Source organism: Pteronotus mesoamericanus, unplaced genomic scaffold (genome assembly GCF_021234165.1).
Source record: "Pteronotus mesoamericanus isolate MK-2021 breed Mesoamerican mustached bat unplaced genomic scaffold, CSHL_Meso_final contig_269, whole genome shotgun sequence".
Classification (NCBI taxonomy): Eukaryota; Metazoa; Chordata; class Mammalia; order Chiroptera; family Mormoopidae; genus Pteronotus; species Pteronotus mesoamericanus.
Genome location: NW_026555114.1, coordinates 3,017,662 through 3,161,840, shown reverse-complemented (window position 1 = coordinate 3,161,840; position 144,179 = coordinate 3,017,662). Strand labels below are relative to the sequence as shown.

The 144,179-nt window shown below is 43.8% G+C and overlaps 3 protein-coding genes and 1 pseudogene across 5 annotated transcripts in view; 3 read left to right on the top strand and 1 right to left on the bottom strand.

The window, feature by feature from the left end:
- The window catches only part of WNT9B (Wnt family member 9B), a 19,897-nt gene extending 6,619 nt beyond the window's left edge, over window positions 1-13,278 (top strand). The window contains exons 2-4 of the mRNA XM_054574913.1: window positions 10,149-10,405; window positions 11,736-12,001; window positions 12,805-13,278. Of these exons, the coding sequence (XP_054430888.1) occupies window positions 10,149-10,405; window positions 11,736-12,001; window positions 12,805-13,278 (997 nt within the window). The remainder of the gene's footprint in view (window positions 1-10,148; window positions 10,406-11,735; window positions 12,002-12,804) is intronic.
- Window positions 13,279-45,506: 32,228 nt separating this feature from the next.
- Window positions 45,507-64,495, top strand: GOSR2 (golgi SNAP receptor complex member 2). Of its 2 annotated transcripts, none has more exons than XM_054574876.1 (6): window positions 45,507-45,601; window positions 53,477-53,541; window positions 54,979-55,087; window positions 55,936-56,068; window positions 58,437-58,577; window positions 61,824-64,495. In XM_054574876.1, exons 1-6 carry the CDS (start codon window positions 45,573-45,575, stop codon window positions 61,983-61,985), a joined length of 639 nt encoding a protein of 212 aa, XP_054430851.1. In that variant the 5' UTR covers window positions 45,507-45,572; the 3' UTR covers window positions 61,986-64,495. The 2 variants fall into 2 exon arrangements, with proteins under 2 accessions (XP_054430851.1, XP_054430850.1); XM_054574875.1 differs by having other exon boundaries at window positions 45,536-45,601; window positions 53,481-53,541.
- An 11,920-nt stretch (window positions 64,496-76,415) lies between these two features.
- Window positions 76,416-114,197, top strand: GDPD1 (glycerophosphodiester phosphodiesterase domain containing 1). Of its 2 annotated transcripts, XM_054574873.1 has the most exons (10): window positions 76,416-76,650; window positions 90,652-90,694; window positions 98,290-98,425; window positions 100,710-100,755; window positions 106,115-106,233; window positions 106,731-106,820; window positions 108,705-108,838; window positions 111,302-111,361; window positions 113,178-113,229; window positions 113,638-114,197. In XM_054574873.1, the coding sequence occupies exons 1-10, from the start codon at window positions 76,509-76,511 to the stop codon at window positions 113,758-113,760; spliced, it is 945 nt and encodes a 314-aa protein (XP_054430848.1). In that variant the 5' UTR covers window positions 76,416-76,508; the 3' UTR covers window positions 113,761-114,197. The 2 variants fall into 2 exon arrangements, with proteins under 2 accessions (XP_054430848.1, XP_054430849.1); XM_054574874.1 differs by lacking the exon at window positions 113,178-113,229.
- LOC129071591 (40S ribosomal protein S15a-like) lies at window positions 97,401-97,815 on the bottom strand (annotated as a pseudogene).
- Window positions 114,198-144,179: the final 29,982 nt, after the last annotated feature.

Here is a 144,179-nt window from a genome sequence, read left to right as displayed (position 1 = left end):
GAAAGCTCATGGTCCATTATAGGGCATCCAAGTTAAGGAGCATCTTTAATGACATCTGTTCCTTCCTCCCTTCACTTTGAACTCAGTCGTTGTAGAACTTGAAACCTTCCTGTGCTCTGCACTTTGTGAACATCTTCTCTTTTAACCATTGTGACAGCCTAGGAAGTAGGTACAGGTGGGTGACAATTGCTTTGCCCAAAGTCACGCAGCCAGGGGCTGGCAGCACCAAGATTTGAATTCTAGTCTGTCACAGTCCAGAGCCGATCTCTTTGTCCCTCCTCACGCGCCTGTCGAGCCCCAGCGGAGGCCTGCCTGCCCCGGGCAGCTCTGACCCCCTGAGGCCTCCACTCTGTCACCCACACCTTTCCCTTGGCCTGTATCATGTCTTGTACTTCATGTCTTAAACTCATCGTTTGTTTCCCAGTTCTTCCTGTGCCTACGTCTCCAATTCACGCATAGCTCCTTTCAGACAGAGGTCTCGGGGCCCTGTTGTTGTCTCAGTTCCCCCTCCATCCCCCCCACCGACCCACAGACCTAGCATTGCTTCCTAGTCTGCAGGAAATGCCAGGGTGGGCAGTCCCCTCTCCCTGTCACTGGTCCTTCCTCTGCCCCAGAACCCCCCTCTCTGCCTCATCACATTTGTTCTTTCATCTGCTCACACTTGGTTCTCTCGAGCACACATCGCGTTGCCATGATCTGACCTCGGTCTGGATCAGACCTAGAAGAGACTTGCGCCCATGAGACTCCAGGAGTCAGCCACACCTGGCCTTCCATGGGAATCAGGTGGCAACTGAGATGAGCTTGGAGGGTAGGGCAGCTGCCTCAAGGCCAGACCCCTCACTGGAGAGAAGACGGCTGGGGGGTGGAGGTGGGGAGGGGAAGAGTCTCAAAAGAGCCAGGGGAGGCTTGGGCCCCCATGATGAGTCAGTGCCAGAATTTCCAAAGAAACTGGTTTTAGGGGAAGAGCAAAGAAGGTCCGCTTTCCTGACAGTTACGATCCCTTTGAGGCCAAATGCGGTTCAGAATTCAAGAATTTTCCGATTTTAGAAAGGTAATATAATGCATACATCACGTGCAACATCACATCCCTAGCAAGGTCCAGGGCAGCACCCCATAATCAGACACTTTATTTCTGTGGGAAAGCATCTACAGGTTGGAATAAATTAAAACCATAAATATTCTCACTTTGGTTCAGGTCAAGCCTCTGCCATATGAGTTCACCACTACTGTACAAAAACTTTGTAGTTTTCTGAGCTTTCTGGAGTTTGGAATTGTGGATAAAGCCTTGTGAACGTGCAGCACACTTTCAGCACTGAGAGGTTGTGCAAGCTGAGTTTTAAAGCCTTCGGTGAAGTTCTTGGCTGGTCCTCACTTGTTACCAAAGGGAGGCTCAGGCTGCTCTGAGCCCAGCTCGTCCCCAGGAACTGAGATTCAGAAGCCCTCCCGGCTCTCCCAGTCCCCAGAGGGGCTGAGAGGGCTGAAGGACTCAGGGTCCCACTGACCACAGCCAGGCGGCCCTGAGATGGGGCGTCGGGGAGAGCAAGCACGAGGGATCGGCCTGAGGACCAGGGAGGGCGTGGCCACAGGCGGGCTCCTCAGAGCTACGCCCTCCCGGAGCCTGCAGTGCCGAGCTTGGAAGCCTGATAGCTGGAAGGCCAGTAAGTAGGGCTGGGGGAGGCTGAGGGAGAGCCTAGAGCTACACTCTGCCTGGTGTTGGACATCAATCTGAGGGATTTATGCAGCCAACAGGTGTCTGAGGAGCACTCGCTTGGGGTGAAAGATCTGGGCTGGGGACAGGAGGACCTCAGGGGATAAGAAACTATGATCTCTACCAAGGAGTTTACAGGCTACTTAGACTGTCTGCACAGCCCTGAGGAGGGAGAAAAAAGTGCCAACCATGCAAAAGTAATGGTACTATATCTGCAAAAGTAGAAGAAGACAAAGAAAGAGGTCGGTTAAAGTAGGATGGGGCTGGCAAGTAAAGAGGCTTCCTAGAGGAAACAAACAAACATCATAGCATGTTAGAGCAGGATAGGCCCTCTGGGTCTTGTGTCCCATTCCCTGTATTGTTGAAAAAGGCTATACAGAAGTACGGGGTTCCATGAGGGGCTTTGGAGTGGGAAAGGCATCCCAGGTCGAGGTTAGAGCGTACAGAGGGGCACGGAGAGCCACGGCCAGAGGACAAGGGGAGGCTGGCCTGGCCTGAGGGAGGGGCCATCTGCTACAGTGCTGGCTCACTGTGAGTCCCAGATGTCCCAAGGTGGGACGCTGTCCTGGTCCTGCTCTGCAGGATCCCTCTCTGTTCCCGAGGGGACATCCTGGGGCTGTCCTGGCCACTCTGGCCCTCTGTAGGCATATTCAGGGAGTGACTCCTTGATGAGGTTAGAAGCTTCCTGCTCTGTCTGGAGCTGAGGGGGTGGGAATGGGCCATCCCTGGGACCTACCAAAGGACAAATGGAATCTGTAGCGTGGGTCGGCTCTACCCAGGGCATCTGCAAACAATGAAACTGTCCTTGTCACAGAGTGATCACACTTGAGACATTCCCTAGGGGCCTGACTCTTCCAGGACCCATAGTCCAGCTTGAGCCTGCTGTCCACAGAGAAGAGGGTGATCACTCAAGAGCATGCCAAACTAGTTAGAGTTAGTTGGTCAACTTGCTATGGTTAATAAGTTGGCCGAAGTTACCTAGTCTAGGAGACAGCATGCCGTGGTCGGGCCAGAGCTGGATGAAGGTGTTGTTTGCTGCAAGGAGATAGAGCCTCAGCAACTGCTTGCCTTTCCTTGCAGCCCCCACCCCGAGCCTCCTGCTCTGCTCCTCCCCTAGGTCAGGGCTGAGCCTGTGAACCAAAAAAGCTAGGGAAGCTTGTCATCAGGGCTTCTGGCCTCCCTTTTCTCTGCTCTTCTCCGTCTTTCCTCCAGGCTTCCCCTTTTTTCACAATCCCAGACACTCTTCTTTGACATTTTTCTACCTAGCAGAGTATGTTCTCAGGCACTTGCGTTCTATCAGACTCTCACACTTTAGTATGAATAAGCAGGCTGCTTCTCTAAAGTCAAAAGCTCGATTTCTGACGTATGGCTGAAAAAAGAGTGAGTTTTAGACCAAGGGAAAAGTAGTCTTTTTAACGAAGAATCCTCTCCCTTTGCCCAGAGGGCCAGAGTTTTGACCAGGCTTCCTTCTCTTCAAACCTACCTGTCTTGTGTTCCTGTCTCTCTAGACATTTCCTGTGGTGATGGCTGATTTTGCTTTCCTGAAGCCATTGAAACCAAAAGCAGAAATCACCAGATGGCTTGATAGAAACAGTTAGGAGACCTGGGGCACAGTGCTAGCCCTGTCACTAACTCAGTTGTCACTTTGGACTATAAATCTTACATGAACTCCCAAGGCACCAGACAGGTCAAAGCAGAGACACTTGGCAAACCTCTTGCCCTCTTCTCTGCCCCTAGAATCCTCTGGGATACCTCTTAGGAGCCATCAGGGCAAAACACCTCTGGACTGGGTGATCTTAAAGGATGTATGCAGCGCTAAAATGTAATAATGCAAATGGTATACATTTGGGCCCAGCCAGGGACCAGGGGCTGCTGTGGAGGTGAGGGATTCCCCCGCACAGGGGTGTCTTTGGGACCCTCCATACCCCCTGGCCCATGCATATGAGAGACGAAGGCTTCATGTCCTCAGCTTCAGCCTCAGCCTGAGTGGAGAGGGAGCGAGACAGGAAGGAGGAAGGGGGAAGCATTTCCTTCCCAGATGTTGCACTAGTTATGCTGTAAATACCGAGATTGTTGAGATGCAAAGCAGGCTGCCCACTTAGCTCCTGAGCACATGTCTCCCAATGCCATCCTCAGCCGCAGCCCTGTCTGCGGAAGCAGGAAGTGGGGCTGTTCTTGCAGAGACAAAGCCCACAGCTGGGAAAGGCTCTTTCTCTCTGAGCCAGGAATGGGGTAGGGGATGAGGCCCTGGTGGGCTCTTAGGGGGTAGGTGGTGACGAGATTCAGTCCTCAAGGTGGGTTCTGAGGTTAAGAGCGGGGGAGGAAAGCAAGGCTCTCCCAGGCCCCATAGGGGTTGAGAAGGCTGAAGGAGGGACCAGGAGGGGCTGGGGGACCCAGGCAGGAAAGTAGTGAGTCCTTGTTTATTTCAGCCTTCTGCGGGAAGACCTGGCATGAAGCTGATGCTCACAAAAATCCTTTATATTGATGTTCAATGAGTGAGTGAGTGAAAGGAGAGGGGGGAGGGAGTTGGAGTGAAGGTAGGAAATGGATTGGCCAGGCTGCTCATTCAGGACACGTTCCTGGAGGAGGCGTGAGGTGACACTGCATCCAGGAGAGGAGGCGGGAGTCTGAAAGATGGAGGGAAGGATGTGCTGCTGGTACATCTGGTGACAACAAGATGGGGGTCAGGGCGGGGGCGGCCTGGGGTGAGTGTTGAGGTGGTCCCTTCTCTGCAGAAGGACTGTTGGCTTGGAACCATGCATCCTCTTTTCCTAGGAGTCACTGCCCTCACTAACTGTCTCCTGCTGGGAAGAGGTAGGTCGTGGAGAGCACGGGCAGAGGTAACAAATGTGAGTGTGTGGGGGGAGGGGGGGTTAGTGAGGGCTGGGAGAGGTGGGGTGAGATGTTTGAGATGAAAGCACAAAAGGAGCATTTACCATGTAAATGGCCCTGCAGCGGAAGCCTGTTATCAGAGCATCTAATGGGGTTTTGTAGGGCCAAGGCCAATGCTCCAGGCAGAGCAAGGCTTTCCTGGTTCCCAGGCAGCTGCCTGCAGTTGGCATGGACCCTGGTGCCAGGCACAGCTCCTGGCCCCTCCAGCTATGTGTCCAGACATGCTGGCAGGACCCAGTGCCCTGGAAACCACCAGTCTTGCCCTATACCACCCCCTTCTCCCGCCACTTACCCGCCACATCCTGGGACAGCCTCCTTGGGACCCATCAGACCCTCTCAAGCAGAAACAAGAGTGGGGGGGGGGGCCTAGGGCACCCCCAGGTGATGGAAAGTGCCCTTCACATGCCAGGTCTGGGAGCTTCCTCCTGCCTCCTCCCCCACCCCCTTCCCCTACCTCCCACCACAGGCAGGAGGGGACTGGCTGAAGTCAGATTCTCACCAAGGTGGGCCTAGGAGTTCTTATCTGGGTCCCTGAGCCGCTACTTATTGTTCCCTGGGGAGCTGGACTGGTTCAAAACTTTCTTCTTTCCCTGCCATTTGGGGCTTCAGGAGAGTGTACCCTCGGATCCAGCCAAGTTCTCTCCAGACTGTGACCTCTTTGAGGGCAGGAGCAGGTCTCAGTGCCCAGCACATAGTAGGTACTTATGAATGCTACTTATCTGGAACTTTTTATGTGCCAGGCACTGTTGTAAGAGCTTTCTTTACAAAGGTGAATTCATTTCATCTTCAGGACAGCCCTGAGAAGCAGGTACTGTGATTTCCTGCATTTTTAAGATGAGACGTAGAGAGGTAGAGTCCCATTCCCAAGGTGGCACAACTAGTAAGAGGTAGAGGTGGATTTGAACCCAAGTGGTCTGACTCTGGCCATGCTGTCCCACTAGTCAATGTGTACTTGTTAGATGGAGTGAGCTCAGGGAGTGAGTGGACATCCTCGAGGTCACCAGGGAGTGAGGGCAGACCTGGGACCCAACTACTTGGGTCACTGTTGTCTTGGGGGCCTGAGGTCCTTGAGTCCTCACACTCCAGCAGATGATGGGTGATTGCTCCAGGATGAACCCCATCTCTTCTCAGGGGTTTGATGGTTCCTGGGTCCTGCTGATGGTAAACCAAAGTAGTCTCCTGAGCAGCTTTCCCCACAGCCTGGAGAACCTTCTTTTGCTTACTTCAAGGTCATCCCCGGTGGGGTGGCCTTAGCCCAAACTGCGGATGGGGTGAGCACTGGGGAACGTGAAAGGAGGCAGAGGTGGGAAGGGCCAGGAGTGGGCAGAAGAGATCTGGGGGTGGAATTGGGGGTATGTGAGATGAAGTCCTGAGGGGCACCCTTGACCTTTCCCACTGTGGGGGGAGATAAGGTAGTCAGGAAGTGGCTGGGGATGATCTGGGGTCAAAGCCAGACACTTCTCATTGTGTGGAAATGGGGGCTTCCTGTCTTATTATTAACCTAAGGGTCACGGGCCAAGGGTGCCGGGGGCAGAAGGTACAGGCTGGGGGCAAAGAAGGGAGGAGAATAGAGCTGGTCACGTGGGGTTGTTGCTTTCTGAATGGGAAAACAGAGTCTAGAAATCAGCCTGGGGGAGCTGGACTGGAAGCAGGAATGGGGGAGACCAGTTGGGCTAAAGTAGGTGCAACCAATGAAGGGGGTGATCCCAGGCAGAGAAACCCCAGGAGCTGGTCCCCCAGTCTAGAAGAGCAATTAGCTAGTATGCAAATTATTCATTGTCTGCTCTTCAGTTCAGAATCCTGTCATTTGTTTGGCTGATAGCTCTGAGCTCACCGTGGAGTGAGCAGTGTCTTTATTAAAACTCAAGGTTTAGATTCATTAGACTAATGAAGCTCACTTGATCTTCTCTGGTTTACCCCCAGGAGGCTCAACTAACATGTTGGCAACTGAGAGTTTTGCAGAGGGGCCTGGCGGGTAGGGTTCTCGGGCCTAGGGTGCCAGAGAGTATTGTGTCTTCAAGGGGAGTGGATCAGGCCCACTGACCCCAGGACAGACTGCAGCTCTAGCACCAGCTAGAACTCTTCTGAGGTCCAGGAAGAAGCCTTCCCCAGCAGCTGCTCTGGGATGAGCATGTGGCAAGAGTTCACAAGCACCGTTTAAGAAATGCCTTGAGGTGTTTTCTAAGTTTGATGTCATGGCCCTATTTCTTCAAAGGAAATATGATCCTTAACTGCAACATAGAAAACAAATAAGAAGGAAGCTGGGTCCTGGAAGGGCCCTCAGCTGCCTTCCCGGGACCTGCAGGGCAGCGCCAGGGAGCCTTCTTGGAGAGCAGCCCTGGGCAGACCAAGCCCAGTGTGGCCTGAGGCCCCTGTGCGGTTGGCTGCCTTTCCTGACCATTAATCACTACTAAGTGTCATTACCACTAATAAAATTAACCGACTTTATACTGGACTCCTGGGGCCATCAATCACAGGGTCTATTACACAAAATTCAAAAAACAACAAAAGAAAACATGTGCCTGTGGATGGGGAAAGGGTGCCGAGCCTGGCTCACACGCACAGCCTGAGGGCATGCTGGGACCCCACAGCTGTCATAAGGTCCTATCAGGGGCGGCAGACACCCTAAGTTAGACAAACTAACTCCAAGCCTTGACACTGTACTGCAGGGGTGTCTCAGGCAAGAACACAGCTGACCTCAGGGAGACTCCCGGTCCCGCGGCTGAAGAGCGCCCCGCATTCTCTCTCCTAATCTCACCTCAGCTTCTCTTGATGCATTTGGTTTATTTTTTTCTTTAGACCAGCTTCTTTTTTTAATCACCTGAGTTACTGGCCCAGTCACCCAAAAGGAAAGAGAGAAAGCAACTGTATGCTCATTTAATTCAAATTCCAAATTCCCAGAGAAAGGACTGATTGGCCCAGCTTGGGTCATGTGATCCTCATTGGTCCAATCAACAGGCCAGAGAAGCAAGGTCATGTGGTATAAAATGGCCTACAGGGACCACATGCTAACCATGTAGATAGAAGGAACACATAGGCAGCCCACCCAGCAGGTGTTCACATAGTAATTTAAAGGTCTGAGTAATAAGCATTCAAAATGGTAGATATATCATATGATATCATATCATACCATATCATTATCACACAATATAGCTATAATGATATAACAATAATAGCTATTATTCTTGCATGGCTCAGTTGGTTCAGCACTGTCCCACAAAGCAAAAGGTTGCCGGTTTGATTCCCAGTCAGGGTGCATGCCTCGGTTGCGGGCCAGGTCCCTGATCAGGGTGTATGCAAGAGGCAGCTGATCAATGTTCCTCTCCCTCTGTTTCTCCCTACCTTCGCTTCTCTCTAAATAAATAAAATCTTTTTTAAAAATGGCATTTGAGACAGGTCTTCAAGGATGTGCAGCCCCACGGGTCAAAATTCCCATCACTCCTTGTTTGTTCTCCCTACTGATTGTCCCTACTGAGTTCTCCCATCTGTCAATCAGCTGCTAAAAGGAAGTTCCCAATTTCTGAAACACAGGAAATGTGTGAGTAGAAACTGTCCCTCACACCAGCCCCCCGGTGTGGGGAGGACACTGGAGGGGCTACGTGGCTGCTGCCTCTTCGCTCCCTGCAGCCCCTGAGCCGCCCTCCACTCTGGAAGTCAGGCAGGGCGGGGCCTCCTCAGCTGGAGTTGACATCGGGCTCTGCTGTGGACCTGCCAAGGGTCAAGCTCTGAGGGTTTCCTGCCAGCCTGCAGGGAGGGGTTTGGGTGTAGACCTGGTGGACTGGAAATTTACCCATTTGCCCCCAGATTAATGATTAACGGGTCCCTGCCCTCACCCTGTCTGGGAGGGGAACCCAAGGCCCGGCTGGGCCAGGAGGAGCCTGATAGCATCTGTCTCTGCTCAGAGGTTTCAGAGATACGCTCCATACTGGGTTGGCTACACCTGGTGGGCTTGGAATCTACAGGCACTTTCTGGGGGCAGCTGGGACCTGGCCAGGACCCACACCCGCCCAGACAGGGAGGGTGTGGCATCTAGCCAGATGTCCTGGCCGGGGCAGGTGACTCCAAACAGGAGAACTGTTCCCTGTGTCCATGGGACAAGGGCCTTTCTGGCCCTTCAGGGCTTGGCCAGGACCTGCCAGTGACACATGAGCAGGAAGGACAAGTGCCACATTCAAGCAGGAGCTTTAAGAACCATTGTGTGGTTCTACCGTTGCTGTTTTACCTTGGCCAAGAGGCGAGCATGTTCTAAAAAAGAAAGGGGCTACTTCCACCCACACAGAGGGCCACCAGGGTACGGGACAGTAAATCTCTTGAGCTGGTAGAACCGTTTCACAGAGAGCTTCTGGGGAGAGGGAAAGTGAGTTCTAATTCTAGTCCCCACTTTGCTGCTAATCTGCTGGGTGACTCAGGTCAGTCACTGCCTCTTCATAAAACCTTTGTTTCCTTATCTGGACAAAGGGAAGGCTCTGCCCAAGTTAAAGAGTAAAGAATCTTGCAAGAGAAAAGAATTTTGAGAAACTCCAGCTAGCAGGAAAGTAAACAAGCGTGTCCCAGGCACTGCGGTCGGTACTTTTCGTGTAATCCTCCCCGCAGCCCAGGTAGAGAGGATCACTGTTTCCAGTTAGCAGAGGTGAAAACCGAGGCTTCAAGGTTATACAGCCAGGAAGCGGCAGTCAGGATTAGAACTTGGCAGCCAATTCCAGAATCCATGAACTGCTGTTATTGTAGAACAAGAAGCCTGGGGCTGGTGGCCTAATAGAAATTCAGCTCCTTCCCCTTCATTCACCCATCTGTCAGTCTGTGCATCCATCCACCTACCCCTGCTTCCTTCCTTCCCTCCTTTCTTTCATCCATCCTGCCATCTATGCGGGTATTCCCCAAACATTTCTTTGTAACGGGCACTGAGTGGCCAGGTGGCTGAAGGTCTATCTGGGAATTGCGGAAATAAGTTAGGTTGGCGTGGGATTCCTTGGGCAGTGACATATGGAAGGGAAAGCGCGCTGTCAGGGAGGATGGCTGGGTGTCTGCTCCCCGTCCACAGCACTCTGCCTGCCCCTCTTAGGAACGTGGTCTCCGCCTCCAGACAGCAGCCAATGCTACATGAAGTATTTCCCCAGCTTCCCTGATCATTGAAGCTGCCTGGGGATGTGGTAAATACACAGACTCCCCAGGCCGCATTCCAGACCAACAGAAACAGAATTGCCAACTGGGGATCCTGGGGACCTATATTTTTAATGAGCACCCTGGGTGATTGTTGTCATTGGGCAAGTTTGGGAAAGACGGTGGGTAAGACTTTGGCATCTGGAAAACGGGTTTGGGATCCTGCACTAGCCTTTGTTGTAAGCATCTTTGTCTTCTACTCTGCAAAATGGGAATATGACTCCATGGGGCTGGCCTCTCTCCCAGAAATAACGCGGTCCCCCCAAAAGGCCCCCTTCCCCTCCCCGGCCCACATCCTTAGGTACTGTCATCCTCCTTTTTCTCCCCCACTCCCTGCCTCTTTACCGCCCCCAAGGGTCACAGGTCTCCCTTCTCTTGCCCTCTTCAGCCTGACCGGGCGGGAGGTCCTGACGCCCTTCCCAGGGCTGGGCACTGCGGCGGCCCCAGCTCAGGGCGGGGCCCACCTGAAGCAGTGCGACCTGCTGAAGCTGTCCCGCCGGCAGAAGCAGCTCTGCCGGCGGGAGCCTGGCCTGGCGGAGACCCTGCAGGATGCTGCCCACCTCAGCCTGCTCGAGTGCCAGTTCCAGTTTCGGCATGAGCGCTGGAACTGCAGCCTGGAGGGAAGGACAGGCCTGCTCAAGAGAGGTAGGGAGGAGAGATGGGGGGGGGCTAGGGGAGGGGGGACAAGGAGGGAGGAGGACTGCAGGTCGCCTGTGCTTCCCGCACCCCTGGCCCCTGCACTCCGGCCACACCGCCCTCGTGAACCCAGCACAGTCCTAAGTGAGAGGAGTCCTGGGAGTTAAGGAGCCTCAGCTTTTCCCTCAGTGTGGGGGGAGCAAAGGAGCCAGGAGGACACAGGAGGAAGCACAGCCCACCCCGGAAAGTCCACAGATGAGACGGGTGCCCCCCCGCCAGTCCCATCCCTGAGCCTCCTCCATATGTACACACCACAAAACTAGGTGCAAGGACGTATACGGAGGGAAGGCAGTTAACAGTTGGCCAAATAGCATGAAGCAGGCCGAATTCACTTGTTCACTGATTCACCCGTTTCTGTGTTCATCCCATCCATTGATCCACCTTTCCCTCCCTCCCTCCCGCCTCCCCTGCACCTCTCCATGCCTCCACTGGATCCGTTCACTAAGCACGTGGGGAGGCTCCCAGTGAGCCAGTGCTGTGCTGGATACTGAAGGCACAGATCTGGTCAAGACCCTGTCAACCCTCAGAACATGCAGCCTCAGGGGCAAAACAGGTCATCATGAGACTCTATCTCCAAGGGGCAGGGGCTGTAACAGAGGCTTTGACAGAAAGGCAGCCGTGGCATGGAGCAGCAGCCAGCCGCCTCCAGGCCAGCTGCCCTCCCCGGCTGGGGCCAGTCTGGGGCAGAGCTGATCCGACCCTCCGCGTCGCCAGCACCCCAGGGACACTGGAGAGCAGGCGAGCCCTTGAGCGGGGCCAGCTTTGGGCCACACCCTAGCAGAGCAAGAGTGGCGATGGTGCCGGAAGCGGCTGGATGGTCGGTCTGGCAAGAGACCCAAAGTCACTCTGTCACCAGGTGAACTCCACGGGAGGCAGCAGAGAGTGACATCTGAAGATTATCATGAAGCACAGGAGGCCCACAGGGCGTATTTCAGGGGATCAGGGGCTTCAGAGGTGGTCTAGTCCAACTTGTTCACACGTGGACTTGGAGTCAAGACCAGTGGCTTCGCCCCAGCTTAGTTCCTCACCAGGTGCCTAAGTCACTTCTATTTGCGTCTCAGTGTTCTCATCTGTTCCCCACCTGCTGCCTGGGGAATCTGGGAATCTGCTTCACGGTGATTTAGAAAGTCTCATTGTAAACAGCAACTTGCAACCTGAGTTTAAGGGGCAGGTGGCAGGGCGGCTGCCCCCAGCTGCGTCCTCAGGTTCACACCCTGCTCACCTGCTCAGCCTCTAAGCCCATTCCTCTCCCTCCCAATCTCCCCGGTGCCTGGCCCAGGTTTCAAGGAGACGGCCTTCCTGTACTCGGTGTCCTCAGCTGCCCTCACCCACACCCTGGCCCGGGCCTGCAGTGCCGGGCGCATGGAGCGCTGCACCTGCGATGACTCCCCGGGCCTGGAGAGCCGGCAGGCCTGGCAGTGGGGCGTGTGTGGCGACAACCTCAAGTACAGCACCAAGTTCCTGAGCAACTTCCTGGGGCCCAAGAGAGGAAGCAAAGACCTGCGGGCACGGGCAGACGCCCACAACACCCACGTGGGCATCAAGGTAAGCACGTTCCTGGGTGGCCTCTGGCCCTGCCCGCTGGGGTGCTTGGTCTGTAGGAGGTCCTCCCATGCCCTGCTGCCCAGCACACACACACACACAGCTAGCACAGGATGAACCTCGTTCCTTCCACCAACATTCCCTGGGCACCTACTCCAGACCATGACCAGGAAGCAGGAAAGGGTCCTGGGTGTCACCGGCGCTGGGCAGCAGGTGGGAGCCAGGCTTGGGACCAGGCCTGGTGAGGCAGGAACATGTTTGGAGAGGGGTCTCCATGCCAAGGACTAGCCTTCCTGGGGGTCCTAGCAGCCAACATAGTTTGGAAACTTGCAAAAGGGAAGAGGAGGCAGCCCAGGGAAGGGAAGGGAGTTAGCTGAGGTCCTAGAGCAGAGGGAGAACTGAAGGGTAAAAAGTATCTAGGTCTATTTGAATGAGAAGGTTGGAACAGGCCGAAGCTTCCGTTTTTTAGAAAACAGAGTTCTGTGTCCTGCGCCCTCATCACTGAGTTGGCATAAACCGCAGCTGCTGTATTCACGTGTGCAAGTCGTCTGCTACATGAGAATTCTGGCCCAGGGAAGGGGCTGGGGCCAAGACCCTGCCCACGCTGCTCTCACAGAGCACGCGTGCTGGCCTAGGGCTGCCTCTGCCCAGCAGAAGACGAGCCTCAGGCCAGTTTGCACAGGGGTGCCGTGTAGCAAACCTTCCCATCTTCTGCCACTCCCCAGCCAGGGCTGGCACCCTGGGGGCAGACTCAGGCCGCGGGCCCTGAGCTTCTGACTGCGCCTCCGTTCTGCCCCTCCTCGCAGGCTGTGAAGAGTGGCCTCAGGACCACTTGTAAGTGCCATGGCGTGTCGGGCTCCTGCGCCGTACGCACCTGCTGGAAGCAGCTCTCCCCATTCCGAGAGACAGGCCAGGTGCTGAAGCTGCGCTACGACTCAGCGGTCAAGGTGTCCAGTGCCACCAACGAGGCCTTGGGCCGCCTGGAGCTGTGGGCACCTGCTAGGCCAGGCACTCCGACCAAGGGCCTGGCCCCCCGGCCCGGGGACCTGGTCTACATGGAGGACTCCCCCAGCTTCTGCCGGCCCAGCAAGTACTCCCCGGGCACGGCAGGCAGAGTGTGCTCCCGGGAAGCCAGCTGCAGCAGCCTGTGCTGCGGGCGGGGCTACGACACCCAGAGCCGCCTGGTGGCCTTCTCCTGCCACTGCCAGGTGCAGTGGTGCTGCTACGTGGAGTGCCAGCAGTGCGTGCAGGAGGAGCTCGTGTACACCTGCAAGCACTAGGTCGGTTGCCCAGCGTGCCAGCTGAGCACTGCCAGGACCCCCCTTGGTGCCCGGCACCTTGAGGCCACCCAGCTGTCCAGCTGGCCCCTCCGGGCAGGCACACCTGCGTGCATGCGCTCACCGACAGACGTCCCGAGCACACACACTCCTCTCTCTATCAGGCCTGGCAGTCTTCCCCGCCCTCGACTCTCAGGGTGAGAGGTGCAGGCCCTACTCCTGAACCCAAGGGTCTCCAGCCTTTTTGGGGACTTGGAGCAGGAAGGCAGAGTGGGAAAGATGGGGAAGGAAATGAGGAAAACTAGGAGGAGGGCAAGACCGAGGTGTAGAGGGGAGAGAGGGAGTCTCCCACCATCTTACTTCCTGGGATACACGGTCTAGAGCCAGAAAGAGGCAGGGAGCTGAGCTTCTCAGTGGAGAAGGCACAGGGAGGCAGGTCAGCTGGAAGCCAAGGCCGGAGTCTGGCTGGGATGGGACGGTCCCTCCTGTGGGCCCTGCTCAGGCCACAGGGAGCCTGGCGACCACACACCATCACTACCAAATGGCCTTCTGTGCGAGAGTTGAGGGGAAAGGCCAGGTGACGGGAGCTGTTGGTTTGGAGGAAAAAAAGCTTCCTGGGCTTGAGTGGACCCAAGTCATATACATGCCCTGAAACTCTGTGTCCTTGACTTTGTTTTTAAAATATGCCTGTGCCAAGGCCTCATTCTTGTCTTGAGAGCCGTTATCCACACCCACCCAGCCCTGCTCAGTGAGAGCACCCGCGGCTGCAAGACCGACAGGGAGAGCCAGACCCCGGGGTGGGGCTCAGATGGCGCCCTGAGGTGGCACAGGCACACAGTGAACCCTTCCTGTTTTCCCTGGGACACAGAACCTCTAGTCCCAGTCCAGGAGAGGGTCACAGCGCCCTGGTGCCAGGCAGGGATGTGGCGAGCTGTTTCTCGGCCTCCTTTGGAGGCCGCTTTGGTCAGCTGCCCCATGGCTGGGGCTCCCCCCATGCTGTGGGGCTCCGACACAGTTGGCAGTTGTGATACAGAAGAGTTGGCTTATGACTTGATTCTGGTTCCATTTCTCTTACAGTTACTCATCTGATTAAGGTTTTTGCCTTGGCTGGAGGTATAGGGCCGTGAAAAGTCTTTGCTAAGCCTGGTTTCTTGGGGGCCGCTTCATTTACTATAGGCCCCTCACTTGGGTCCTACCTGAGGAGCAGAAGTGACTTTGCTAATTTCCTCCAATCCTGTGGACATTTTCAGTGCTATCTACCAGGCCCTGTTTGGGAGTCAAAGAGAGAGGCTGGTACACACACACACACACACACACACACACACACACACACACGCCCGTTGGACCTGCCAGGCTGAGGGCTCCTGTTCAGCAGTACATGGCCCTCTGGTTCAGAACCAAGACCTTGTGGGAACCACTTTGCTGGAGGCTGTGTGCTTCCCCAGAGCAGGGCTCAATGCCAGCTGGGAGGAAGTGACCTCCTCTGGGATGCCCTTGGCCACTTTGCTGGCCCTGCCACACCCTCTTGTCAGCTTCCTTTCTCCCTGAACCCAGAGTTGCTGACCCTCGGCTGAAACAGGAAACTTCAGAATCAGCTGAATGCTCAAAAAACCGTCCATGCAAGCCCCAGGAAGAAGCCCCAGGGGCCCTCTGAGACCTGCAAGGGTGAGAAGGAGCCACCCTGTCCTCAGCAGCCCAGGGCAGCCTGCAGGGCGCTGGAAGGATCTTTGGCTGCAGCGGCTCTGATGAGAGCCCTTTCTAGAGTGACTGCTGACCCAAGCAGCTGGCCCACATCTTGGCAGAAAGCAAAAAAGGAGAGAGGGCTGGTTTGCTCGTTACTTTTCCACCCCGACCGCGTGGAGACTCCTCTTGGCCAGCCCGATTCATCCTGCTCCTCTGAGACCCGGCTCTGCCTCCACCCCGCCTTGGCCCAAGGCGGCAGAAGGAGGGGTCCTGATCCACCGACACGCCATGCGCACCCCGACTCCATGGCAGGCGGGGTCAGGGCTGCAGGAGGATAAAGGGCAGACTCTGAGGGACCGAAGCCGTGGCTGGCAACCAACACTGACAGCCCAGGCCAAGGGCGCGGATGCAGCCTCTGAGAGCCCCTCGGCCTACAGGGTCGTCCCTCGCCAGCCCTCTCTTCTCTTCTCTTCTCCTTCCTTGCTCCCACTCTTTCTCTTCCAGTTGCTTCCAAAGGTCCACCTCAGTCCTGCTGGGACCCTGGGGTCCAGTTACCACTGACCTCTCATTCTATATAGCTTTAAGGGAAACACTCACAGGGTATTTGTTGTCTACCTCACATAAAGATAATAATTTATATAGCTAAGATATATGAGAAAATATTTATGTTATTTATATCATTTCTGTATTCTATGGGCAGCCCCTGCGGCACCGCCCCCCCAACCCCCCGCCCGACACCCAACCCTTCCGCGTGAGCCCTAGCGGCCTTGATCTGGATCCTCCTTGTGAAATCTGTTGCTTCTCTGCTCTTCTGGGCCCCAGCCCCCTCTTCTGCTCTGGCAAACCCTCTTGCTCATAATAATAATAATAATGACAACATGGATGACCACACGTTGCGTTTGTAAAGCACTTTCAATCTTCAGAAACACTTTTGCCCCTTCAATCTCACCTGCTTTCCCCATTGTCCCTGTGAGGTGGGCGGGGCCACATTTTTGTGCCCATTTTACAGATGTGGCCCAGGGATGGAGGGCTGTGCCCAAGGACACATGGAGAAGCTTCCTTCAGTGAATATTTCCTGAACTTCTCCTTGGGCCAGGCGCTAGGGGAGCTGACTTATCCTGAGCCCAGGAACCCCAAAGCCTGGGTACGCCCTGAGCCCGAGGACGCCAGGAGGTGGCTGCTTCCCTGTGCGTGACATGGGCCATTTGGATCAGGGCAGCGCTTCGACATTTTTCTCAATGGAGTCCTGTGTCTCACGGGCTGGGGCTGCCCCAGGAGTCTGGAGGGGCGAGGACCCGGTGGAGGCCACTGCAGGGCCCCGCCACCGGGCCTCCCTCCTCCTGCCCGAGCGGGTGGGCCGCATCACAGGGCTCCTCCCAGCCACTGATGGGCTTGTCTGCTCTCACTTGTGCTTTTCTTTTTTGAAAAGAATTGTTTTCCATTGGATTTCTGGGTTTTCTTGTAAAATCAGCTGCACTAGCAGATTGGGCCTGCATTCCCCCCTGGCTACGGTCTGCTAGAGAGGGGGAGCCCCAAGAGACAGGAGACACACGGCTCCCCAGTTTGCCAAGTCTCAGCCATGTCAGCCCACATTACTCTGGATGTTCCATGTGGCTCCCATGGGCACGTCATGTCCATCCCCTGGTGCAGATAAACGCAGCCTCCCTGGTGTCCTCCGTTGCCCAGAGTACAGATCAACAAACCAGCGCCAACCCTGAAGCTTATCTCTTTCCAGAGTTTTGTTTCTCAACAACCATGAACTCCAAATGCTTTTTGTCTTAGCACATTTGAGGATTACAAGGGGAGCTATGATATACTGAGCACCTGTTCTGTCCATCCATGCAGCCAACGATCGTTCAGGGAGCTCCTACTGAGCAGCGGTGAGCGGGGACCGTGTCCCTGCCTCTTGGGGCTGACACTCTCGCCGTGGGGGGGAGAGACAATAAATCAATAAACTACACGTCAGCTCTCTGTGCCCATTTTGTTTCGATTCGTTGCGACCACCTGACTCATCGGACACAATTGCCCCCATCGTGAGGTTAAGGAGACGGTGGCCGTGGGATGTGAAGGCTCCCCAGTGCGACTAGCTAGCAGTTGTGTCAGGGTTGGAACACAGAGCTGCTGGCCTCCAAAGTGTATGTTCCTTCCTCTTTCACTGCAGCCTCCCCTCAGACGTGGGTATTTCAGGGATGGATCGCCCCCTTTTATGGATTCTGGGTAAACTGAGACCTGAAGAAAGGAAGAAACCTGTCTAAGGCTGGAGCCTCGATCCCCTCCCTGAGAGGATAAATATTTCTAGAGCCCTCTTTTCATGGCCAATAATGCAGGTTAGGGTGGGGGCAAGATAAGGCAAAGCCAGCACCTCCAGGACTTGTGATCACTTAGGAGAAATGAGAGGCATGGCCTTGAAATGGTTTGGGTCACTTACGTGTCCACTCAAGAGTCCCTCCTCTGACCATACTGCCTTCCCAGCATGCTTTGGAAAATGCGTGTCCTCAACCAGCTTCTGAGGGTCTGATGGAACAGGAGGCCCCTTTCTGAGCAAAGGGAGGGAGAGAAGGCTTGTCTCTGCCCTGCCCCCACCCTCCAGCCCTGCTGGGATCCACAAGGGGTCCCCAGGGAGGGAGGCAGAGGGAGGTCCATGGTCTGACCCTGAGGGCACCAACAGTTCCACCTACATACCTGTCCTGACGTGCTCTTCCTGCCCAGTGTTCCCGGGCCTGGAGTGTCCACGCGCAGCAGCAGGCTCCAATGTACCAAGGGCTCTCTCGTTTTCTCTCTTGAACCACACAAGGAGGGCATCCTTCTTCCATTTTTACAGATAGGGCAACTGAGGCACAAAATAGTTAAGTGACTCACTGAAGGTCATGTAGCTAGGAACTGAACCCAGGTGTTTGCCTCCAAATCCGTGCTCTTTGTATACTATGTTACCGTCAGCCTTGCCCCTCTACCTCCCCCCTCCAACATCTGAGCCTTTCCCTGCTCCTGTCTATAATCTGTTTTCCAAACAGACCCTCTGGCCTCTCCGCCCTTAGTTGCTCAGTGCTCCATTCTTCCTGGAAATCAGTGCTTTCCAAGACAATTACTAGGTGGGTGCTTTACCCATGGTGCACCCCCCTTGAAAATACTTAGCTACATTTGCTCATTGTGTGTGTGTGTGAGTGTGTGTGTGTGTGTTTATTCCAATGAGCCATTTGTGAGAACACTGCAGACACCAAGACACTTAAATATTTGCTCATATGTCTCCTAAGAACAAGAACATTCTCCAAAAGAACCACAAGGCCATCCTCACATCCAAGAAATTTGACATTGACGCAATGTTGTCTACTGCACACACTGCATTCAGACTTCCCAATTGTCCTTTAAAATGTCTTTTATAAGTTTTTCCTGACTCAAGATCCACTCAAGAATCAGGCATCACATTTTGTTGTCATGTCTCTTTAGCCCCCTCTAATCGTGAATAGCAACCCCCGCCCCCGCCCGCCTTCTTCGCTTTCATTAACATGTGGAATTGTTGAGGCCAGATGTCTTGTAGAATGTTAGTGGAGATTTGTCTGATTGGCTCCTTATGATTAGATTCTGGTTATGATTAGATTAGTTTTGGGCAAGAAGTGCACTGGGCGATGTGCGTCCTTCTCTGCGCATGCTGGCAGGGGCCATGGGATGTCAGTTCATCAACAAGACTGGTGATGTTGGGTTTCATCACTTGGTTAACGTGGTTTCCGCCAGATCTTTCTGATGTAAAGTTGCCTTTTTCCGTTTGTGATTCATGTGATTTATGACTCATCCATGGGGTGATGCTCTGAGACTGTGGGAATATCCTGTGGCCCAATATTTTACCCAATAGTTTTAGCCTCTGTTGGTAATCCTTGCCCAAACCGATTGCCAATGGTGATTTCCTAATACTGTCATTCCTGTTTTTAGTTGGCGTTCTTCCATAAAGAAGAGATTTCCCTTCTCCTTTACCCCCATGGTATTCCTTTTAATCTTCACAATCACTCTGCAGGATAAGAAATTGTTACTCCATTTCACAGATAAGGAAACTGAGGTTCAGGGAGCTTGAATCATCTGCCAAGTAAGTGGCAGAGCTGAGATTCAAACTCAGACCTTTCTCACCTGAGCATACCCACTGCCCTCTAGAATCTTCTCAAACTCCCAGGTTTCTTCTCTGGTGAGTTAGCTCTGAGCAGGGAGTGCGAAGGGGTGCCATCGTCCAGTGGAACCAGTGCAGCGGCTGTGGGAGACATTTAGACCGGTGGTGAGGGTGGCGGGGGGAGGTTCCTTTCTTGAAGTCCTGAGGCAGCCTTGCTCCTGTCTCCCTGGACCACCTCCATCCAACCTGGGAGGCTCAGGAGTGCCTCAGCCTCTCTTTGCTACCCCTGACGACCCCCTGTCCCCACCGGTCCTGCTCTGTCCTTGCTGGATTCCCAGCTCTGTGGAGCACGGCTGTGCTGGCCCCAAGCCCTGGAGCTCCTGAGATGGGCCCAAGGTCAATGACTCCACCTCTACCAGCTCCTAGAGACAGATGGAGTGGTCCCATATGTCCAATTTCTAGCAGGGGAAACATGGTCACTTTCTAGCCAACCAGCATAGTCTCTGCCAAGCCCCGCTCTAGAAGGAAGGCTGTCAAAGACCAGAGGAATGATGTGTGATTGGTGTGGGGACAGCTCTGGAGAGAGAGCCAAGGGGCAGGGTCCTCTGCTTACCCCCCACCCTTTCCTATCATTTCTCACATCTTTCACCTGGTGTACCTTCTTATAACCGATCACTCAGCAAACTAAGTAGCCATCTAGAGTGTGCTAGGCATGTGCCAGAGCGCCGTGGTGACAAGACTTAGGTTCGGCCTTCAGGGAAGTCACAGACAAGGTAAAGAGATCACTAGGTGTTGAGCCCTGTGAGCGGCACCCCAAAGCACAGGAGCTCCAGTGTTGGTGCCCCAGTTCATCTCATTTAACCACTGTGACTGCCCCAGAAGTACGTAAAACCACAATCCCATTTTATAGGTAAGAAAACTGGAGCTCAGGGAGGTCCCCTGGCACGCCCAAGGTCCCACAGTAAGAAACAGGGCTGCAAATGAAACTGCCCCTTCATGCCTCTGGTCCCACCCACAGTATAGAGCATGGCTTGTGCAACAGCCTGGGGACCAGGGAGGAGGCAGCTTAGGGCATGGCAAGGATTCGGTGTGGCTGGTGGTATCTTCTTCCCTCTCACTCTATCCTCCTCCCTCTTGCCTCCTCGCCCTCCCTCTCCCTCCCTCTCCTCCCTGCATACCTGCAGCGCTGAGGCTGACAGCCCCTTGGGTTGTTATCCCCTTTACTCCCATCCCTCCTTGAGTCCTCAGGGCCTGTGGGGCCCACATTCCTCCCTGGCTCTCTCTCGGGCCCATTAGTGTGTTTATGCCACTGCTGAGCCCTCGAGGAGCCCCTGGCTCTCCCTGCCCCGCCTCCACCACGGAGAGTGGACAGTTGAGAGGTGGAAACTGGTCGGAGCCACAAGAGAACCTGACCCAACATCCGAATTCCTTCCCCCCGTCCGAACAAGTCCAGGGCGGCCACCAGTAGCCCCCCGGGTGCCTGCACCCCTTCCCGCACAGCCCCTCCTGTGGCTGACAGGCCCTAATCTCAGCTGTCTTCATGCAGCCAGCCCTCCGAGCCTGGGGTCACCTGATGCCGACACATTTTAATTCAGAAGCTGATTTCTGCTTGTTGGCAACATGTCATTTCTGAAATTGCTTTCTCTGCCCAGAGGCAGGAGATGTCAGAGCTGTGCAGGTGTTACAGCAGGACCGCCCCCCCCCCAAGTTCAGGAAGGATTAAGGGGCTTGGGGGGCGCACATTAGATCCTCACGCTCAGCTTCTCATGTTTCCCCAAGGGCTGGGGGCCAGGGATGGGGGATGCTGGGAACAGCCTCAGCTTTCCTTTCCTGACCAAAGACAGAGGCCCAGCGCAGGGTAAATGAAGTTGCTGCCGCTGCTGATACTGACAGTATCCATGGTAGGTTTTTCGGAGCACATCCTATACAGGTGCCAGGTGCCCCACGAAGTACCTCGCGTGTATCGCTGCATTTGAATGTCATGACAACTCTCGCAGTTGGTATCATTCCTACTTTATGGCTGAAAGTAGATGCTCAGAAAGGTTAGATCCCTTACCCAAGGTCACACAGCAAGTGTGTGGCAGAACTAGGACTCAAACCCATGAGGGCAACAGCCAGACTGCAATTTAGAGATTCCGGAAGAGATGGGCCATAGAGCTGGGGAGGACTTGGGGGCTGGCTTCTCCTTTGCTTGCTTCGTGGCTTGGCCTAAGTATCTTCGGAGAAATTTGCCCGCTCCCCTAAACTTCCCACTCCTGCAACCCATCAAATAATTATTTGCTCCTTTTACATTTTCTTAGCATTTTGCATAAACCTGGATTAGCAGTTATCTCAATGTTGGGATCTTTATTGGATAGGTGAGTGAAAAGACAAATGAATAAATGAATTTATGACTCTCTTCTCCACGCTGTTTCCCCACCCCCATTCCCTCCTAGCAGGGTCCCGCCATAGCAGGCCCTCTGTGTCAGCAGGCACCATGCCCCTCCCTGACACATCGGCTCCTCACCGGCCAGGCTCCCTGCCCTTTTCACTCCTCCTTTCCCTTCTCCTCACTCCCTCTTGCCTCCCCTTCCCAACTCCCAGAATTCCTGGTTACCACCAAGAAGAAAGTTATGCAGAAACTTGAACCTGAAGCTTCCATGAGGCGAGGGCTGCTTTCTACAGCCCCAGGCAGGCATGAGCTAAGGCATCTGGAAAGCAGCCTTCTGTTCCCTGGTAAAGTCGGTGCATGGACCACCCCACCTCTCCAAGGTGGTCATCATGTCTCAGCTGCACCTGCTTCTCCACCTGCCACTTCCTCCTGCCTTTCCTTCTAGCTCTTCAGGGGGCCTATGGCTGTGTCTGACCCTGAGCCAGAGCTAGGGAAATGGCCAGATTGGATGGCGTGGAGAGAACTGTCCGGACCCACCTCGTGCATCTGTCGCATTGGTACTGAGCAGTCACTTTAATCAAAAAGCTTTTGCAGCTGTCGTTTCCTCCTAGTGCTGGCATAAAGCAGCACCAGGCGGAAGGGGTAAAACTAGTGAAGATGTCAACGATCCATTGAGCTTCAGACCTAACAGGCCCCTTCCCATTCTACAGACGAGGAAATGGAGGCCCCAGGTGAGCAGCAGCAGCAGCAGCAGCAGCAGCAGCAGCAGCAGCAGCAACGTCCTGAACACAGCATGGGGTCAGGATTGGGTGGCACCGGGAGACTTTGGAAGTGTGGTGATGCTCTATTTCCCCACATATGGCTGTTTACTTTGTGATAATTTATTGAGGGCCACTATTTCTGTTCTAGTTAAAAGATTAAGCTAAAAATAAAAAAAGAAAAGAAAAGAAATCAGGATCCATTTCACAGAGGATGGTGAAATGTCCAAGAAGGAGGGACAGGTGGTCCTTAAAAGTCAGATAAACAGATACCGTCTCGCTCCCCAGGAGAGCCCTGTCTTGGGAGCTAGAGCCAAGCGGGCCAGGTCCCTTTTTTCTCTGAGCCTCGTTCATGAAAGCAAGCAAACAAACTAACACCACCAACAAAATCCTCTCTACAGATGTCCCTCAATAGGTAGAGAGGTAGACAGACAGATTGCAATCAAGGTTCTCCTACTATGTGTCAGGCACTGTGCCAGGCCCTGGGGAGGAAGCAGTTAACAAGGCAGGCACAGGTTCTTAAAGGACAGAAGACAGATAAACAAGTCATCACTACTGGGGGTGATGAAACTGACAACCCTGGTAGCCCCAGGCAGCTGAACTCAGATGGGGAGCGGGTGGGAGGGCAGGGAGATGTCTCACTATTTCCTTGTTGTTGTTGCTGTTGGACTGGAACCATATGAATGCATTACTTACCCCTCAAAATAAATAAAAGAAAAAATAGAATCAATATAAAGTGTGATGAATGTTCACAAGGGGTGAGTAGGAACACAGCGGGGATGTGGGGACTGGGCCAGCCTAGAGGAAGCGAGAGAGCCCCCCACCCCCAGAGCAGTGACAGCCCGAACCCTAGTGTGGCCACACGAGCAGTCTGGGGGGGAGGGGGATACAGGTGCCAGGGGGAGGGTACAGCATGGGGTGATAAAAGCAGCCTTGCAGGGTCATTGGCAGGGTTACAGGGCGTCTCTACAAAGTGCCTGGCACGCAGGATGTGCTCCATGTGTGGTTGCCACAGCTGCTATTATTCCCCAATTGCTGCCATCCACAGGGGCTCGGGAGGCGGGGCCCTCGTGCTGCTGCTGATCCTACAACGGATTCCGGGCCCCTGGAATTCCCCTGATGACAGGAGCTCCCCGCACTGCTGCAGCACGTTACGGTTTACACGGATGCTGCACGAGGAGCAGGAAGGTGGAGAGAAGGCCTAAGAGGAGGGTGCCCTTGTTGGGGGGTAGGAGTTAGCTTTTCCAGAATCAGCCCCCCTGAGACATAGGACTAAAACAGCCCTGGACTTCTGATGCTGAGGACAGGTGCCCAGGTGGTTTCATCTCACGTCACAGACCAAGAGCCTTCCCCGTGCTGGGAAGGGACAGAATACCTGCCAGTGTATGGCATAGTGATGAAAACTAGTGTTGTGGCCACTGGTGATACCCTGATACCTCACCCTCACAACCACCCCACCAGGAGCAGGGAACTGAATGTATTCAGCACCCCGTTTCACAGACGAAGCATGCAAAGGTTAAGTGATCTTCATGAGATCATTGCATGAGGTCACATGATCAAGCTTTGATCCCAGGTGGCCTCTTAGCCATTGCTGGCCCTGAAGCAGCGCTCCCAAGTCTCAAATTTTCTCTGCTTGCCTGCTCAGCCCTTCCCTGCAACAGGAAGTGAACCATTTCCTTCAACTCAGCAGCCGACTAAGCATGACTAAAACCTTATTTGTGTCCTAGACTTAGAACCCATGGTGACATCAATACAATTCTGAAAATCTGATTTCCAGGGAGACCGGATGGTCAGGGGTTGACTATATCTAGATGCAGGATGGGGTGGGGCGCACAGCTCACTTAGAGGTGTTGCACTTGGAATGAGGCCCTCTGGGATGGGACAGCCTGAGCCCAATAGGAAGTGCTTCCCTCCGGAGGGGACTCAGCTGGTCTCCCATGCGCTTGGCCAGGCCAGGGAGGAAGAGCCCTGACCTCGGGGGAGCTGCTGGCTGGCCAGGGGGTAACTGTGCTCCCTCTCTCTCCTTGGGAGAAATCAGAAATCATACCTTAACCTATAGCTTCACCATGACCTTGGCAGCATGCAAACCAGCCGTCAGTGGCCACAGCCTCCGGTCCCTGGTTGGCTAAATGGACCTCTGACCTCTGATTCCTAGAGGCTAATCAAGACCTCAGAGCTCTGTGTTTCTGGCCCCCCTTCCTCCGGCACTCACCTGGCCCTCATCATCCATCCCTGAGGGGTGGTTATGAGCTCATGGCCTTTCTCCGCTTCAAAGTTCCAGAGGCAGGGGCTCCACGCAGCCTGAACGTGGTAGCTGCCTCTTGTTGACCCCTGAGCGAGGCCTTTGACTTTTGACCTTTAGAGAGCAGAAGAAGGCCCCTGCGAGCAGCAGACCCCAGCCTTGCAGTTGGGATCAGCCTTCTTTATTCATGGGCCTTTACGTGTTGTAATTTCTACATCATCTGTAAAATGAGGATAGTAATACTCACACCCACATCGTGAGGATTACGTTTGTTAATACGAGAGCCTGGAACAGTGCCTGGTGCTTTGCGGCTCTAAACAAGTATTAGCTGTCCTTAGTATTATTCTCATTGCTGTTATTGGGACACCCTGCACCCCAGGCCCCTGGGCAACCCCTTTCGCACCACCACGTGGGCCCTGCCTGCGTCTCCATCCCCTAAGCCCTGCCCCTTTCCCGGATCTGTCTCTTTGTCCCCGTTCCTCCTCCTCCTCTCTCCCCTTCCCTCCCTGCTGTCCTGCTGCTCCTGCAGCTCTTGCTGGCTAATAATGCTGCTGTCACTTCAGATTTGAGCCCATTATGTTCCTTCATCTCAGCTTAAAATTTTTGTGGTTTGCTGGCTCTGCCTAAAGTGCTCCACGAGGGACAAGAGCTGCCCAGCTGAAGGAAGCTCCAGGAGGAGGAATGCAGGCCTGTGAGTTCCCTAGATGGGCTCTCCTGGACTCCTGTCTATCACAGTTGGGGCTTCCGTGGGGCGTGAGGGGCCAGGGAGAGCAGCACCACCCCTCTGCCCCCCGTGGACTGCACTCAGGAGACCAGGGGGCTGGAAGTCTCAGAGCCCAGCCTCCTTGCCGTACGGTAGACCCCCATCCCAGTGTCCTGTGACTGAGGGGGCCACACTGGGGATTGCGTGTTGGGCACTCACCACTCCAAGAGGAGTCCCAGAGTCAGGGAACTATGCAACAGAAAAGTTCCTGGCAAAACCACGGGCCCAGCCCTTGGGTGGAGGTCCAGGGCCTTCAGCCGCAGGTGTGGCCTCCTCGGGAGGACCTTGTCCGTGGAAGCCCTTCTCAGACCTCGCCACCAGCCTGCCTTCCTTAGGCCCAAGCTCCAAGGATCTCACCAGACACAGGGGTATCCCTCAGGCACCCTGGGCAGGCTCGCAGGAAGAGACAAAAATGGAAGCAGGAGAAAAGGAGAGGTCAAGTGCAGGGAGCGGAGGGAGACAAACAAACAGCCACTTCCATGAGCGTTTTCAGTGGCTCAGGCATGTGCCAGGACTTCACAGGCCTCGTCCTCCCATAATCCCACAATAGCCCCTGACAGGTGCTCCTGTCACTGCTTACAGGTAAGGGAACTGAGGCCCAGAGAAATGAAGTGCCTTGCCCAAGGTCATACAGCGAGGAAGGGGAAAAGCAGGATTTGAAATCGGTTGGTCTGTCTCCTTGCACAGCATCAGACGAGGAGAGAGACTCCCAGCAGAGTCTTGGGGGCTCTCCCTGGCTTGCCCCAGCCCCTAACAGATCTGGGGCAGGATCCTGACATTTTGTGTCTGGGTCTTCTCTACTCTGTGACTCCGGTGTTATGTGTTAATAATCACATCTAACTTTTGTGTAGGGCGTTCCTGCTTACGAAGTGTCTTCCGTGGCTTTTATGCTTTTGTTGAGCCATGCAGTAGCCAACGAGGTAAACAGAGTGTGACTGATCATCTCCTTTTGCAGATAAGAGAACCGAGATTCAGGAACTCAAGGTGAGGTCTTCAGGGCCCAGGTGCAGAGTGAGGGCACTGGGCTCTCATTGCTCTAATGGACGAGAATCATCACACACCCCCACCGTCTGCAACACTCCCCACAGCGCTGCCCCAGGAGCTGAGAGGCTTCCACTGGGCACCCAAGGGGGGGATCTCGCCTGAGCCCCTCAGACCCTCTCCAGTCCCAGCCCATCAGCTCAGTGGGCAGGGTTCAGTTTGCCTGCAGAGAACACCAGGGAGAGAGCTACCATGAAACACCTCCCATTCTGCCTGGTCCAACAGCCTTCTAGCCGGATGTGTCCTTGCGCATGGCCCAGCCACACCCTGCCACCAGGTTCTGTGCTCTGTTCATGTGGCCAGAGCATGACCACCCTCTGGAGGGGCCTCAGGGACCCCAGAGCTCTCTGGGTTCCAGAAGAAGCGGTCCCTATTTCTAGTAAAGGTTAATGCTGTCCTCAGAGTTTCCAAGTCCTTCTCTTCACACTTCTCGGTGGCTGGACATGCCACACACTCCTGCTGGAAGCCCACGGCTGTCTCTCCCCAGGCGAGCTCCTCAGCTCTTTCCCACTGTCTGGCTCACATCTCCAGGCCCCATTCAAGGCGGCCCACACCCCAGGCAGCTGAACCACTTCACCTCGCCCTGAATGCGGTCACATCTTCCTGCCTCTCTGCCTTTACTCCAGCCAGTCCCGCTGAGAAAGACTTACCTCCCGCTTTGTTCACCTAATTAACTGCTACCCGAGCCTTAAAAACTCAGCTATAAAAACCTTTCCAACGCTCCCTGGAATGAAGCACTCCCGCTGAGCTCCCACCATCAGACGTTTTCTTCCCTTGACATTGGCACTGGCCACCATGCATTGTGGGCAACTGTGCACCCTTCTCCCTCTCTCCCCCACTGGTCTGCAAGCTCCTTGTGAGAAAGGCCTGGCTCTAAATTCCTGAAAAGGTTCTTCCTCTTCTTCCTCGCTTCTTTCCTTCTTCCCTTCATCCCTCCTCCCCTCTTTCCTTCAATAAAGAACTACCTGAACCTTCTTAAGAAACACCTGATAGTGAGGAACAGGTTGCTGCATTCAAATCTTTCATAGCAATCCAGCATGTCATCTTGGCTTGACTCTCAGAACATCCAAGTGGCCAGTGCAGTTTCAGCTTGTGGTCCTTCATGAACCCCAGATCCTTTTCATCTATCCTTGTTCAGACACATTTATTCCCCCCACCAGATTCTTATCAGGGCTCTACTAGCCTGGTCTAGTCCAGACCCTTGGGGTTGAAGGGTGTCTGCCTGTGGGACTGTGTATGGGAAGTGCTGGGAAGGCCAGGGTTCCCTTGACTTGGGCAGGTCACTAGCTACGTGCCATTTTTGGACTTTCTCTCCCTGAGGAGAGGTGAAAACAGCATCAGATTCTGAGTTGAGGTTGGAAGACTTAAAAAACCAAACCAGTGAGGCCCTGTCTTCTAGGGCAGAGAGAGAAAAAGAAGCCAGGAGCTTAATTAATTCTCCTGGCAAGAGCAGACCCTCAGGAGAGCTGAGCTGGCCAGGCAGTGCTATGCAACCTCAGCAGGGCCAGCAGGTGGACATCATGCTTCCAGAGTCTCTGTGGAGCAGAGGTGACTTGATGTCAAGACCCACGCAGCGGAAATTAGCACAGCTGACTGGCACGCTGGCTACCTTGATGCCACCTGCTTGTTGCACAAGCAACCCAGTCCCCACTTGGGCCTTGGTTTGTCCTTGTGACTCAAGACCATGATACCCACCTACATCATGGCCATTCCATTTGCTCCCAAGATTTGGAAAAGGATCCAAACAGTCACATGTCCTCCTAAGTGCCACCCTTTTAGCATCTCTACAGCCAATTAATAAAACACTTACTGAACACCCAGTGTACCCAAACTGCCGTTGGGTTACAGTAATGAGGTTTCTAGGACTTGATTACTAATCACCCTAGCTCCTTTAGCCTCAATACTTTAGGTATAAAGGCAAGAATTGGAGGCAGCCCTCATCCTCAAGGGACTTACACCTCACGGGCCTAACCACACAGCAGTGTGATTGACTGAGTTCCTTTCCTTCCCTGAGCCTCCTGCTCTATAATAACAAGGAAGATCAGACTCCCTGACCTTGAGTGCTTGCCAGGCCTCCTATAATTCCAACGCAGGTTCTACACCTAAGGTCATTGGGTGATGTGCAGGAATAACTTCAGTCCCCTTAAGACAGGTGCCAGGAAACCTACCAATTGGATAATTAGGCTTGCCCCGACCCCTCATCCCTTGAGGGAGCAGACGTGGACCTCAGCTGCCCTCCCCACCGTGGCAGACGGAAGTGCCGGGGTCCCTGGTGGAATGTGGCCATGGTGGGCGCTGGGACAGAGGGCTCGCCTGACAGATCTAAGGCTGCCGCCTGCCACCGGGTCTCCATAGGGCAGCCTGCCGGCCTCCCTCCTGTGGAATGACAGCCCTGCTCCCCCTACCTGGTGTTTAATCTTTAATGCAGCCCCAGCTGCCCTCGGGCAGGACCCATCAACCCACCCGCTCTGATAAAAGCGATAATTAGCTCTTTTTCAACTTTTCACTTCTCCCCCCTCTACTCTGATGTGTGAGCATTGGGAGAATTCCAGCTAATGGGCCTGCCCTCAGCCAATTCCCGGCTGATGCAGGCCGGAATGCGCATGGGGTCATTAGCTGGGCCTCCGGGCAGGGGCCAGCGCTTGGGACGTGCTCCCCTGCCTGCGCTGGGTGCCCCGCCGCCCGGGAGAGGGCCCAGCCTCAGCAGAGCAGGCCTGCCCAGACCTGCTGGATCCCACCTTCCTCAGTGGCGGCCCCTTCCTGCACCTCAGCAGAGTGCGCTGGGAGGTGGCCTTAGGCTCCCATGGGGCCAGGCCGAGAGGACACAGGGCCATCCGTCCCCAGGCATCGCCCTGCTTCCAGGGCAGGGAGCCCAGCTGGGTTCAGCCACCGGTCAGTGCGGAGACTGCTGGCTGGGATCCCCCCAACCCCGCCCCCCAGTGACTTATAATAACTAACTTGTGCCTGGCGCCCATCCCTTCCAGATAGCTCAGCTCAGGGGTTGCTGCAGCCCAGGGCCTAACCACACGGGCTCGGGAACTGCCCCGCAGAAGCGCAGAGCGACTCTGGCTTAGCTCCTCTTCCCTTCTTCCCTGCCAGCACCCACAGATTCGTTGGTCACCTGGTGCCAGAGGCTACTAGCACCTAGAACTGTGGGGCCTCTGTTACTAATATCACAGGGTCACTGGCACTCAGATTGCCCAGGGCTACCAAATCTAGGGCCTCCAAGAGGCATAAATAGGGCCATTGATATCAAGAATCAGAAATTAGCACCAGCCGGGACCACGTTTACCTGGTGTTGTTGACACCTGAAACCATCTAGACCCACAGGACACAGGCACTGAGAACTCCAGAAGAGCCCATTCAGGACTGCCATGGACTAGAACTCTAGAGTCAGCATGAGCCAGTAAGTTAAGCCACAGAGTCACTGATGTCTGGTCCGACCCTGGGCTTGTATTGAATTGAGGAACTTTGTAGTGCGGCCACGCTGGCACTTAATGACAGGCTTTCCATGTATAGGCTCTAGTGTATTTTCCTTTACTGACTCTGCTTGGCAATGACATGTCACGAGACTCTTGGGTGACTTCTTCCACTGCCTGAACCAAAGGGCTCCTCACTGCCTGGGTCCTGGATTCTCACTGCGAACTTTCCAAAGAGAAAAACAAAAGATGACATGTGTCATATGGGTGGGTATCAAATGCCCAGTGTCTGTCCCTGGGTGGGGCCTGTTTAGCAAGGGAGGCAGTGTCTGGCCTCCTAATGGGGTCCTCTTTTTCCAGAAAGTACTTTGGGTAGTAGGATCAGAGGACTTCCTGGAGGAGGCAGCATTAATATCCCAGAGACAGAGCAGAACACTCTCAGCAACGGGCCGCCGGGGACAGGGCCTTCCTCCATCACAGCCTCTCCATCCCACTTGCCCAGGGCCAGCATTTCTCCAAGCCGCTACTCTGACCTTCCTGAGATACCCCAGGGAAATGTGGGGAAGGGCTTTCCGCTTTCCGCTTCCCCACCTTCCCCTCTCCAACAAATGCACTGCTCAGAATATCTCAAACGCCCACAGATAAACCTCCAAACTCCTAACAACTGAAATCTTAGGAATATTGATCTCAGTGGACTACTGCGCCGTGGTCTGTGTCCACAGCTATTCTCATGAGGCCCGGCCTCTTCTCTGGCCCACTGGGGTCTCAGCCACCCGACTGTGTGTGGGGAGGGCACAGGTGAGACCAGTGGAGATGACAGGGCTAGAGGAGAGTTAGAGACTAGAGCCAGAAGAAGGTAAGGAGGCAGGCAAAAGGGAGAGATGAGAGAACAAAAATAGAGTCATGGGGGTCCTTGCCTTGTGCAACCTCCAGATTGAGAGAGGACCCTTGTCTATTGGAGCCGGCCTCTACTGAGTCAGATGATTGCGTATTTCAGCCATAGCAATGACAGCACTAGCATCCTTCAGGCATCGTAACACTCACACACTGCTGCTGAGAACAAAAGTGGGGCGGCTGCTTCGGAAGACTCTTCTGCAGTTCCTCGAAATGTTGAACATGGAGCTACCATATGACTCAGCAATTACACTCCTATGTGTTTGTCCAAGAGAACTGAAACATGTTTACATAAAAACTTGTACAGGAGTGTTCGGAGTGGCACTATTCATAATAGTGAAAAGGTGGGAACAAAGCAAAGGCCACCGACTGGTGAACGGATAAGCCAATGTGCCCCCTCTACATGATGGAATAATTATTTGGCATGAAGCACAGGTGCGTGCTACGCACAGATGGGCTTTGAAGACAGTATGCGGAGCAGACCAAGCCAGCCACAAAATGCCACATAATGTATGATTCCATTTATATGAAGTGTCCAGAATAGAAAAATTCACAGCGACAGAAAATAGAGTAGTGGTTGCCTAGGACTAGGGGGAAGAGGGGAAATGCTCATGGGTATGGGTATTTGTGAGGCGGTGATGAAAATGCTCTGGAATTGGATAGTAGGGATGTTTGCACAATTCTGCAAAAATACTAAAAACCACTGAGCTGTACGCTTTTAAATAATGAACTTTATTGCATGTGAATTATACTCCAATAGAGCTGTTATTTTTAAAAAATTCAAGGAATCTGCTAGGGAAGTTGATTGTCTCATTTAATTCTCATAGTGATCCACATTGGAGGGAAGGAGGTCGTCTGGCAGAGCAGTTAAAAGCGTGGTTTTTTCCGTCTGACTATGAGAGTGTAACTCCAGCTCTACCCTCTACTAGTTCAGGGACCTTGAACAAGGTTCTCAACTTTCATGAGTCTCAGCGGTCTCATCTGTAAAATGGGCACAGCGGTCTGTATGTTACACACAGAGCCCAGTGCCAGGAGTAGGTAGGCATCAGTGCTATTAGAGATGCTTCCTCTGCAGCCTCCTCTATCCTTTCCCATGTCTGAGGCCCCCTGAGGAACATTCCTCCTTAGAGGGCTAAGATGGTGAAGGAGGAGAAGCGTTCATGAGAGAGTCTGACATCCGCTTCTCTCTGTTAGCTCGGTCCTGCGTGTCCCGCATCACAGGACACAACACGGTGGGGAGACTGTAAGTAGCTCATCTGTATCAGCGCTTCTGCAGCAGATTTTTGTTTGCTTGTTTTCATTTCCACCCAGAAAAGAGGTCCAGGCTGGAGATGTGACGAAGTCACTCATTACTGAACACCATCTACAGGCCAAGCTCTGTCCTCCAGCGCAGAGTGGGGCCAAGACAGTCAGCGCCTGGCCCTCGTGGGCTTCTATTCTAGTAGCGAGAGGTAGACAATGAAAAAGTAAACACATGAGTAGTGTATTTTCAATCAGCTGTCATGCAACTAAAATAAATCAGATAAAGGTGGGAGGAACTACTATATATATCTATACATCTATATCTATATACTTTATATATACCTATAGCTGTTCAAGGAAGGGTTCTCTGAAAACCTGGCTTCTGAGCTAAGATAGGAGGAGGGCACTTGAGGGAGAGGAAACTGAAGCGGGAACAAGCGTGACACATGTGAAGAACAGCAAGAAGGTCAGAGTGGCTGGAGCTTGGACAGCAGGGGGCATGACCAAAGGAGACCCCAAGGTAGGCAGGAGCCCTATTACACTGAGCAAGTGGTCTGCATTAGGGACTCGGTTTTTGTAGCTAGTGTAGTCAGCTGCTTTGGGAAGGTTCTCTGGATTTCTTGTGAGAGAGGAGCAGAAGGGAGCCCAGGTACATATGTCAGTAGAGCGAGGGTTGAGTCACTTGCAGCAGGTCTTTTGGTTCCCGTCGCAAGACCTGGCTGTCGTGCTCTGTCTCTGGGCTGATGCAGCAAGATTTTTACCACTGAGATTCCTGCCAGTGTCTGCGATGGATGCGGCTGGACAAGCAGCCTCTCTCCCTGAACGCTGGCTTGTAAGCATCATCCTTGTGGTCAGGCCACATGGAGCACAGGAGGTCGAGTGGATCAGATGAGCTAACAATCAGCCTTTTTCCTTTGCCTTAGTTCAAGCTCAGCCTTTGGCTCTGTGAAGTGCCTGTGCAGAAATGGAGGCCCAAAGATGCCTGCTTATGCAAACCCCAACAGAAATGGGCAAGGGGAAGGTGTCTGTGCTGAGGAGGGGGCAATGCACTGGACAGACACTTCCCTCATAGTTCAGAGTACAGAGAGAGAGAGAGAGAGAGAGAGAGAGAGAGAGAGAGAGAGAGAGAGTGTGTGTGTGTGTGTGTGTGTATGTATGACCAAGATAGAGAGAGAAAACTCTGTGGCAGGAAGTTTTCACTTGGGCAAGTTTTAACAACAAACAAGGAGCAGTTTGTGGCCAAGCAGTGAGTCTAAAGAGAAAAACAAACAGAGCAGGGGGCTGAGAAAGCCAGGAGGGGTTTCCCGACCTGGGGTGGGGGAAGAAACAGAAAATGCTGGCATCTGGTTGCCAACAGACACTGCAAGTAGCCTGGTCCCCCTTCTTCTAGGTAAAAAATCTCCAGTTCTGATGAGATACCCATTCTCTCAGGGAAGGTAAAGGCAGATGTGATCATCCCTTTTCCCTCTTCAGAGATTAATTTGAACATGGGCAAGTGATGCAACGCTAGCCAATGAGGGTTGAAGCCAAGTTCAGCTGGGGCTTGTTGGAAAGTCCTCTCTCTTTAAGAGAGTTGCAAGAAGAAACTGTTCCTCTTACCCTTCAGTGATTTACACTGTAAGTAACTAAATACTAAATTTTATAGTATTGGCCTGCAGTACCCAGGTGTGTGGCCGACACTTTGACACCAGGAGCTGAGCTGGCAGGCAGAAAGAGAAAAATCCTGAGTTCTCAGTGACGTATCGAGCCCCTGAATTGACCAATACCACAGCCTCCTCCCTTTGGCCTTCTTGCTGTGTAAGATAAGTTTTTCTTGTTTTTTAAGCCATTTCAGGCAGGGTACTTCTATCCTAATAGAGTCTGTGTCCCTCGCTGGAAAACATGTTGAAGGTAGGAGTCATGGCTTCCTCCCTCTAGATCTCCAGGACCCAACGCCAAGCTTAGCTTATTGTGGGTATTCAACGGATGGATAGATGGATGGATGTAGCTTATTGTGGGTATTCAACGGATGGATGGATGGAACCCATCATCTCTCACAGCAACTTTGTCCCAAGATCTGCTCTTATATTCTTATTTTATGCTCAATCAAGGTCAGAGTGGACAGAAGAGGCATAAAATCCCAAACTCAGGAGCCCTTCAGGAAGCCTTCATGTGAACACAAGTCTGAGCTCTGCCTGAGGCTGCAGGAAAACTGGGACCTTCCCTGCAAAGACCTCAGAGCCCCTTTTCCCAGGGTTTCCTGCAGCGCTCTGCCTCCCCCTTAGCCAGGAGGCCCTCCTCTCTCCTGGGACCCCCTCCCTGGGCCTCCTTCTCTCAAAACGCGGGGCAGGAGCGCCCACCCCCGTCACGCAGGAGCCAGCTCTGGGATCTTGGAGCAGCTCTCCATGCGGCCCAGAGCCTCCTTGTCCACATTGGATAAAGGGGTACCACAGCAGCGCCAGTGAAGTGACCTTCTTAGACAGCTTGCATCACAGAGTCCAGCGGTCCCCTGTGAAGATGATGCTTGGAATAACCCACCCCCAGCCCAAGCGGCAGGAGCAGGAAGATAGAATTTTATCCTCCTGCTGAGTCACAAACTGATACATATCACGCACGTGTGAGAGAGCAAGCCCTGGTACAGGATGAATCTGTGGCTATGGAAGAAAAGGAAATCTATGGCTCTAAGGCTAAACCCATGACCTTGACCTCTTGAGCAGTAAACACTGACATTGGGAATGACCATTACTGCCAATGTCCCCATTGTGCCATGTGGCCCAGGACAGCCCCATGGAATGTCAAGCAGACGGGCAAGTCAATAATTGGTCGCTTCATCCTGCAGCCCCTGAACTATGTGTATGTGGGGGAGGGGGAGGAGGATTGTGTGCCTGCGAGTGTACGCCCAGCCCAGCAGACTGGGGTCCTCCAAGGGATCTGCCACAGTGTGAAGGAAAGACCCCGCCCAGCAATGACGAAGTGACTAGGACATCTTTCCACAGCATCTGGGAGGAACAGGCAGGTCCGGATGTGGGCCGCTGACCTTCTCCCTTCCTCCTAGAGAGGAAGCTCCTCCTGCAGCCACCTTTGTGCTGCCCGTGGGCGGTTACAAATGCATTCCCTGACTGTCATCTCTTCCTGAGCAGTGAGGAGCGGCTGGCCCGGCCCAACCCAGGCCCCGCTCCCCGGGAAGAAGCTGCACACCCTGGTTTCTGACCAGTGCGGACGGGCGGGCGGGGTCAGGAGCAAGGACCAGAGGCCAAGCCAGGCCTTCCCTGGGCCTCTTCTGCAACTTGGCTCCCTCCCCTGTCCCGTAAGAAAATAGACACAGGGTCAGAAAGGACTTCCCTGAACTAACAGGACAGGGCCTGCCAAAGGCCTGAACCAGGGCCAGCAGATGGATGGTGAGCATCTCTGGGCAGGGAAGCTGGTCAAATTTCTTTTAACAAAACACACCTGTAGCATGTGCCCTTTGTAATTATTACCTTATTCAAATCCCACAACAACCCTATGAGGAAGGTGCTATCACTATGTCCATTTTATAGATGAGGAGGCTGAGGCACAGAGAAGTTAAGCAACTGGCCTGAGATTGCCAGTCTAGGAAGTGCAAGAGCCCAGATTTGAACTCATGCTGCAGAGTTGATGCTCCTACTATGCAACCCAAACACACAAAAATAAAAGAATTGCATGAGATCAGCAAGGGCCTGATCGTGGCTGTGAGCACTCAGGACACTTGAGGTCAGCTGACCCTTGGTGCTTGGCGAGCCGGGTGCAGGTGTTAGGTTCGGTGAGGAGGAAAGCTGGTCCTCTGCTCTTATCTGAGGGAGCCTTCCACTCTGCAGCCTCAGCTCTTGGCATAAACAAGGCTTTGGAGATTTCTACTGCAACCCAGATCTCCTGATTTAAAAAAAGAAGAGATAGTAAAGATAGCTTCTCAAATTGTATGCTATTTTCTTAAAAGCAGGCCCCACCAATTTCTATCTTGCCCTGGGCCCCTTAACCACAGCTCCAGTTGGGAGAGGGGGGTGTAGAGGAGTTCAGTCCCAGCATTGTGGGAGAGCAGGCTTAGGGGGGCATCCCAGCCTGGGTTGCAGACCCCCTAATCCCCCACCAATGGAATGTGCTTGATTCTAGGAGGCTAAGGTTTTGCAGAAGTCCCCTTTAAAAAGCCCAATGTTCAGACAGGCCTGTGGCCCTGCTGTTTGATGGTTCTTGATGGATGAGCCTCCGACCCTCCTGCCGAGCCTCCTTGCCCCCCCTCCTCATGCGCCCCCCTCACTCTGTGAGGTCTGGCTTGTGCAAGGAAGCCTGTCAGTGTTGGGACACGTTAGCCCATGGCCTGCAGCACATGGAGGCCTCTGAGGGATGCCTGCCGTCTGGCCCTCTCCTCACAGGGCTCCTCCAGCCGCATGCCTCAGGCTTTTGGGCGCTTCCCTTTCAAAGCTGCGAAATTATCGCCATTAATGCAGCTTGTCTCCTGACGGCCCGAAGTGGGGCAAGGAGGCCCTGGCAGCGGATCTGGTTATTGGGGGCTGGCTCGGTGGGTGTTGAGTGGGGCTTTTGCCTGTGGGAGGAAGGGGCTGTTAGGACCACCCTGGGACTGTGGTACGTTCATCTGTGAACCTCTGTGGAGATGTGGCCCTTGCCCGGTCCTGCTGAAGGAACCATATTGGAGCTGGGCGCAAGGGGAGCGGCAGATGAAGTTCCTGGGGTCAGCCCGCTCCTTCTGAGAGTGAGTGCCTCCTTACGTTCTGCGCCCTTGGCACCTGGCTTGCCTCATGCTTGGCCTGACCCCATTGGCCTTCAAGAGAAGGCCTGCCTTGATCACCCTCATACCCGACTCTGAGAGTCGGGATCCGAGGGACCTCACGGGAGTCCTCAGGGCTGGGCCATTCAGTCTGGAGAACTGCAGACCCACTCTGCGCATCAGCATGCGCCAGTCTGGGGATCTGAGGCTGGGAGAGGGTGAATGCGTGGAGGACGTACTACCCAAGTCAGCTCTCCGCCCTCATGAGGAGGGCCTGCTCTCATGGGGAGCCACAAATACAGTCTAGACGGGCTTTGTCCCATAAAAATAGAGCACAGCTACAAATGCGAGTGCCAGGTTTAATTTTAAGTTTCTCGAAGTCAACTTAAAAAAGGAAAAGAAATAGGTGCAACTCATTTTAATAACGTTATCATTTCAACATGAATCAATGTAAAAAAGTTTGAGATATTTTATATATTTTCAATAGTGTTTTGAAAGCCAGTGTGTATCTTACACTTGCAGCCCAGGCTGAATTGCACTAGCCACTCTTCAAGTGCCCAACAGCAACTGGGGCGAGCGGTGAGCTTCTTGGACAGCAGAGCCTGAGACCATGCCGCCTGGTCTGGGGAGACAGCATCTTCATTTTGAAGACAGAAAAATAATAAAACAGATAGGGTTTGCCAAGACACGGCAGGTTTGGGGGCCTTGGAGAGAGGCTGAAGGATTCCCCCTTGGAGACTTTTCAGTCTGGGTGGGCTTCTTCACCTCCTCGGAGTTTGAAGGCAATGTGAACGCAGGGATGGTCCCTGAGCTCCAGGTGCCAGCCTGTGCTTCCAGAAACTGTGCATGCAAGGCATCAATCACTACATATGTTAGCCAAGAGGCAGTGTGAGACGGGGAGCTGAGCACTGGCCTGGGAGTCAGGCATGTTGTTCCAACCCCAGCTAGGCTTTGAACTCTCTGTGATGTGGGCAGGTCAAATCCCCTCTTTGGGCCTCAGTGTCTCCATGGAGAAATGAGCAGGCTGGTCGCCTCTAAGTTGCCTGGTAATCAAGGGTATGGAAGGCACTTACTCAACGCCCCTGCCTCCCATCACACACCCGAAACCCTGAGGACTCATTGAACGGCAGAGGTGAAGGAGGATGATACAGAGGCTCCCGCGTGCTCGGCAGAAGTTCTATGGGGTTATAGAATAGAGGGAAGGGCTTCTAGGTTGGCACTCTTTGCCAGGTCCCATAAAGTTGCCACCTGCCAAAAACAACCCCAGCCCCACACGCACACTGGATTTCCACACCTTTAGTCCATTTGTGGATGTATATTGAGTTCTCCAGCAAGCCAGATCCTCAAAGTGCCGCTGCTTCTGGGGCTCACATGGCAGGGTGAGACACCCTTTTCTGACATGTGGATGGATGGATTCCTGAGGACATCCCTGTAACCCCTCTGCCTCTCCAGCCTAGATCAGTTGAGCTGATTCACTGAAAGACACAAGGTCTTTGCCCTCAAGAAGCTTGTGATCTAAGCTGGAGATGGCTTATATAGGAAAACCAGCATGCGCAGGAGGTGAATGCTGATGCACAGGGAATGATAAAGATGAGAAAGTGGAGAGGCTTCGCAGGATGGGTGGTCAGGAATCCAGCCAGAGCGGGGGTTGGGATCTGAGCCAGCTTGGAATAGGGCACAGATCACTTCAAGGAGCCAGCACAAGCCCACAGGTCCGCAGGTATGAGAGCACACAGTGTGTTTGGGCTCCCAAGTAGGATTGTGACTTGAGCCCTTGGTTGGGCAAGCAAGCAGAGGCTCTAGGTTTGGGAGCGGGAGGTGGGCCAGTCAGGAAATCTGAGTTCCAGGCCACAAGGATTATGGTTCCTGAGTGGGAGACATGCATAAGGCGGTATGGTAGGCGGGTGAGTTTAAAGGCAATATGCTTGGAGAAGCAGGTGGGTCAGGGGGCAAAAACTGTAGGCATGAAACTCACTCAGGAGGTCCCACAACAATCGCTGCGACAATAACTAACTCTCAGATCCTGTGCAAAGTCCTTCATTCCCCTTCTTATTTAATTCTCCTTCGACATGGTGAAATACATAGAGTGGGTATTGTCCCCATCTAACAGATAAAGAAACTGAGGTTCAGAGGAACTAATTGATTTGGCCAAAAGGACCGAACTGGAAAATCAAACTCAGGCTCTACGTATCCAATCCTGAACCCTGTCTGTTCCCCCATGGCTCAGTGACCCAGGTTAAGGGGGACCCAAAAGAAGGAGACAGAGACAACCAAGAGAGGCTCCCTGAGGGTGGGGTAAAGTATATTTAGATGAAAGTAGAACTCACTTGACCAAACATCCCTCAGAAGCTTTCACACTTAAATACTGATCTGGTGCATCTGGTCCAACTGACACTGAAATGCCAGGCTGGGAGTCAGCAAAACCTGAGTTCAGGTCTCAGCTGGCCACTTACCCGCTGTGTAACTTGAGGCCTTTTACTTAACCTCTCTGAGCCTCATTTTTCTCATTTATCAGTGAAGATACCTGCACACAAGGGGCTTGTAAGGAATGAATGAAATCATTAGAATTAAGAGCCACAAGAGACCGATTTCTCAACCAGTCCCTCAAGTACAAATTAAGCCAACCCATAGCTGCCTGTGCTGAACCACAAGCCTCCAGAAGTACTAACCAGATGACCACCTCCTCCCCTTGCAACTGCCCCAGCCTCATGTTAACTCGGTCTTCCTCAGAGCTCCTCTCCTTCCAAGGATGCCCACACACCTACTCTGACCCGTGTGGCCCCCAGGAGCAGGGGGCTCAGAGGTACTTCTGCAGCCTAGCAAAGGGCTTCCTAGAATCTGTGCTGAGCCCCGCGAGTGCCTAATGACCATGGGAATCACTTAGCAAGAGGGAGAACCAGACCTTCGCCCTGGCTCTGCTCACAGCTGATGGGGTTAGATGGGGTTAATTGGGAATTCTCTGTCCCTGCTCAGGGCTGCTGGTGGGGGTCCAACTCCCGATGACCTGGGGACACATTAGTCAGTGATAAGTGGGGCTTTCCAGCCCCTTTTATCATGTTTACAATACACTAGCTCTTTTTGGACAAAACCCTGCTCCCCCTCCTTGCTCCTGGCTGTTATGGCGACATGAGACAATTTGCTGATGGACTCTCCGTGGAGGGCAGCTTCCTGGGAGACCCCTCCCCACCTCCTGCAGCACCCGGGGCAACATCCCCTCCACCTGGTGGGTCCCGGCAGGGGCCACAGATGCTTGTTTTTCTCAGCTCATCGCCGTGTCTGAGTTCAGAAATGTCATCCTTTCTGTCTGCTCAGCTTTAATCGAAGGGGTTGGGGAGCAAACCCAGAGGCAGTGAGATTATGTTTCTCTGGCTTTGGTGGGGTGACTAGGGTTTTGTTGCTGTTCAAAGTGGAAGCCGTCAGAGGTGTCTTACTCATCTGCGGCAAGGCCCTGTGTGGGTCTAAGAGGGAGGACGATACAGCGGCTGCTTGCGGGGTGCTGTGCAGCTGTCGCCTGGACCGACTTCCCCTCTCCTGCGGCCAGCTTGGGAAAGCAAGTTGGTCTCTCTGAAGCTCAGCATGTGTGCCTAGGAAACCACGATGGTGATGCCTTTCCTGCCTCCCACCAGGTGGTTATGAGCACAGAATGAGAAACGGTTGTGAAAGTGCTTAAAAAAGGGGGCATTTTATTGCGCACTCTGCACTGATTTCAAGTGACAGCTCCTTCCGAAAGAATGGCTCTGCTGATCAGGCAGCCTGTAATTGCCTAAACATCAACTTTCAAATAAGTTTGGGCTTCTGAAATGACAGGAAGGTAAAATATTTAGGAGAGTGAGTTGATTAAGTGGAGCCCATTTCAAGTCAACAGATACTTAACAAGCACCTACCTTGAGTCACTGAGCTAGATGCTGGGGAAATGCAAGAATGAAAGATACATCTCCTGCCCTCAGGTTAGTGGACAGAGAATTGGGACACCTGTGACAAATGCTGAGAGGGAGCACTGGGTACCAGAGGAGCATTGCTGGAGAGGGGGGATTCCAACCCAATCTGGGTGTTGGGGTGTACCCCAAGGAAGGTAAAACCAGAGCTGAGACTCCAAAAAGTGGGCGTTAATCAGGCCTGAGGCAGAGGGAAGGGTGCTTGAAGCACAAGGAACAGGGCACCAAAGGCCAGAGGACACAAAGACCTTGTCAGAAGAGCTGCAATGACTCTAGTTAGGATGGGGAAAATGACCAGGGATGTGGCCAGCAAGGAAGCTTTGACTGCCAAGCGTGAGTAGTCGGCACCAAGGAGCTATCAAAAGGCCCGATGTGTCTATGACATCAAATCTCTACGTTAGAAAGATCTTTTGGACAACATTGAAGAGGATTATTGGAATGGGAAGGGAGTGGTTGAGGAATGACGAGGACCTTTCAACAGGCTCTCATAGTTTAGTAGAGGAAGTGAGACATATTTGCAGGTGGCACCAATTATTCCAGACGGCACTCGAGCATTGGCACAGGTGGGATAGACAATAGGTGCAAGGGGGGCTGGTCAGGAGGAGAGGAGCAGAAGGTGTGTGGGAGGGGGCGGAGCCCAGGGCTGGGGGAGTATAGGGAGCACTAACGGTTTGATAGAAGAGGTAACAGAATTGTCTATTCAATTTGATCGAAACTGCCAGAGAGACACAACAGATTAATGTAGCTTCAGAGATACGAGTTGTTTCACCAAATTGGACAGACCAAGAAGACTCTTCAGAAGGACGTGTTCCAAATTTATCAGACTATAAAGGGAAGAAACAGGCTGACAATGGATTGGTTTGTCAAATTCTGGAACACTGGAACTGTGGGACAACTCTTGAGGTTCAAATAAAAAGAGGGAGCATGAAGTCATCATAGTGATTTCCCTGAAATATACTCTGGATTCCATTAGTTGAGCCTCTAAACCCTTTGAACAGTTTCCAAGGCCACAAGATGGAGACAAAGCATTTTTCCCATCTGCAGTATGACTTTGCTTCACCATTCCAGCTTCATCTTCCTCTACAGCAGAACCCCTCTGCTCTAGTCAAAAGGAACTACACAGACTGCCTCTTGGGACTACCTACACGTTCCCAACTTAACCTCTCTGCTTGCCAGAAGTACCCCGTGCCTGCCTCTCCATATGTCTTAATCCTTTTTGTATTTTCAAGTGGAGCTGAAATCCCATCTCTTCTGGAAAGTCTACCTTTTTCCTCCAAATTCAAAGGGATCTCTTCCTTTTCTGCATTCTAACAGAATATAATTGTCTTTAACACTCATTACACATTCACACCTTCTCTTGCATTGTTACTCCTTCATAAGCCCTGAACCCTGTCTCCCCAATTAGATGATAAACATTTTGAGGTTGGGTATGTATTGTTGCATAACAAACCACTCCAAAAGTCAGTGGCTTAAAATACCCATTTTACTATATCTCTTGATTTTGTGGAATAGCAATTCAGGAAGAGGTTTAGCTGAGTAATTCTGTTTCATATAGAGTCTTCAGAGTCACATGGTGGGATTTAGCAGGTGCATAGACTAGTACAGAGGGTACAAGGTGTCTTCACTTACATTTCTGGGGCCGTGGCTGGGAGACTGGGCTCTCAGCTGAGCATGCTGACTAAAGCACCTGCAGACATGGACTATCTGCCATGATGGCCTCAGGGTACTCAGACTTCTTCCAAGAGGACTCAGGGCTACCAGAAGGAGTGCTCCAAGAGGCTAAATGGAAACTGCAAAGCTTCTTATGCCCTGGTCTTTGAAATCTCAGATTCAAAGAGGTAATTAGATTACCTCTTAGTGGGAGCAGTAGCAAAGAATACGAGACGATCTTTATTCTACCATCTAACATTCTCCTGAGACCTAGACAAACAGAGTCCCTGGGCCTCGGGTGCGGGGGGTGGGGGTGGTCCTCACTTTGAAATGCTATTTTTGAATTTTTCTAAGTCCCCTTTCAGTGGTTGGAATTGTTCCCATCTCTTTCTTCTCCAGGATACTCTCCAACCCTCCGCCTCAGGCATGCGTTGACCAGGTGCTCTGAAAAGCTTTCAGGGCTCATGCTTATGGATTGTCTAGGACAAGCTGGCAAGCAGATTGCTTCTATTGGCCAGCATAGTATTTCTTTTGTGGCATTGCACAAGACAAGCTCACCAGAATGGTATTTACGTGCTAATTTAGAGGTGATTCCCATTCACGTTGGATACAGGATAAGTTCAGAACTCTGGGCTCCTGACAATCCACTACTGAGGTTGAGCCACCTGTGTGGGTCCATGCCATGGCTTTTGCCAGCTTGTGCTGTGACCACAAGGCCACCCCCAGGCTACAATGCACCAGAATAATGCGGTGGCAGTATCCTTTGCCCTGTGTGGGACTCCCCACTACCACCTGGTAAGGGTGGTCAGTCCACTCCATCCACAGGCTTTGCACCACACGTCGGGCCGTCCTCTAGAGGTGAGAATGCCTATCTAATCGCCACTTGAGACCATTGCTCTGCAATGCCAACTTGCTTTTATGATCAATGTCCTTTCTTTCTTTTGATCAATGTAGCAACCTCATGAGCAACCAGGCCAGTCTTAAGCTGGTTCAGGTGGCCAGATATTTCTTGCATGCAGTATCTTGCTCCACCCATTGGACCCTAGCCTATCCACTCTTTCCCCTCTGCCAGCTGGTTTCAGTGTATGGAAGGCAGGGGTGCAGTCAACACTGAAGGAGATCATAACCTAGGAATGCAGTGATTAAGACCTAAAGAATTCAAGAGAAGATATGGTTGGAAGATATTTTATTGCACATTTGTCCTACAAAAAACATTTTTAATTTTAATTTCATTTTTATTTATTGATTTATTTTAGAGAGGAAGGAGGGGGGGGAGAGAGAAATATTGACCTGTTGTTCCACTTATTTATGCATATATTGGTTGATTGTCATATGTGCCCTAGCCAGGGATCAAACCCACAACCTTGGTATATCAGGATGATACTCTAACCAAATGAGCTACCCAGCCAGGGCCTGTACTACAAAATTCTCAACAGTGAATTATGATACATACTCTAGGCTAAACTTGCCATTACCTCTACCTCACACTAATCACACAGTATTCTAATTATCTAGGTAGATATTTCCCTCCCAGTATATTAAAGAACTTCTATGGCAAGTTGGTATCTTACTCATCTTTGTAACACAGACCTTGCATCATATTGTATGAGCTCAGTGAGTATATGTAGGCTGATTCATGAAAAGAGACCACTGGTGACCTTAGAAAACAGTTCTAGTAGAACAAAGGAGAGGTTGGAGGGCAAGTCACTCATAGAAAATGTCAGCAATGTAAATCAATTGGTTGATTAAGTGGTTTAGCCTTAAAAGAATAAGAATTGGGATAGAAAAAAGTGCAGCAAGATGAAGGAATGGAATTCTCTTTTCTTTAGAAGCAGGACTAAACACATATAAAGGCCTAACAGTCTGAGAGGCAGAGGGGAGGTTCTCTGGACTTCAATTTCTTCATCTGCCTTACCCACATCACAGGGATGTTGTGGGGTTCAAAGAAAAACAGATATAGGCATAAACATTCTTTGAGGAAATTTAAAATTCTATCCAACCTTTGATAGCTTCCAACCACCTACAGAATAAAAAAAAAAACTATGAATAAAAATCTAAGCATAACATTTATGATCCCTCATGATCTGGCTCCAACTTTTCTTTTAACTCTATTATTGCCCCAAGTACCCTAAAGGCAGCCACAGGAGATTCATGTTCTTTTCCCCATTTGCTTTTGTTCAAGCTATCCTCTCAGCTTCAAATGCCTCTCCTTCATCTCCACCAAGCCAATACAATAAACATTTACTTAGTGGTAGTGTGTACAAGACACTATTAAAAATCTATTGATTTTTGAAGGCCCTATTCATGTCATTTAAAAGTCCTCAAACACTTGCTGTTCTCCAAACAAATGGCTTTTTGCATAAACTGTAGCACTTATCCTACCTGATAATAGAGCCCAAGGGCATGACTAGCCCTCTCAAGAGAAAATGAAAGATGAGAGATTTGAGGGCTGTGTCTTACTTGTATTCCTACCCCTAATATCTATGCCTTGTCATAGTAGGTGCTCGTTAATAAGTAAATATTAGAATAAATGGAAAAATAATGTTAGGGAAAGAATGTACATGGATAGACAGTCTCTTGAGACACAAAAGTGGGTGGGATCCAGGATACAGGAAAATAGTAGCACCAACTTGTCAAAGGAAGAGGAACGTCTCCTCCCTTGGGAGGAACCACAGATAAACCTAGTGGGATGGAAATGGGTTAGGCCTACGTGGAAAGGCCAAAGTGTCCAAATCCTTCAAGTCCTAATACCAGTGTCACCTCCTACATTAACTCTTCCCTGAATCTCCTACCAGAGCCAATCGCAGCTCGGTTCAATATATTTGAACTTTCTACCTTGTAGACATTTATTTGTAAACATAACTTATATTCTTTCCTAGACTTCGTCCTCTTCGAGGACAGAAGGAACCTGATTTCCCCCTCAGCACTCATGTCACAGTAACCATTCATTCACTGTGGCTTTACTGGATGGGTAAATAGTGTGGAGGTGGGGTAAATGGGCGGTCAAGTGAGCAGACAAATTTGAGATAAGAGAAACTTGTGCTAGAGACTCCAGTGAAGAGCTAACTCTCCAGACCCACAATTAAAGAGTAATGCGAAGCCTAGCAGGAACCCTCCCTAGCCTTTAGGAGAAAAGAGCAGGTATCCGCCCATTCTCCTCCAACCCTGCCCTGAGGACCTCGCGACAGTACTCAGATTGCCCTTACCCGTGCCTGACTCAATGCTGAAGACAGCCTCCAACGAAAACCTATACCTCCTAGTTCCCCATCTAAGGCCGAACCTCTAACTACATTTAACCTTTTTCTCCTGGCCTCTTTTCTCGTTCCCATTCCTTCTCTCCCAACCACCACCACCAGTAAGGCGTGCAGGGGACAGCCCTCGCCGGTAGGGTGGAGAGGGTCCTGAAACCGGAAGCCGAAAGCCGGAAGGAGGGCTGTGAGGACGTGTTCGGAGGAACCCGGAGCCGGACCCTGCAGGGCCGGCGACATGGAACAGCTGTACCAGCAAACGAACAAGTGAGGGCCGCGTTGGGGCGCGGGTGGGGCGAAGCCAGGCTGGGTGAGGCCAGCCCCCCAGGCTGGGGCCTGGGGCTTCCGCCTTTGTGGAGGCCGAGTTCTTCCGCCGGAGCTCTGCTGGGGGCAGTTTGGAAGTGCTCAGTTCTAGGCGGGATGTCCGGCTCAACGGCGAACGGAGGGTCTGGCCTGGGACCAGAGACCTTGTGCCAGATGGCTCCTGGGATCTCCGAGGCTGTGATTACCTGCTGGGTAGACTAGGTGAAGAGAAAGTCCTAGCTACAGGTTATAATACTTCGTCGCACCTGCCAACTCACTGCCCCGGGTTGGTAGAGCTCGTGGAGGAGAGACACTGAACCCTGCACAGAGGAGTTTACCGTTTAGTTGGAGTCAGGGAATATACGAAAACAGAGCAAACATGTAGCAGGATAGCACTGAGGGTCAAATAAGCAGTACCGACAGAATCAGCTTACGCAATTTAGAAGGACCCATCACTGGGCTAATGTCCGAGTAAGTTTCATTATAGCTAGCTCGCAGTCCCTGAACGATGTCAGTCTGCACTCTTGATTGACACTAATCTTGTTGCTACATTGTAATTTTTTCTTTTTTTCTGATTTGGTTTATACTAAAGACCATATTTTTATGGTACAAAGAAATTACCATTCAGTATTACCACTTGTTATTCATATCTAGTTACAGGTTCGTTAAGAAGATCAAATTTTGATTTAGCTTCTTAATTTTAAATTCCTTGGTAGTATCCTTTATTAATATTGTCCTGCATTTTTGGAACTTGCCAACATACGTAGTTGATGATGGTAATATGGACCACACCAATCCTGTTATTTTGGAAAGAACTTAGATGATTTATTTCATTTTTATTGTGGTAAAATATACATAACATAAAACTTACCACTTTACCCATTTCTGAGTGTACAAATCAGTGACATTAAGTACATTCACAGTGTTGTGTAACCAGCCGTTCATTTCCAGAACTTTTTCATCAGCCCAAAGAGAAACTCCATGTATCCATTAAGCAGTATCCTTCCATTCCTCCCTACCACCAACCTCTGGTAACCTCTGTTCTAATTTCTGTCTCTGAATTTACCTATTCTAGATATCTCATAAGTGGAGTCATACAGTATATGTCCTTCTGTGTTTGGCTTATTTCACTGAACATATTTTCTTTCTGTCCACTCTTCCTTCCTTCCTTCCTTCCTTACTCAAGGACATTTTTCTTTTTTCCCCATTGCTTTTAGAAAGAGGGAGGGAGAGAGAGAAATGTTGATCAGCTGCCTCCCGTGTGTGCTGGGACCAGGGATTACGTGCACCTGGACTGGGGATCGGACCCACACCCTTTGGTTAGGGGACTGTGCTTCAACTACCGAGCCACACTGGACAGGGCTCACTTAACGTTTTCAAAGTTCATCTTTGTTGTAGCATATATCATAATATCATCCCTTTTTATGGTTGAATAATATTCCTGTGTGTGTACACAAACCATATTTTGTTATCCATTCATCTGCTAATGGATGCTTGGGTAGTGTAAACCTTTTGGCTATTAGGAATAATGCTAGCATGAATATTGATGCAAACCTGTTTGAGTCCCTGTTTTCATTTTTTTAGAGTGTATGTCTATAGCAGTCCCATTTTAACAACTTCCATATTTATGCTGTAGTTTCGTTCTGATGAAAATACTTAAAATCACAGTCCAAGGGCCTGCAAATGAAATAAAATAGGAACCTGTCTTAATGAATTCATAATAAAAGAAATGCTTTGGAACGTTAGGAAATAAGGATGGTGATCCCCTTACTCTTTCATTTTCTAAGTATTTTGGTTTCTTTTTACTTTAGTGATTAAGTGTTTGGTCTGAGTGGGTGAAAATATATAACCTACTTTGTAATGGTATTAAAATGACAGAATTTGCTCTTACACTGGAGAGCCCTATTTTATATAATATTATAAGAAGGGATTTAAAAAATTAGACCCATGAGTCAACTGGAAAAAGAAACTAAAAGTTATGCCCATGTTACTAAGAAAGGGTAGGTCTTATGCAATAGCAAGGCTCAGTGGGCTAAGTGTGCCTTGTAGTTAACCTGTACAGCCTCATCCAGCTAGTTGATTTGGTTAAAGGATGTTGCTAAGGAGACTGACCAGTTTATTCTCAAGAAGAATTTTGTTTAGAGTCTCAGACTGTACCTGTTATCTGGGTAGCAGGTAGTTGATCACTGAGAAATCTCAGTTGCTCAGTTCTGTGTAGACTTAGGGAGAGGAGGAATACTAAATGGTGTCCCAAACAAGATTGTGGAGTGTAGATGAAGTATGTACCTCTGCAGGCCTCCCAGTAATCTGCCATTGGACTCTAACAGGGCTCACCAACTATTTCTGTCAACGGCCAGATAATAAGTACTTCACACTTTGTAGGCCATACAGTCTCTGTGGCAGCTTCTCAACCCTGTTACAGCAGGAGAGCAGACATAAGCAATATAAACAAGTGGATGTGACTGTGTCCCAGTAAAATTTTATTTACAAAAACAGGCAGTGGGCTAGATTTAGCGTATCACATTGTTAAGTCCTCTACAATGCAATCACTCATTCATTCAGTGAATATTTATTCATTACTACTGTGTGGTGTTGGGCGTCATTCTCTGACAGTGTATCCCTCCCTCAAGGAGTTTCCCTTTTTTCATACTGCAGTGTATTCTAATCTGCCCTCCTCCTCAAGTACTAAACCAGTAGGGGTTCTGGCTCTACACCTCTTTGGCTTGTTTCTCCTTATCTATGAAATGGTAAGTTTTGGGCTGGTTAAACTGTAATGCTCCTTTCAGCTCCATGATACTGGTGATTGAGTGTCTTTAAATGGAAACATGCAGAGTCCTGAGAGCATCAGAAATTGACTTCTGCAGTTGCAGAAATTAATAACTGAAGCTGAATTGACGCAATAGCAACTGAACATATTAATTGTACTGACACTTTGAACCCAATTTGTGGTTATCTCTTGCCATGTCCTTGAAAGTACATTGGGATTAGATAAACATTTTAAAGTTATGTATCTTAAAAACTTCTGAACTGCCTGAACGATGAATGGGGCGGGAGGGGAATGAAAAGCAGAATAAACATTTTATACTTAATGCATTAGGATGAACTTGAAAGAGGAGCCAATAGCCAGGCTTCTGTTTTTGAGATCCTAGTGTTGTAAAGATGCCTCATTTGTTCCCTCTATAGTCCTAGAAATTCTGATTTAGAAATTTTCTTGTATTGCAGGTTTGGAATACAGGAAGCTCTATTTTTTTCTCTGAGTCTGTTTCTGTTTGTTGGTTTATTTTGTTCATTAGATTTGACATATGGGTGAGATCATGTGGTACTTGTCTTTCTCTAACTGACTTATTTCACTTAGTATAACTGCTCTCCAGGTCCATCCATGCTGTTGCAAAGGGTTAGATTTCCTTCTTTTTTACAGCCGAGTGATTCCATTGTATAAATGTACCACAGCTTTTTTATCCACTCATCTTCTGATGGGCAGTTGGGCTGCTTCCATATCTTGGCAATTGTAAATAATGCTGCAGTGAATACAGGGATGCACACATTCTTTCAAATTAGTGTTTCAGGTTTCTTTGGATATAGTCCCAGAATTAGGCTGGGTCATTAGGCAGATTGATTTTTAATTTTGGGGGATAACTCCACAGTGCTCACACCAATCTGCCTCCCCACCAACAGTGCATGAGGGTTCCCTTTCTCTACACTCTTGACCAGCACTTACTTTTTTGTTGATTTATTGGTGATTGCCATTCTGACAGGTATGAAGTGATATCATTTTGGTTTTAGTTTGTGTTTCTCTCATGATTAGTTACGTTGAGCATCTTGGCCATCTGTATGTCCTCTTTGGAGAAGTGTCTTTTCAGGTCCTTTGCCCATTTCTAAATGGGAGTGTTTGTTTTGTGAGTTTAAGAAGCTCTATTTTTAAACAAGCTCCTCAGGTGATTTTGATGAGTAGCTGGGTGTAAGAACTTTACCTATGACAAGACCAGTTTTTCCTTTTTATATTTTTTTATTTTGCTTTCCGATGAGAGGCTAAATACTGTATAGTAGAGGCAAAGTCAATGAGGTAAAAATGACCAGACGGTTTTACTACTTTTCAGTAAAGTTAAAACAACAAACTTGTATGATGCTGTATAGGTTACATAGCATTTTCATATTGCATTTGGGTCTACCACCCTTCAAGTAATTGTCATTGTAAGTGTCCCGATTTTACAGTTGAGGAAACTGAGGTGTAAAGGAGTTAAATGATTTATTCAGTGTCCTTCAGCCAGTACATAGTGGGACTGGAACTCAGCCAGATCTTTTAACTCCAAAACCTTGTTTCCTTCTTATGGTGGTCAGGGGCAGCATGGATAGACTTCTAAACAGCAGTTCTGCTTTAAAATGTTTCCCAGATCTTTTACTGACCCTTTTTAAAAGATCAGCACCAGTGACTTTTGCTTACTTGCTCCTGTGTCTCTTCTTAGTTATGTTATCACCCAGGCCCACCACGGACCCCATACTAGGCAGGACCAGGACTTCCAATTTCTAGTGTCCACAATCCCAGGTCTTATTAATGTGTCATCTGTTCCTTACTGGGTTTGAGTGTGTTGTCTGAAATTCCAGTTCAGTTTAAAACAGATTTTCCACTTGGCACATAGTAGTTCCCACCATGCCACGCATACTTGCTTTGTTGTTTTGCATATATTTTCTCTCAGGCATGAAATGTAGAGATTGGAATCACTTTATTGGCTATATTTTTTTCTAGTTCATTGGGAGCAAAATGAGATTGGATGAGAAAAAATCAGTAATGTTTCCCTGCAACTTCTTAAAGGCTCTCCTTTTTAGCTTAGAAAAGAGTAAAAGTCAGCCGGTGAGTGTTGCAGGCTGCGTTTTGTGGGCGTTGGCCTCATCTCTCCCACTGTTCTCATAGAGTTCAGGAATTGAGAGGGACTGGCAAGAGCTCCCATTCCACCTGTCTGGTCATGAGAACCCTTTGTGTTTAAACCTGCAGGAGCTCTTTTTTTTCCCCTATTCTTGAAGAAATAGTCCATAATAGTTTTGGGGGTTTCTTCCCTTGTGTTGAGCTGAAATCTGTCATCTTGAAATTTGTACCTTTTCATCCTGGCTCTCCCTTAAGGAGCAACAGAGAGCAAGCCTGTTCCTCTTCCTACAGGTCACCTCTAGATAATCTGCAGAGCACCAGCTGCTCCATCTTACTTTTGTTTTCCTTTTCTTTTTCAAGAAGCTTATTATCACTAGCTATTTGGACCGTTTCTCTTCATGACGTGGCTTCTGAACACTTCCCCAGTCATCCCTTTCATCTGCCGTTGGGGAGAACCTTCTGATAGGGTGTTTTAAAAAGGTGGCTCCCAGAATTGAATGTGTTCTAAGTCAAATGCACAGTATCATTTTATATTGTACATTTGACTTAAAAAAAAAAACCCTAAAGTCAAAAAATACTTTTTAATCCCTATTTTAGTCTAAATGGAAAACATTAAGGTTTGTTTTGTTGTACGGTATCCTAACCCCTTATTCTGGCACAAAGTCATGTGCAAATTCCGTTAACATAAGTTGACTTTCAATATTGAACAAAACAGAACCAAAGGCGGCAACGGTGTGGTGGAACACTGGAAATCAGCCCCTCCATCTGTGATATATCATGAAACCTTCACTGTAAGATATCATGAGAAGTTATCAAATGCCTCTTGAAATCAACATAAACTTGCTGTGGTATCCTCAATATGCTGCTCCTTTCCCACCGTAGGCACACCTGTGGTTTCATTTCCCATTTGCCCGTGTATCATTGTGGTTGTATATCCACTTATTTGAATGAGTGAATAGAATGAGTGTCTGAGGGAATAAATAAATAATCCTTGTTAAACCATTGACTCTTAACATTTGGAAAACTATTATATTTAGTTATTTTATCTAGGAAATATTTCAAACATAAAAATAGAGACTAATAGAACTATATGTTAGGACTCATTTAATACATGTGCTTCAGGCCATAGATTTGAAATAACTGAATCCCACACTCATTCTCTTCCCTTTGGAATACACATTCCTAGAAGTAGAATGTTGGTTCATAGGCTACACACATATTTGACTCTATCAGGTATTGTCAAAAGGCTATTAAAACTGTTTCTACCAGTTTATAATCCTACTGGCCATGTATGAGAGTTCTGATTTCCCCATATCCTTATCAACGTGTATTCACACTTTAAAGTATTTGCCAATCTAATGGGTGAAATGTGGTATCACATTGTTCCTGTCAGTAATGCCACCAGTTTTCAGATTTGCTCTATTAGGCTACCACTGAAAATTTACCTCTCTGCCTGCATCCAGGCCTTCAGTAAAGTCCTAATTCGCCCTTCGATCAGCGTTACCGTCCAGTCCTCTGTGGCTGTTTCCGCTGTTACCCTGATCCAGATGTTCGTTACCTAAAGCTGAATTCCTATGTTTGCCTCCATGTCTCCCATTCAAAAATGCCCAGTCTTGCCTTACTGAACTGTCACCAGTCTGGTCTCTCAGACTCTTGTCAGTAGATTTCTAGTTGCCTGTAGTAGTGATTTCTAGGAGACATGGGTCTTGCCCAGGAGCACTTGGGGAGTCATTAGAATGCTGGCCTTGCTTCTGGTGGGTCATGTTTAGAGGCCACAGGAAACCCCTGGAAAAGACCAGAGAAACAAATTTGGGCTCCTGGCTTGCATTGGTTGCTTTTGGAGTGCCAGTTTGTGGTATCCATGGTGAGGGATGGTTGCTGACATTTCCCTCAAGAGTTGGGGATGATATAAGACCTCAGTGGGTCCCTTTCAAGTGGCTCTAACTTGAAGAGACTATAAGCACCAGGAGACCATTATTGGGGGTAGCATAAGCAATTCCAAGAACTGATCCCAGGGGCCGCTGGGAAGGGTTCAGAGGGTGGTCTGGAGCCTGGTGGCTGGGACTATGGCAGAGGCCCAATGAACAGTGTTGCATTTCCGATTGAGATGGCAGTTGCCTCATATTGGCAGGGAAAGACCAAACAGAAGATCCCTTTCTTTGAGGGCCTTCCTCTGATGGTCCACTAATTGCCTCATCCTCCTCTCCCCTCTGACCCCACTCATCCAGGCAGGCCCGCCTGTTTGTTATCCACATGTCCTTGCCTGCCTTTTTGCGTATCATTTTCTTAATATCTTCCGTCACCAAATCATACCTCCCTTCACCTGCAGAACTTCCCCAACTTAACTCTTTCTCAGCCCCAGCCCTTTTGTTCAATTGTCTTTGCTTGGTACCATGTGCTTAGCTCCTCAGCTTTCTATTTGTTTACATATACATGTGTTAGTTTTCTCTTAAATCTTCTTGGGACTTTTCTTGTCTATTTGGCCTGTCGTTCCTAATTACATTGTTTCTCAAGGACAAGGATTATATCTCTCTCACCCTTTGACACTCTCTAATATAGACCAGTGCTCAGCACATTGGGTCAAACAACAGAGAATGGGATTGGCTGGGTCCAAATTGAGGTTTATCACTTGATATGTGACCTTCAAAAAGTTATATAACCTTTCTGGACTTCAGTTGTCTTATTTATAAAATGAGAATGATAATACTTTACTCACAGGGTTATTGACTTTGCAAAATGTCTAAGATGTGGTAAGCACTCAATAAACGCTGCCTATCAGTATTACTATTAATATTAATGTTAAAATATTATAAACCATGCCAAAACATTTGGCATAAAATGCCACATACAAATTTCACAGTCCAGCAGTGCTGTCAGTTTAAATGAGCTACATGTTGGCATCAGAAAAATTGTCTTTCCTGACTGAAACACTGTTGATTACTCCTGTCTCACCCATTTCCTCCCTCTTCCTTTGATAGGCAGGTCCACCAGATCCAGTCTCACATGGGACGCCTGGAGTCAGCAGACAAGCAGTCTGTGCACTGTGAGTAATTAACTGTGGAGACCAGAGTCCTTTCTCTGATGACACGGTGCTAATGGGCTGGGTTTCCTGAGTGCGTTTCTGCCTCAGGGGCTTAATGATTCAGCGTGGAATGAGTTCTGTTGTTAGGGTGCAGAAAGCCCAATGGCACACTCACTGATTTCCCTGATTGTGCCCTTTGGAATCCCTGAGTCTCATCCTCCATTACCCCTCCACTCAACCTGACATGGCCCCGTGGGAGTGGAAGTTCTTTCCTCCATCTATCTTAATCTAATTACCTAGCCCTTAGAGGAATGTGCTCCATAAAAAGTCAGACATGTTTAACTGGAATTGGTCATTTCTTCTGAGCTGAGCACTGTGGTCTTTTAGGAGGATTATTTAGAAATGAATAGCAATATTAATTAGTTTAGTTCCCACACCATGGTTTCTTTCAAGAATAGGGCTGCTTTGTGTTTTTAGTTTCTTTTCTATCATAAGAAAACGGCCTGTTTCTGACGGGGTCCTGCAGACACTCCTGGTCACCCACACATTGCAGAAGTTGTCCTCTCACCTCACTGCGGAGACCTTACGATGCCCATTTCCCCTCCTTTCTGCAGCCGCAGAAGGAGCTCTTCTCTTGGTTCTGTGCCCCACTTTGTTCTAATCTGTATTTGCTAGCTAACCTACCAAGGTGACATTACTGTCATGTCTTTACTGGGTAAGAAGCAATCTGGATGCCTTTTGTGAAGTTTGGTTTCTGTCTGCTGATTTTGTTTGCCTTCCCAACAATCTCATTGTTACATGATTAGAAATGGAAAAGAGGTCATTTTGACGGTTTATCACAAGGGATAAGGAAAATGACTGTTTATCATATCTTTACCTCTGTGGATTCTTTCCTGGGCCTTTCCTACTGATATTTGGTCTATTTTGGGGACTCTGGCATCAGCCCTCCCATTCTTACAGAAAGCCTTAAGGGAACTCTTCTCTATGTTGCAATTACTAATCTTCTCCTTTGTGCTTTTTCTTAACCTCATTACTGTAGGGAATTCAGTTGGATGTCTTTTTACGAGATACTTATAATCTATATCTGAGAATAATCTCAAAGGAAAAGAGGCCTCATTCTTATCAGAAAATACTGCTTTTTGCTTAAAATTTTATTTGGACAACGTTTAAATATTCATTTTATTTTCTAAAGGCAGGAAATTTATTTCTACAGATTTACCCTCAGCTTTAAAAAAAATTGGCATTAACAGCTATATATACATATTTGAAACATTTACAGAGTCACTTAGTATACCTTAGAACTTTTTCCATTATTCAATAGTGTATGCATTTTTCTCCTTTTGAAATACATATTTTTTTAGTCTATTGGATATGGGAAAAAGGTATGTTTGATTTACCATTCTAATTTAAGTTCACTATCTCTTTTCCAGCAATTATTTTTTTTTCTCTTTCGTGCAGTAGTAGAAAACGAAATCCAAGCAAGCATAGACCAGATATTCAGCCATCTAGAACGTCTGGAGATTTTGTCCAGCAAGGAGCCCCCTAACAAAAGACAGAATGCCAAACTGTAAGTGCTCTAACACCCCAAGCCCTTAAGACAGACCTTTCTCCCAGGAGAGGCTGTTGAGTAGTCTGAAAATCATTTTCATATTGAAAAACGGGGACTATGCAAAGATAAAATTCCCATAAAGGGCACGATTCTATTTGCAGGATACTCTCTCAAAATAAAAATTCTGTGACGTTTGTGGCTCAAAAGTTTTGCGTCTCCTTATTCCACTGGTGTCATTTTGAAAGTTTGCCTCCAGTCCTGTTTTTCTGTCCAAATCCACGGTCACTTGAAGCCTAATGCCGCCAGGGAGTTTACTCTACCCTTTCGTTCCCACTACATTCTTGGGTTGAAATGAATCTTGCTCTTAATCACTTCGATCAGTCTAATTATAATGAAATACCGATCTAATGTTTGATAGTCCCCCATGAAGTTAAAATGAAACCACACTCACCACCTCCACCCTAGTCCCTGCTCCCAAAAGTTTTATGAAACGTTGTTGATGCTTTACTCCAAAGATGCCCTTGGGCTTCTTCCAGAAGAGTGATATAATCCATAGAAGGTCAGGAAGAGGTCATCGAGCCTGTTTCCTGTCACCTGTTCCCTGTCATGCATCCAGAATCAGAGACCAGCAGGTATTTAAGTAAAGCTGCTGGAATCTCGTGTGCTACAACCCTGCTTTAACCACAAGCTACTTCTTTATTTTCAACATCATTGATCAAATCAGATTATTTGGGGTTGGGGGGATAGCATGGAGTGGTATAGAAAGAAGTAAGGAAATGTCTTCCTTCCTCACTACAAAGCCTGGCGACCTCCAGCTGTGCTGTTCTGGGCTCCTGGAATGTAATCTCTCTCTCTATTAATTCCAGTCGTGTTGACCAGTTAAAATATGATGTCCAGCATCTGCAGACTGCTCTCAGAAACTTCCAGCATCGGCGATACGCAAGAGAGCAGCAGGAGAGGCAGAGAGAGGAGCTTCTGTCTCGCACCTTCACTACCAACGTAAGCCAGGCACCTGGGTGGGAGGCCGCAGGTACTTGACAGCTTGTTGCAGCTGGAGCTCAGGTCTCTGAGCTTCATCCTTTTAGGTGGTGTCTGAAGCAGACTGATGAGGAGGCCAGCTGGAAATGACGGTGGACTTTGTGCATTGCCACAGACTATATCTAGACAGGGAATCTTTTTTTCTAACACAGAAACCTGAAGAGGAAGCAGTTAACTTGAGGGAATGGACAGAGGTGAAAATTACCCGGTTTGACTGGTCCGATGTAGAGAGGTCTGGTTGACACGGTGGAAACGTTTTTTCTGATCAGATAGAGACAGATGATTAGGACTTAGACCATTTTCAGTGAGGGCCGCATTTCAAAGCTGCCTTCGGGCAGTTGCCATTGTGCTGTGTATGTGTGTGGTTCCAGTGTCAGATGCATTAAAATGTTTTTGTCCCTAGTCTGAGCAGCAATTTTGGAGGAATTTGTTAACAGATATTTTGTTTTAAATGGATTGCTCCACCGGAGTCTGTTTGAAAGTAACCCTGTTTTGGTTTGCATGTTTGATTTTGTAGAACACTATTGTCCCTGCCCTTTGGTCTCAATAGGATCATTTCCTGCACACGGCTGTAGAACATACTGGCCTTTTTTGTATTCTGCATAATATATTCCCCCAAATGAGGTGGGTTTGGGGTGGGGTTTGTTTTTTTTTTATGGAGAGGCTTATATTCTAAAGAAGTCTTAGCTTTCCAAGCTTTCTATCAGAGTTCAAATCAGTTCCCGCTTGCAGAGGTTTAACTCTCTTTGCTGGGTCCATACTTGGAGTAAATTTCCCCAAGTGTTTCAGAATGTGCCTCCGCAGTTTCTGTTTCTCTCGCATAAGCAGTTAAGTAACAATTAACAATTCAAAAGTGTGATGAAGACGTGTTGGTAGTATAGTGGCACACATAGCCGACTTTCAAAAGTGTAATGAACTGTACAACACTCTCAAAAATGTTGTGTAGGCTTTGATTGTTATACAGGTGTTTTTTTAGGCTGGGGGTGATAGCTCAGAATTATTTTGTGTCTTACCCACTTGGTATGATGCTGTGCATACAGTGGGCCCTTAATAAAAACTGACTTGCTGACTGAACTTCTTCCTGGTTATTCGGTGATCTGCACTATCATTTCTCCGAGAGACAGTGGCTCAACAGCTATACCCTTTCAAGTGGGAGAGGAAGGAAGATTTGTACATGAAAAGCATTCAGTAAATGCTTGCCAAATAAATGAAGAGAAGTCTCTAATTAATCCAGATACTGCAGTCTTTTGGCCCACTAAGCATTAGCTGTATGTAGAACACTATTTAAGGTGCTGAGGATAAAGTGTGAGAAACTCCTGTGTTAGTAAGGGGGATTGAAAATGTGTGCATGAAAAATTATTTTGAACTTAAGCATCAAAGAAAAGGTGGTTTAACCTCTTTATGATGATTAAAAGGGGTGAAAATGGCCCTGGTTGGCAGAGGAGTATGTGATTATCATCGGGAGGCAGGGAAAAGAACAGTACTATGGCTGGTCATGACTTGCTTCTGTGTACAGTTCACTTTCGGTGTAAGGTGAGAGCCTAGGATTGGTCTTAATGTGTCTCCCTGCAGATGATAGAGCAGGCCCTGCTCTTGGTACTGGGATTCTTTCCCTGCTGGACTTCTTACCAGCTTTGTGAGACTGAACGAGTTTCTCCACCTGTCTGGGCTTCAATTTCCTCATCTCTAAAATGGGGACAGTGCATTAACTACCTCCTGAGGTTAGGATGAGCCTTAAGTGAGCTTAGGGTAGTGAGCATGCAAAGTGGGAAGTACTTGATCAGTAGCAATTTTTGTCTCCCCTCCTTTCTGTGCAGATTTTTCTTGCCTGCTCAGGGGAATAGTCCCATCTGAACACCATTTGACCATCAGTAGAAAGCACAGTCTCTTTTATCCTTAGTCAGTTTCAGTTGACTTGAAGGGATAGCTGTAGATAAAAGAGCTAAAGAACAAAAGCAAAAAATTAATACTGTTTTAAGGGGAAGCAAGTAAACATTTGGAACAAGATAAGTTAGTGAATAGTAGGAGAAAGACTTCGAGAGAAGCCCATTGAGGTCTTGAAGGAGTAGAGTTTTTTGCAACTGGGGGTATGAGAGGAGGCAGGTGTTAACAAGACTTGTGAAGCAGAAGTCTGAGGAAAGTGAACAGAGGCCGCCCTAGATCTTTGCTTTGCTTTTTCTTCTCCGTTAGGTTCCTCTCATTCTTGTACCATTCCCTCTGCTGTTCTTCTGGCTTGGCCTTGGCCAAAAGGCAGAGCAGTCAGACACAGTGGGACTGCAGGAGCTGATCGGCAAGCAAAGTTAATCAAGTGCCTGCGTTTCTTTCACAGGACTCTGACACCACCATACCAATGGATGAATCACTGCAGTTTAACTCCTCCCTCCAGAAAATTCACCACGGCATGGATGACCTCATTGGAGGCGGGCACAGTATTCTGGAGGGACTGAGGGCCCAGAGAATGATCTTGAAGGTGGGGGCCATTATGGGGGACAGGAAGAAGGCCTCTTGTTTTGGCCTCATCCAACAGTTTGGTGCCTACATTTTCATTTTGATTACATATCCCCAGATTGTGATACCATGATGATGAGTCAGAGCCCTTTAGTTTGGGATCCTTCCTTTTGGCGTTGAATTATTGTGAGTCCAAAAGTAACCAAATTCCCTTTTCTATTAGGTATTTCTGTTGCTTGCAATGAATGACAGTGTGGCATCTTTTGGTATCCGAGTCTTTTCCAATTTGCTGAACTTACTATGAAAGTGACTGCTACTGTGAGAGGAACCAATAATAGACTAAGAAATTCTGTTATAGAATCCACTCTCAGGGGAAGGAAGATGCGACTATACTTTGGCACCTCACTCAGGTGGTGACTGGTAGGGCCTCCACTGTGGACGGCCTTATAACTGAACCCCAGGGGCGGGGGCTCGGGGCTGCCTTGGGCGTTCAGCAGCAGCTGGCGTCTGGAGCACGTGCCGGTGATCCCCAGCGGCGCCTCACCCTCTCTTTAGTCCCAGGTACTGTAGAAACCCTGCCCCATTGGCTGAGACACTAACCCTGTGGGAGCAGTTTACAGAAACATTACACAGGCTCTGATGTCAGTCGTGATGTTTCAGCCTCAGCCCTTTTCCTGTATCAACCCTGATGGATAATGGGGTGTGGACTGTGCCTATTATCAGGGTGTGGTTCCCTGTGAACGAAGCGCTGCCAGCCACTGAGCTGTGAGAAACAGTCACTCGGAAGTGTGAGCCTTATCTTAGTTTTTGTTGGATCATGTTGAGCCAGTCAGCCCCGTGGGTCTTAGGTACATTTCTGCCACCTTTACCAGGGAGAAGGTCAGGCGAGCCACCGAGTGACACGTAACCTTTTGCTGATGGCCGCGGTGTCTCAGATGGTCTGAAGGGTGGTCTCTTGATAGCTTCATGGGTGCCCCCCTTTCATAACAACCACCTGCAGTAACCTAAACTGATACATGTTGATTAAGCCGCCCTTTTGTAGAAAACAGCTGGCCTCATTCCTATATCTCAGAAAAACAGTAAAATTGTCTTAGGACAGGACTCACCATGAAACACTAACGTCGACCAGCGGGGGTTAGAGCTTATTGTTAGAGCAAATGTTGGCTTCCTGCTGCAGTCTGGTATCACCGGGGAGTGCAGGCATCTCCTGCCCCACACAGCCACCAGAAGGGAAGTGCCAGGGAGCCTGGTGCAGCGGTCGGGGGTGGGCCGTGAGCTTTCCAGTCTCGTTCCCTCGGCGTGCCCACCACTACCTGTCTCCTGCCACTTGATTACCTCCACCTGCCTCCCACCCCACCTCTGTCAGAAAACTGCTGCTGTAACCATTTGAAATTAATGTGGGAGAGGACATGAAGGAGCTTGGCCATGATTTGGGGAGAATTTATGGTTGAAAATGTGTATATATATTTTTAAAGTTTATGGTAATTTTTAGGCAATTTTAGGAGCTTGGTACTTGAACTTCAAAAGATGAGGAAATAACCTGTGCTTTCAGAGCTGAGCAGGATCTTTAGTGAGAGTCTAATATTTACCATCACTGTTGTGGCAAAACCACGTCCCTGTCCTCCTCTGGTGATAATCACCTTTGACTTGTGAGATCCCTCTTCTGTGAGGCTTTTAAATCATTGTCTGGGCTGAACCTATGTTTGAATTTCTGTCCATGGTGCCTCGTGTAATTCCCGCTCCTCTTGCCTCTTCTCTCAGTTGCTCATTAATGTGTTGTTCATTTAAAAAATGGATATGGAGCATTAGGTTAGATGCCATCCATACAAAAGCAGTTGGTGGTGTGTGTAGAAGTAACTGCCCAGTATTCATTTATATTTGTTACTTCATAAGAATTTGTGCTAAATATGAAAAGTAGAAAGCAGGGAGGAAGATCACACTGGGTGGTTTGAGCTGCTGGTTTAGTAATAAAATACCCTTTTGTTTTTGATAGTGGGTGGTAACATTTATATGAGGTGTTTTAGGTCATTGTGTTGGTGTCTGTCAGTTGTGTTTCTGTCCATCCACCTTGCCCACTTCAAACCTTCTCATAAACCTGGACGCTGACCCGCATGTTGTACTCAGTAGAATACCTGTGACTTCTACTTTACAAGAGTAAGCAAGGATTTTGGAGCTAGGAAGCAGAGACTAAGTCTTAATATAAAATATCCTAATCTACACATTTATATTGAGCCCTGGCTGGTGTGGCTCAGTGGATTGAGTGCCAGCCTGAGAACCAAAGGGTCACTGGTTCGATTCCCAGTCAGGGCACGTGCCTGGGTTGCAGGCCAGGTCCCCAGTTGGGAGGCGTGCAAGAAGCAACCACACATTGATGTTTCTCTTTCTCCCTCCCTTCCCCTATCTCTGAAAATAAATAAATAAAATCTTTTAAAAATTTTTATATTGAGGTATTACGTACATGCAAGGAGGTGTGCAGATCTTATTCGTACAGGCCATTGAATTTTGACAAATGCATGCACATTTGTAACTCACACTGCTGTCAAGACATAGCCATTTTCATCACCCCTAAAAGACCCCTGGTGCCTGTTCCAAGTCAGTCTGCCCCTCCCCCGAGGCAACCACTGTTCTGATTTATTTCACCATAAATTAATTTTGCCTGTTACTGAATGTCATATAAATGTGTTCATGTTTATTTTGCGTGTGGCTTCTTCCTCTCAGGAATGTTTTCCAGACTCATTCATAATGTTACATGTTGGTAACTAGGTTCTTTTTATTACTGAGCAGTATCCCATTATCAGATAGATCACACATTGTCCATCTTTTGGTGATGTACACCTGGATTCTTCCCACTTTTAAGATAGTCTGTGTTTTCTTCTAGAAGCTTTATTATAGTTTTAGCTTTTTTGTTTAATTGTATAATCCACACTTTTGTATCTAATGAATCGAGGATCATTTTTTACACATACAAATATATATATGATTTATATGAGACTTATGTCTGTGTGTGATACATATATGTGATACATATGTAACCAGTTATTTCAGCACATTTGTAGAAAAGGCTTTTCTTTCCCACTTGAGTTGCTCTGGTATCTTGATCAAAAGTCATTTGATCGTATGAGGGATCTACCTCTGGCTGGTGCTGCTTTGCATATGCTTTAGGCATGGCCAAGAGACTGTTGTTGGTAAAGCCCCATCTCATACTGATGTTCTCCCACCTTTGGCAAAACGAGTTGATCTTTGTTTCTTTCTCTTCTTGTCTCCCCAGGGGACTCAGAAGAGGATCCTTGACATTGCCAATATGCTGGGCTTGTCCAACACAGTGATGCGGCTCATCGAGAAGCGGGCTTTCCAGGACAAGTACCTGATGATCGGTGGGATGCTGCTCACCTGTGTGGTCATGTTCCTCGTGGTGCAGTACTTGACATGACTCAGCTAAGCCCAGCAGCCGGACAGCGTTCCCACTGCATGAGTGTGTGCGTGTGCGTGAGAGAGACTGGGGGGCCCAGAGGCCACGTTTTGAAGTGTATGTTCATCTTAACTGTGAAAACCACTCAGAAGTAATTGTGATCTGTAACCTAGTGAGAGTGTCAAGCCTGCTCTGTTTTCTGTGGCATCTTGGAGGGGAAGCTAGTGCTACCAAGTTTGTGGTGCATAGAAAATGAACGAAGTACCTATTCTCTCTCACTCTTACTCTCACTAGGAGAGGAAGTAATTTAAGGGTAAGGGATGAAGAAGGAAGGGAGGAGAATGGTTTTGGTGGTTTTGTCCAAAGGGCTGGTGCGTGCCCCAGGAAGGCTTTCACGGTGACCCTTGTGGACAGGACTGTCTGCACTTTGTCATCATCCAGCCTCTCTGGCTCCTGATGGATAGGCTGGAGCAGCAATGAAGAGGAGGAGGGGAAATAAGTCTTCTTTTCCTGCACCCATTCTAGTAAATGGACTACATGATCTTGCTACTAGCCACCCAACCCGTAAAATGACAAGCAGATGACTGACTGCCCATACTTGTCACCCTTCCCCAGAAGCAGCTACTTAGAGGAAACAGGCATTGATGTTGCTGTTGACGAGTAAGAGTTTCCACATTACAGCTGTTGGGTGTTTCTCCTTTCTAAAGTGAGGCCACTGTTACTTTCTGGGTGTGTTCAGTCCTGAGACTAGAGACCCTAGTTATGGAATTTTTTTTTTTTTTTGTAGTTAATAGAATGGTTGGCTTTTAAGGTTCTAAGACTGTAGCCTGGCACCCATGCCCAGGCTTTGTTGGGCATTTGCCTCTTAGAAAGCTGCAAGCAAAGGAAAGTGATCTGTCAATTATAGTCTCATTTCTAGTTTTAGCATCTCCGATTCTTTGGCTTTCTTCCCTTCCCTTGAAGTACATTAGCAGCTGCCAGCCAAGCCCCGATTCTGCCCAGTCACTGTGGGCAGATGCCACCCTAAAACTGTCTGTGGTGTCCTTGTGAGACTCTCTTTCTAGGGACCAGGACCTTTTTCCTTCTCTGACCAACCCTGGATTAAGACTGTACAGTATCTGGTGTATTATGGAATTTATTGTAAAGCTAGCCTCTCTATTTTGATTACTTGCTGAAAGTACTGGAAAGACCTAGTTAACATTTTTTTATTGAACACGGGCCTTTCTAGCTCTGTGCTCGGTAGCTTTATGGCAAGACATAAAATAGCACTCACAATGTCCCAGGAAACTGGAAACCTGGCCAGTGTTACCCTACCTTTGTCTTGCTCTACCAACAGTCATCATTTCTTGTTACTTGGACTATCTTATGTCTTCTTTCCCTTTTCTGTGTGTTCCATTCCACCTCGCTCATTCCCCTCCCACCTGTAGCAGTATTAGTATTTTCAGCTACATCTGTGACACAGATCCTCTTTTGGTAAATGTTTCTTAATACCCATGGATTTCTTGGGTAGTGATACCACACTTTTGGTGGAATCTCTGTTGCTCTGGGCCCTGGGTTTCCAAAGAAAGGGGAATCCTAAAAGGATTGGAGGTCCTGAAAGAATGAAAATGGCGTCCTGGAGAGCGGAGAGAGGGGGTGAGGCATCTTCAGGCCTAGATCTAATTTTGGGGAGGTACAGTTTGAAATTTCCCTCACACCCAGCACCCCTGCCATCCTGGGGACCTACCATAGGGCTCTTAGCCATTTATAAAATGGGTTTTTAAACTGCACAAACCTGGCTGTTCTATTCCCTTGAAGATCTTCCCAGACTGTGTACTTTGGAGGAAGGTGTACAAGGAGCAGCTTCCATGTGGACTTGAACTCTGGAAAACCAAAAGTCCCCCCCCCACTCTCTCCTCCATTGTCTGAGGTGACATCCATTTATTTGTAGTCACCCCACTATGTTCCACACTTTGTAGTGATTATTGGCCTTGATGAACCAGGAGTAAGGCCTTCCCCCACCCTCAGAGCCACTCTACCTGCCTTTGTAATAAAAATTGTGGAGGTATTTTGTGGGTCTTGGCCATCTTGGGCTAGGAAACAGCCACAGTGCATCTGTGAGAGAAACATCTTAGCCTAACCCTGCTGTCTCCATAGTCCCAAGTATAGGAAAGGGTCCTAGGCCAGGGAAGGAGCGCCTCCTAGTGGACCCGGGGTGAATTATCAGGTTGAGCTGGTGCAAGAATCTGTTGACAGCCTCTGACCTTGTGCAGGCTGTTGGTACAGGTTTGTCTCTGGAGGTTTGAGACAGGTGGATTCTCAAGGAACTTGGGAATATCTTCTTTCTGTGAAATTTACTTGTATGACCACCTTAAGAAACACCAAACTCAAAGACCAAGTAAGTAGGAGAGTCTTGATTTTTATAGGCTTTATTGCTCGGTTTTTTCCTAAGTCCTTTGCCCTAATGACTTAAATGGGTTTGATTCGCAAATTTGGACTTGAACCCATTGTTTTCCAAACACATCGGCTAAATAAAGTTGAGATTTATTTTATTTAGAATACTATGTTTTGTAAAGAAATTTGACATTCATTGTTCAAACTAATGATCCCTTTTTCACATTTCCAGGCAAGACATTCTCAAATACTGTTCTGTGGCTAGGGTCTTGTCTGGCTGCCTCAGAAGCAGCTCGGAAACTTGTAATTATAGATTCTTGGAGCCTACCCCAAACCTTCTGAATCAGAATATTTGTCTTAAAGGTGATAGCATTTGAAAAGGTTTGGTAAGCTAGTTCAGCATATGAGGTCTGTCCATAAAGTGTCTGGCCATATGATATGAAAAACATTCATTGAAGGAGATACAAGAAACATTGTACACAGGACATCACCTCAGTCCCCTTTAAAGTAGGCACCTTAGGGCCACATACAGTTCTCCTAATTGCCATTACCTGCCCTGTCATATTTTCCTGAATCTCATCGACAGTCTGAAATCTCTTCCCTTTTAAAGGTGATTTTAGTTTTGGGAAAAGCCAGAAGTTGCAAGGCGCGAAATCTGGTCTGTAGCAGGGGCTGAGTGACCTGGGTGATTTGATGCTTCGTCAAAACCCTCTGCACAAGACGTGATTCATGAGCAGGCAGGTTGTCGTGATGAAGCTGCCAATCACCAGTTGCCCATAGCTTCAGCCTTCTGAGCCATCCAAATAGTTTCTGTGGAGGAATGTTCAAGCTTGATACAAAATTTGATGCAGAGTCATTGCTCTGCTTGCTTAGTCATTTTGAAAGCGATGGCCACACAGTACATATGCTCACTCAATGGAGTCTACTGCCTCCACTGACTAGTACAGTGAAGTCGTGATTTTTTTTACACATGCATATTCCCGTTCACTCTCCTTGGCTGCCAGGTTACATCGATGTTGCACAAACTGTCCTCGTTATGTTAGCAATGGCTGGGCTTTATCCCGACGGACCTTAGATATGTGTGAAGAACAAAACTTACAAAGTCCTCAGTAAAGTCTTATTTGTTCATATCTTGTCCTATTCCAGAAACGATGTGAGGAAACTTACAGAAAATAACTAAAACAGTAAAAATATAAAGATGTGAGGACCAAGAACAAATCAGTAGAATGTCAGTACAAAACTCAAATATGTCATGAATCCCTTCCAAAGTGCTCTGGGGAGTCCCTAATTTGGCTTCAGGCCCCAAGAGCCAAAGCAAAGAGAGAAGCATGACCTGTTAGTATTAAGCGGGTAGAGGATGCCGTATTCAAGGGAACACTCAGACCATTAATAACACTAGCTTACCTGGGGCCCTTACTGGAAAGCGGGCATGGTTATTTTCCTGGCTAGACCCTTTAGTTGGCACAAACCCTCTGAGTTAGGTGCTGTACTATCCCCATTGTGCATATGAGGAGCCTGAGCTTTTAGTGACTTGCCCAAGGTCCCACGAGGAGTACCGGAGGGGCTAGGTTTTCTTTTGTAGGGTTTCGTAGTCTGAACTCAATCACTGCGCTCACCTGACTCCCTTGCTCGGTATGAGGTGCGGGAGATCAAGGCACCCTGCCAGGATTGGATATAGGGCTAAAAGGCATTTGCTGCACCTTATATAGCAGGCTCTCTGTCCGAAAGTATTTTCCTAATTGAAATGGAAGAGGCAATTTGGCCAGGAGCTTCTGAACTGGAGAATGGGAGCTGTACTTGGGCTTCACCACCAGAGGGCGACATAACCCTATCGGTAGGTCTGCCCAGAACCAAGTGTCAGGCCTGGTGTTGGAAGAAGAGGAAACAAGTGCAGATTTGGTTCGGTCCTTTTCAGGTCCAAAATTGCAAGCTCAGTAGCAACTCTGAGCTGTTCTCGGAGTGGTCAGGGTATGGCCAAAAGACCTTTCAAGTTACAGTTCTAACTTCTAGAACCCTTTCCGTCTCCTTAGTACAGGCACAGGTGAGCATTTTGCAGACAGGCATGGAAAACATTTCTCATAGTGTGTTCATTCCTTCTCCCCTTTTGGTGCCCTTTCATTTTACATATCACATAGGACAAGAGGGAAGTGGGGTGGGTGAGTCTGGCAGATCCTTGGCCCCGTCGAGTGCAGTCGGTAAGCCCCCTGCCACAGGGCCTCTGAGCAGGCCCCTCCGCACTTCATCCCTAGGCCCTTTGGCACAGGTTCTCAACCTTGGTTCTACACTGGGCAGCCCTTCCCACCTCCTCACTGCTTCAGGACCCAGCTGCCAGAGCCCTGGCACATGCCCAGCACCATCACATTGGCCGTGTCAGGGCAGGCAGAGGGGTTGGAAGCAACCTGTGCCCTCTGCTCCTGGCAGTAATTAAAGAACCAGCAGTGAAAGCCCTGGATCCCGGATGCAGACAGTTGGCTTCGAGTCCCAGCCAGCCTTGATGATGGCAGGCACCCCTGAGACTCATCTTTCCCCTCTTAGAATAGGGTAACCCCTGTCCCACATCCCTTCCCAGGATGAGTAGGGGACCCAAAAGACTGGCAGACTCTACAGGTCTGCAGCAGGAGTCTCAGCCTTGGCTGAATTGCAGTCACCTGGAGAGCTTTATCCGTCCCCACTCTGGGGCTTGTCCCCAGAGGTTTTGAGTTCCTTGATCTGGGGTGTGACCTAGGTTTCAGGAAAAGTTTTGTTTAACTTTCCAAGAGATTCTCCTGTGCTGTCAAAGTTGAGAACCACTGCCCTAAGTGCCCTCTAGGCGTGATGGGTTGTTATTCCTCTTGAAAGGCAAGAATTATTTTTTTCAAATAAAATGTTTTATTTTGGGGGGGGGAGGGAGAAAGAGAAGGATCGAGAAACATTGATGTGAGAGAGAAACGATCGGTTTGCCTCTTTTTCATGCCATGACCAGGGACCAAATCCCTACAACACACGTGTCCTGACCAGGAATCAAACCAGCAACCTTTCACTTTGTAGTATGGTGCCCAACCAACTGAGCCACACTGGCCAGAGCACAACAAGAACCATTCACATGGAATAACCAGAGGACAAAGGAACAGAATCTCCACGGCTGAGGGACAAGAGTTTAGAGTGGCTGTGGCAGTGGGGCATCAACCAGGAGGGGCTTCCCGGGGGAGAGCAAGGTGGTCAGGGTGACTGAAGGAGAGGAAGAACTGGAGCAGTGGCGGGGGGGGGGGGGCGGGCAGCATGGGGGAGTTAATAGCTCCAACCAGCCGTCGCCTGCCGAAGGCTACGAGAGAGCTGCTGGGGGCGCGGACAGCTACCGGCTGCTTGGCCTACAGCTTCCTCACACCAGTTCAGCACATCCAAGAAATGATTGCTGCGCAGAGGCCAGCAAAGCCTGAAACGGAGCTGAATCCTTGTGGGCTGTGACTCAGAGTCAGACAGGGTGAGCTGTGCAGAAGGGAAGCTGTTTCACCCGCTGCTTTTCCTTTTCAGCCCAGGTAGTGGTCTCCACATCCTTTCACCCAAGACAGCTCGGGCAGAGCCCACCCTCTGGCCCCACTCACCTCCTGGCACCTTTGGCATGCTCTGCGCCCAGGGCATGTGCAGGGACAGAGGCAAGGGGTCAAGTAGCTATGGTGAGTTCCGGGTCCAAAGACTGAACTGTCATTTCAGTCCAAGTTGGCTGCTGAGCCTGAGCACGATCAGCATGTGAAGTGTCACCTCGCGGTGATTTGCAGGAGCTGTAGCCTGCTGCAGGGCTGTAGCGGGTTCTGCCTCCAAAGTAGGCTGTGGAGTTAGAGTGAGCTCCTGGTAAACGCTGAACTTTGACTTCAGTCAAGCCTAGCTGCCGAGCCCGTACAGGCCCTTGTTCTAGAAATGTCACCTACGGGTGCCTTGGGTTAGTTGCAGTCTGCTGCGGGACTGTTGGATGTCCATCCTTTAGAGTAGGACCTTGAGTTTTGGTAAGCCCCAGGTCCGAAGGTTGCTTTTGTTCTGGAGGTAGAACTGTCACAGCAGCATGGACTGGGTGTTGCACTGCTACCTTTTTAGGTGGCTCTAGAGGCTGAGCTGGCATCTCCTGCTGGGATGGAGACAATCCTATCTTTCAAGGGGCTGTGGAGAGACCTCTTGCTGGGTTTAGGTTTGACCTCTTCCATGTACTTTAGAGGATTAGCTGAGACCTCTTGCTCAGTGTCAGATCATTCAATCTCCTTAGAAAGCTCTGGAGGTATCAAAACCTCCCAGATCCACGTCTTTAACATTGATGTCAGGCAACACTGAATGCTGAGCTTCACTCGAGCCTAGAGGTAAGACTCACCTCATGAAGGTTGTGCTACAACACCCATAGAGAATCTTGGAGGCTGAGCTGGACCCTTCCGCTTGACTGGAGAAGGTTCTACACCAAGAAGAGGCACTTGAAGCTGAGCTCCTGCTGGATTGAAGAACAATCAACAATTTCAGGAGCGGTTTGGTTGGATGCTGACCTGGAACCCTTTGGTGGACTGACGAAGGTTTCAACAGCTCAGGAGACACTGTAGACTGAGCTGAGACCTCGTGTTGGGATGGAGAAAATACAAATCCCTCAGGAGTCTGAGCTGAAGTCTGAGCTGAAGCCTCCTCCTGTGTTGAAGATGGTTCTCCCTCCTCAGCGGCTTCTGGCTGCTGAGCTGGAGCCTCCCGCTGGTTTGTGGAAGGGTTATTTAACTTCTCCAGGTTGCTCTGGGTGTGGAGCTGGGGTGTCCTGCTGGGTTAAAGAAGATCCTGCCACACTAAGGCAGGCTCTGGAGGCCGAGCTGAGGCTTTCTCCTGGGTTGGAAAAGGTCGAGCTTCTCCAAAAGTCAGAGGGCTTACCTGGGGCCTGCTGAGGGTTTGGAGAAGGTTCTACTTCCTCAGGGGACTCCGTAGGCAGAGCTGAGGCTTCCTGCTGGAGCGAGGGAGGTTCAACCTTTTCAAAGGTATTTGAAGGCTCAGGTTGAGGGTTTTGCTGATCCCAAGACCAAGGCTCAGTCACGTTGGAAGGACAGAGGTCAGCAGGACAGGGACAAGGGCCAATTCGGGGCTGAGCTGCCTGGACTAGAAGCCACAACACCTGCTGTGTGAAGAGGAGACCTGGGGCGCAGAGATATAGCCCAAACGTGACAGGCAGAGGCCTGGGGCACAGCGAGCGACCCGGGCGAGTGGGGTACCTGCACCATGCGCTGAGCGGGAGCCCAACAGTTGGCAGCTGTGTCACAACTAGTATCTGTGTCACAAAGGGCAGCCGGGCCATGAGTGCACCCCTTAGCAGCCAAGCAGCCCTCCCCTGCCTCAAATCCCAACCTTCATTTAGGCCAACTTTATTAGTCTTGAGAGTGACTGCAGAAGAGGGAGCCTTTTTCCACAATTATGAGGGACCAAGCGGTCCTTTTTCCCTGCAAAGGGGACAACTACCTCCCACTGGGACTCCCCTGCCCCCTCAAAAGGAGGCAGGATTGGGCTCCACACCTGGGCAGCCCTGGACTCCAGCAGCCCAGGGGTGGTGGATAGGGGACTGTTAAAGGAGGGGGTTCGAGGGGCACTGCAGAGCTTCCGAAGGAAGCCACAGGGCCTGGAATCCCAGGAGATTTAGAAGTGCTCGTCCAGCTCTCGCTTTCTGAACTCCTCTTCAAAGCTGGAACTTGAGAGACGTTCTTCCTCCCCTTGGCTATAGTGCTTCCAAGAAAAGTGAACACCAGTTAGGCAGGCAAGAAGGGGAAATGTTACCATTTCCTCAAAATTCTCAGCATCCTTGTCTGACTCTCCACTCACCGCTCTATCAGATGGGGTTACCACCGAATCAGTGCTGACTCCAGGATTTCTGTAGACATGGTTTGGGAGGGCGAGCAATTCAGTCTGGGAAAGAGGGTGTGCAACCAAGTGAACAACCCTTTACAATGGTTGGGAAAACGCCCCCCCCCCCCCACCACTTGGATTGATACAGCCATTAATCTAGAAGAGTACCGATGGCCCTTTTCAGAGGTCCGCCCTGCGCACACACGTGGAAAAGACACTCTGGGTGTTAAAGCCGGCATGTTGAATCATTTTCTTCAGACCCTGTAACTAGCACCCAATTCACTTCCCTCACAGCCCTGTTTATATATCTATTTTAAAGATTTTATATATTTATTTTTAGAGAAGGGAAGGGAGGGAGAAAGAGAGGGGGAGAAACATCAATGTGTGGTTGTATCTCCCCTGCCCCCTACTAGGGACCTGGCCTGCAACCCAGGCGTGTGCCCAGACTGGACATCAAACGCGAACCTTTGGTTTGTAGTCCAGCACTCAATCCACTGAGCCACACCAGCCAGGATATTTTCTATTTTATTTTACTCCTTGTTTACTGTCTGGCACAACCTCTGGCTTGCAAACTCCAAGAGAGAAGGGGCTGCATCTTACTCCCAGTGTCTAGCACATAGTAACGGTTTTTAAATGGGACTGATTCCAAGACTGGCCTCATATAGGGATGGCTGTTATATTCAGGTGTCTGAAATCTTTAGCATCAATACTAAGTCCCTTTAAAAAAATATATTTTATTTTTAGAGAGAGGGGAAGGAAGGGAGAAAGGAGAGAAACATCAATGTGAGAGAAAAACATCGATTGCCTCTCGTACACCCGAACCCATTGGCCTGACCCCTCGACCCAGGCATGTGCCCTGGCTGGGAATCAAACTGGCGACCTTTCCTTTCACTTTGCAGGAAGACGTCCAAGCCACCCGAGCCACACCAGTCAGGGCTCCCTTCATCATTATTGACCTAATTGTTGACTTAACTCTCCTGTATCCACATGTAAAAGTATGTGTCTATTGGTTTACTTTTTATTTAACCCAGAAATTTCCCAATTCTGCTCTCTCACACCTCCCTAATTTATCGCCACTGGATTTTGTGTATCCCCCTTATGCCTCCTCTTTTGATTATAGTGTATAAAATAAGGTGCAAAACTTACATTTTCCAGAGTGTTTTCTCAACTAATTGAGGTTTGCTTCCTGGCAATTGTCATCAGTTTGGCTCAAATAAACTCGCAAAAATTCTCTTCAGAGTTTTTATCTCTTATACTGACATATGTCATACAACCTATAGGCTGAAATAACTTTGAATTTAACAATAAAAATAAATAAAAGCCTTATTCAGCCAAATACCGCTAGCTTAATCAAAACTAGTTGATTTTTATTTTGTATTAACAAGTTGTCATCCATATGATAACATGTCATGTGAGCATCTTACGTACCCATTTAAATTTCTTCTCCTTAAAAGGAAAACAATCTCTAGTGAATAAGCCTTTTTAAATCTATAATTTTAGAAAATTAAGCTAGCAGCATCAACCAATATCTTTGCACCATCAACAGCTATAGTACCTACAAAGTACTCAATAGGTGAATGAGTTATTTCTTATACTAGCAGTTTAATAGGTTAGTACTTAAGCCAACATTCTAGTCTATAAAGAATTAATCTAAATTACCAACAAAGTATATTCCTCTGTTCGCCTTCACAGTACAGCAGGATTCAAATCCACCAATCATACTTCTTTTATATGTTTTTGGAATATTTTAAACCAGCCCTAGAATGTTTTAACTTCCAAAGCATACACACATAACACATATTTCCTGACAGCCTTCTTCCCAGCCTTTATTGTCTAGAAATACAGGGGGCAGGGGGGAGAAACTAATGAAACCAGTGCTTATCCTAAACGACTCAATGTCGTGCACTATTAATCACTCTAGGCCAAGTGGACATATTCTGAAAGTTTATCACCCCTTTTACCATAATCTTGAGAAATAAGGTGTTTCAAAAGTAAAACATCCAACAAGTTAAAACCACATTCAATAAAGAAAGGGAAATGCCTGGCAAGCAGTATGAAATATTAGCTGCTCAAAACACACTAACTCTGCTACTAAAAACATTCACTGGTCAAACTGTCTATCAAAATCTAATTAGACCTGTTTTTTAGATCCCCAAATCCAAAATATTTAGGAGTTACGGCACCCACTGAAGAATTCTCAAAACTTCCTCTATTACAAGTTCTCACCTACTAACAGTCATTTATCCAACCAGTCCTTGATGAGCATGAACAACTAGCAGGAATAGTATACACAAGGTAGACTAAGTGTCATGAGAAAAACAAAATGTCATGTAAGGACATAAATATACAAGTTGTTGTTTATTTTTAAAAAAAGGAAAGCCAGCCACAAACTGTAATTTAACTCAGCACATACACAGCTATCAGTCCTAAATATTATTTGTTAGGCCTTCAAAGAGAAGTTAATGTTAGCTGAACTGCCCTCCTAAAACTCCCTGGCGTAGTGTAATTCAGTCTCCATGGGTCTTTCGGTTCTGGGCTCTTGGTAGAGAGGACCACATGTGATTTCTATCTTTTTGTTTTTTTAACATTGATTTTAGAGAAGAAGGAGAGACAGAGAAACATTGATGGGTTGCCTTCCATATGCTCCATGACTGGAGATTGAATTCGCAACCTAGGTATATGCCCTGAGTGAGAATCAAACCCTCAAACTTTTTGGTGTACGGGACAATGCTCCTACCAATTGAGCCACACTGGCCAGAGCCACATGTGATTCCTTCCTTCCTTTTATTTTCTTTAGATTTTATGTATTTAATTTTAGAGAGAGGGGAAGGAAGAGAGAAAAAGACGTTGGTTGCCTCCTATAAGCACCCGGATGGGATACAACCCCCACCTAGGTTATTTGCCCTGGCAGGACATTGAACCCACAAACCTTTGGTGTATAGGATGATGCTCCAACCAACTGAGCCATCTGGCCAGGGTGGCTTTTATTTTGGATTTTACTAAAATAACTTTGAATGGGATGGATTACCACGTTTGCTTTGGTTTTGTTTGGTTTTCTTCGTTGCTTTTTAATCAGCCCTGCACCAACAACTGTAGGAGGAGCCCATTAGCGCCCAAGAATAAAAACAAACACAGGACCAGAGAAGGCTCCCCCACTAACCCAAACTGATTCATTTCCGCAACACGACTCTAAAGCCACAGGGCTCAGGGTGCAAAGAGAAACCTGGTTTGTATGTGTGCCTGTGTGCCATGTGGAAGAAAAGGGGCCTCATGCGAAAGCTGACACCCTCAGGGGAGGCCTGCATGGCAGCATTACAAAATCAGAGACCTACAGTAACCACAGGGGATGGTCGGAAATTAAAACTTTCTAACAAAAACCATTTCAGGGCGAGTAGTCATGTCCTAGGCTGGTATTTTTCCCTACAAAGGTCGATCTTCATCTTCACTGAGCCTCTCTGTTGTCTTTTTGCATCTAGGATAACATGCCTTTGGAACATCAAATTTCCTTTTTTCCAGATCCCTCAAAGCACAGGCACCCGCACCTTGGGAGACCACAAATCCTGTTATTGTTATGCTAATTGTTGACTCTTTACCTTATACCCACTTATGTAAAAGATGTCTATCCTTTTACTTTTTCTCCAATCCCAGAGGTTTCACAGCTTTGCTCCCTCCCACCTTCCTAATCTATCACCAATGGATTTCATGTAACCCACTTACACTTCCTCTTTTGATTGTGATATATAAAATAAAGTGTAAAACCGCCATTGTTCAGAGCATTTTCTCAGCTGGTTGAGGTTTTGCTTCCTGGCAATTGTAGTCAGTTTAGCTCAAATAAACATAAAAATTCTCTACAGGTTTGAATGTTTCTTACGTTGACAGCCCCAACCTAAATCTTTAATTCCCTTTTAAGGGGTCCTAGTGCTAGGAGGGGGAGTGGCTACTGCTGCCCCCGCTGCAGGAGCTCAGCCGTCTGCTGGGCACCCCCCCTAGCCTGGGCAGCCGCTCACCTGCCTTGCTGCTGCCCCCGTGCCAGAGCAGAGCGCCTCCCCCACCCCTTCGTGGGCCCTGTCGTGGGCGGTGGCGGCGGGGCCTGGGCAGGGAGGGCCCAGGGCTGCCAGGCACCTCCCCCTTCCGGAGAGGAGGAGGGGAGGTCGGTGGTGGGCGTGGGGGCGGCTGGGGAGGCCCGAGGGGCCCTGCCTGCAGAGGCAGGTGGAGGGAGAGGGCCCATCTGCATCAAGAGGGCTCCACTTCTGATTGCCTTCAGCCACCATCTCTGTTTTTTTTCCCTCTCCCTCAGAGACTCGGGGAACTGACAGCTGCTTCTCCAACGTGGTCACGTGAGCCTCACCGCCCACGTGCCAGGGATGGAGCGAGGCGGCTGGGCGGCCGCTAGGGGGAGCCGGGCCTCCTTCCCGCGTCTCCTACTCCAGGTCCCACCTCTGGGGGAACTGATGCCGAAAGAGTCAAAGGGTATTGTGGAAGGGGCTGGACCACTTTTTCTTTGGAGGAAGAAAAGGGAAAGGTTTTTAATCATACAGATTACCACATCTTTCAGAGGGGCCCATGTGACAGATGACTTTACTGGTGCTTGACCAGAACATTACATACTGGATGATTAAGTTATTGGTAGAGGCTGAAACTGCAGTTTGATGAAGCATTAAATCTAGGTTTGTTGTGATGGACTTTGAACATGAATGATGCCATTTTGGGCCTATGTCGTTTTTTCATTTTTTTTTTTAAATATTTTACTTATTTTTAGAGAGAGAGGGAAAGGAGGGAGAGAAATATTGATCAGCTGCCTCTTGTAAGCCCCCACTGGGGACCTGGCCTGTAACCCAGGCATGTGCCCTGATCTGGAATCGAACCAGCAACCTTTCAGTCCGCAGACCAACGCTCAATCCACTGAACCACACCTGTTAGGATGGGCCCCTGCTGTTAACACTCCCTGTCTACTACATCTAGTTCAGATTAAACTATAGTAATCTAAATGATATCTCCCTACAGATCTTCTGTAGGTTCTTGATTGTTTTCGGATCCAAATAATCTGCATGCCAGAGTAGCACATCTTGGGATAACTTGTTCTGAACCCCTACAGTTGTATTTACAATTTTTTTAATACTTAATTTTTTTCCTTCTACAAAGGCTTTACCATTTCTTTGGGTATTTTGGTGTTAGATCAAGAAATAGACTACTACTGATGATAAACTGATGCCAAGATCTTTTTCAGCTATTTTTAAAAATCTAATGAATGCCCCTGTTTTCAAGAATCTTCTAACTTTTATTCACTCCTCTTACAGGAAGCTAGAATTTTGGTGAACCAAGATCGTTAATAGAGTGTAAGAGTTGGAGGTTTTTATTTAGTAAAAAAATTCCTCATGTTACATATAAACAGAAGAGAGTAATTTGCTTTAGGCCAGAGACAAGAACCACAATATTTTAAATAATCATTCTGCATTCTACTTCTCTGGGAGATGTGCTCTTGCCAAATATTTTCTTTGGGCTCCGGGTTAATTCTTTTGCATTTAAACTATGGCTCTTAGAGTAGTTTGGAATGTGTCGGGTGAAAGGGGAACAGATTGGGCCTTCTGGAATTCAGTTTCTGGTGTTCGTAGCACTTTTAAGTGATAACCTATAACCTTTTCAACGTTCCTTCATTTTACATGGACTTGTAAGTCAACAAATATTTCTTGACTGCCTATCGTGTACCAAGCATGGGCATTGCATTTTCACAATGAAATGAGAGAGAGGCCCATCTCTCAAATATTTGGCTGATAAATTGGTGGTACCTCTTATGGTTATGTGTTACAATAGGGAAAGTTCTCTCTTGGCTAGACAAATGGCTGGGTTTATTATTTATTTTAGCAAGCTTTAACTCTCCCATAGGTAACAGTTCTTTGCATTTCCCAGAATACTCTGGCATCTTTTCTTTTTGATGTGGATTTTCTAATTATGTCAGGCCTTCCTGAAGGCTGTCCTCGAACAGTCTTTCCTGCCCGAGTGGTGGCGAAGGCACTGGCAGGTTTCCAAGCATTCGCCTCAGACTAGGGATTCTTCGAAGCGCCGCAGATCTGACCACAAAGCTAGGTGACAAGGGTTCATTACGGATCCTCCTCTACAGTCTCCTATCCAGCCGCCGAAGCGCGCCTGCGTGCGGGAGCCCCTTTGTTGCTCTGCCGCTAGGGTCTTGCTGCGCCTGCGTGGTGGGCCGGCGCGGACAAGTGCGCCGCGCTGCTGGCACCGGCTGGGGGCGAGCTGACTTGGAGCAGCCGGCGCCGTCGTTGCGACCGCCACAGCGGAGTTCAGAGGCCCCAGCGGGGGGAGACTTCCCACACTGTGACCGAGATGTCGTCCACTGCGGCTTTTTACCTTCTCTCCACCCTGGGAGGGTACTTGGTGACCTCATTCTTGTTGCTCAAATACCCGACCTTGCTGCACCAGAGAAAGAAGCAGCGATTCCTCTGTAAACACATCTCTCACCGCGGAGGTGAGAGGGGGTCTTCAGAACCCGGTGGCGGAGATACGGGGGGCTTTTTCCCCGTCTTTGAAGCTCCGCAGAAGGCTGGCGGGTGGAAATAACGTGGAAATTTGAGGAAGGATGGGGATGTATCACTAGGGGGCTCCTCCGGAGGTGAAGGCGATGTGAAGGGGAGGTCTCCTGTGGGGAGGAAAGGGGTCTTGAGACAAAGCCAAGGTGAGGATCTCTTGAGTGCAGCGGTGTCGGGGATTCTGAGGAGGAGGAAGGACCAGGGTGAGAATGAAGGGTAGACGGACAGTTTCTCCTCGGAAGGAAGAATGATCGCGCCGCCAGGCACAAGGTGGGGAGCGCCGGGAGCGCCGGGAGAGCCGGGGGCGGGGGGGGCGTATCCGGCCGGGGAAAGCCGCGAACCGACTGCCCCCAGGGAGCCGGTGATTGAGCTTGTGGGGAGATCCTGGGCCACCATTTTTCGGGACTGAGGAGCTGCACGAACCTGGAGCGTGCTGCAGCCCAGGTGTCTGCGGTCCCTGGTGGCCAGTCTCACCCCCCTCGCACCCCCGACCCTAAGCAAGATAATCAATGAGAGGAAAACCGAGTCCCTGAGATGGGTACACTTCCCAAGGATGCAGTTAGAGCTTGGGCCAGACTGGGTCAGAAACTGGAACGTCCAGGTTCCCTTGTCTGCAATCGTTGGACTTGTTTTATTTTTAAAGCCCCACCCTTGCACCCTAGCAATGACACGTGGATTTACAAAAGAAAAAAAAGATGACTGAGTTTGTGAGAAGACAGTATTGTGTAAAGAAAGCAGTTTCTTTTGGAAAGATGTCTTGCCAGAAGGAGACTAGATAGTCCACCCTCTAATTTCTCAAATATTAGGCCAAATCTTTATCTCTTCAGTATTGAATAGTGTCTATTTCATTTCAAGCATGATGTATATAAAATATGAAAATTTTATGGATTATTTCAATCAATGTTAACTTTTCTTTAGAGATGAATGTTAAGCTGAGTTAAAATTGCTTGGAATTTGCAGCCTAATATTGAACTTGAAATGGTAAATTTCTAAATTTACAGTCTAAAATTTGGTTTAGTATCATGACGCCTTTTTTTAAAGGTTTTATTTATTTATTTTTAGAGAGCAGGGAAGGGAGGGAGAAAGAAGGAGAGAAACATCGATGTGTGAGACACGGCAGTCGATTGCCTCTACATGCCCCCAACTGGGGACCTGGCCTGCAACCCAGGCGCGGCCCTGACTGGGAATCAAACTGGCAAACTTTTGGTTGGCAAGCTGGCTCTTGGTCCACTGGGCCACACCAGCCAGGGCCCATAAGTCCTTTTCAAATGTTACAGAAATATATTGTCATTCTTCTATATAATTTTATCAGTTACACATAGTTCTAAAGAATGACTTCAGTGGTTATGTAGCCTCCCACTCATGAAAAGCATCAAAGGTTTCACGAGGTCACCTGCTAAATGCCATGTTATTTCTCATTTGGTTTATCTATATTTTAATAGACACAGTTAAACTATAAGATGTTCATAGGACTACTAATGTGCCTTCATCCATTAAAGCCCCAAACCAGCTTTTAGTGTTTAAGTTGTTGCTGTAGAAGCAATTTTCAATGGTGATAGTCCTGTTCTGGATATAGGCAGTACACAATGCAGTTGTGTTTAATGATTTTAAAAAAGAAAAGTGCTTACTAAAAACCCAAACCAAAACAAAACTAGATCCTCTAAAAAGCTATCTAAACTGCCATTATGGACGATCTAAATTTTATTTTAGAAGAGATAATCTTGTTAAATATCTGCAGACTCAAAATCTGTTTTACTCTACTTACATGATGTGCTAAACCACTGTAGTAAGTTTCAAAGTGTTAGTGCTTAATACGCTTTTGTGGAATACATACATCAAATAATACAGTTGAATCCCAAGTGATAGAGGAGATATTTATTAAAAATAAAAAAGAGTTTGTAACTCAAGAAACTAAGTTTCTGGAAAATAATAGACTAGAAAGGAGTCACCGCCGTGCTTGCTTTTTATTTTTTTTCCTTGGACACTGGTAACAGCAATCACTAGTCTCTCTGTGCATATCACTAAGATTTGGGCTACTACTCCCATCTCCCTAACTACAAATAACTGATATTTTGTGTAAACCAGATATATGACTATTCTGAGGTTGAAACATTGATTGCTGTATGTGTTTAAAGTACATACACCTGAATTGCTATAATGTGTACTGTTCTATTTATGTCTGCTAAAAAAGCATTAGCACCTGAGTCAGATACTGGACCTACCATTAGTTACCCTTGGGAATAAGCCTGAGTTTTCCTTATCTATAAATGGAGAGCATTTGCCTTGCTTCTCTTTGGGTTATTAGGAGGATTAGATGTATTGAAAGCACTTTGAAAATTGTAAAATTGAAAATACAAGCATGGATACAGGGCATCCACATTTTCATTTTGCAATGGAATTTTGAGTTGATTGAGAAACTTGAGATCACCCTGTACCTATGTTTTCAAAGTTTTAGTAAATACTTTTGCCTTTTTAAACACTGATTGTTCTTGAAAGTGGAAAATACTTATATTGTATTAGGATCTATTAATACATCTACTTGCGTTAATAGACTGTGAATTCCTCAAGGCTAGGTTTTAGATTTTATTAATTCTTTTGTCTCTAACCTCTAGTACAGGTACTAACATATAACTAAAGTAATAGCTTATTGTCTGCTATTTATCTCCTGCATGCTAGATATTTTCAATGTGTTTCTTAAATTTATTTGACCAAGAATACATTTTATAACTATAATGGATTGATGAAATACCAATAAGACCAAAGATACACCCTTTGGATTAAATGGGGAGTAAGCAATACTCTCAAAGGCCATTTTTTAAATTATTCTATGAAATTATGAATTTTATTAATATTTTCCACAATTGCATAAGTAACCCATGTTCATTCTAGAGATTTGGAAAATATAGAAATGGGAAAAGAAAAACTAGTTCCTAAACTTTATCAGACATAATCTCTGGTAACATTGTGAAGTATAGCCTTTAGGTGCATATTGTCCTGCATTTGGAATTATATATACATTTATTTCAGATAGAGATAGGATAGCAAAGAAATAACTTACTTTAATACTCCCTAACCTGTCTCTTTAGGCCAATTGAACTAAGCAACAGGCTTTTTATTTTTAAAAAGATTTTATTTATTTATTTTTAGAGAGAGAGGAAGGGAGGAGGTGAGGGAGAGAAACAGCAATTAGTTGACTCTCGAACGTGCCCCAACCACTGAGACCAAACCTGAAACCCAGGCATGTGTCCTGACCAAGACTCAAACTGGAGACCCTTTGCTTTGCCAGATGACCTCCAGCCAACTGAGCCACAGTGGTCAGGGCTAAGCAACAAGCTTTTTAAAAAGAGGTCTAATTTTTTAGGGTTTAGTGGTCAAAGGAATTGAAAAAAATCACTGGCTGATCAAATCTCATTTTCTCTCCTAATCTTTCCTTTCACCCTTGGAATCAAGGCAGAGTACTGCCACAGTCTGGGCATCCTGCCACAGATTGATTTGGGAGGTGATAAGTTTTTTCTTTTTTTAATCCTTACCCTCAGATATGTTTGTTGATTTTAGAGAAGAAGGAAGGGAGAGAGATAGAAACGTGGATAGGTTGCCTCCTGTACACATCTGACCAGGAATTGAACCCACAACCTAGGTATGTGCCCTGACTTGGAATCAAACCCACAACTTTTTGGTGTATGAGACTATGCTCCAACCATATAAGCCCCACCAGTCAGGGTGGCAGATGATAAGTTTGAGAATAAAAATTGCCCTTGGATACTGGCTGCCTCTTGGTCCTAAACTTTACTTGGTTGTTCAAAGAGAAAATTGATGCATCAGTTTGAGTCTCTAAGTGTCACTGAAAGGAGCATTCTGCAGGTGCAACCCGAAACTTGTTCTGTGTCAAGATATTGATTCTTTCTCTTCAGCTCTTGTTCCCTCATTCCTATTTTCAGGGAACTCTTCCTCACTTGTCACTGAGAACTTTTCCAACTGGCTTGCTCATTCCTACTGATAACTTAGCAATGTAGTCATTTATCGTATATTTAATAGTGCTTTCCTACTTAATAAAACAAACTCAAATGTAAATGTACTTATTTTCAGCAATGGATATATATATATGGATGTATATACATATACACATATATCTCTTAAACTATACAAATTTAGAAAAAATTAAATCTCATATTAGAAAAAGTATTGAAATTATGACAAGATACATATCAAAAATCATTTATCATTGAAGAGAGCATGCATGTGGTGGTTAATTGGTAAATGCTGCTTGTGTATTAATATGCAGTTTGAATATCATGTGCTTCCATGTTATTGATGTTTAATCTTTTTCTTATATATGCAAATTTCACAAGTTTTTTCCGCCTTGAAAGATGAGACCTGTACTGAGAAATGCTCTTTTGTATATACTAACTCTAGTCCTTACAAACTCTTTATGCCGTTATATAAATTATATATACTGTTTCCAAGGCACACTGTAAATGTTGAATGAACAAATGAATTTCGAAATGAAAAAGGGACTTACTTTGTTGTTTGATTTACTAAATAACTTCATTTGGTGTTGAGATAGGATCATATATTCAAACATTAAGATATGTTTTATTCGCACTAAACTGTCTTTGCCAGTATCAAAAATTATTTAACTTTGAAGGTTGTTCTTATGCAGCTGATGCACATTCGTCATAGGTTTATAAACATGACACATACATACACATGCACATATCATGTACACAAAGATGTAAATGATAGTGGTGGTTGGAGCATAACTAAAACAAGTCTACAATGTTTACTGAATGTTTATTAGTATATAAAACATTTGGGGGCCAAAAGGAAACCAAACAGATGTTTCTTGCCTTTGAATCTAATTAAAGATACAAAAGAGAATGTTCCCTTTATTTTTCCTAGCCTATAAGAATTTAACCAATGACAAAGTAATTATGAAGCACTGTATAAGACAGGAAAAGTTAACACAGAATCAAAGCTTAAGAAGTAAATAGTGAAGCTATAAGTAAAGGCAGTCTGGAATTTTCAGAGAAGGTTTTCTCAAAGAAGTGGAAAATGTGAACTGGTGACAAGGGAGGCTGAAGGAGACAGCTGAGGAATTTCAAACAAATTGCACTAGGACAGTGTGCAAAATCTGTGATACTCGTTCTCTTCCACATTTAATAATTAATTAACTTCATAACTAAACTTTTGTTTCTACGTAGAATGGTTACTTGTAAAGCCAGGCATTGTTCAAGCTGCCTATTGAGAGGAAAGGAATTAATGGCAAGCATGCATCTATGAATGATGTAATGATAATTGAAAAGAAAGGGAATTCAAACCAATTCATGTGAGAAGCGCCAACACCAAGTAATTCCTTAGGGAAGAACAGCATACTCTTAATTAATCCCTTAGTTACTCTCCAGGCTTTCACCATATGAATCTAATAAATAATTTGTGGGTATTATCATTGTGGAATTTATCTTCAAGCTTTATAAACAAATAGAAGAATATGGGAATAAGGACCAAGATGAATAACTTATCTGTAAAACGGAAAACTGAAATAAAGTTTTGAGATGAATGGCAGCATAGCAGCTGCAGCATAGTTAGTGGTGAAGAGAGGGGTCTGAAATCATGCTGCTTATGCTCAAATCCCAGTTTCCCCTCGTGGCTATATGACCGTACCTTTTCTTTTCTTTTCTTTTTTTTGAGACAGTAATACTTACCATGGTTGTGGGTTTTTTAAATGAGATATATAAAGTTCTAAGCACAATATTTAGCTTTTGTTAATTATTAACATCTTGACCACCTTGTCAGTATTTTATTTAGCACTGGCTATGTAATTTCATAAACTTATAAAACAGATAAAAGATGGTAAGTAATGTTTGCATGCCTAAGTTGTTAGGCTTAAATGAATTATAATTAAAATTAATATGGAAAAGAGGCAGACTTTGAATTTAAATATTAATCGTAATATACATTTATTAACTGTGGGGAGATGTATTTCAGGGTACCAGATCTCTATCCTATAGTTTTACTACTTTCCCCCATATTAAAAGATCACAGTCCTGGCTGGTGTGGTTCAGTGGTTTGAGCGCCAGCCTGCGAATCGAAAGGTCGCCGGTTTGATTCCCAGTCAGGGCACACGCCTGGGTGGCGGGCCAGGTCCCCAGTTGGGGGCGTGTGAGAGGCAACCAGTCTATGTATCTCACCTATTTCTCTCTCTCCCTTTCTCTCTACCTTCCCCTCTCTCTAAGAGTAAATAAAATCTTTTTTGAAAATCACACAAAAAGATGTATATTACGAAGCCCTTGCTATTGGAATTTGAGGAGGATAATAAAAAATATTGCTTACTTTCCCTTGGCAAGTTTGGAAGCAATTTAAAAATAAAATGCCATCATAAGAAATATGGAAGTGAAAATACTAATAGAGCTGATTTTGGACTCTTAATGTTCTCTCTAAATTGAACTTAACGCTAAAACTGGAGGCTTTTTTCTTACATGGGTAGAGCCTGCCTTGGCAAACTTTCTGAATAGATGAGCAGAAATTTTGTTCCTTCTAAGGGTGGTCCACTGCGAATGAAGAAGACTGTGAAGGGTCACAGGTGGACAGACAGCTCTGTCTCCTAAGTCACTTCTGCTCCCATGGGGAGAAGTGTGTGAGGGAATGAAGAGTTAAAAGTGTTCCTTCGATTCTTTTCCCTTCTTGGGGACCAGAATGGAATTTTCCTTCACTAGGTGGAAACAGGTAGTGGGGGGTAGATGTTCTCCTCAATTCTTACCTTCAAAAAACATTCTTAGGCCCTAGCTGGTGTGGCTCAGTGGACTGAGCACCAGCTTGCAAACCAAAAGGTCAACAGTTCGATTCCAGTCAGGGCACATGCCTGCATTGTGGTTCAGGTCCCCAGTAGAAGACCTGCCTGCAAGGCAGCCGATGGATCCATTGATGATTGATGTTTCTCTCTCACATCCATGTTTCTCTCCCTCTCTATCTCCCTCCCTTCTCCTCTCTCTTTAAAAAAAAAAAAAAAAAAAAAAAGCCTTCTTAGGGTTTAGTTGAATATACCAGAATACAAAAATCATAAAACTTGGAACTAAAGTCATTTTTTTAAAAAAAATTAGGTGTAGCATACATGTATTTAGTAGCACTAATCTTAGGTGGTACAGCTTAATTTAAAAATATACACACACACACACACACACACACACACACACACACATCCAGGTAGCCACCACTTAGATCAGGACAGAGAATATTTCTAGAATAATAGAAGATTCCTTTGTTTCACTCCTCCATCCCCAGAAGTAACCACTCTGACTTTTACCATCATCGATTATTTAAGACAGTGGTTTTCAAAGTTTGGTCTGTGGACTCCTGGGGAGTCCCCAAGACCCTTCCATGGTTCAGCAAGGTCAAAACTATTTTCATAGGATATTATTTACCTTTTTCACTTTGTTGACATTGGCACCAATGTTGCAAAAGCAGTAGTGGGTAAAACTGCTGTCTCTTCACGGAGGATGAAAGCAGTGACACCAAGTAATAATCTACCAGCAGCCATTGTATTCTTCACCACCACTCACTCACAGTTTAAAAAACAGACAGTTTCGCTTAAGAGTATATTTGATGTATTAATAAAAAAAAATGTTAATTTGATTACATTTCAACCCTTGAGTACCCACTTTTTTACTTATTTATTTTTTATTTTATTGATTATGCTATTAACAAATGATTTTCCTTCTTTGCCCTCCTCCACCCAGAGCCCCCTACTTCCTCAGGCAACCCCCCCACTATTGTTCATGTCCATTGATCATGCATATAAGTTCTTTGGCTACTCAGTTTCCTATACTGTACTTTATATCCCCATGGCTATTCTGTAACTACCTATTTGTACTTCTTAATCCCCTCACCTCTTTACCCATTCTCCCCCTCCCCCTTCCCATCTGACAGCCTTCCAGTAACTAACTTCTTTCCTCTAGCTTTAAAAGTCTCTTTATCTTTAACCTGTGGCCTTTAGTAATGATGTGTGTTGGAGTGGGTCTCTGCATCCACCATAATTGGGACTGTTTGTGCTTCCTGGACTTGCATGTCTATTTCCTTCACAAATTAGGGAAATTTTCTTTTGCTATTTTTTTCAGATAGATTTCCAATTTCTTGCTCTTTCTCTTCTCCTTCTGGCACCCCTGTGAGGTGAATGTTGGACCTCTTAAAGTTGTCCCTGAGGCTATTTATACTATCCTCTTTATTTTGGATTCTTTCTCCTCCTTGTTGTTCTGGTTGGTTGTTTTTTTGCTTCCGTATGTTCCAAATCATTGATTTGATTCTCGGCTTCATCTATCTACTGTCGTTTCCATGTAAATTGTTTTTTATTGCAACTAGTGTATCCTTCCTTTCTTACTGTGTCTTGTTTATGCTGCTGAGGTCCTCACTAAGTTCCCTGAGCCTCCTTATAAACAGTGTTTTGAACTCTGCAACTGATAGATTGCTTATCTCTATATTATTTAGCTCTTTTTCTGGAGTTTTGATCTGTTTTTTCATTTGGACCGTGTTTCTTTGTCTCCTCATTTTGGCAGCCTCCCTGCATTTGTTTCTAGGTATTAGGCAGAGCTGCTATGGTTCCCTGTCTTGGTAGCATGGCCTAATACAGTAGGTGTCCTCTAGAGTCCAGTGACACAGCCTCCCCTATCACTCAGGCTTGGTATTCGAGGTATGCCCTTTATGTGGGCTGAGTACACCTTCCTCTTGTAGTTGAGCCTTGGCTGCTGTTGGCAGATCAATGGGAGGGATATACCCAGGTCAGTCATCGGCAAAGACTGGCTGTGACCACTGACGACCGACCATCCTCTGTCCTCCGTGGAGGATCAGCTGTGCAGGCGCAGGGTGATGGTGCTCTGATGTGGTCTGTAGCTGTCCACTGGGTGCGCTGGCCCTGAAGTTTCCTTGGTGGTGCAGGCCAAGGTCAGCCCCCACTTGTGTTTCACCCAGGGCACCCTGCCTGAGCTGTAAAGCAACCTGAGATGGCTGTTACTTGTGCTGAGTTTAGAGATTCCCAGATGAAGCCAAACTGTGACTCTAATCTGGCTGCCACTAGGGCTCACTGACGCCAGCTGTTGCTTGTTTGATAGGATTTAGGAGTCAAGACGAGCCATTCTTACAGAAAAGCAGCTGGGGTGGGCATGAAAGTTGGGTGGGGTAGAGCCTCTGTGGATCTCCAAGGTAGGTCACACAGTGTTAACCAGGTCGAAGGAGTCTCAGATATGGCACCAGCCTACTGGCTCTGTGTGGGAGAGGACTCAGCAAAGGGACAATGGCCTGTGCTTGCCCCAATGCTAGACACTTCAGTCTCTCTCTGTATACCACTGGTGCCTTTCAAGCTGCCGTCCCAGTGCTGGAGCTCAGAGAGAGCGAGTCTGAGTAGGTGAGTCCGTGTATGGGTTCCCCAAGAGGAACTGCTTATGGCTCCAGCAGCCTCCTCCACTGAATCAATCACTGCTGGTTTTTGCAGCCCGAAGTTGTGGGGACTTATCTTTCTGGGACGGGATTCCTGGGCTGGGGGGCCTGATGTGGGTCTGGGACTCCTTGCTTCTGAGGTATCCCTCTGAAATTTTCATCCATGTGGGTGTGAGGCCAGCCCATTCTGTATCCACACACTCCTACGAGTCTGGATGGATGTGTTTTCTTTAATTCCATAGTTGTCAGACTTTCATTCAACTTGATTTCTGAAGTTTCTGAGTGATGGTGGTTCTATATTTTAGTTGTCATTTTGATGTAGTTGTGCAAAGAGGCGAGCCATGTCTGCCTACATCGCCCTCTTGACCGGAAGCCACAATCTTTTTTTAAAAAAGATTTTATTCAGCCCTGACTGGTATGGTTCAGTGGATTAAGTGCTGGCTGGGTCGCCAGTTTGATTCCCAGTCTAGGACACATGCCTGGGTTGCAGGCCAGGTCCAGGGGATGCATGAGAGTCAACCACACATTGATGTTTCTCCCTCTCTATTTCTCCCTCCCTTTCCCTCTCTAAAAATAAAATAAATATCTTTTAAAAAAAGATTTTATTCATTTATCTTCAGAGAGAGGGGAAGAGAGGGAAAAGAGAGGGAGAGAAACGTCCATCACTTATCTCTTGCACATGCCCCATCCTGAGATGAACCCACAACCCAGGCATGTGCCCTGACCAGGAATCAAAACAATGACCTTACACTTTGTGGGATGATGCCCAACCAACTGAGCCACACCAGTCAGGGCACAACTTTTAATATTCTGTGTGACATAATTGGAAGTACACACAAAATAGTTTTGCTGCATACCAAAATATGATGGTTGTCTTGTGAAAAAGCCCTGTGCAGTCACTTGAGTTGTGGGCTGAATTAACCTTTTTCCCACAGAACACCATTTTTACTAAAAAAAACGACTGACAAACTGGTTATTCATACTTGAATATTAAGCAGCTATGTTCTAGCAAATCAATAAGGTGTATCTCTCATTAGAAGAAAAATAATTTAGCTGCCTCTGTGAAGGCAGTGCCAATGATTAAATTTGAGCTTTTAAGCAAAAATTAAAATTTTGAAAACTTGCATCCTTCTCTGTGAGTTTGATAGCTTTCCAGTTCTCAACGATTTTTTTGATGAGATCAGATATTAACGAATGAGATTTTTAAATAATTGTATAATGAAATGTGTCAGCATTTATAAGATTAGCATAGTTCAGTGAGTCATTATTTTCCAAAAGACTAGTTTATTATATTACAAAACCATGCATGGGTGAAAGATCCATTCGAAGTTCACAATGGACCAATGGATTTTCTCTTTCAAATTATAAGTGAAAGTTTATTTAGAAAATTACAGAGGTAGTAGAATTGAGCCAGCTGGGCTGCGAGGGCTCAGGAGATGAGTTACAGAGTCAACAGAAGAGCCATTGGAGCTTAGGAGAGACAACGGCAAAGGTAACGTGCCTGGGGTGAAGAAGAGGCGAAAGGGAATAGTGTGGGCATGCTCCAGAGAGGGGGGGCCCAGCGGACCAGTGGAGGTTTGTGTAATACAGTACGGAAAGGTCATTGTTATGGTCAGACCCCACATGGCAACTAACTTTACAAAAACTACTCCTTGTTGAATTTTGGTGTAGTATCAAAGAAGACTCTTTTCTAACTACATATATGTGTCAAGGTTGATACATATGTATGAAGCAGGTATGAGAATCCAGCTGCCTTCTATTAAGCCAGACATTAAAGAGATACGCAAAAATGTAAACGGTGCTGTTCTCATTAAATTTTTTGGAAGATAGTTTTTTTTCATAAGATGTATGTTAGCATGAAATGGGTGTACTCTTTTCAAATAAATCCATTTAAACATTTTTTTTTTATTTAAACATTTTAGAAGTTAATTTCTGAAGCTCTTTGAGGTAGTAGAAGAGTCCTAAGACCAAAATGGCTGGAAACTGCCAATTTAATTAATTCTTGTCTGTAATAAGAATCATTATAATCTGAAGTTATAAAAAAGTACTTTCATTCTAGAATTCATTCTAGAATTAATGTTAAGAAACATTGGGCCCTGGCTGGTGTTGCTCAGTGGATTGAGTGCCAGTTTGCAAATCAAGGGGATGCCAGATTGATTCCAGTCAAGGCACATGCCTGGATTGCAGGCTAGGCCACCAGTAGGGGGCGTGCAAGAGGCAACCACATATTGATTCTCTTCCTTCCCCTCTCTCTAAAAAAATAAATAAATAAAATATTTTTAAAAAAAGAAACATTGGGAAGTAATGGCAAAGAGAATGTTCCAGGCATATAGCATGAGCTTAAGACTTTCATTCTGCCCCCCTATTTTAAAAGGAGTGCATATTCATTGTAGACGGTTTGTAAAGTATAGAAGAATGCATGTTGGAAAAGAAATCATTTGTATTCTGGCCATCTGGAGATAACTTATTAATTTGATTTGTTAAGTTAAACTATTCACTGCTTATTGTGCCAAAAAGCAAGGAAATTAAAAAGGACACCACAGGCAACTTAAAGGTTCTAATGATGTTGGCCTTATTCAATTGGTTAAAGTGTTTTCTGAGAGACTTTTCCATTATGAAGTTACTCTTTTACTCTTTGTACTTGGTAAGTGTTTTTGTAGGGAGGTACTTTGAAACCACATTCCTCATCAAACTTTCCACTTATTAAAATGGACTGGGAATTCCCTATTTTACTCAATGGTTTAAGATCTATTACTGTCAATAGTTTGATGCTAGCATTGTTTCAGCTATGGCTGGTGAGAACTCCTTCAAAATGACGTGTGTATCCTTTTAACTTCCTTGTTTTTTGGCACAACAAGCAGTCAGTAATTTAACCTAACCTGTTAATAACTATTTTAGTACTCTTTTTGGTAATATTCTTGAAATATTGGTTATCTGAATATAACATAGTTCCATAGTTTTTGACTAAAATAGGCACCAACTAGATTTTTAGAAGTCATTTAACCTCAAAATAGTGCTTACTTTTGAAAAAAACCTGTAATTGCCATATTTACTTCATCTGTTTTCTGTTGTGCGTCATCTCTATATATTAACTAAAGTGAAGGTAAAATCAAAGTAGCCTTTTTCACATGGATATGTATCCACTTCTTTCTACTAAACTGATGTTAGAACGTTAGGTTAATATATTTGTTTCTTCATACCTCGAGTTTCTGTTGATTATTAATTAGGTTGTCATAAAAATACAACCTAATGATATGAAAGAATAAGAACAATTTAATGTGTTTGCAAATATGTTCAGATGGTATTGTATATAAAACGTTTTAATGCTAATACTGGAATAGCACCCTAAACTTGAAGTGCCTCTTTTTGTTTAGAAGAAAGTGGCTGTTTTTCAAAGTTTTTGGAAATATATTTCCAAAGTATTTCCCTTGTGCATTTCATTAATTATTTGCTAATACTGAAATCTTTCAGTTTAAAAATATTTTAAAACTTATGGCCAGCATATTATGCTAATTGATTCTGCTTAGTGTATAATACTAGACAATATTAATTGCTTTTTATCTGTGTCTTTTTTGTCATTACAGTATTATTCATGACTTTAGTCAACAGACATTCACCAAACACCAGTTACTATAATAATGGTATCAGTAATAATAGCAATAATTCTTTACTTTTACTGAATATTCACTGTTAAATTGAATCCAATGCCATTAGCTATAAGGTGCATACATTTTTATGTAATGCTAAGAGAAAAGTTGCCAATTAAACTGTTATCATCTATTGTGAAATGCACCCTAACTTCAGAAATGTTGAAAAGTAAAAAGCTATCACTTTTTCTAATTGATGGCATGGCACTTAACATGTTAATTCATTTAATTATTGCCAATCCAATGAGGTAGTTTCCATGATTATCCTCACTCTTATAGATAAGGAAGCTCAGCCTAACACAGAGATTGGGTAATTTTCCCAGGTGGCACAAAAACATCGAACAGATTTTAGAGCAGAGATCCTAATGCCAGAGTCCCTCTCTCAACAACTGTACTATACTGCCTTAAGCCAAGGTAATTAAAACACAATTTCTTATTTTAAGTAATTCTTGGCAAAGGAAGGAGAGAGATAGTAAATGGTTTTTGCTATAATATGATAAATGCCTTAGTAGAGAGATACATAAGAGACTGTGGGTGTACAGAGGAGAGATGGTTTAACTCTGTCTGAGGAGGTACCAAGTCTTCCTTCTTTCCTATGATAAGCAGATACTCTAGTTTAAAAATTATGTGTAGGTTCTTCTAACCCTCTTGTGTTTCTGTGGCAGTGTTTTGATCTTTGAATCTTCCTGGTATAGCTAAAAAAAAATTTAAAAAATCAAAGTACTAATATACTCTTTAAAATACTTGTAATGTCTGCATAATATCTAAACATCAAGATTCACAAGATGTATCTTATTAAAATGAATTTATGAAAAAATAAAATGTTCAAAGCACCTAAGTAAATGAAGTTTAAACTTAATGTTTTTACAGGTGCTGGAGAAAATTTGGAGAATACAATGGCAGCCTTTCAACAGTAAGTATATAAGACTATTCTTTTACAGTTTATCTTTAAAGTGATAATGATGCACAAAGTGAAGATAGTATACATGTAGCATCCACCTGTGATAGTTGTTTCTATTTTATTAAAATTGCTTTCTTATGTAGTTAGTCTGAAGTGTTACAAATACTGTTTGAGTTCCACATAACTGAAAAAAACTAGACCAGAGTTTTGGGTAATCAAAAAATACTATAGTTCCAAAGTTGAAAGAAGACATTCGTAACAAGGAACATAGAACATACTGTGTGTAATGCTAATTAGTCTTGGATAGAAAGAGAAAAGGAGAAAATGAAACAACTGTTATACCAGCTGCTATTTATGAATAGAATTATGTGTCTACTTAGTAATTCTTATATAGACCTGAACCTGTAATCTCGTCTAAAACAGTGAATATGAAAAGTTAAACACCATGAAAGACATTACTTACCCATATTGATTTTCTTATATAATTCTTAAGCCATTTCTATGTGTATAATGACAACTAAGGAATCAGGAGAATTTGGCCCATGTTTTTGTTCTGCTTCTCATCTTTCAAAGACACCTTAGAGATTATTTTTTCCTATTATCAGGTCAAAAGGTACTGCTTCTCCATATTTTAGTTTCATCTAAATCGTATCCCTCTGGTTTTGTCATAGCTTAGTTTTCCTCATCTATAGTATGATGCCTTTTTATTATAATCTCAAAAGTCTCTTACAGTTTTAAAATGCAGTCTCTTTCCTCCTATCACAGATTGTGAAACAATAAATTACTTTCTTTTCTTTACTGAGGTTATATATCTAGCTAGCTAGCTATAGCAAACGTATATAATTTCACATGTACGATATCCACATATATATTTAGATACACACTTAGCAAAGCACATATATTATGACACAGAGGTGAAGATGAGAAGATACAGGAGAAAGTATAAATAGTTGGTGTGGGAAGCCTTGTTAAGATTAACCAGAAAATTGAAAACATACCTGGGCTAGAAGAGCTATGATGTGGTAAAGAGGAAGAATGTGAAATGTTTGAGATTAAGATGTGAGGATATGTGGATCAGGTATGTCTAGGAAATTGAAAGTACCTTAAGAATGTATGGAAAATTAATTCATTATATTATAGCGGAGCTAAAGAAGTAATTAGGACTGACAAATAATTGCATCTTGTGATTTATAAAAAGTTCTTTATATGGCTCTTCAGTAATTTCTTGGGAGCAAGAATCTTTCCTTATTGATATCTCAATCCCTAAAACCTAGCACTGGTGCTAACAGGCTCTTACTAGTTGTTCACTAATGAAATAAATGGAATAGGTCACTAATGAACAAAGCAGAATATTAGCAGAAGACAGGTGAAGGAGATAGAACCCCGTCCAATGTAAACAGAACCAAAAATTAAGGAATTCTCTCTCTCTCTCTCTCTCTCTCTCTCTCTCTCTCTCTCTCTCTCTCTCACACACACACACACACACACACACGCAGTCACTAAGCCCTTGAGTATGTAAAATCTGGTTCTTAAGAGCTAATAAAACTAGGTTATTAAACCAGGCCGCCTTTGTAAATATCCATAGGACAATTTGATCCCTGTGGTATTAACTTGAATGGTAAGAGAAAAAAACAAAGTGTATTAGCAATAGCTAGAAGTATAAATTGGCAGACAAAGTAATTAATCAGCAACCTGATTCCTATGATAAATTTTTTAGACCATCTAATTAAGATAATACTAATGATCTCATCAGCGAAATGGGAATGATAATACAACCTCAATGTTGTAAGCAGTAAATGAAGTTGAAATAAATTCTGTAATGAAAATTCCTGTTGTAAATCATATGCATTCTGTGGAGTTTCAGGTAATTTCACATCTTCTTTTAAAGCTAGAGTTTTAATTATTTATGTCTGGAATTGTTGAGTCCTGGCTCCATAACTGTTTTCAGTGTTTGTCATCAGCTTGTCAGAAATTTAGCTACAAAATATCTGGTGTTTCAATTGAAGTAGTGCATATTGTTATTTGTGGAAAAATTTAAAGGCCAAAACGATAAAACAAATTCTTTTCTTGCTATGTTCTAGCTATTTGTGTATCAAATTTGGGATAATTTTATTAGGATAAATTATAAATTGTACTAGATGCACTTATTATTGCTCTAAATTTTTATTTATTAGCTTGTTAATAAGAGGCAAGCATGCATTAAATAATGTTTTGCACATCACTCTCAAACATTTTAAAAAGCATTTCAGCTAAAGGCAAACTTTATACTTAGAAAGATTTCCTAGGTAATAGGTAAGTATAATTTTTTTATTATTTGTACATGCAGTTTCTATTTTTATTTATATTTTTAAAATATATAACCTTTATTATATTTATTTCCATTACCATTTAGTCCCCTTTTACCCCACTCTCTCCAGCAGTCACCACACTGTTGTCCATGCCCATGCGTCCTTTTTTTTCACTTAATCCCTCTACCCCCTAATCTCTCCCATCTAATTTTTTTTAAAAACAGGAAAATACAGATAACTCTTGCTCTTCCTCTCCCTTCACACACTCATACAAAAAAAAAAAAAAAGACACGTTCATGACTAAAAACCAGTAGTACCATTTTTCAACTATATAAAGGACAGAATTTATTTCAAAACTGTTTTTTAGCTATGTATGTTACAGTTTCTACAGTTTTTATCCTTTCTTAAAAAAATTAAACAGTATAACAACAATATTTAAGAAAATAAAAAAAATACAGAAAAAGAATTCTACCAACTTAAAAACTGTTTTAGTTTTGTTTGTTTTTTTTTGCTTATTCCTTTTTGGATTTCATTTTTACAAATTTCTGGCTCTAACAAAGACACATTGGGAAACATATTTTCTTTTAAAGGTGGATATCCTTTAGAAGAGGACACTTAAAGTTAACAACTTAATTATTTACATCTTAGTAAGAGTTACATTAAGGAACCAGGTTGGTTGGTTTGTTTCCTTTAACAACTGGTAACCAGGACACCGATGGAGAGGGTTACTTAAGGAGGAGTTAGGGAGCAGTTAGAGACTTTGGCACAGGCAGCAAGTAGCCAGTGGGTCTTTTGAAATGGGATGCTAGTGGGGGTGGATCATTAGAAGCAGGTGAAGGAAGAAAAAAATGGGGAATATTTTAGAATCATTAGATCTGGGATGGCCAAGGATCTTAAAAATCATCTAATCCAACTTTCATGATTGGATGCTTGCATATCCCACAGCCTCATTCTTTTCTTTTTTAACCAATGAATTACCATGTTTTTGAGAAACGTGAAGAAACTTACTTAATTGTTAAAATTTGATTCGTTAATTGTTATATAATATTTTAATATTATGTGTTTTAGGTTAAGTACTATATAACAGAAGATACATTCATCTCATTTAGGAGATTCACAGGCAAAATAAGAGTCACGAGTGCTTGTTTATTTAAAAGAACGTTAAGTTTTTCTTAGGTCAAATTCCTGCTCTAATTCATTCTATAAATCTTTTTTTTAGATAAACTATTTTCATGATGTAAGCATTCTTATTTTTACATTATAAAAATTTATGTCATTTTATTGTGTTTTGCTTTGCTGTGTTTCACAGATACTGCTTTTTTTTTTTTTTTTTTTTTTTAACAAATTAAAGGTTTGTGGCAACCTGGCATTGAGCAAGTCTGTTGGCTCCGTTTTTCCAACACCCTGTGTCTCTGTATTACATTTTTGTAATTCTTGCACTATTTCAAACTTTTTTATTACTGTTATAAATTGTAAGATGATCTCTGATCAGTGACCTTTGGTGTTAACTATTGCAGTTGTTTTAGGGTGCCATAAATCTCACCCATCGAAGACAGAGAACTTAATAAATGCTGTGTGTATTCTGACTACAAGACTACTCCACTGATGTTCCCCATCTCTCTCCCTTTCCTTGGGCCTCCTTATCCCCACAGACACAACAGTATTGAAATTGGACCAGTTATTAACCTTCTAATAGCCTCTATGTGTTCAAGTAAAGGGAAGAGTTGCATGCCTTTCACTTTAAATCAAAAGCTAGAAAGATTAAGCTTAGTGAAGAAGGCATGTTGAAAGTCAAGACAGGCTGAAGGCTAGTCCTCCTGCCCCAAACAATTAGCCAAGTTGTAAAGGCAAAGGAAACATTCTTCAAGGAAATTTGAAGTGCTACTCCAATGAACACATGAATGATAAGAAAGCAAAACAACCTTACTGGTGATATGGAGAAAGTTTTAGTGATCTAGATAGATCAAACCAACCACAACAATCCCTTGAACCAAAGCCTAACCCAGAGCAATGCCCCAACTCTTCATATAAGGCTAAGAGAAGTGAGGAAGTTGCAGAAGAAAAGTTTAAAGCTAGCAGAGGTTGGTTCACAAGGTTTGAGAAAACAAGCTGTTACTATAACAAAAGTGCAAGGTGAAGCAGCAAGTGCTGATGTAGAAGCTGCAGCAAGTTATCCAGAAGATCTAGCTAAGATAATTAATGAAGGTGGTTACACGAAGCAGATTATCACTGTAGATGAAACAGCCCTTTATTGAAAGAAGATGCTATCTAGGATTTCCATAGGAGAAATCAATGCCTGGCCTCAAAATGTCAAAGGACAGGCTGCCTCTCTTTTTAGGGGCTAATGCAACTGGTGACTTCAAGTAGAAGCCAATGCCCATTTACCATTTTGAAAATCTTAGGGCCCTAAAGAATTAGGCTAAATTGAGTCTGCTTGTGCTCTAAAAATGGAACTGTAAATCCTGGATGACAGTATATCTGTTTATGGCATGGGTTACTGAATATTTTTGTTTAAGACTTTATTTATTTTTAGAGAGGGGAAGAGAGGGAGAAAGGGAGAGAAACATCAATGTGTGGTTGCCTCTTGCATGCCCCCTGCTGAGGACCTGGCCTGCAACCCAGGCATGTGCCCTACACTGGGAATCAAACCAGTGACCCTTTGCTTCACAGGCCAGTGCTCAATCCACTGAGCCATACCAGCTAGGGCTGTTTACTGAATATTTTATATCCACTGTTGAGACTTAGTGCTCAAAAAAAAATTCCTTCAAAATTTATTGCTCATCAGACAATAAAAGAGATGTACAATGAGACTAATGTTTTCATTTCTGCTAGCATGACATCCATTCTGCAGCTCATGAATCAAGGAGTAATTTCAACTTTCAAGTCTTATTATTTAAGAAATATATTTTGTAAGGCTATAGCTGCCTTAGGTAATTAGTGATTCCTTTGATGAATCTGGGCAAAGTAAATTAAAAACCTTCTAGAAAAGATTCACCATTCTAGATGTTAGGAACATTTTTGATACATGGGAAGAGGTCTAAATAAGCAACATTAACAAGAGTTTGGAAGAGTTGGTTCAAGCCTTTGTGAATGACTTTGGGGGTTCAAGACTTCAGTGGAGGAAGTAATTGCAGATGTAGTAGAAGTAGCAAAGGAACTAGAATTAGAAGTGGAGCCTGAAAACATGACTGAATTGCTACAATCTCGTGATAAAACATTAATGTATGAGGATTTGCTTATAATGGATGAGCAAAGAAAGTGGTTTCTTGAGATGGAATCTAATAAAGTCTAAAGTGAAAAAAACACGGAAAATAATTAAAATAATGTCATTGTGGGATTATAGTTATGTATTTTTTCTTAATGTTTTCAAATATTCCTTATAATAGTGTTCTGATATGCATACAGTCTAATGTAGGTAGAATCTACTCCTGGTGAAGATGCTGTCACGGTAGTTGAAAGGACAACAAAGGATTTAGAATATTACAAAAACTTAGCAGGGTTTCAGAGGATTGATTCCAATTTTGAAAGACTTTTGACTGTGGATCAAATGCTATCAAACAGCATCACATGCTACAGAGAAATCATTCATGAAAGGAAGAGTCAACCAATGTGGCAAACTTCATTGTTGTCTTACTTTGAGAAATTGCCACAGCCACCCCAGCCTTCAGCAACCACCACCCTGATAGGTCAGCAGCCATCAACTAGAGGCAAGACCCTCCACTACCAAAAAAATTATGATTCACTGAAGATTCAGATAATGGTTAGCATTTTAAAAAGTATTTTTTGATTAAGGCATATATATTGTTTTTTAGACATAATGCTTTTGCACATGTTTTTAATTGGATGCCTTGGCAATCAAAGCTTAAGTCAGTTACTTGCATAACAAGGAAAAAAAGTCAAGGCTTATACTGCACTGTAGCTTTGTATTAAGTTTTGAAATCACTAAGTGTGAGTCTTCTAACTTGTTTTGTTTTTTCAAGATTGTTTTGACTATTTTGAGTTTCTTGAGTTTCTGTATAAATTTTAGGTTGGATTCTTCTATTTTTTCAAAAAACAAAAGGAATAATTTCTTTTTTCTTTTCTTTTTTTTATTGGGATTTTGAGAGGAATTGCACTGAACCTGTAGATTAGTGTAGCATTTACATTTAACAATGTTCAATATTCCAATTCATGAACATGGGATGTCTTTCCATCATGTATTCTTCTTTAATTTCTTTCAGCAGTGTTTTATACTTTACATTATACGAGTCTTTTACCTCCTTGTTTAAGTTAATTTCTAAGTTTTTTATTCTTTTGATGCTATTGTAAATGGAATTGTTTTATGATACCCTTTCCAATATGGATCCTCCCCCTGTTTTTTTCTCCTTGCTTAATTGTTCTGGCTAGAATTTCTTTTTTCTTTTCTTTTCTTTTTGGTCCATTGAGGCATTTTATTTGCATATGTATATTATATCCCTAGAAAAAGAATCCAGGATTTTCCCTCCTGTGTGTTTTTGTCTTGCTGAGTCATGGTCCTTGATGCCTGCTGAGGTTGTTAGCACAATGAAACCGCGCTGACAGGACATGAGCAGGTTGTTCTGCCATTTTCCTAGATATTTGAGTTACACATCAAATTTGGGGCTGATTACTCCACACTTGTTTAATCTGCCTGTGAGGTTCATGATTTTCCCCACCCTGTGGTCATCAGTAATTTCAAATTCACCAACATATCCACGCTTCATCCTCACAGTTAGAATCTGGAGAGTGACTTTGGTTGCACAGCCTAATAAGAACATCGCATTTGCCCCTTTTTTCAGCATTGTTGATACTCTTGAGGGCATCAGCCAGGACATTCCTGCATACCATTATGGCATCACAGAGATGTCGGAAAGAGCTAGAATTTCTAATACTATACTGAACTAAAGTAGCAAAAGCTGGCATCCTTTTCTCGTTTTTCACTCCTTTCATTTTATAGATATGGAAAGACAGTCCCAGAGGGGGCATTTACTTGTCCAATGTTATACAGCAAGTTCGTAGCAAAGCAGGAACTGATACCCAGATCTCTTAACTTCTGATCCAGTGTTCTTTCCATTATATTGGGTTGAGAGAAATAAGGTAGCTGGTTATAGAAAGAAGGCAACATGATTTGTAAGTTCACTTAAAATATTTTCACATTAATAAATCACAATAGATGACGGTGTTGAGAGATTTTAGTATGGGATTTTTTTGCTGTTTGATTTATAATTCTGAATTTTACATCTGATACGTGTAATCTCAATGTTTCTGTAACCTCAATGAAACTTAAGTCTCAGAATGTCATAATTCTTTGTATTTCTTCAGTGCAGTTACAATTGGAACTGATATGCTGGAATTGGACTGCCATATCACAAAAGATGAGCAAGTTGTTGTGTCACATGATGAGAATCTAAAGAGATCAACAGGGGTCAATGTAAACATCTCAGATCTCAAGTACTGTGTAAGTATAAAAATGCATTATAAGCTAATATCTAGTAGATATGAGGGCTTGTAAGATTTTTTAAAACAGTAAATATCAGAGAGTGCTTCAATAAATAATTTTTTTAAATTTACTTATTTCTAGAGAGAGGGCAAATGAGGGAGAAAGAGAGGGTGAGAAACATCAATGTGTGGTTGCCTTTCACATGCCCCCTACTGGGCACCTGGCCTACAACCCAGGCATGTGCCCTGACTGGGAATCAAACTGGTGACCCTTTGGTTTGCAGGTCAGCACTCAATCCACTGAACCACACCAGCCAGGGCCAATAAATAATTTTTTAAAAATGATAGTGGTTAAATAATGAATGTCAAAGGAAATTTTAAAAAACTGTTCTGAGTTTCAATGAAGATGTATTTACTATGTACATATATGGAAACTTAATTTTATAAGTATTTTAACAAAATTACCAAAGTCTAGTAAAACTATTACAGTTCAACTTGCCTGAAGTATTCTATAATTTATTTGATTCAGATTAAATATATAGATTAGTTTTAGTCTTGAAGTATAGGAAAGAACCCTTTAAAAATCTTTAGTAGTTTACATGCTCAATATAATAAATACTGATAAATAGAAGAAAAAATGCTCACTTTTGCCACCTAAAGAAAACTTATGTTAACATGTATGTATACCCTGTATGTTGTTTGTATAGTTGTAATCCTGCTGTGTATTTTTTTATATATAGTATTTTTAAACATTTTGACATGATGTATATTTTTCTGAGCTTTTTCTTTTTAATAAACTTGAGTTTTTAGAGCAGTTACAGGTTTATAGCAAAACTGAGCGAGAAAGTACAGAGAATTCTCACATAGCATAGCCTCTGACCTGACATAGGCAGAGCCTCCCCCCACCCCTGCTATCAACATCCTGCTCCAGAATGGCACATTTGTTACAGTTGATGAACGTACGTTGACACATCATCATCACCCAAAGTCCATAGTTTACATTAGGGTTCACTCTTGGTGTTGTACATTTTATAGGATTTTAACAATAGTGTCATACAGAATATCACTGTGCCCTAAAAATCTTCTATGCTTCGCCTATTCATCCTTCCTGCACGCCCCTAATCCCTGACAACCACTGATCTTTTTACTGTCTCCATAGTTTTGCCTCTTCCAGAATGTCATAGTTAGAATTGTACAGTGTTTAGGCTCTTCAGATTCCATGTTTATTCTTCATAAACATTTCAAATGACTGCAGTTAATCCATTGAGTGAATACGTAGTTATTTTTTACCATTCCTCTGTTGTTGGGCTTTTGAACTAATTCTAAGTTTTCAACATTATAGGCAGCACTGTACTGAATGTCTTTATGCACAAAGATAAAGTTTTCTGCCCTGGCTCATGTGGCTCAGTGGATTGAGTGCCAGCCTGAGAACCAAATGGTCGCCGATTCAATTCCCAGTCACGGCACATGCCCGGGTTGTGGGCCGGGTCCCCAGAGGGAGGTGCTCAAGAGGCATCCACATATCGATGTTGCTCTCCCTCTCTTTCTCCTTACCTTCCCCTCTCTCTAAAAATATATAAATAAAATCTTTTTTTTAAAAAAAGATAAAGTTTTCTCTATACTTATATGCTTATGTAACATTATTTAAGAGCTATATATTTATAAAGATATGTGTTTATATTTATTAAATATTTATATAAAGATAGCCTCTATATTTAAAATTATTTCTCTAAATAACCTTCCAGCAAGGAAATTATTGGGTAAAAGATTAGAAATATTATATTAAAAAGATTAAAAATAATATATATTGAAAGTTGCTATTGCCAGCTTGCTTTTTAAAAGTGTTTAAAGAGTTATAGAATCTGATATTAGAAGAATTCCCATTTTGCTGTACCCTTACCGTTATTTGGACATTATAATTATACCAAACATTCACTAATTTGCTAGATTAAATTTTAATTAGCATTTATTTATGTCCATTTAAAGATACTTCCATATGATCCTAAGTCATTTTTCTTTTTTTTTTGTTTGAACTATTAACATTTATCTACTGAGATCTTTGTATATTTATTTGGAGAAAAGGTCAATATTAAATAAAATAGATTTCTTTTAGGCTGTAAAACTAAATAATTATATGATTAATTTACTGTTGGGAATGTTCTGCTAAAGGATGTCCTGTGTAAACATATATAGTGTTTTGTTTTTTGTTTTTGTTTTTCGAAGAAGCAAATCTTTATTTCTTACAACATTCAAATACTTTTGATTAATTAGGAGCTAACTTTTTTCAATCATATCTTTTAAAGGAACTCCCAACTTACCTTGGCAAACTGGATGTCACATTTCAAAGAGGTAATATTCCCATTTACATTTACAGTTTAAATATTTACATTGAAGTATATTCATTTATGCTGAGAATTAGATATATAGGCGTGTTCTCTAGCATAGTAAGTTCCAGCTAAAAGTACTGCCCCCAAAACTTACTCTCTCAGGCTTACCAGTCTGAAATCTTGGCCCTGAAATATGAAGTCCAGAGATTTAATTGGCCCATTCTATTAAATTTATGTACAGTTAGTTGTAATCTGAATACTGATGACAAGAATCCCAGATATTATTAGGGATACTTTGTATCTCTAAAGCTTCCAATTCTAGAATGTTACTGTAACTTTCAGTAATCATTAAATAAATGAATAAATGAAAAGAAATTGATGGGACCCTTTTCAGATCGTTACTGATTGTCTCACATTTGATTCTATGTCATGTAGATTTTTCATATTTTAGATTTTAAAAAGAATTCTATTGATCAAATAAACCATCCATTTCCTAGTCATCTTCACTTTTTAATTACCAGCATAGCAGTTTCTTTCTTTTGAGGGAACATTTCTTACAAAGAAACACGTGCCTTGACCCCAGTTTGTCAGTTTCGCTAGAATGGAGTGTCTTAGAATGGAAGATGCACTGCCTTGAGATACACAGGTTGCTGAGCAAGTACCTGCTCCCTCCCTAGCACAGTTCAGCCTCATGTTTTGAATGATTCAAATGTAACTCAGTAAAGCAGTAAGATGTTTCATGGTGTGGTCCATGGTGTGGCTTGCATATAGTTAGAACTTTGGTTAAATGTCAAGGATCTACTGATATTAATTTTCAAAAGTAACTGTAACTACTTGTGAATTAGATTTAAAATTGGCCAGTAAAATTTTTCTTTGGAAAGTTTTATTTTTTTATTATTATATTTTTTTAAATATGCATTTGACTCTGGTCTTGTGGGTATTTTTTTTTAAGATTTTATTTATTTTTAGAGAGGGGAAGAGAGGGAGAAAAAGAGGGAGAGACACATCAGTGTGTGGTTGCTTCTTAAGCATCCCCTACTGGGGACCTGGCCTGCAACTCAGGCGTGTGCCCTGCCTGGGAATCGCACCAACGATGCTTTGGTTCGCAGGCCGGCACTCAATCCACTGAGCCACACCAGCCAGGGCTGGAAAATTTTAGAAAGGCAAATAAAAATTGGAAAATTGTTTAAATTAGCTATCTGTAAGTAATATTTAGACCTGATGTTTGTTGATTTTTGCCTTCCAGGTAAGTATCATTAAGCTCTGTTGGTTTGAGGAAAGAAACACTGTTAATTCTTGTAATTAATAGTATTATACTCACCAAGCTTTTCTAATATTTGTGTCGATTGTGGACTTGTGAAGGTTAAGAAAATTGCATAAGTGACGTTCCTTCTGCTTCTCCCTTTGTAGAGCAAAGCCTCACAAAGATTAAAAGGTCTTTTCAGAAAAAAAAATGTTTTAATTTTTTCTGGTTTTTATACCTCCCTCATAAAGTGAAAATACTTTTGAATGTGAAGAGACCTTTGAGACCATCCGATTCTGTCTCTTCCTGTTCTAGATAAGGATACAGGCCTAAAGATGTAAATTAAGGTCATAGAGCCAGCCAGTAAATGACCGGGCTAGGCCTTGAACCTAGATCTTACCAGGCCAGTATTCAGCTACATCTTACTGCCTCTCCATCTGGAGTCTCTTCAAATACCTTATTAATAGAAATCCCATGTACTCTCAAGTTTCAGACAACTGTAAAAAAAATTAACCTTAGTTCATATTGCATTCAACTTACTAACTTAAGAAGTTTACAGAATTTGAAACAGAATAATACATAGTACTGTATAAACTTGACTCAGATTAGGCAAAAAGCTGGTTTTTTTCTATCCCATTCTTCTGCTCAGAAGTCTTGCTTACTTTTCTTTAAATACTGAAGAGAGAGGAACTATCAACTCTCACAGGAATGCACATATCAGGCCTCTTGCTTTCTTTGTTGTTCACAACTTGACTGGAGAAGAACTGTATTTTCTTTTGAAAATCCAATGGCATATTTGCTTATCATTCTTTTTTTTTAATTTTTAAAAAAATTTTCAATAGTAGTTGACATTCAGTATTACATTCATTTCTAGCATTCTTGTTTGTTATTTTTCCTTTTATTTTCTACCTGGTTATTCCTCTGTCCAGAACAACTGGGGACAAACTTCTTTCTCCAACTCTTCTTTTTTTTTTAACATTCTATGCTGGCTGAGACATGTAATTTAAATATCTTCACATCACTTTAGCACACTTTCTTTTCCTTAGCACACTTTAATTTCCTTATTTCCCCCTCTATTTGATGCAATATAATTTTTGTATAATGGGTCATTTTCTTGTTCCATAGTTTTTGTCTGTTTGGCCTTTTTCTAAGTCGATTCTTACGTATATCTTACTTGGGTATGAATGTTTATTGCCCATGGTAATCCTCTTGATTGCTGAATTAATTTTTCCATACTTAACAAACGAACAAAATTATTTTTAACTAGCACTGTCTAAAGAGAATTTTCCTTAGTGAAATCAATTTTTTTTGCATTGTCCAGTACAACAGCCAATAGCCACATGTGACCAATGAGTACTTGAAATGTGGCTAGTGCACCTGAGGAACTGAATTTTTTAATTTTATTTAATTTTAATTTAAATAACCCTGTGCAGCTAGTGACTGCCTTATTGGGTCCAAGGGTACAAAAAGGACTCTTTCTGGTTCATTTCATGCTTCTGCTTCTCTTGGGTCTTACCCTCTCCTGCTGAAGGTGGGTTTTGTGGCAGGGAACATGATCCTGACAACTGTAAATTCACATCCTGCCTGCACTATCCTCCTGGGGGAAAAGGAGATCTCCCCTCTGAGCCTCAAGGGGAAAGTTCTAAAGACACTGATCGACCCAGTGTGGGCCGTGTGTCCATCTTGAAATACTCACCTTGGTCAAAGAGATAAGCTACTGTGATTGGCCAGACCTAGGTCATATGCCTGCCTCTGAGAATGAACAGTCCTGTTTTTGACAGCGCAATGTATTAATATAATTAATTTTGTAGTTCAATTTTGTAGTCTACGGTAAGTCTAAATTCTTTAGTTATAAGTGCTAGAAATCCGTTTCAAGATAGTTCAAGGAAAAAACATTTTAAAGAATTTGTTGGTTTTCATAACTAAGAAGTCTGGAGGTTCTATGCTTTCAGACATGACTGATTCCAGTTGCTCAAACAATAAATAATAGGTCTCTCTCTTCATTTCTTTGTTCTGCTTTTATTTGTTAGCTTTGTTGTTAGGCATACCTTCTCCACATAAAGATGGACTTCTGACAACATCAAAAGTACATGATCCATTCAGCTGAGGATTTTGGGAGACCTCTCCTAGTGTCCATATTGTTATGCTTGCAGGCTATTGTACTCTCTCTGTGGCCATGGACACAGAGGCAAATGACTGACAGTCCCATCAGAATGACCCAGAGCCGCATCTGACTTACAAGGAGTAAGAAAAAAACAATAGGAATAGGATACATAACAGACAAAACAGTAACAGATTTTTCTTTTTTCTTTTTTGCCTTATTCATATGAGCCTTTATTATAATGAATGTTCTGACATAGATTTAATTTCCTTTTTTGATATGCTCCTTTGTTTTGGTTTGCTCTACAATAAGGATGACATAAGGGGTCTTTCACTTTTTGGTTATTCACAGATTAGTAGAATCGAAGTTTCAGGTAGAAGGGGAAATTTATATAATAGCTATTTAGTATGCATAGTATATTATATAAATGATTAGAGGCAAAAGGGACTAGGGAAAAAATAAAGAAAATAACCCTCAGAATATAACAAAGAATGTTTAAAAATCTGCTTCTAATTTTTTCATGACTCAGTTTTCTTTGAATTGAGTTGCATTGATACAATTCTTCAACACATTACTGAGTTAGCATGTCTTTCTCTTGCCTGAATGTATTGTCCTCAATCTCTGAAATATTCAATGATGGTATCAGAGCAGAACTTTGGAAACAATCTCAATATCCACTGGTAGGTATAGAGAAGGAAAAAAAAATACTTTTCTTTCTACCCTTCTAGATTCTCAGCTGGGACTCTGTAACAAAAGAGAGATTGATAAGATAAAAACAAGCTGAAGTTTATTACTATGTATGTCTCATGAGAGAAACTCAGAGATGGCTACAACTTGAGTTTATATAACATCTTAAAAAAAATAATAAATCCCAATAAATTTTCAGAGAAGTGACAAGACAAAGGAAAAAGACTGAGTTTCTACGATGGAACATTTGGGAAGTTAAATATGTGGGAGGATAACAAAAGATAAAGGCTAGTCAGTCCTCTGGTGCTGATAAGTGTCTAGGGCAGTTGGTGATTTCTTTGTACAAATTTAAGTCTTGTTTTAAGGCAAATGATGGGGGGGGAGCAGAGAGCCTTTTTTGTACGTATCTGCTTAATTGCCTTCAGTTCAAAATAATCTTTATACCAAGGGAAATAATAATCTTCCGTTCAAAATAATCTTTATACCAAAGCAGCATATTTTGGAGTGGCAAGCACTGATACATTTTAAGAGGAATGGTTAGACTAAATTAAATCGATGTATGGCTACTCAGTGGAGGACTCTATCTTTTCCTTCCTTCCTTCCTTCCTTCCTTCCTTCCTTCCTTCCTTCCTTCCTTCCTTCCTTCCTTCCTTTTAATTTTAGAAAGAGAGAGGAATGGAGAGATAGAGACAAAGAGAGAAACACCGATTTGTTGTTCCACCTATTTATATGTTCATTGGTTGATTCTGGTATGTGTCCTGTCCGAAGATCAAACCCACAACCTTGGCGCATGGGGACAACACTCTAACCAACTGAGCTACCCAGCCAGGGCTTAATGGAGAATTTTAAAAACCTTTAAAATAATCGTTATAGAATAAAATAGGTGGATTCTATCAATGTTGGTATCATGGGCACGATATTTTATTATAGGGTTACCATCAGGGAATCTGGGTAAAAGGTACTCAGACCTCTGTATATTACCTCTTATAACTGCATGAGAGTCCACAGTTATCTCAAAGAGTTTAATGAAAAACCTTTTATATCATAATTATAAATACCATGTATTAACATGCAATATTTATTTTTTACTAGTGTAAAAGACCAGGTTAAAAATCTGTAGATACACTATAAGTCTATTAAATTATGCATAGAAAAAAAAAAAGAGTAGATGTACACCAAATGGTCACAACGGTTATATCTCAATTGTTGCATTTTTTATTATTTTTCTTTTTTTATACTTTTAATCATTTTGGAAATGTCCTATTATAATTGCTACTTTATTTCTCCTAATCATCCAAAAAAAGTCAAAGTTATGTTTTAAAAATACATTTAAAAATCTTGCTTTCTCAGCTTGCCAATGTGAAGGAAAAGATAACCGAATTCCATTACTGAAGGAAGTTTTTGAGGCCTTTCCGAACACTCCCATTAACATCGATATCAAAGTCAACAACAATGTGCTGATTAAGAAGGTACTTAAGGCATTGCCTCCTCCGAGTGTGTTGCATCCGATTTCACAAACTAATACGGTGGCTGCATAGATTGACCATTTTCAAGGAAGTGTGATGACGCTCTAGGGATCAGTATTGTTTAAATAATGCCCTGGTAGAAGGGGTCGCTTTACTGTAGGGGAGCCTTTTTCCATGTCTCAGTTATGAATAAAAGTGAGTTCCTGCAAACCAGTAGTTCTGGCACTTATATAATTAACTTCTAGTTTAAATTGTTTCACTTTTAGTTAATATGTGTCCAAGTACCAAATAGTTGTATTCTATTAGATACATCACATAATGGTGAAATGTAAGTCATTTCTTATATTTTATAAAATAATCTGATTGTATACATTGCTTCTTCCAAAATTTTGTACTGTTCACTGGCAGATAGTCGATTATAACCTATTTTTTTCAAATAAAATAATGTAAGTGGATTTACAAGTAGGCATATGCATACAAATTTGAATTTTCACTTACAGGTTTCAGAGTTGGTGAAGCAGTACAGACGAGAACACATAACCGTGTGGGGTAATGCCAGTTACGAAATTGTAGAAAAGTGCTACAAAGAGGTAATTCTCCAAAAAGTGATACAGAATGACCTTTGTTGTTATTATATATCTATAAATAGTAAGTTATTATAGTAATAATTATTTAAAATTATCTTATTTCAGAGCCTTGATATGAAAACCAATGGTACTGGGTGAAAGCAACTAACCAGAAGTTTGCTAATGGAGATAATGGATTTATAGATAATTGATTTAATATAAATAATGGACCTTGCAATTAAAGTTCAGTATAATTGGACTGGCTTACAGGATTATTTTTTTCACATGCTAATATCGGTTGTTTACTAATAGTTTATTATGTACATTATAAAACAAAATATGATTCCTGTTGTGAATGTCTATTATTTATAAGGTAATTGAATTTTTGTATAATAATTAGTTAAGGAAAAGTATTTAGTCCTTCAACTCTGTAGCTCAAGCTTTTCTTTACCAAGAATCAATAAAATTTAGCCAACTAGTATCAGGAGAGTGATTCTCGGGTACAATAATAAGTAAGGTCATCCAACCCTACGTATTTTCTGATTGAAGAAACTATATAAGAATTAGTTTTGATATATATTTAAATGGTATGCTAAGACTCTATAAGCAAGTTAGCTATATAGTCCAGTAAGAGAATTTGAAGTTCAAAATGTTAAAAAAAACCTTAAGAATTGGACTCTCTTTTGGAATACAAATGATAGTGCAAAAGAGTACGATAGAAGTAGGAATTTCAAAATACAAAGAATTCTTTGTGGAAGACTTTCCTTTCTAGCAAATACGGCAAAAACATAGACCCAAGATGAGCAGCATCACAATGTGCAGCCGAGGCCGTTATTAGGGCAAGTGAGCTTTGTTCACGGGCAGCAGCTCTCCACCCTCTCCTGTCAGCAGCCTCGTGTGGCTCCTGAGAAGTACCAGTTACCGTTTTTAGTTCTCTGCTTCCAAAGTTGCATGAGTTTTGAGGGCCAGCCCCTAACCCCGTTTTTCCATAAGCTCTGTTATTCTTAGGGTATGAATTTGCAGAAATCAGTTTTTCAGGGACTTGTATATTGTGTTGCGGCTGACACACCGGAATATAAATAAGCTGAAAATTCTACAAAGCAGCATAAGAACATAGGGGGAAAAATACTCAAACTTATTTACTCTATTTTTTAAAAAAATAAAGAGATGGGTAACAGGGCTACTATTTAAAATAAGTTAATTTTTGCATGATTTTTTCAATATATTACTGTTATACAGAAAATTCAAATTTGTCATACATAATTTCTATTTGTTTTAGAGACAAAATAGGAGGAACCAGGGAGAGGGATGTTTGGGGAGTTTTTTAAAGGGTATAGAGTTTCAATTTGTAAGATGAAAAGGGTTCATTCATACATACATGAGGGCTGGCACTCTAAAGGCTTGGGGATCTTAAATATGTTTTCCAATAGAAACTTAAAATGATGATTAGATTCTTGGACTAGTTTATAAAATCCTATTTGTGTTTGATTTATAATGTAGTTGAAAGATATATTTGCAATAGTATTTATATATATATTAATGTATTTTTCAACAGGAGTTAAGGTTACTATTTCACATTATCATTTCTTTATCTTGTTCCATTAGATGTGGTATATTTAATCTCTAATGATAAGCGCTATTACCAGCAAACAGAGGTGGAACTATAAAAACAGAGAGTAGGGAATACAGAAACTTTAATATCATCAGTTACACTGTAGGGCTTCAAGATAGATACTGACTCATTTGTCAAAGATGAGTCATTTCTAAGTGTAGTGCATTTGGATATTGATAATTCAGGGACTGCTTTTAATAGATGTCACGATACAGTCCTGGGAAACTTTGAGGGTTGTGAAATAATCCTCTTTATTTGAGCAGTTGCTGAGTGATATAATATTGGCTGTCTTTTAGAATTCAGATATTCCCATACTCTTCAGTCTGCAACGTGTTCTGCTCATTCTTGGCCTGTTCTTCACTGGTCTCTTGCCCTTTGTGCCTATTCGAGAACAGTTTTTTGAAATCCCAATGCCATCTATCATATTGAAGTAAGTAGTTACTTGTTCGCATCAATTGTCAATTGCAGGAGGACTAAGAGAAAGCTCCTAATATCAATATTAATGATAAAGAATAGATTGCTATAGTTATTTCCATGTTTGATTAGCTGACCTATATTAACAATGCTATTTTTTAAAAACTCTCACCTGAGGATATTTATTTATTGATTTTAGAGACAGAAAAAGGTGAGGGGGGGCGGGGGGGAGACCGAAATATCAATGTGAGAAACACTGATCTGTTTCCTCCCGTGGATGCCCCTACTGAGGCTTTAACCTGCCACCTTTTGATGTAGGGGACAGTGCTCCCACCCACTGAGCCCCCCAGCCAGGGCAACAATGGTTTTTGACGTAATTAAGACACATTCTCTAAAATGAATAATAAAGAAATTATGAGTATTTAATCTGGACCCATCTCATGTAACAATGACTTTTGTTAATATTTCTTAAAATCGGGTAAAAAGAATTGAGCTTAATTGCTGAAATTTAATAATTCTGTTACTCTAATATCCAGTAATAATTGCTTTCCTACTTCCTTTCTTCCTATTTCACAGACTACTATACAAAGCTGAAATTCCATTAAACTTCAGATTCACCACTAGTATTAATTAACACATTTAGGAAAAAAAACAACCGCCACCACAAAATCCCAAAAACCCTCCAGAGATGGGAGACAGAAAAGGATAGAATTAGTTTATCTAAAATACTTCCGTGTATGCGTAACTTCTCTACAGGGTATGAGGCCTTGCTTTTCACACACTAATTTACTACTACAAAGAAAAAATATATAAAACATTTAGCATTGCCTGGCAAATAATAAGCACTCAATAAATGATAGTTTTTCTTGTTAAATTATCTTTATATCATTATTATTAAAGAAAGATAGCTTCATCTCATGATCCTGCACCCTCATAATAATAGAAATATTATTTCTAACTCTAAATTTATAATAATAACAGCCAAGTCATGACAAGGGAATTCAGAGTTCCTGGGGAGATCATTTCAATGTGATTTCACCTGCATGAAAACTTTTTTCACCCCAAACAGAACTTTAAAAAAAAAATCAAGCTGAATATTAGTCATTAATCATTAGGAAATACTGGTAAGCAGAGCAGTTTGGTCAGTATCCTTGTATTCAGCATCTATGTTTCAGGCCAGTTTGAGTTTCTTAGTGATGAACATTTTTATCTGTTCCCAGTTACATTTATTGGCAGTCTTTGTTGCTGTTTCTCAGACAAAACAACAGAAATCACTTCTTGTTTACAAAGAAATAATTTTCATTTGCTAGAGTAAAATGATTCCTAACCATTTTATTCCTAAAGTACTTAGCTTTCCTCTGGCCTGGAATGGATTATTGTGCTTTGTAGATTACCTCTGTGTGTTCCTTTTAGAAGCTCATATTATTGAAATACAGACATATGAACAAAGTTCACAGAGTTAATCTTTTCTCTAAAAAGTGAGTGTGGATTAAAACACAGGTAGAATATTACGTGAGTATGTTTTAATGTTGTTTTTTATGGAAGACAATGGGTACTTAATAAGACAACATAATAATTTGTGCTTAACGAGATAATTAGTATTTGAGATACTAAATCCCTGAAATCCCTGAAATAGCATCCAGGACTTTCCATCTTGGCTAGAGTTAGAGAAAAAAGGATTTTATATAGAGAGCTTCTAATAAAAACTGAATTCAGAGAGAAAGAAAAAAAATGAAGTGTGGAGACTCAGGATTATAGTAAGAGTATATTGATAGGTGGCTTTAGAAAGAAAACAAAAAATGAAGACCTGGGGAGACTGAGAATCACAGTTTGCGGTTAAACTCAGAAGCTGAGAACTCTTCATAGTAGATTTCTCTTCATAGGCTACTCAGAGATTTCCTATGGGCACAACCCAAAATTAATAACACAAGTGGTTGTGCCGCTCAAGGCATCAAAGAGAGCGAGGAATAAATTCAGCATAGGTCTAAAAGTCATGTGCTCTCTCAATAGCAAAGATAATTAAAAGTACAGGGCCTAGGTCTTCAAATATTGAAAGGGGAAAAAAACACACTTTTAGGTTTTTTTGGTCTCATTTTTACCCCAAATATCTTTTAATCCATAGTAAAGTTTGGTTCTGTGTTTAAATTTGCTATATATTGTACTGAATTATAGCAGATAAAGTAAGAGAAAGAGGCTTCACCAAAAAAGAAAAAAAGAGAGAAAAGAGACTTGGGCCCTGGGCACTCAGGGTCTCTGGAAAGGTAACTTTTTTTTCCTAACCTTTGAACAGTGGTCTCAAAAAGCTCGCCTAAAGTCAGTAAAATAGAGAACCAAAATGGGCTTTATTTTAGTATATATTTGTCCTTTTACAAATATTTTTTGAGTATACACTAAGTGCAAAGCTAACTTTTTTTTTGAACCTCTTTTATTTTATCACACTCTGCTTCTAATTTATGATTCAAATTTTATTTTGTCACAGGTTAAAAGAACCGCACACAGTGTCCAGAAGTCAGAAGTTTCTCATCTGGCTTTCTGATATGTAAGAATTTTAGTTTCTGATACATACACAAGTCATTGTTTTAGCTGTATCTATTAAATACTATGCTTAAATTTAGTACAAACTTTCTAGATGTAATTTGTAACAAGGCTGTGTTGAGTACCCACTATACAAATGGATGTGTATGAATCATTTAGAACTAGCTTCATTACTAGTCACAAAGCCTTAGGAGAATTTTGGAGGATGATCTCATTCAACTTCAGGAGAAAACTAAGCACCAACCCACCCAAAGTTAAATGATTTACTTGGGGTTATCGAGCTAGTTAATGGCAGATCTAGGATATGGTATAACCACTCCCTTCTACTTACTTGTTTTCACTAGCCTGCAGTCAAAAACATAATGAAAGGAAGCATGTATAGTAAGGGAGTATATGTAAAATGTATATGACTAATGGCACATTTCTCAGAAAAATCTGTACCAAGATTTAGCAGAAAAGAAGCCCTACATATAGGGTGGATATCTATTTTATTTATTTATTTTTTATTAATTGATTTTAGATAGAAGAAGGGGGAGAGAGAGAGAAACATTGATTTGTTGTTCCACTTATTTAGGTATTCGTTGGCTGACTCTTGTATGTTCCCTGACCTGGGATTGAACCCGTAACCTTGGCGTATCTAGACACATAGAGGATACGTAGAGGGCGTAGAGGACAATGCTCTAACCAACTGAGCTACCCAGCCAGGACTGGGTATCTACTTAAAATTTTTTTAAAAGATGTTATTTATTTTTTAGAGAAGAAGGAAGGGATAAAGAATGGGAGAAAAACATCAGTACGTGAGAGAAACATCAATTGGTTGCCTCTCACATGCCCCCAACTGGGGACCTGGCCCACAACCCAGGCGTGTGCCCTGACTGGGCATCGAACTGACAGTCTTTCGATTTACAGGCTGGCGCTCAGCCCACTCAGCCACACCACCCAGGGCTGGGCATCTGCTTTAAAGAAAATGCCTAATTTCTAAGACATGTTGAGTTTAATTTTTAGGTAAAAAACATAGTTACTGTGCTATATTTTGTTTTAAAAAGGAACCTCGAATGCTTAAATAATAGTCCTTAGTCACAGCCTTTTTAATTTAGCTCCTCTTTTAAAGAGATGGAAAACTAATTTCACTTTATCTCTGTGCCACAGGGTTTATTGTTTTTGTTTTATTCCTGATTTAATTTCTAGTTTTCAAGGACACATTTTTAATTTGTTAAATGTACATGATTTTTAGTTTCTGTTCTTTAATCATTCTAATAAATATAAACAATAAAAGTTAGATGTGTAACTTTTCAGTACAGTTAGTTCCCATCTTGTTCAAGTGATTTATATTCTAAAAGTTCACTTTTAAGTTGGTTATTTGGAGCTAAAAAATGCTTTTTTGCTATGTACAGGATAGCGTAATTAATACATTAGGTTTCTAAGAGAGCTCACACAAGACTAATCGTTCTGTAAGTGAACTATGATGTTATAGAGCTTGACCCAAGTCTTACTTTAACTTGCAAGTTTAGGAACACAGACTGCATTGAGCTGCTTCAATACGAATGGGTCTCTTGAGGATCTAATGGCAACAAGGGATAGAAAGAAGGTTCTGGTTATTCACCAGCAAGCAGCCAGCAACAATGAAATCCAGCAGTTAAATGTAAATGCATCCACAGCAGTGGTCTTTATTTGAGGCCTGTATTTATATTGCTGAAACATTGGAATTAAATTGAACTAGGAATTATAAACTCTAAATTGACTAAGTTAGGACTAAGGACTAATTTTCGTCCTTCGTAGGGCTAAGAAGTACCTAAATCTGTTCTGCTTTTCTTTTCTAGTTTACTAATGAGAAAGGCTTTGTTTGACCACCTCACTGCCCGCGGCATTCAGGTAAATTTCTGGAGCGATGCATCTTGGCAACAGCATAATTTACCAGTTTAACACAAGTGTAAGGGGCAGGAACATTTAACTGACTTAGTTTGGCCCCAGCTCTGCTGATGCTGCTTTACTGGTTGACCTATGAAGACCTTAAGCTCTGCCTTAGACTGAACAAGAAAGCAGTGGCATTTCAGGGAAGTCCACTTATGTGCAGTCGAGAGTAGCTGAAGGCAGGGGGTGGGACAGTGCACATTTAATGAGCAAAGTGGAATTTTTTAAAGAGTTCGATGATTTCATAAAAGTGCGTGTTTAAAAGATTATTTCTTAAGTGTGCTGCGACTGTAGTTGGTAAATGTTATTATAAAAATAATTTTTTATCTTCACATTTCTTCTCATACTTCTCATGCTTCTAATTTTCAGGTGTATATTTGGGTATTAAATGAAGAACAAGAATACAAAAGGGCTTTTGATTTGGGAGCAACTGGGGTGATGACAGACTATCCAACAAAGCTTAAGAATTTTTTACATAATTTTTCAGCATAGAAAAGGAAGTACTCAAGCATTCAAAGAAAACATGAAAAGACCTAAGAAAAATATTTTTCACCATCATTTTCCTAAGCCATTTCCAGAATGGTAAAAGGTTTAATCAGTTAAGTTTTATTACCTCATTTTTAAGCCTGTCTGAGAATGTACACACAATATATTGTGTATTTATTTTAAATAATATTGCATATTTTGAATCTGTAAATAGTTTGTTTAGAAATAACTTGATTATAAGATGTAATTAGAAGATTATTGATCGAGATTTCTGTATATGATTCTATTATTATAAGTAATTCTGAAATCAAAGACTATTGGATAATTTAATAATTTCACTGGAATAAGGTCAGCTAATTAGTAAAACAAAACTATGGCAATCCACTACAGCTATTTTGAGTTGTCATGTTATTTCAAAGTGCATCACAATTAATGGGGAAAAATACAATGGAAGGAGAGTTTGAAAATCATTGATGTGGTTATCTGACAAGTTGTACATGTTAATAGAAAACAGACCCAAAGAATAATCTGAAAGTTTATTACTTGATCAGAAATAAAATCTGTAGACTGAATTAGATTTCTTGGTTGCTGGGGACCCAGCATGGGGACATTCTATCTGGAATCTTCTTCAGGTGTTTAGCACTGTCTTTTTTTTTTTTTTTTTTTTTGTAAACATTAAATTTGGACTTATCGATTATAAATTAATACAAGATCCAAATAGTCATATTTTTGTTTCCTGTAAAGTAATGTAAATTTTCCATTTTGGGCAATGACTGAATGTTTGGGCCTACATCTAGATTTTAAATAATACCTGAATCCTAATAATCAGTATGAAACTGATGAAAGTGCATATCATTGTTTTTAATACTTACATTGTAAGCTACCTGTTCCTGATCTTTAAGAATTTATTGTTCTGAGTATTAACATGGAAACAGAATTTCCCAACACATTAGTTATCACTTTCTCAGGTTTTCTGATGTGACCTCATGTACACCTGTTTCTAATCTTTCTCAGTAATTCTCATGATCTCTCTGGGAGGTGCGTGTACTCTGGGTCAGTGTGTTTTATCTAGATCACCTCTCTCATTTGGAGTTCGCCAGTGTACAGCTATGAAGGATGATCATATTTCTCACTTATCTCTGGATGACACAGTAACATTTGCTTTTTTTGTTTAAACTGAAATAAAGTTTTCCAAGAACGAAATACAGGTTCTTCATTGTTGTTTGCAGTTGTAAATTTACACATACATTGTAGATTTTCTTTTGCATAATTTGATGAGGTGATGAATTGATGATTGAATGCACTTGTGATTTCTCCCTAGAGTAAAGAAAATTTGGAAACATTTTTATGGCAAAGAAGTTGCTTCTTGGCATGTGAACAAATAATTGGGCAGGCAATCTAGTAAGTCAGTCATTTTCATCTTTATTAAAATTTATGGTTACAGTTGCTAGGGGTCATTTTGATCATATTTGATATAATTCTGTTATTTTTTCTTACCAAATTTGTTACGATTCAGATCAGTTCATATTATAGGGCCAGCATATATCTTGTGTCAGCCAGTAGGAGATAAAGTACACGGTGTGGTAAAGATGTTGAGAAAGTCATATTTTAAAAGTTTGATAATTTTTATAGTCAAGGTGACTGACTTTAAATCACTTAATAAAATTATAGTATCTATAACAAGAGAGTTGATACTCATTATCAGAAAACATCTGAACACTCTTTTGATTGGGGTATCATGTTTTAAAAGAGGCTCAAATATCCTTTTGTTTTGAGATGGCTATTACTAGGCGTGGGGTGGGCAGCATGGTGGGGACAGCCAAAGAAGTGGTCAAAAGATGTGATTAGACCCTTCTGGGATGGGGCTGGCACTAGATTTGACAGAACCAGCTATAGGTATAATCCAGCATATCAATAGTATCGCTAGTATATGGCAACTAAACAACAGATGGCAGGCATTTCAGCAAGCAATTGACATGAGGGAGTTTTCACATGCAGTTGTAAGAACTTCTCTGTAGGATTAGAGTCTTAGGCATGTTACCAAGGCAAAACAGGCCACGAGGTACCAGCCAGAACTAGCATCCAGGTCTTGGAAAGAAACTCATTTAATAGAACTGGAGAACAGAGTGATGCCACTGGACTAGTTACAAAGGTAAGTTGGCACGGAGGCCCAGAGCAATTAAACCTCTAATTTCTAGCTAGGGCTGGTTCTAGAAATTGGGGTGGGGCCCTGGCAACAGGTGAGCATCTAGTAACCACAGCTGTAGAGAAAGAACGGCTGCAGAGAGTTGGGATGAGAAAACATAAAACATAAATCTTAGTATGTTCTAATATGGAAAACCATGGACACAGAATATAAAGTGAACGATTCCGCTTAGAGTTATACAACATGGTGGCCCTGGAAAGGTACATTAAAGAACAAATAGGCAAGAGAGAGTCTGCAGCAGATAAGAATGCCAGCTGGAGAAGAGTACCAGGGTGAGTTTGTTCTGAACTGGAAACCTTATGTTTTAAGTAGGTGGCTAACGTCAAGAACCAAAACTGCTAGGCAATAACATGACATGATCATTTCAGTACCAATAGGAAGAAGTAAATAGCGTGAGGCCAGGCAGTGAAACAAGGTCAGACCTAATGTGCCCGGATGCAAGTCGGAGAGGCAGGCAGGCTGAGGAGAGCAGGGGTGCCAGGTGGGTTCTGGGCGTACCAGGGGGGCCGCTGTGTAAACTGTGTGATTAGCCCACCAGTACGCTGGCATCTGAAACCAATACCAAATACTATGGAATGCAAACTGTAATGTAAAAAATCAAACCTAATTGAAAATTTTAAATTATTTTTAAAAATGTAAAAGTTAAAAAAAAAAAGAATGCTTAGAGCATACCAAGGCAATTCATAAGGCCACTAGTGATGTTTAGCTTTTCTGCCTCTTTTACATGCACTGACAAAACTAACGCTTGGAAAGTTAGATCAGCTATTGTAGGGGATCAGGATGAGTCACCCCAAGACGTGTCTCTGTGGTATGCAGGTTATTTTGAGCTAAACTCAAGCAATAAGTTGAACACACAATACAATATACAGATGATATATTACAGAATTGTGCCCCTGAAGCCTATATAATTTTATTAACTGTTACCCCAATAAATTCAATTAAAAAAAACAATAAAATAAAAACAAAGCAAGCAAGACTTTCTAAGCCCAAGAGAAACTTCTGCCCCCTCCCCACAACTCCCTAGAAGAATCTGAATTAGGGGCCTTGCCCATAATAAGAGATTATCAAAGATAACCTTTTATTGTTAAAGATTTTATTTATTTTTAGAGATACAGGAAAGGAGGAAGAAAGAGGGAGAGAAACATCGATGTGTGAGAGAAACATCAATTGGTAGCCTCTCACATGCTCCCAACTGGGGACCCGGCCTGCAACCCAGGCACGTACCCTGACCGGGAATCGAATCAGCGACCTTTCAGTCCGCAGACCGGTGCTCAATCCAGTGAGCCACACCCGCCAGGGTCAAAGATAACCTTTTTTTTAACCTATCTGTATGGCAGGGTAATCTATTAATGACTGAATATCCGCTCTTACCGCCCTGCAGTGACACTCCAAGGTGCCGTACCTCATCCCTAGCTCAGAATGTCATGTGTACTTCATTTTCCCTTTCTGTCCCTGAATCTCTCATGTATGGGGGGACTCTGACTCATGTATGTGGGGTTCCCATGCATTCATATGTATTAAGTTTGGTTATTTTCTCTCATCTCATGTAGATTTAATTATTACACAAGCGGAAAAATCCTAGAGGTTAGAGGAAAGTTTCCTCCTCCCTCACACTATAATCTAAAATAAAGACAAAAGCCTAGACCTGAGAATACAACAAAAACCAGGTCAGAAGGCTAAACAAATTCAACGGACATTGGATTGCATAAAAATTAATGTGGCAATACTCCATAGGATGAGAGACTTGCAGCAACCCAGACATGAAGTAGTAAGGGTCCAGATAAAAGTGGTGGCAATGTAAGTGGCGAAGCATCAACTCTCCGTGGCTCCGTAAGGGAAGAAGGATTAGTAAGAGTTAGTGACTAGACGAACTGAAAAGGAGAAGTGAAAGTCACTGCTAACTCCAAAGCTGCAAGAAAATGTGGAACTTGAAGAGGGGAACCAGTCTGGTGGAAAGAGGATTAATATGGTGCTCTTTGAAATGACAGGCAGACATTTGGCGTGGCCGTGCTTTAGGTAGATTAGCCCTTAGATGAAAGGGTAAATGTGGAGGAGTAGAGTTAGGGAATTTGTGTATTTTACAGGTATGAATTTGCAAAGCTAGCCCTTTAGAAGCGATGTTAGTTCCTTCTCTCTACAGTATTCTACTTGCAACGTGAATAGGTTGCCTATGCTGTGAATAGTGAGTTCATACCATAGTGAGATGGAATGATCACATACTTCCTCATGCATTTATGCCTTCATTTTTCTTTGCAAAAGAGAAATCTATCAAAATGGGCATAATTTAACTCACTGTATTGTTTATGAAAAGAATACAAATACATTGTTCTCATTTGTAACAAGAGTTTTAAATTTAGTTCCTTGCAGCCCTAAGCTAAAAGAGGGGCGCAGACCGCTCCTGCTGGGTGGTGGGGAGGGTCATGCCACGAGCAGGCTGAGCAGTGACCCATTCCCAGTGTGACCAGAGCTGCTCTGATTTTTTCTATTTAATATATGAATTCTTGCTTTCATAATCTTTGATTTCTCTTTTCCTTCCTGCCTCCCTTCTTCCTTCCCTCTCTTCCTTTCTTGACTCACTCGAAGCCTTTTTCATTCAATCAGTTCCTCAAGGGTCTGTGGTCCTTTGTTCTGGTCAAAACTTTTCAAGAACAATAAATGGTTGGGGAGGAGCATAAGACATGAACAAGTAATCCACAAGTGTAAACAGTCAACAAAAAAGCATTTACCCCCTCTCGTAACCAAAGACCTGCATGTTAAAAAAATAAATTGAGATACCAGTTTCCAACTCCGATGGGCACTTGCGAAAGCATCGTTGAGAGGCAGGGAGAGACAGGCACTCATGAGCTGTCAGTGGGAATATAAATGGGCAGAACACTGAGGATCCATTCGAATACATACTTTAATTTAAAAATTCCAATGCGAGAAATAATATCCTAAGAAAATAATAAGACAAGTGCCTGAAGATACATATGCAGAAAGAGAAATTGGAAACAACCTAAATATGCAACATTTAATAACTGGTTAAATTATAGATCCATAATGATAAAATATTACTATTTTTTATCTACCAACATGAGATATTAGGTGAAAGACTGCCATAAAACTGTATCCTGTGTAAACAAAAATATTTATCCATACTCATTTTAAAAGTGAAATGGTAACTATCAAAGTGCTTATTGTGATTTTTATCATGATGGAATTATGAGTGACTTATTTTTACTTGTTTAGGTTTTTAAAATTTTTGTACAGTAGCGTTAAATGATTTTACAAATTAATTTTAAAATAAAATCTTTCCTAGCTTCTACAGATTGTTTGATATCCAGGTGACACTTCTCCAAATTTTGTTTTCTTTCCTGAGAGAAAAATCTTTAACTGACAATTTGGAGTTGACCAAGGAACCTAGATTTCCTGCTTTCCAACAAAGGGAAAGAGGAATTATGGCTTTCCTTTGGATATGATCCAGAGATTGATCTGGACCTTTAAAAAAAATTATAATTCCACAACTCATTTACTTGTTACTAATATTTTTTTGGCTTTATTCCCTATTATTATTTTTACAATGCATAGTTTTGGGCGTTTTTACATGGTCATGATCATTTGTATGTACACTTTTTTTTTTCCAGTTAATATGACATGAACATTTTCTATGTTATAAGTTCTTTTTAAAAGGCAGAATGCTATTTAATCAAGTAGATGTGCCATAACTTTAAAAATTAAAATTTTAAGTTGTTTCTTGTTATTGATTATTACAAATAATGCTATAATGAACATTCTTATGTAGTAGACCTCACTTCCTCGCCCAATCATGAAATCCTAGATATAGACTCTGTTTACTTTTTTCCAAACCTACTTGCACTATCCTAGTACCAGCTACCACCATCTCTAGCCTGAAACATTGGACCTGCCTTGCCTCCACTCTATTTTAATGCAATTTTCAACTAGGTAATACATTTTCTAATTCACAGAACACAAAAGGATATACAATGAAATTTCTCTTTCCCAGTCCTATCTTCCAATCATCAATCCCCTCTCTTGAAGAAATAGGAAATCAATATTATTATTAATTTGTGCAGTAAATATTTATTAAGCACTTCTTATAGGTCAGTCACTTATTAGATCTGGAGGTATAATGGTAAACAAGTGAGACATGGCGTATGTGTTGCAGATGGAGGCAGGGTCCCGGCTCTTGGTGGTTGCAAAGAATTGGATTGACCACACATACTGTAAAGCAAAGTAAGTGGGACATTTATTAAGGGACGTATACTTCCCAAGACATGGGAGCAGGCCATGTCTGGCTAGGGAATGGCTCCCTTGTTTTGAAGTGTTACCGGCTTTATAGCATTTTTACTTAAGTTTCTACACATGCGATTTCCCACAATCCTCCTTGGCTGCCCACTTGGAGAGGAAACCACAATGCTAATAAATTACCAGGCATCACAGGGCAATTCTTGGAAGTGAGGGTTCTGACAGATGCCAGCTGCAGTGTCTCAGGGTTTCCTACTCAGTCTCCTGCCTCAGCTTCCACCTGAGAGACATGGTTCTCAAAAATTCTTTTTGGGGGTTGCTAAGGGTGGATGGTTATCTTCTGTATCCACTTCCTGCTGGAATGGGACAGTAGACCCTGCCTGCTGAGAACCATGAAACTCACCGTATCTTATCTAGTGGCTGGGGAGGAATTCCTGAGAATGCTGAGTGTTGTAAGGTGTTGCTATCAGATAATTTAGGGATTGGTTGATAACCCTGGAGTATTATCATCCTGATGTGGCCAGTCCAGAAGATAAAAATTTAACCAACAGCTTAAAGATGCAAAGGCCAAAGATTAACAAAGTCCCAACTGTGGTTCACTTATCTCTAGTTGGTGGAACTGATACCAGATTGCAAAGGCCGAAGAGGCCTGAATGGTACTAAATGAGGCTAATAAAAATGAGCCACTCATTCAAAGGAACTGAAGAACCAGGATATTTGAAAAGGCAGTATCAAGAGAGTCGTGTTCTAAATGGGGAGGCTTATAAATGTGGAAATGAGATGGAGCTAGTGGAGAGAGACTGGAGATATTGGAGAGAGAGGATATGTGACAAAAAGTGTCTTTCAAGACCCAATGAGTTGTATTTATTGGAGAAATTTACAAATGCCTGCCATGCCAGGCACCTGGGTTATACCTGTGAACCATACAGAACAATCCCTGTCCACCTCAGGACTTTCGGTCTCTTTAGTAGGTAATCAAGAGCTGAGAGAGGAGGACAAAACAGTGTCTTTTTTCTTATACTCCAGGGTAGAATCAGAGTATAAAAAACTGGGATGTTTTGCACTTGAGAGAGGATAGACGAGTTAAGAGGTGTTAATCTGCTCAGGCTGCCATAGCAAAATACACAGACTGGGTGGCTTGTAAAACAAATTTATTTTCTCGGTTATGGAGACTGGAAGTCCGAGATCAAGGTACAGGGTGTCTGGAGAGACCACTGTTCCTGGCTTGCAGACAGCGCCTTCTTGCTCTATCCTCACATGACCTTTCCTCTGTGCACTTGTGCAGAGAGAGGTCTCTGGTTTCTCTTCCTCCTTACAAGGACATGAGTGCTGTCAGATTAGGACCGTTCCCCTATGACCTCATTTAACCTGAATTACATCCTTGAAGGCTCTATATCCAAATATAGTCATATTGACGGTTAGGGCTTCAGTGCATGAATTTGGAGGGGGACACAGTTCAGTCCATACATGTGGGACCGGCAGTCAAAGTGGGAGAATTGGTGGTGGGAAGAGTAAACTGAGGAAATCTGAGAGAGTTGGAGAAGGAAGCACTAATAGCTAACCACGGAGGGGCTCGGTAAAAGTCTAGTGTGGCTTGGAATTGTCAGAACCCACGTGCATTTCTTAGTTTCCTCGGATACTTGGAGATTTACGGACAGCTGATACCAAACAAACCCTTAGATTGCTGGAGAACAACAAAAACAAAAAAAATGCTTTCCTATGTTTAAATTCACATTAAGCTTCAAGTAACAGCGAGTTTGCAAGTTCGGTCATTGCCGAATAGTAACATGTTACATTTATGTAAATATTTAGATTTTATTCACTTGTACATACATTCTCATGTGTTTCTTACAACAACCCGGTAGAGTAGTTGATGTCACACTCCCATTTTTTTAGATGAAGCGGAAATAAGGGACTTTACAAGGTCACCGGGCCAGAACCGGTGTGGTTGGGTCTTCTTAACCCTCCCACCCACCGTGACTTTCCTAATTTGTCTTCATTTCACCATCCAGTGCTGAGAGGAACCCCAAAAACCAGGTAGAAGAGAAGGTTATGTGATCCTATGAAAAGCAAACTTTTCCAAATAAAAGCTGCAAAAGAGAAAATTCCCCCATGTCAGATGTATTCACTGTTCCCTGACGTGGCTTGAACAATGTCAACAGCATTGTCAGTGGCTGATGTTCCCGTCAGTGACTGAAACCACCGACCGTGGGAATAGGTGGAAAACTATACTGCCACTTTTTTGAGAAATTAAATCTCAGATAAAAACAAAAAGTGATAGTAAACATTTGTGAGTCTAACACCGAGAATTGACAACCATTAATGAAACCTTTCAGATAAAATGCTATCAAAGATCTAGTCCCAGTCCCATTGCCCTTCCTGTTTGGCCAGTGCGGATCCCTCGCATGAGGTCAGAGAGAGGGAGGAAAGTGAGATTGGTATACATTCTCTCAGGTCCTTTTCTATAAAAATCTCTTTGGGTCGGCTGAGTCCCTTGACTGAAGGGTAAGTTTGTTTCAAGGTGGCTCTGTCTCCAGGACGTTCTTCTAGCTTCCAGGAACAGCCCCCCTTTTCTCTGTTCTGTCCTGTAGAGGGGACGAGCTCTGCTATGACTAGTCCTTGGGCATTTAGCATGTTTGTGGTCCCCACACCTTTGTAGATGACCTCTTACTGAACAATGTCCAAGGGGCTGACTTGAGTGTACATCTGCTGCCTGCTTTTCCCTGGTTGACTAACCTGGAAATCTAACCAAAATGCAGATCTTCAAACCTTTCTTATCACTGACTTACTTAGTTATTCATTCATCAAATACTTGAGTCCTCATGTGCTAGGCACTGGGCAAGGTGCTGTGGGTACAGAGATTAACAAGACATAGCGCCTGCCTTCAGGAGAAGACAGGCAACCAACAAGGAAATAACTGACTTGTGGCTAATTTTGATGTGATAGCGGGTTAAGTGGGCAGAGAGCAACTTTAGATTCGGTGGCCTGGGAACGCCTCTCAGAGGATGTCACATTTTAGCCTGAAGTATGAGAAAAACCAGAGGGAAGAGTGAGGCAGTGCAGAGTACAAAGGGTAGGAACACTCTGAGCATTGTCAAGGGGCAGAAAGAACCCAGCGTGTTGGGGCAAAGTCCACTGGAGGTGCAGCGTAAGGCCAGAGAGCTGGTCGGATCAGGCAGGGCCTTTCCGGCAGGCCATCGTAAAGAATTTGCTTTGTATTCTAAGGGCAAAGAGGACCCGCTAAAGGACTTTAAGCAGAAGAATAATGTTGTGGTTTTTTTAAATTTTTCAGTTACAGTTTACGTTCAACACTATTTTGTGTTAGTTTCAGGTGTACGCGCAGTGGTTAGACAATCATGTACTTTACAGTGTTCTCCCCCAATATGTCCAAGGGCCCACCTGGTGCCATACATAGTTATTACAATATTATTGACTGTATTCCCGATGCTGTACTTTTGATATGGTGTATTTTTAAAGATTATTATTGCTTTTGAGTAGACATAGATTGGAAAGGGCCGGGATGGAGATAGAGATGGGTCAGTGGGAGTAGAGATGGAGAGAGTGGCTGGATTTGAGACCTATTTTAGAGGTAGAATCAATGGACTTGGTGAGTGAAGAAAGAGGAAAAACTCTAGGATAATTGGTAGGTTTGGCTTATACAACTGGATAGTTGGATGGTGGAGCCAGTTACTGAGATGCGAAAACGTATTTCTGGAGAGAATATGAAAAATTCGGATTCAAGTCACTCTCTGAGAAGCACTGTCCAGAGCCCAAGTACGCATGCGTTAAGCTCTGCAGAACAGCTACACAGCTCTGGCCCTACTTAGGAAAAGGGAATAAAGTTAACATTTATCCAGTATCTTTTGTATGCCAGGTATTGTCACACCTATCATCTTATTTAATATTTACCATAGTTTTGTGAAATAAGTGATATTATCTCTGATTTATAGATGAGGAAACGGAAGCTCAGATGGGTTGAGTGACTCACACAGATTACGCAGCTCGTAAGATGACAAGCCTGTAATGCAAAACCTAGTTCTTCAAAAACCAACTTCAAGGCTCTTTTCATCACGCAGCACTGCTGTTCAAAGGCTTGTTCTTCCCCATAACCTTTGTCACTGAACTTCTTAAATGTGATCATAGGAAGAGTATGTTAAAAGAAATCAAATTAGCACTCATGAAATTATTTTCTTCCAAGACTTTTGATTAAACAAATCAATATTTAATATACATCCATGCTAGGCCTCTTGCAACTGTTGTATGGTGTTGCACAGAGGGTCTTTTCTTCACTTCCTTATTTTAACCATCTCATCATTTCATGAAAAAGGGAAATTTGAGTTTTAAAAACTCCAAGAGCCCTGGCTGGTGTGGCTGAGTGGATCGAGCACCGGCCTGTGAACCAAACGGTTGCCGGCTCGATTCCCAGTCAGGGCACATGTCTGGGTTGCGGGCCAGGTCAGGTCCCCAGTAGGGGCTGCATGAGAGGCAACCACACATTGATGTTTCTCTCCTTCTCTTTCGCCCTTCCTCCCCCTCTGTCTAAAATAAAAAAACTCTTTTAAAAAAAAAGAGTTTAATAAATAAGTAAAAAGTCTTAAGAGTTTTACCTTTCTGTCTTCTGTGACCTTTTTTTTTTTCTTTAAAGAATACATTTTCTTAAAGATTTTATTCATTTTTAGAGAGAGGGAAAAGGAGGGAGGGGGGAAAAGAGGGAGAGAAAAATCGATGGGAGAAAAACGTCAATCAGTTGCCTCTCACATGCACCCCAACAGGGACCGAACCTGCAACCCAGGCATGTACTCTGCCCCCAGAATCGGGCCAGCCACCTTTCCCTTTGTGGGATGACGCTCCACCAACTGAGCCACTCCAGTCAGGGCTTCTGTGATCTTTGAAGCAAATACGAGAGCTTACCAGTGATGCAGCTATACATCTGTGTCCTTAAGTAAAAGTTCAGATGATACAACTTATTGCAGGCTCTTTCCCAATCCCATCTCCTTCATAGTTGATTCACTTCCTTTTTTCTTGGGTATAGTCCTTTAGTCATCATGTTTAGGTCATGTGATTCTAAAATAAGAAACATTTGAGTGGCTTTGCAAAATGTAACAGTATACACCCACTCTTATTAATCACTAACAGGCATCTGATTTTAATCTATCAAAAACTTAGATAAATGCTATCATCATAGAAGAAAAATACCTCTTGGTTCAGGTGGGAAATGCTGAGAACTACAGTAACATTTTTCTTAGGAAAGAAGTTATCTTTTTCTAAATTGATCAACTTTTGGAATAACTTCTCCCCAAAAAACTTGTTTTTAAAAAGCTACTGGAACCACCTTGCAATGATTAGAATGGCTACTATGAAAAAATCCAGAAAGTTCCAAATATTGGCAAGGTTGCAGAGAAATTGGAACCCTCATGCACTGTTGGTGGGAATGTAAAATGATATGGCTTCTAAGAAAAAAAGAGTAGGGTAATTCCTCGAAAAAATAAAATAGTATTAACCATATGGTCCAGTAACTGGGTATATATACAAAGGATTGAAGGTAGGGGCTTTTTCAGTACATCCATATTCGTAGCATTTTTCACAATAGTTAAGGGGTATGTCCTAGCAACTCACTGTCCATAGACAGATGAATGGACAAACAAAATGTGGTGTATGCATACAATGGGATATTATTCAGCCTTAAAATGGAAAAAAATCCTGGAATATACTACAACATGGATGAGCCTTGAGAATATTATGTTAAATGAAAGAAGCCAGACACAAAAATACAAGTGATGTATGACTCCACTTATATGAAGTCCCTAGAGTAGTTAAATTAATAGAGACAAAAAGTAGAATGGTGGTTGCTAGGGACTGGGGCGGGGGGAATGCAGAGTTTGCGTTTAATGAGTAGAGTTTTAGTTTTGCAAGGTAAAAAGTGTTCTGAAATAGATGCCCTGGCTTGTATGGCTCAGTGGATTGAGTGCTGGCCTGTGAACCAAATGGTCACCGGTTAGATTCCCAGTCGGGGCCATGCCTGGGTTGTGGGCCAGGTCCACAGTGGCGGGTGCGTGAGAGGCAACCACACATTGGTGTTTCTCTCCCTCTCTTTCTCCCTCGTTTACCCTCTCTCTAAAAATAAATCAATAAAATCTTTTTTTTTTTTTAAAAAGAAATAGACGGTAGTGATGGATGTACAACAATGTGACTATATTTAATGCCACTGAACTGTGCACTTAAAAATGGTTAAGATTTTTAAATCTTAAAAATCTTATTTTTTAAGATTTACTTGAAATGGTATTTTCAAGTATAAACGTATCGCTCCATTTCATCACAAATGATACCATACTATTTTATTGTTCTACAGCTTGCTTCTCTCATTTTGCAATCTATTCTGTGTTGTTTTAATTATACAAAAGTCTTCTATTCACAGGATATTTTGAGGCATTAGTGAAAACATAATGTAGGCTACAACAATGGATTGTGAAGGATTTTCATGACACTGCTTTGTCTTATCTCTTCCTCATTCAGTTGTTAAAACTCACAAACCAGCGATTTGATTGGAATAATATCTAAACCTGAACTCTGGTTAAACACACACACACACACACACACACACACACACACACACACACACAAATTTAAAATCTGGCAAATTACTTTTGAAGAGCTCCTATAGAAAAACATGAAAGTTAATGAGCTTTACTCTGTTTTGAATTTCTGGTGTCTTTCTTTTGGGTTCTTGAAACTAATTATTGGCACTAACTCCTGAAAAGTCCCTGAGCAACAGAAGTCCTATCATCTCACTAATACCCTGTTTCCTTCTGGGAACATTAATTACTTCTTCCTGCAGGATCTGATAGGGGTCCCTTCTTTCTTCCATGTTCTTCCTTCTACATTCTATTTGAAATGTTCAAATTTCGCTAACTGGCCTCTACTTTCCTATGTAGCCAGTATTTGATTTAGGGTAAAGTCTGAGATTCTGCTGGCTTGGTAGAAATACCTCCCCTGACATTCCAGATATCCAGTCCTTCAAGTGCAGAGTGGAAACCTCATTATGTACGCCAGGCACAGCCTCCAGGGCTGGAGGGGGAGCCCCCGTAGCTGGGCTGCACAGGTAAGAGCTGTGCTGCAGATAAGTAAGAGATAAGACAAATAGATAAATTCCAAATAAAATAAGAACCTCCCTTGATTCTTACAAAAGTCCTAGGAGATAGTCATGAAGTGACCGAGGCTTCAGAGGGTTCCCAGAATTGCCCAAGGTCTATGATCAAGTAAGTCACAGAGTATCCAAGTGGAGGCTTTCTGATGGCAAACTCATGATATGTACAGTAATGAATATTTAGTACCTGAAGTATTTCCACTTCATCAAGATTAAAAGACTTATGGGACATAACACCCAGATCCATGGCTCTGGGTTAAATCCTGGTTTTGGTAAACCAGCTATAAAAGGCCATTTTGAGGTTGGTGAAATTTATACATGGATATTAAGTGAGATGAACAATTATTGAAATGAGTAGGTAAAGATCATTAAATTGAAGCAGGTTATAAGGCAACATGTGTATATAATCTCATTTTGGTGAAAATCCATATATTAATATATCTTCATAGAAAAGTACCTCAAAGGAATATACAATAAGGTAATTTTGGGTTATGTTAGTATAATGTTTATATATTTTCTAATTTTTACAGTGCTCATTAAACTGATTTTGTAATGCTAAAAGCTTAATTTTTATTAAAAAATAAAATTAAAATTATAGGCTCTAGAAAAATATAAATATGAATTTATTATAAAGATAATTTCAAACCTGTTAGAAAATGGGGATTATTATATATGTGTATGGTATTATATCTGCTAATGACTTGGGAAATAAAAAATAAAGAAAAATTTATTCCAAAATAAATTCCAAATAAAATAAGGATTTAAGTGTCAAAAAATAAAACCATAAAAATTATTTTTAAAAAATAGGTTAAACCTATGTGTTACCTTATAAAAAGCCTTCCTAAAAATAAAATCCAAAAGCAAAGGAGGAAAAGATTGATAGATTTGATTACATAAAAAGTAAATCTTCTGGAATTGTATGATATATGAAATATATCTCAATGAGCTATTAAAAATTAAAATTTTCTGTATGTCTAAAAATATTCTAAAGTTAAAAAAATAAGAAAAATATGTGCAGTATATATTAATAGTTAAAGGATTAAGTTCTTTAGTTTACGTGAACTTAACACAAGTGAGGAAAGAAAAGATGAACAATCCAAAAGAAATAGGGCAAGTACTATAAATAGGAAATTTAAAGAAAAACAAAAAACTTTGAAAATAAAAAAGAAGCTTTGGGCATTTGATCTTCAGAACTCATCCATGCTGCTCTCTTTCCCAGAGCCCCCAATCCTACTTGCTCTTTTTTTAAATTCTTTTAATTTTTTTACTTACTGATTTTAGAGTGAGAGAGGAAGGGAGAGAGGGAGAAAAAGAGAGAGCTCTGAGAGAGAGAGAGAGAGAGAGAGAGAGAGAAAACATCAATTTGTTGTTCGATTGTTGTTCCACTTATCTATGCGCTCATTGGTTGACTATTGCATGTGACCCGACCGGAGAATGAACCCGGAACTTCGGCCAGGCCAGACACTACTTGGTCTTTTAATTGCCTGATATCTTCACCGTTTTACAGTCTGGTTAGTTTAATTAACTGGAACTTAATGAGACGCCAGTGTGCCTTTGATCCCCATTAGACTCTTCTTGCTGAGAAATAGTTTCATTATCACTGAACTCTCACAGTTGTCCTCGCAAATGCGCACCATTATTCACAGGAGACCCGAAAGAAATGGTGTGGCTGGTTCTTGCAAACTGTTGAGAAACTTGAAGCACAAAATTATCTTCAAAATAAAAGGCATCAACACTATGAGTCTTGGAATGGCTTTTTTCCTTAATGGGCACGTACAATTTTCTTTAGTTTAATACACGTCTGTGAAGCCTCTAATGTGTATGAAACTCTGTGGCTGGGCTCTATCATCAGGAAAATAATATTTTAGAGAGAAAGACTTAGAATAAGAGTTAGAGGGTCCAAGGACAACTTCTAACTTGGCATTTTATACTCAGTTACTACCCTACTATTAATCCACAAATTATAGTAAAAGTTGCTATATGACAACATATTTATATAGTTAAGCATTCCTTCAATCAAAATGAAGTAATTAAGTATTTTCTATGTACCAGACATTGTTTTAGATTAGATATTGGGGATTTAATAAGGAGTAAGATGCAGTCCTTACACTCAAGGAATTGGTGGGGGAATTATTATTTAGAAGGCATTTTTATGTCTATTACCTTCCTTGATTCTTACAAAAGTCCTAGGAGACAGTCATGAAGTGCCCGAGGCTTCAGAGGGTTCCAAGATTGGCCAAGGTCTATGATCAAGTAAGTCACAGAGTATCCAAGTGGAGGCTTTCTGATGGCAAACTCATGATATGTACAGTAATGAATATTTAGTACCTGAACTTAGAGAGAACCTGGAGATCTGACTTATTTCTCTGTATTTCCTTCCTTTTTTATGGTAGTCCAAGGGAAATTTTTATTCTTAAGCTGATAGTGTACTTGTACTTAATATTTTGGAAAAGCAGTAGTGTTCTGGCTATTTGTCTCTTGAAACTACTTAAGGAACAGTCTCTAAAAGATCTTAAAAGATAGCATAAAAACTCCTAAGTGCTCTTGCTGGAATTTTTGTTGTTGTCATAAAAATATAGTTAATACTCTCCAGGAGAGCAGAAATTTCTTACATTTTTCTCTTTGTCTGCAATGTGTGATGCAGGCACATAAATTTCTCGTCCCCTTGGAGCAATGCAGCCACAAACAAAAAACAGCTTTATCACACTGAGCTGCTGGAATCTGGGAAGCTCATCATATCCACTTCTGCTAGTTCCCTTTTTCCCAAATTGGCAAAATGCACATAGGGTACTTGGTAGATCCTCATTAAAACTTCAAGTTGAGGCAACTCTCCCTCCCTCCCAAGAACACACCTGCAAGCCTCTCCCTCTCTCTCTTCTCCACCCCCCTACCCGCCCCCGCGGACGCGTTCCCCTAACCTCTCTTCTAAGCTCCAAGGGCTCTTCTTTTGCTTCTGTAACTTGTTTACTGAGCCTATTTTTTTCTAGCACTCATTTTTTCTACCTCTGTGACTTTCTAAATAAACTTTCTTTTATTGTTGAAAAGATTACAAGAAAAGAAAAATCTGGAAGTTGAAAAGAACAAAAGAAGAGAAATTGAGGCATGGAACGTTTTTTTGGATGGACAACTACATTCTTCAGGCTTCATGTTTCAGATAATTCAGTTAATCTAATGTTCACAATTAGAAAAAAAAAGAGCAAAGGGATCTCTCTGGCTGGTGTGGCTCAGTAGATTGAGTGCCGGCCTGCGAACTGAAATTTCACCAGTTTGATTACCAGTCAGGGCACCTCTGGGGTGTCCAACCTGGGGCCGGCAGGCCGCATGAGGCTCATGATGGCTATGAATGCAGCCCAACACAAAATTGTAGATTTACTTAAAACCTTTTCTTTGCTCATCAGTTTTCATTAGTGTTTGTGTATTTAATATGTGGCCCAACACAACTCTTCTTCCAGTGTGGCCCAGAGACACCAAAAGGTTAGACACCACTGCCTGGATTGCAGCCAGGTCCCCAGTCGAGGGCATGCAAGAGGCAACCAATCATGTCTCTCTCACATATCAGTGTTTCTCTCCCTCTCCTTCTCCCTCTCGTCCCCTCTCTCTAAAAATAAATAAATAAAGTCTTAACCAAAAAAAAAAGAAAGAAAGAAAGAAAGGAAGGAAGAGTCCTGGCTGGTGTGGCTCCGTGGATAGAGTGCCAACCTGCAACCAAAGGCTCACTGGTTTGATTCCCAGTCAGGGCACACTCCTGGGTTGCAGGCCAGGTCCCCAGTAGGGGGCACATGGGAGGCAACCACACATTGATGTTTCCCATTCTTTCTCCCCTATCTCTCTAAAAATATATAAATAATCTTTAAAAAATAAAGAAGACCAAAGGACTCTATTAATTTCTTTCAGTATTTAGAGAATGAAGATAAAATGACTTCCTTGTGTAAATAAGAACATTTGGTTTTTCTGTGGTTCTGGCTGGTATTTTCTTCCCACATAATCAGCAGTCTTTGGAGAACACTTCAAGGAGGAAAGAGCTTTTGTCTGCAGGAAGAGGAGATAAGAAGTTGAACTAGGTTGTAAACAGGACTCTGCTCACACTGGCCGAGGCCTTTCTGATGTTGACCAACCCCATTAGCTGGAATCCAAACTAAATCTTCCTGTGGAGCCTTCCTTAAATAGCCACACTGGCCCTTTGATTTAAGCAAGGGGAGGGGCTTGGGGCCACCAGCTCTGTAGTGCTCAGATCTGAGGTTGACCAGAGGTCTCAAGTGTTACTGCTATAGTTTCCCCAAAGCTGTTAAGAGGCCAAGGACAAAATGGTTCACTCCGTTCAACACCACAGCTTGAAGAAAACAAGATATAGTAGCCAACTCTCTTCATAAGTGTGTGCAGAGAGTTCATTCTCATGTATTCGATCAACAAATATTTGAGTGCTCACAGTGTGGGGAGGTTCTAAGGATTGAGTAGGGAAAAAGGCAAGAATGCTCTGCCTGGTATGGCGCAGTGGATTGAGTGCTGGCCTGCAAACCAAAGCATTGCCAGTTTGATTCCTGGTCGGGGCACATGCCTGGGTTGGGGGCCATGTCCCCAGTTGGGGGCTTGTGAGAGGCAACCAAAGCATTGATATTTCTCTCCCCCTCTTTCTCCCTCCCTTCCCCTCTCTCTAAAAATAAATTTTAAAAATATTAAAAAAGAAAGAAAGGAAAGGCAAGGGCTCCACTCTGGAAATCCATTCTGAGGGTTTTAGGGCAGCTGCATGTGAGCTAAGTCGCCAGGGTGCAGCATCTGACTCTGAGTGCCCTTTTCTCTCTTACAAACTCTGCATGGAAGAGAACAATCCAAGAGCAGAAAACATGAATAGTATCGGATTCTAGCTGATTAAATGGATTACTATCCCTTTCCTTTCTTGGAAAAGTGATCTTTCTCCTTTCTATTGCCTGGAAAGAATGAATGCCAAGTGCTGTAGGTAAAAGCTCTACACATGCAACATCAGCCAGTTTTGTTTCTGTGCTTTTCCATTTCTAGGATGTGTGCTCAATTGGACTTTTGAAACAAGTTCCTTTAGTTCTTATTTCTACCTTTATACATCAGTGTGATATCCAGCAGGGAGCTGGCAAGCTTTTTTCTGGAAAACATTAGATAGAAAACATTTTAGGCTCTGCAGGCTACAGGGTCTCTGTCACAACCCCTCAATGCAAAAAAAAAAAAAAAAAAAAAAAAGAGAGAGAGAGAGAAGCCCTATTAAACTTTCAACTCTACTGTTACAATGCAAAAGCAACCACGGCTCCTATCTAAATGGATAAGTGGGCTATATTCCAATAGTGTTATGTATGGATTTGCATTTCATGTAGTTTTCACGTATCACAAAATATTCTATTGACTTTTCCCAGCCATCAATTAATGTAAAAACTATTCTTAGCTCGTGGGGCATGAGTCATGGTTTGCCCATCCCTGACATAAAGGACTGGCTAGTTCGTTAACTGGGACCATGAACTGGGACCTGGTGATGGGGCCTCGGCTGTGGCCTTCATCCTCATGGGAATGGTCAGCTTTGCACCGGGGAACCTGTTGCAGCCTCAAGTTCCACCCGTGGCTCTTGCCAGTGACCTGAGTATGTGGACCATGAGTTGTCATCCGGAGCCACATCTAGCAAAGCTTGCTACTGATTAGTCACACTTTTCTGTCACTTGAAAGCTTTTTAATTCCACTTTTTCAGAGTCGGGAGACACAAATGGTAGTGCGCTCTCCCCCCCCCCCCCCTTATTAAGGCAATAAGGCCAGAACTGCACGGGGTTTTGTTCTCGTGTGGGAAAATGGACTCCTAAGATTTTGGATAATTCTCTGAGAGAGCAAAACAGCTGTGTGGTGCATATTTAATATGAATCTTGAACTTTTTATTGACCAGGATCATTTCATGCCATTAATTCCCTTAGGTCTGCTTTGCAGTGCGAAATGGAAATAAGGAAAGTACTTTCGTTCCCCGTCGAGGTCGTTTCCGAGCACTCACGTGAGACCCAGAGAGCGCGGACCACCGTAGCTAAGCGCTGCGGGTCGCTTTGTGCTACTCTCCCGTGTGAAGGTTTCAGTTTTCCCGACCAACATCCCCTTGCCTCTCTCTCACCTCTTAATTCTCTGCTTTGGAAATGCCTTTGTTTTTGAGATGAAGTGACTTGCTAGTGCGGGATCTGCCAAGTGTATGGAGCCCTTGGAGGAGTTTTGCAAACAAATGCACGCTTTGTCAGTCATAATTATAAACTGGCTTAAATCCCGCTAGTTAGAAATGGTTTTTTGATTACAGGAGTCAGTAGGTTCAAGGCTGTTCCAGCAAAGCTACATCGCATGGACTGTTTCCTACACTCGGTGTTACCGTCACGAGGTTTGAAGGAGTAAACCCCTGCCGGATTCTCTGGGTGATCCATTGTACCAAAAAGCTTGCCCAGAAGACTGGGTCCAAGTCTCTCTTGCTCAAGCCTGAAAACCTGGACTCCTGCTTGATAGTCTCTTTTTTCTTATACCTCTATCCCCTCCAAGAACCCTGCCAGGTGTGTCTTTAAAATGTATCCAGAATCAGATCCCTTCGTCCTTCCTGAAGGCGGCGGCCCCGACCGAGCCCAAGCCGCGTCCCTCCCGGGTCACCCACAGCCCCCGTCGCCGCTGCTCGGCGTCGTTGGGCCTCTTCTCAGCCGACCAGCCAACGGGCCGCAGTGAAAAGCCTAAGTCAGATCGTGGCTGTCCCCTCTCAAAGCGCTCCAACAATCTCCCCTCTACCTCAGCATAGAAGGCCTTCGGTGGCTTACTTCATCCTCTGCCCCAGCCCCTACTTCTCCTCCCCCGTCTCCTGTCCCTGCCCGGGCCGCGCTGGCCCGGCTGCTTCCCAGCGCCCCGCGGCCGCGAGGCCTCCAGAGGCGGCGCGGGCCAAGCGGCGCATCCTTCCTTCGGGGCTCTGCCTGAAAGACGCTTTACAAAGACAAAGGATGAGACAGATGCAGACGCCACAGCAGGGATGTGGAGGAACTTGAACTCTCATACTTTGCTGGCAAGAGTGCCAATTGGTTCCATCACCGTTTATCACTAATGACTAAAAGAACACCTATCCCTACTCCATGACTCAGCAATCCCACTCCGGAACATAGGCAGGAACAGAACCGCGTTACTTGTAATAGCCCCGAGTTGGAAATGATCCAGATATCATCGGCGGGAGATGGATCACCTGTGACCTAAGCAGGAAATGGAATACTACATAGCAATAAAGAGAACAACTACCTTTACATGCAGCGGTGTGGATTCATCTCACAGACATTATGTTGAGTGGAAGAAGCCAGACAGAAATGAATACATACTTTGGGATTCCATTTGTTTGAAGTTTAAGCAGAGGTAAAATTTTTATCCATGGTGATAGAAGTCAGAGTCCGCAGCCCTCTGCTCTTGGACAGTGCTGACAAGGAGGGGGCGCTAGGGACCTTCTGGGACACTAAATGTTCTAATTCTTGTCCTGGGCAGTGATTACATGAGGGTACATAAAAATCCATCAATGTGTACATAGCTGTAACTTTACATACTTTGCGGGATGTGTGCTATACCTTGATAATTAAGAAAAGAAAAATAAATTCACTTACCTAAAATAGCCCTTTCTACCTTCTCATCACCTCTCCTCTTTATGCTGTTTTATTTTTATCCATTGCACGTATTGTCAGCTGGCATATTTTGTATATATTAATGCTTTTGTTTATTTGTTATCTGTCTGTCTCTCTCCATGAGAACGAGGACTTTGTTTTGTTTACTGCTGTGTCTCAGAGCTTCAAACAATGCTTGGCACAGAGAAGATCTCAGTAAAGATTTGTTAAATAAATGCAATATAGTTATATTGCCACTTCAGTGCGGGATATACTTACAAATCAATTTTTGGCCAGAACATGAGATACTCCTCTTGCCTGATAATCACCACTATAACAAATTTACACAGTGCAGGTTTTTTTTTCCTTAATCACAGATTGCAAAGTGGGTTTGGGGACAATATCAGTCTTTGGGTTGAGCTGAAGGCACTGAGATTTTATTGACAAAGACATTATTTGGTTGACTTCCAGGCCCAAACCTAAGAAGGCAGAAGAGTGGGAGACACCAGTTCGTATTTCTTACTCTCCCAAGATTTTTGAGTTGTTCAGTTTTATTTTCTCAGAAGCCCAAAGGGGAGAATGAGTAAGCCATTATCTCCCTCACCTCAAGGCTTGTGCTGTCCTCGAGATCTCTGACCCTGGCATCAGATAGAAAGAAGCAAACCTTAGGAAATGTGATACAGTGACACGGTCAGGGTAGAGGAACTGGTCTTTCCAGATCGAGAATGTTCTCGTTGATTTGAAAGGTAAAACAAAGGGAAAGGATAAGGAATATACAACAACAAAGAAATTTGTCTTAAGGTGGAACTTAAGAGCAAAAATATAGACGTGAAAAAGAAAATGGGTAGATTTTGAGAAATGCTGAGCATGAAAACAGCGATAAGTAAAAATGCAAATTTCTCAACTATAAACTCAATCAAGGTAGGAGCTGTCAAGGTTGGAGATAAAGCTTATTGAGCACCTACTATGTATTTGGCATTTAATAGGTTTTTCCCATTTAACCCTCACTGCAGGTATTTAGGTAGGTATTGTTGGCCTCATCATTTTATTAGAAGTCAGGAAATTGAGACTCAAAGGCTACAAACTTTGCTCGCAGGTGATGAGAGAAAGCTGGGATTCCTGCCTAGGTCTGATTTTAAGGACAAGGCTATCTCCCTGTGTGGCGATCACTCCCTCCCTGGAATGCCTAGTTATTATCTGTGTCGTCTGTCGTCCCAGTGGATTTCACCACTTTGTTACTCACTTGACTTCATCACTCAGATACCTGCAGGTCAAGGTCCAAATGGCAGGCTTGGCTCCCTACGGCAGTGCTCTCCACAGCCTGAGTGCCCCGCCCCGCCCCCACCCTGTCCTCCCAGCCTTCTCTCTTCCCATTCCCAGCCATCCTTGGTGCCAGAATGTTTCTTGTTGAACATTAATGCTGATCAAAACTCCTGCTTCGTGATTTCATTCTTATGTGCAATCCAATGGGAAAAAATGAACAAGCAAAATAGAGACAGACTCAGAGCGAGTAGGGCTGACAGCTCTTGGGGGAGGCGGGGGGACAGAGGGTTAGAGCAAAAAAAGACAAAAACCCATGAACACAGACAGCAGTGTGAGGGGGGAAGAGGCGGAGGGGGGCGGAGGAGGATAAACGGCGATGGACGGAGACTTCCCTTGGGGTGGTGAACATTTGCAGAATCGTGCACCTGAACCCCGTATAATTTTGTTAACCAGTGTCACCCCAATAAATTCAGTAAAAAGGGGGAAAACCCCTTCTGCTTCAAAACCTTTTCTGACCCCATTACTTTTATGATAAAGTTCAAACTCCTTACATGTTATACCTCCATCTACCTTTCCAGAGCCCACCCCCATTCCAAATACCCGAAACTTCAGCTGCACCAAACAAATGCACTGTTCTGTGCGCAGGAAATACTCCTCACCACCTCCCTAGCAGTTCCCATTTGCCTCCCCTCAGCCCTGCCCACAGAAACAGTGAGCTTCCCAGACCTGTACATGACTTGCACCTTGGAACGCACCTTCTCCTTTCTCTGCCCTTGTTTAGCTGGTATTGTGTGCCAAATATTACCTCCCTGATGCAGCCTCATTGATCTTCCTTGTGGCATTTTATTGCCCTGGTTCATATACTTTAGATCATCTATTTATCTTTCCCAAGAGTCTCTCAGCTCCCCAAAGAGGAAAAAAATAGATGCAGTCAGCCATCTGTCTTCAGTGCCTGGCCTACAGCATGTGCTCAGTAGGTGTTGTAGTTTAATTAATAATTCTTCTACAGAGCTGGTACGTACCTCTGCTGTGTTACACACCTTTTACATTAATTTATAACCCCAATGCCTCACAATAACCAGTGAAAATGTCATAAGGAAAAGACCTTCCTCCGTACACTTTTTACCAATGCAATCAAAAGAAAGAGATCACTGATTAATATCAACAAGAAATTTGGGTGACAAATCAATCATATACTACTAAGAAATACAGAGAAATACTTGCATAAGTGGAGAAATAAACCACATTTCTGGAGACTACTAACTAGTATTAATATTGATATTATCAAGTTAACAATTAGTATAAATTAGTTTCCATCAAATTCTCAAAAGCAGATGTTTGTTTTTGAGTTTTGAAACAAAGTACTTTAAAGTTTATCTAGAGTGTTTACAGTTCTTTTAACTTTTCTTTATTATAAATTTTTTCATAATTAATTATGGGTAAAAGAAAATCTATTTGAGAGAACGAGCAGGCAAGCCCAACAAGAAAGGTTTTGCAGAAGGATAGTGGGTGTGAGTATGGGCTTGCCCTACCCAATTTTAAAATGCTATTTTATTTTAATTTTTTAAGTTGTTAAAAAATTTTCAGTCACAGTTCACATTCCATTTACATTGGTTCCAGGGGTGCAGCACATCAGTTAGACATTTCTGTCACTTACAGTGTGGCCCTCCCTTAAGTCCGGTCCCCACCTGACTCCACACAGTCATTACAATTTTATTGACTGTATTCCCTGTGTTGCGCTTTACATCCCCGTGATTATTTTGTAACCGCCAATTTGTACTTCTTAGTCCCTTCATGGTTTTTACCCATCTCCCCTAAAACACTATTTTAATAATAAAAACTAGAACAGAAACCAAGACAGATCAATGAAACACAAACAGGTATCCTTAACAGACCTTAAGATAAGTAAGTCCATGACATTTTCACTGTATTTATTAAACAAACATTTACACAAAGAGCACTCTGTGTCAAGCGCTGTTCTAGATTCTTTACAAATATTAACTCATTTATAATTTAACTAAGTTAATTAAGAATGGGTCTCTGCTGCCAGACTGTCTGAGTCAGATTGTCTCTGCCATTTACTAGCTGTGCAACCTTGGAAAACTTACTGAATATCTCTGTGTCCATTTCCTTAGGTGTAAAATGTGGATAATAATGGTTACTTATCTCATAAAGTTTTTAAGAGATTAAGTCAATATTTTATAAAAGATGCATCATAGTAGATAAGAAATGATATCATCAATTGCGTGTAGAAAATTGTATAAAAATACCTACTTGGGGTTTTACATCACACTGTACACCAAAAATAAATTCTGAAACTTAAAGAAGTACACCTAAAATATGAAAGGAAAAAATAAAATAAATATGAAAGCAGAACATATTTAGAAGAAAACATATGTGGGTATCTATTTAGTCCTAAAATGAATGGCTTTTTAATATAAAAGGAAAAAAATAATAAACTTCAATATATCAATAAAATTTGGAAGTTAAAAAAGAAAAAACTTGGAAATAGACCAAATAATTGGGAGAGATGACTGGTGAATATACTTTTACATCAACTATAAATCAGAAAAACATTATAGAAAATAGGCAAATACCAAAACAATTTACAGATGAAAATACCAATAGCTAATAGCTACGAGCATGTGGAAAAAATGTTCAGTCTCACTGATCAAATGCTGGTCAGTTAAACCAATGAGATAACAGTTTAAACTAATAAACTGGTTAAAATTAAAAAACAGAATGTTTAATGCTGACAAATGTATCATAAGACAGGCATTCACAGACAGAATAAACTTGGTAGGGTTTTCTGAAGAGCATTTTGGAAAAATGTATTGTTTCTTTAAAATGTTCATATATGTTGATTCTGTGATTCCAAGTGTTATGGATTGAATTGTTTCCACCCAAAAGGTACATTGAAGTCCTAGTCCCCAATACCCTGGAACGTAACCTTATTTGGAAATCAGGTCATTACAGATGTATTAATAATTAAGATGAAATCATATTGGAATAAAGAGGGTTATTAATTCTTTATGGTTAGTGCCCTTCTATGACAGAAGTACGCCATCTGAATACATACACAGAGGGAAGCTGGCCATGTGGCTTTGGAGGTGGAGATTGGAGTGATGTATCTACAAGCCAAGGAATGCCAAGGATTGCCAGCCAACAAGAGAAGGTAAAATAAAAGAGGCAAGGAAGGATTTTCCTTTCCAGTTTTCAAAGGGAGTATGGCCCTGCTGATACCTAGATTTGGAACTCCTTTCTCCAGAACGAGGAGACAAAAAATTTCAGGCGTTTCAAGCCATCCTAGGTGGTAGTAGTTTGTTCCAGCAGCTGTAGGGCATGAATACACTATCCTTGAGGAGTTATTGATAGGAATAAAGATGTATGTTTAAGGATACTCATCACTGAGTTATTTATAGTTATGAAAATTTATAAGTGACCAGAATGTATAATAATAGTAGAATCATTGAGTGGAATATATTTAGGCATACTTTTTAAAAAAAGATTTTATTTATCTCCTTTTAGAGCGAGGGAAAGGGAAGGAGAAAAAAAGGTAAAGAAACACTGATGTGCAATTGGTTGCTTCTCACATGCCCCCAGCCCACAACCCAGGCAGGGGCCCTGACTGGGAGTCAAACCAGTGACCTTCCAGTTTGTTGGAGGATGCCCAACCCACTGAACCATGCCAATTAGTGTGAGTGAAATATATTTATAAGGTAGGATATTATGGTGCCAATTAAAATCATATTTTTGAAAATCTGGGTAAATGTTTCACAATGTAACATTCTGAGTAAGTAAGAAAAAGGCAGGAAATGACACTGCATATACCATATGATTCAAAGTTCATTTTCAAAATAATAAATTACACATCTGTAGAAAAAATCTTGTGGTGAATTCTCTAAATAATCTAATAGTAGTTATTTTCTCTCTAATTTTGAATAATTGTCATAGCAAAGTATAGATGTTACAAATGTCAGAAAGAAAGAAAAGGCATAAAGACAGGTTTTAGGGCACATAACCTGCTGTCCTCTCAGATCACCAGCCCTCTGAATAAAGTGCCTATAAAGATTCAACCCTTGTCTCTACTTACTGGTTCTGGTAGTAACAGGACGCATGAACTCCAACCTATCTGGTTTCAGAGGCACAGAATGAAGAATCTGAGGAGTCTGGTAATGTCACAGGTTTTGCTCTGTTTGACTGAACCTGTTGTGTAAATTCAACATTCAATAAAAAGATAAACAAAAAAAAGAGAGAGATATAGTATATATAAATTTGATAATCTCAGGGGCAAAAATACAGAGACAAAAAAAAAAAAAGGAACTACATGTATCCAGTTTCATACTATTTCTCCACACAGGTGGGACTTGCTTCACTGCTGAAATGCAGCCTAGAGCAGAGGGCGACAAAGACTGAATTCAGGTCCAAGCCTTTGTCCCTAATATAGAACCAAAGATAGAAAGCGATCAATTTGACTTTTGCATTTTACTTTCTTTATATCATAGCCTACACAGCCTCGGAGAAAGCACTTAGAAGAGTCTACAGAGAGCCCAAGGATGTTCTTTCTTGCTTGCAGTGCTCGGTCATGCTGAAGGATTACCAGTCTCCGTGTGACCCCAAGTGCCCAGCCAGGAGGAAAGCCTCGCAGGCCCAGCGGAGAGACAACCAGGACCAAATTGGAGGTGTTTACGGGAGGAGGGATGTGGTTGCCATAACTGCAAGTGCCCTGGTCCCTAGCAGGGAAGCAAGGCCTAATCCAAGGCCAACATCATGCAGCCAAAGACCCTCATAATTGCCATGAAAGTCAGGTGCATTTCTCCACCTCACAGCAACTTCTTCTCTGAGGAGTGAAAATATCCAAGTTCTCTTTTTCCTCTCCCTTCCCCCCTTCTTTTTCCTGGTATAAGTGATCTCAAAATGTTCTCAACCTACATATATTGCACTTTTAGGAAGATAATTCACCCAGGAAAGCAATATAAGCCAATGAAAACTTATTCCTAATAATGGAGCTAACTTTGAGTCAAGATGTGGGTTGTAATAAAAACGGCCAGTTTTTGCATTGCCTGTGCTATTGTAAATTGGCACAATCTTTTGGGAAGGCAACATCACAATAAGTTTCAAGAGCCTTAAGGAAAATGGGGGGGGGGGGGCGGAAATACCCCACAAGAATAACGACAACGATAACTTGTCTATTTTCCAGGATCTATACTGTGGACTTGGCATACACAGTCTCCCTTAAGCATTGTCGCAGTCCCTGAGGATCGGCGAGCTTCAGCAAATCACTCAAGTCACATTGTTAGCAAGGGGCAGCCCTGAGTTTTGTATCCAGGTTGTCTAATTCCAAATTCCGTGTTCCTATTCACTCTCTTATGTTGTCATATACTGTTCATACTCTTTGACCCTAGACTCTGGCTCCTGGTAAAGATAGCCAAAGAAAATGTTTTAACAAAAGAAAAAAGTTATACTTCGATGTTAGAAAGAAAATGTGGAAACAGGGTAACTGTCTAACAATAGGAGAATGGTTATAGTATGGTTCCCATACATGATGAAATATTGATATAGTGTAGACATTTAATAAGATAATGGAAAAAATTGAAAAATAAAAAGATAATGGAGATGCTAGGAATATAAAAAATTTCAAGTACAATATTCATTGAAAAAAGCAGTCTATGAATATGATTGCAACAACATAAAATATGTCTATATAGGAATGCAATTGAAGTAGTTGTGGATTGTGGTTGTAATAGACCTAGCTGCAATTTTTTTTTCTCAAAATTGTTCTTAGTTTTAAAAAATTATCTGAAATAATTTTACTACATAGTCGCCGCCTCAAAACACTGGCCCCTATTTAGTTTCTTTTTCTGCCTGCGCCCCCTCTGCTCAGAGCAGCTTCTCCTGTGCCGCTTGCTCCTGTTTTGCTCCCAGGCATGAGCTCCTGCCATTCGTATTCATGTGCCCGCTGTTGGCCCAAAGAGAAACCACGCATTTCCAGCAGTCACTTCACCGTTTCCTGTAAACCTGCGATGATCGATAGTGTTGATTCAGCACATTTTACTGAAAAATTTGTCCTCTCTTTTCACAAAACAGGTTTTTTTTCCCCTCTCTCTCTCTCCATTATAACAGTATCCGATTGAGCATGGCTGTAACCTTTACACATCTGTGTACAGCTGTTGGCCACAGGGCCTCTCCACCTTCAGCATTATTGACATGTCAATTCAGATAATTTGTTGTATGGGTCCTGGGCATTGTAGGATGTTCAGCAACATCCCTGACCTCCTCTTATTATATGTCAGTAGTGTCGCTTACCCGAAAGTGTGACAATCAAAGACGTCTCGCGATACTGGCAAATATTTCCTGGGGCTGGGGGCAAAGTCATCGCCGGCTGAGAACCACTGGACTGAAGGAATGTCCGCGGTTTAAGGTGAGACCTTGTAGCTGGCTGGTTATGCCCTCGTTGAACCGCTAGATGTCTCCCTAGACCCCATTATGATTCTAATGTGGTACTTAGTACAGGACTATTTGAAATCACCAAGTAGGCTAATTGTCCTTATTTGGTGGGTGTTGACAGCAAAAGGTTTACAAACAAAAGCCTTTAATCAACCTCCAGTGCAGAGGCATTCCAAATAAATGATCGAGATATTCCACATTAAAGGAGGGGGGCATAACTCCCCCACAGTGTGGGCTGTATCTGGTGACTCCGTCAACGCACAGCGTGGGGAGGGGAGCAGCGAACAACCACCGCGAAGAAACATGACAGACCTCAGCCAGGTGATTCAGGTCAACATCATCACTGATAAGTCTAACAGACAGTGTGCACCCTTGATATGATGGGATGAAAATGGCCCTTTACCTCTGTGACCCTCCTCCCCAAACCACATAGACCCAGTCTAATCAGGAGAAGGCATCAGGCAAATTGAAGTAGAGGGGCATCCCAAAATACAGGACCAGAACGCCTCAGAGCTGTCAAGGTCATTAAAAACAGGGAAAGTCTGAGAAACCGTCTCAGCCAAGAGGACCTCGGAGACATGACGACTAGATGTGAGGTGATGCCCGGGATGAGATTCTGGCAGAGAAAAAGGAGGTCAGGTAAAAGTTAGGAAGGCTAAATAACCATGCGCTTAATGAAGTATCAATACTGGTTCATGAATTATAACAAATGTACCATATTAATGTAAAATGCATTTAATAATAGGGGAGACTGTACAGAGACTGTGCTTGGCTTAATTTTTCTGTTAAGACTGCTCTAAAAAATTAAGACTATTCATTTTTTACAAAAAAGCTGATCAAGCACTGCCTCAATTAAATAGACAAAGATTTTTAAATGGTGGATTTGCTACAATTCTGAACTCTGCTCTAAATGAAATCTCTGGTGACTGTACTGAGAAATCCAACCGCAAAAACTAATCAAGTCTCTGACTTTGCACAGCAATATAAGGTAAGAAAGATCAAGATTGATACCGAAGAAAACCTTTACAGACTAAAGGAGCCCAATTAGTTTAAATAATTCTTAGAGATTTTTTCACTCTAACAAGTAGGTAAATGTGGCATGATTATATAATGGGAGTATTGACTATCATGTCTTATTTATACCCCTTTGAAGGTGGTACAGTGGGATATTTTTGTTTTATATTCAGATGAGGAAAATTGAGTCTCAAAGTGATTATATATGTGCCTAAGATAATAGAGATAATAAGTAACAAAACTTAAAAATTCAAATTTTTAAGTTTGATTTGAGAATCTTTGCTTTTAATTCCTGTGCAATATTTCCTCCCTGCATGTGACAGGCAAGGTTATCCACTGTCACTGTAGAGTATGTATTATGTAATTTTAAAAGTTGCTGAACAAAAAAACAGAAGTCTGGGTCCTTGTCTGGCTCAGGATAGCAATTTCCTTATCAGAAAACTATGGATAATAATATCTGCCCTGCTTACCTCCCTGGGTTATTTTAAGAGTCAAATGTAAAAAC

Excerpts from the sequence above, each read along its gene's own strand:
- GDPD1 (XM_054574873.1), top strand. The coding sequence starts at position 76,509 with ATGTCGTCCACTGCGGCTTTTTACCTTCTCTCCACCCTGGGAGGGTAC. Across the intron at positions 106,821-108,704 it reads TAGAAAAGTGCTACAAAGAG|AATTCAGATATTCCCATACT; the intron begins GTAATTCTCCAA and ends GCTGTCTTTTAG. Across the intron at positions 108,839-111,301 it reads ATGCCATCTATCATATTGAA|GTTAAAAGAACCGCACACAG; the intron begins GTAAGTAGTTAC and ends ATTTTGTCACAG.
- GOSR2 (XM_054574876.1), top strand. The coding sequence starts at position 45,573 with ATGGAACAGCTGTACCAGCAAACGAACAA. Across the intron at positions 55,088-55,935 it reads AAAAGACAGAATGCCAAACT|TCGTGTTGACCAGTTAAAAT; the intron begins GTAAGTGCTCTA and ends TATTAATTCCAG. Across the intron at positions 58,578-61,823 it reads CCCAGAGAATGATCTTGAAG|GGGACTCAGAAGAGGATCCT; the intron begins GTGGGGGCCATT and ends TTGTCTCCCCAG.